This window comes from Enhydra lutris, unplaced genomic scaffold, assembly GCF_002288905.1.
Source record: "Enhydra lutris kenyoni isolate GAN:26980312 unplaced genomic scaffold, ASM228890v2 scaffoldscaffold14, whole genome shotgun sequence".
NCBI classification, from domain to species: domain Eukaryota; kingdom Metazoa; phylum Chordata; class Mammalia; order Carnivora; family Mustelidae; genus Enhydra; species Enhydra lutris.
Window position 1 is genome coordinate 3,121,332 of NW_019154098.1, and position 138,329 is coordinate 3,259,660.

Below are 138,329 nucleotides of genomic sequence, written 5' to 3' on the forward strand. Positions count from 1 at the left end.
GGCGCACCACACGTTATGGTGGGCGGTTCAGATTGGCTCGCGACAGACCGAAAATGACGGTGGGATCCCACCTCATGCTCACCCAGGCCCACCAGGACACAGGTTACCTGGACTCCTGACACCACCAGCAGCAGAGGGTGCAGGGGGGTGGGGGGGCGGAGGGACGCCCCCCCCACCCCCCGCCTCACTGATACCAGATGAGACAAGATCCAGCTGGTGGCTGGGAAAGTGCCGTAATTGTGTCATTTAAAGGTAGCGGTGCCCTGCGTCTGGCACAGTCCGTCGTCTAAGATGTATGCAGGTGTCACTTTTCAGTCTTTTGGAGAACACGGAGTATATTTCTATTTACATTAAATTGTGGGCTTGTCTCTCTTACGGAGGGATTGATTAAAGAGGCCCGCTGGTCCCGGGGAGTCTGTCCACTGGATATTCAACAAATTTACTCCTAATTAATTATTCTGACTCAAAAAAAAAAATGTACCTCTACAGGGTGCCAGTATTTAGAAGTGACATTTCAGATATCTAGCTGTACAAATTGAGAGCATTTTCTGGTGTCTGTTGTTTGGTAAATTTGCTTTTAAGTATCCCCTCGGGGGATTGTACTCATTCCTAGAGAGTTCGCCTCCCCTTGAACCTGACTGAGCCGCAGGTAGCCCAGGCAGGAACCTTGCCGAACGCGCGGGAAGTTAGACTGGAAACAGTGCCAACGCTTCCGTTACTCAGTCTTTCCAGATGCCTTTCTTGGGATGAGGAATATTCTGGGATTTGTTTGTTTTTTTGGTGACAGCACAGTGGTATTTACTGTTGAACCTGTGCTGTGTTTTGTTAACATTGAAATAACGATACTTTTCGCAAAAGAGAAGGATGGGAATTTTCTTATGCTGAAGTCTGAGGTGAACCGCTTGATTGATAAACACGTTTCTGAAGAGAGGGGATGGTTTTGTTTTCCTGTGTTGGCGGCTCAGGTCATGATCCTGGGGTCCCAGGTCGAGCCCTGCATCGGGTTCCCTGCTCAGCGGGGAGCCTTCTTCCCCCCTCCCTCTGTTCTCTGCTCCTGCGGGTGCTTTCTCTCTCCGAGATAAATAAACAAAATCTTTAAAAAGAGGCTGGGGGGTTCTGCCTGTCACTGTAGAAGACAGTGGCTACAGAGGGACAGAGTTGTTGGGGCGCACAAAGCCCCCAAGAAGTTTCTGTGTGTCCGTGTGAGGCTCCCGGGGCATGTGGGCCCTGCTGCTGCTGTCCCCGTGGGAGGTGGGCTGAGCACAGTGTCACCCTGAAAGGAGGGACCTGGAGGTGGCCTGGGGCTCTCCACGCCCCCCCCCCCCCCCCAGACCCCCCCTGGGAAGCAGCCTGGTGGCCACGGACCCATTTGCCACAGAGGAGTGGGACAGAGAGGAAAGGGGAGCCTGCCAGTCTGCCGCTCGCGGGTCCCGGGCCGGGGTGCCCAGAGGACCTGCCCACGTGGTGCCCCCCGCAGGGCTGTGGAGCGGGGCCCAGCTAGAGGCCATGGCAGGGCGACGCATGTGGCACAAGGAGGTCTCTCTGAAAAGGTAGCACTTGAGCACAGACCTGGAATCGAGCAAGCCCCAGGGTGTCTGGGGGAGACATGTTTGGGGGAGAAAGGTCCCAGCAAAAGCGGGGTATGGGGTGTGGGGAGGCAGGTAGGAATTTCGGAGTAATCCCGCCAGGAGGTAGCGAGGGTTTGGACCTGTGTGTTTGCGGTGGAGAGGGGAAGCTGACAGATTCTAGGCCCTTGGTACAGTGTTTTAAAGGTAGAAGCAGGAAGATTATATTTTTAAGATTTTATTTATTTGACAGAGACACAGCGAGAGGGAACACGAGCAGGGGAAGTGGGAGAGGGAGAAGCAGGCTTCACACTGAGCAGGGAGCCTGATGCGGGGCTGGATCCCAGGATTCTGGGATCATGACCCCAGCTGAAGGCAAAGACTTAACCAACTGAGTCACCCTGGTGCCCTGAGGCAGAAAGATTTAGATATGGGCTAGATGTGAGGGAAGGCCAGGGGAGGACGGTATTGTGGCCCTGAGCAGTGGCCTTTTGACTGAGATGAGGACGTGGTGTGTGTGTGTGTGTGTGTGTGGGGTCAGGTGTAGAGAGTGCTGGAAGCCATGTGGCCAGGAGAGATCACCAAGGGCCTGCTGTGGATGGATGGTAGATGGTGGATGGATGGTGATGGGTGGACGGATGGATGGTGATGGGTGGGTGCGTGGTGAATGGTTGGGGGTGGATGGATTGTGGAGGGATGGATGGATGCATGCATGGGGCAGAGCTAGTGAGCAGGGTCCAGGGCTAAGAGGCAGGAAGGCAGGAAGAACCAACCCAAAGACCGAGGAGGAGCAGCTAGAGGCCGCCCACACTGGACAGAGGGTGACCCGCTTCCTGTCAGGCGCTGCCGTGGACACAGGTAGGCGGAAGGTTGACCATGTGATGTGGCGACCTTGCCAGAGCAGCTCCATGGCGGGGGCACACCGGTCTTCCTGCAGAGCTGGGGGAGGGTTAGGAGGCGACTGTAGACCAGCAGACCAGTGGCTGGGGGAGAGTGGGATCCAAAGATTGTTTTGTTCTTGGAGTCTGTCGGGGCTCACTTTTTACCTGTGAACATCTTTGTGCTCGTTCTGTAGTTTCTCTGAGGACACACTCCCGGGCTGAGAGTTATTTTCTTTTCGTGCGTCTGCTCTATCATTGCTGTGTTTGGGGCGCGCCTCGCCATTGAAGTCAGCTTCTGTCTAATCAGGGTCGCTCTATAGCTGATCTGCGATTCTCTCTCTCGTGACTTAAATCTTTTCTCCTTCTTTGTCTCATTTTGTTTAAAATGGAAGGACGTGCAGCGAGTTTGGCTGCTGTTGGGAATAGCCTGCTTGAGAGGGGAGAGTTAGGGCAGAGAGGAGGGGTTGCTGGCGCCATGTCCCTGACGTCCAGCACCGATCTGCGGTGGGGAGGGCTGGGCCCAGCAAGGATGCCATAGTTCTTCCCAACGACAGAGGCTCCCAGAAGTGGGGGGACGGGGGGCTCTCTCCTGATGGCTGTGATGCCCCCTGTGAAGCCCGTGAGTTCCAACGCTGAGGGGAGGGTGCGGGAAGGAGGTGCCAGACGTTTGGCCTGGGTTGTACAAGCTGCTGGAGGGCCCCAGGGAGGCCGGAGGGCTCTCCAGGTTGGTCCCGGGACCAGTGGGGAGCATGACGTTTGTGTGGGGCCCAGGCTCAGACCAGCATTGCATCAGCCCAGGGTCCCTGCGGAGCCTGCTCGTGCTCAGCCGATTGGCTCCTCATTTTGTTTCCTTTCTGCCTGTAGAGCTGTCCCTCCCCTTGAGCCCTGTGGTGCGTCGGAGAGCCCGAATCGTCCGGGCGCTTACAGCAGGATGTCCCTTCCCTGTGTCGGGCTGTGTGCTCTCGGCAACCCGGGACCCGGCATCTCCAGGCCTGTTGTTAGTTTCTCCCCTTCCCTCGAGTGAGGACGTGACTGGCAGAGGACTCCGTCCTCAACAGCGTGCGATCTAAGATATGCTCCCGGGGCCTTCTTTGTCGTCACAGGACGGACTTGCAGTTGGACATCTAAATGGCCCGTACCGAATGGGGGGCCTTGTAGGGAACCGCACTTTGGCCAGGAAGATCTGGTGGCTGTGGTTCCACAGAACCTCGGGGGCGTGTTTCCGTTACCTGTCGCCGTGGGAAGAGCCCTCGGGGATGAGCATCTTGAAGCGGAGCTGTTGTGCCCCTGGACTCTGTGGGTCGGAAGCTTGGACCGGATGCCGGTGGGAGATGCTGCTTCTTGGCTCCGGCCTGCCTCAGCCAGAGGGATGGAGCGGCTCGGGGCTGGGACCATCTGGAGACCTCTCCGCCCACATGTCTGGCACCCGGGCTGGGTTGATGCCAAGGCTGGTTGCGGTGGGGACTGCTGGCCAGAGTGCCCGTGCGGCTCTCTGTGTGGCTCGGGCTGTTCTTCGAGGAAGCATGTCAGGAGAAAGTATCTGGAAAGCAGACGTTCCCAGGGAGCGGGAGGAAGCCGCGTGGCCCTTTCTGACCGAGACTCAAGGATCAGGGACATGGACCCCGGCTCTCAATAGCAGGGGTTTGGGCTGCTTTAAGACAGCTGCCGTGTGGTCTTTCCGGAACACTCAGGACCTGCCTCGGCAAGGAGCAGAGCCTCAGAGGCGGCCGCGTGGCCCAGGGTAGCCGCCAGGCGCCTGGCGTTCTTGACTGATGGGGGCGCGGGAGAGCCTGACCCTGTGTGAACGCTTTCTGCTCTCGGCCATCCCACATCACAGCAGCTATGAGCTCCTGACCCTTCCAGGGCATCCTGATCTGGCCAGGCAGCCAGAGCAGGCATTGCGGCTTCCTGGAAGAGTCCAGGCTTCGGAATCGGAGGTGCCTGAGTCCAGGTGCCAGCTCTCCTACCGCGGATCTGGGGGACCTCGGGTGAGTCAGTGCACCCGTGGCCATCTGTGTCTCTTCTGCAAAATGGTGAACACCCCTGCCTTGCCAGATGTGTCGCCAGCGTCACAGGAAAGATGAGGTGCCATTTGTCTGGGTACCTGGTGCTTGGATTGTAGTAACTGGGAGCTGTTGCTGGGGAGTTGCCTTCCCTGGTCCCGCGATATCATTCGTAGCGTCACACACCCCACCATCTCAGTTCCAGCAGGAAATCACCACCCAGAATCTGGCTTCTTTCTTTTTTCTTTCTTTTTTTTTTTTTTAAAGAGAGGGAGAGACGGAGAGAGCACACATCTCAAGCAGGCTCCACACCCAGTGCAGAACCCAAGGCAGGGCTTCATCTCACGACCACAAGACCATGACCTGAGCCAAAATCAAGAGCTGGATGTTTAACCGATTAGACCAGCAGGCTCCCCTCTGACTTCCTCTTTCTGTGAACAAGCGAACATTTCTTGGATCTTTAAGCCCCCCGTGATGCTGACTTACCAGCGTGTGGCAGGGGTCTGAACAGAGAACATTCGTTAACACGAGGCCAGATGGCAGAGGCGATCGCTGAGCTCAGGACTAATTAAGGAAGTATCTTTGTGGCAGAGTCTCTCCTTGTCCCTCCTTTGTACCTGTGGTTTTTGTTGTTTGTAAATGGCATCTTTGTAAAAGTAATTTTCCTAATTAGTAGCTGTTCAGGTGTAGGAATGTAATGGATTTTTAGTCTTGTTTTCAGGAAGCTCGTTGAATTCTTTTTAGTTCCAACAGTTTCTGCGGATTCCATCCTGGTTTCGCACAGGAGGTCGTGCCGGCTCCCTGTGGCTGTTTCATGCGCTTATTTCAAGTTGTGATGCTTGTTTCTTTTTCTTCTGTGACTGTACGTGCTCGAGTCTGCTGAAGTGTCGATTTCAAACCTCGCTGTTCGGTTCTGAGCTCAGGAGAAATCCTGCGAGTACCCCTTTAGCGGGAGTGCTGTTCAGGAGGTTTCTATTGGTTGACCTTTTATTAGGTCTGAGAAGTTCCTTCGACGTCGCCAGGTTTGTCCACCGTGTTTGCTCTCGTTGTCTCATCCGTGAGACAGTCTTGATTCTCCGACAACACAAGGAGCATCTGCTGGGGCCGCTGTCCGTCTGTGTGAGCTCCCTCTGCCGGATGGCTTCCTGGACCTCCCAGGTGGGGTGAGTGCATGTCCCTGTGGCTGGGGACCCCATCACCATGGGCTCTCACAGCAGAGGCGCACCTGCCAGCCGGCCACCCAGCTGCAGCTCAGCCTCAGAGTCTGTGGAAGACCTGCAGCTCGGCCACAATCCTCTGAAATCCAAGGTCGAGGGTGCTCTGGTGCCGGCTGCGTGCACGTGGGACAGAGGAGTCACAGAGGGGCGGTGGACTGGAGAGCGTGGCATGTTACTGTCGTGAGGCTCTGGTTGAACACCCTGGACGAGAGCACAGAACTGGACAGGCAATGAGGTGGGTCTGGTGAGCGGCCACATTGGAAGGGTCATCCTGTCGGAAGGTGGCGCTCCAATGGCTCTGGGCCCTGCAGGATTTCCAGGAGAGATGACCCCCACCGTAGCTCTGGTTTTTAGGGGAGAAAGAAAGGGGCAGGGTGGGTTGGGGAGGGAGAGGGCAGGCGGAAACTGAGTGGGGAGCCTGCTGTTGTGTCAGGGTGACCCGTGAGTGGAGAGCCCGGGGCCACCAGGAGTTCGGCTACCTGGCAGGCTCATTTGAATGGAGAGGTGGAGGTGCTCTCCTGGGGCAGCTGCTTGGCCCGGCAGGGAATGGGGACAGGCAGGGGGTTGTCCTGGATAAGATTCTGTGGAAGTGACTGGGTTAAACCGGAAGGAATGTGACATGATGGCAGGTCAGGATGCTGGTCGGGTTTGGCGGTGGGTGAGAAGCAGTGGCTTGGTGATGTCATTCCCCAAGTACCTGCCCCTAAGGGAGCAGATCCTGCTGAGTCCTGCTGCCTTGGGCTAAGATGCTTCTCTTGGGTGTGATGGCTTCACTGTGTCTGAAGAAGCCCCGACTTTATCCTGCATAAGGCTCGGGGGAGCTCCTGTGTATGTCCCTTTCCCTCCTGGGCTGCCTTGTTGAGCAGCTGCACTGCTTTGTGGGGCCCTCAGCCCATCGTGCTGTCTGGTCTCATTCCTCCCCCTCCTTTTCCTTCTGTGTTGGGCCACACAGAATTCCTCGGTGGTAGACAGGTGCCCTGCAGCCTGGGTGCCCCCTGTCACCTCTCCACTCCCCAGATGGCAGATGACAAGGTCATGTGTTTGCAGATGACGGGGAGAAGGTGGGTTTCACTGCCTTGTTGGTAAAAAACAGATGTTCATTCTTTTCAAGACAGGCAAAAAGTTGAGACTTCACTTAGTAGCCTCGTGGAACAGGACCAAGGCTGTGGTTTTTCATTTTTGATATAATTTTCTTCTTCCTGATTCCTATTCTCTTAAAATACATGGGGCTTCATGAACTAATACTGATGGATCCGGTTTCTGTGGGTTTGCGTTCGCTGCAGACACTGGGATGCTGATTAGTCTGAGCCCATTACCACGTTTAAGGCTTAAAGTCAGGAGTGAGCCCCAGTGGAAAGAGGAGCCCCGGCCCAGGAAGCCACTCCATGGCCATGCCTTCCTCACCGGGAGAGCAGAGAGGAAAAGCCGTGGCTGCCACGCCTGCTCCACAGCCGCTCCCACGGGGTCCGCTCATGGCTGGCTGTGTGTGCATGTGGCACCTGGCTATGCTTACGGCAAGTGCTGGCCTGGAGATGAGATGTGCTCAGCGTTCTGTTTTCTTTTCCATTAAAAAAAAAAAAAAAAAAAAGTAAAACGTTGGTGCTACCTGCATTTGGTGGTCGGGGCTGTAGCCAGATCGTGGCCCCACCTGCCCGGGTATCAGTGCTGCACTGATCGGTGGTGCCACCGCGTGGTGGGGGTGGCAGTGTGCGCTCAGCATCGAGACCCCCAGCTTGTGCATGCTGGAAGGTTTTAGGTAAGTGAGGTGGTTTCCAGCTGCCTCAGAAACTGATGGAACCTTGTAAGCTGAAGAGGGGGAGACGGAGGACACCCCCCCCGCAACTGTCATGAGTCAGACAGCTGTGCAAAGTAGCAGGCTTCCTGCAGAGCGAGGGCCGTGGGGCACATTTATAAATGAGTGGAAATAGGTCTCTTTAAGTTTTTTTTTTTTTTTTTTTTAATGCACTTTAAGTTTGGGTTCCCTTTATCTGGAATATAAAACCCAAATCATGGCTTTAATGTTACACTTTAACATGCTGGCTTGCAGTGATGCAGAAGAGCATGAGCGGTTTGGGACACGGCTGGGTTTATATCCTGCCCTGTGGGGTACCCTTGGGCAAGTCCTAGGGACTGGCAAGCTCCGTGGGGTTCCCTGGGACGGGGCCTCGCAGGTGGAACTGGGGTCAGATGCTGCACCTGGCGGCCCTGGCAGGTGGCCTGTGGCCGCCCATCCTATAGACTATGGAGCGTCTCTTCCGAGCCGGGTGCCCACCCCTCCACCTGTGTGCATCTGTGGGGCTGTGGATGGGGGCTTAAAATATACGTGGGAATCATCACACATCCACCTCAAATCTTGAATTGGGCAAGTTTTTAAACCTCTCCGGATGTCTGTTAAGTGGGGTACTGACGACGTGTACATCTTTTTATTTAAGTTTGGAAGATGTTGAACTGAGACAACTAGAACAGTAAACACCCATTTATCCTCCTCCCAGATTCTGTTCAAAGTTGCTTTCATCAGTTTTTAAAAGATAGCTTTACTATTATTTCTCTAAAAATAAATATAATGTACCCACTTAAATAAGACACCAAGAAGAGTGAGTTGTAATGTGAGCTCTTGGAAATAATCACCGTGGATATTCAGTTTTATGAGGCTTCTGTAAGTTTCCCGTTCCTACACCAGATGTGCGTGTGCAAATGCAGGATTTGCGCCAGACACCTTCTTGGAGCTTCCTCCCACTCAGCCCCATAGGACAGCTTCCCATGATGGTGTAGACACACGGGGTCAGTAAATGAGCGCAGCACACGTTCCCCGGTGAGCAGTCACACCTTCCTGTCCTCTGTGACAGAGGGTGAGCGCTCTGTGCAGGTGTCTGCGTGTTTCAGGATAAAGGCCTCCATCTTGAGTTACTCCACCAAAGGGCACATGATCTTAAAAGATTTCTGAAATATACCTTCAAGACCATTGAGCTCAAGAGAGTGATCATTTTTTCAAAGCTCTTGTAAATATCAGCTAGGCAAAAAAAAAATTTACAGTTTTTATTCACATTTTTTGGACGGAGGGCTGGGCATGTTTTCTCTTTGTTGGCCACTAGTATTTCCTACACGTATTGTCAGCCATAGTCAATGCCCACTTTCCTGTGGGAGTTTTAAATCCTTTGTAGTTTATTTTACTTTTTTTTTTTTTTTTTAAGATTTTATTTATTTGACAGAGAGAGAGAGTGCGCACAAGCAGGAGATGCAGAGTGGGAGGGAGAAGCCGGCTCTCTGCTGAGCGGGTAGCCCAGTGTGGGGCTTGATCCCAGGACTCTGGGATCATGACCTGAGCTGAAGGCAGATGCTTAACCAACTGAGCCACCCAGGAGCCCCAAAGCCTTCGTAATTTATATAAACTCTGTATATCCAGGTTTATAGTTTCGCATTTGTGAGCTTATTGTCATAAAATTTTCTGAATTTGTAGGGCAATTAGAGAAGCTTTAAAAATCTTACATAGTCAGATTCGTCTTTGTGACCCCCGCATTTTGGTTCCAGGAATGAAAGCATTCTGATTCCCAGATTATAGAAGATTATTAAATTTTGAAGTATTTCTAAGGATGTCTTTGTTTCACTTAGAAATGTTAACTCTTACAATTTGTATCCGTTTGGAATTTGTTTTGTGATAAAAGAGGTAAGGGAGCTCACCTTGCCTCTCCCTCAGCTGTCCCAAGGATTGTGCCAGCTGTCCCTTCTCTGCCGTCCCACGACTGAAATGCCATCTCAGCCCACCCCGCACCGTCCTCACGGCCGCTCCTGCCGTCCCTCCTGATTCTCTGCCTGCCGTCTTCTGGGGTGAGGCCCCTGAGGACAGGGATGCCGTTGGTGCTCAGGAAATGTTGCAGGAGTGGAATCAGACAGAGTCAGCGTACCGGGAATGCTTCGGGGGGGCTGGGCACACAGACCTCAGTCCCACAGCAGCTGTCACCATGCGCCGGGTGCTAATTGAGTGAACTTGGGGGGCCTGTGTTATTATGCACTGCTAGGTCACCCATCTCTTTAAAACATTCGTTTGACTTCATGGGGTGCCTGGGTGGCTCAGTGGGTTAAAGCTTCTGCCTTCGGCTTGGGTCATGATCTCAGGGTCCTGGGATCGAGTCCCGCATCGGGCTCTCTGCTCAGTGGGGAGCCTGCTTCCTCCTCTCTCTCTGCCTGCCTCTCTGCCTACTTGTGATCTCTGTCTGTCAAATAAATAAATAAAATCTTTAAAAAAAGAAAAAAAAAACATTCGTCTGACTTCAATATACCCACTGTCTCCCAAGGACTTGAGTCCACTTGGCCTGGCGGCAGGGCTCACATGGTCTGCTAGCAACAAGACCTGGGCTGAGCCCAGCTGTCCCTGTCCCTTACCTGCCCGCTTTCCCATCTCTACCCTGGGGATCACCTGTGCCCGAGCCGGGGTGGGGAGTGGACGAGAAGGTGCGTGTGGAGGTTTCTGCAGCAGGCCCGGCACACCAGGGGCCCCAATGCTTCCGCAGGCGTCGTGGGAGAGTGTGAACCAACCCACGCGCCAGAAGGGGCAGTTCCACGGGTCCTGCTGCTGCCCAGAGATGTCCTTGGTAACTAAGAGGGATTCGTCACTGTCAAAGAGCACAACATTCTGAATTTTCTGCTGAAGAGGGATGGGAACAGGAAGGCGGTAAGTTAGATTCTAGTAGGCTTGGGGTGGTGAAAAGAAGGATTTAGGTTCTTTGGTGAAGGAGATGGTCCTGAAGTACGGGAGATGTCCTGAGAGCTCTCTGTGAGGGAGGTTGGTCCATTCCATGGGCCATGCTGGCAGAGGGCCCCGCTGAAAGGAATCTTTGCTCTGTGCTCTGCTGGCCTGGCACCGAGTCACCCCCCAGGGAGCCCCGAGCTCGTGTCTGGGAGGCTGGATGCGAGGATAGATGAGGCGTCTGGAGCGCACCTCGAGTCTCGGAGATGCTTGATAAATGTGGCTTCTTTTGTCGCAGCGGTGGAGACGGCGTGCGGGAGACCAAGGATGGTCTTCACAGGACGCCTCGCGTTTGTGCCATGAAACGCTTGACACTCAGTGATAAGGGAAGGTGTTTCTACTAAGCGTGCGACACTGAGATATTCTTTTACTTGTCTGTTCATTCATTCATTCAACAGTTGCACAAAAGCAGACATAATCCCTGCCGTGGCATCACTTATGTTCTAGTGGGCGAGGCCGTTACTAGCCAGAGAATCACAGAATAAAGAGAAAGTCAGAAGTGGTGAGCGCCGTGGAGAAGCGTGAGGCAAATGCACCGCGGGGTGGTCCGTGTTTTCACGGAGCTTTTGAGACGGGCTTATGTCACGTGGCGGTGTCCTGTGACAAGCACGCGGGAGTGTTGGTCCACGGAGCGGAGCCCACGCGGGCAGTGCTCATGCCAGCCGCTGGGGCGACGCTTTGGTGGGAGGGAATATACGCTTTACGAGTATTTAATTCTCCCTTGTGTTTATTCCAGTTTTTGTCATACTGTGGACAGATGGGGCGGGTCAGAGGAGGTGTCTTTGACATGGAGGGAAAGTTTATTGAAACAATTTTTATGGGAAATTTTTCTATTTACAGATCACAGAGATGACTTTGGGGACCGTTTCTCAGAGAAATCGTGTTTTAAATGATGGCTGGAGGTTCACCAAAGCCTATTTAAAAATCCTTTGTGGGTGAAGTTCTTTGGGTTGGCAACGAAGATAAAGACCCGTCTTGTTAGTCACTGACTTGAGGGCACTTGGGTGTGGCTCATCACCAGCCCTAGACCGTAGTGTGTGTTAGATGTCCTTAGGCATGCGTATCGCTCGCTGAAATGAGGTTAAAATATTTTTGGAGTATTACTCATTCAACCACAAAAGTTGACTGAGGCAGTTCAGTAGCAATCTTCCTGCCCGCTTGGCTTGCCGTCCCCCCCCCTCCACCACCGCCTTGGGCCCCTGCCAGGACCGCGCCGTCACCTGGGAGCACCTGCCTTGCTCAGCCCCTTGCCCCCTCATCATCCCCACCCCCCCCACTGCCCCAGAGTGACTGGCTGCCCCCTCTTCCCCCATTGCCTCCCAGGGCCACTTTTTTGGGTATTGCCAAGAATCAGGCTACAACAGATTGGAATTTCCCAGAGGGTTTTTTTACCAAGAGAGGAAGAAATGAAAAGATTTACAGGAACTGTGGCCTGCATGAAGGTGACACATTTCTAGAGAACAGCTCTTGGACTCCATGGTTGGCTTCTTTCCCCAAAGGGCTGTCCTCCTCGCCCCCCCCACCCCCTTGCCCTGGGAGCCTTCCTAGGGTTTTGTCTGGTTCTTCTGTCTCTCCTCACCCTCCTTCAGAGTGGGAGGAGCTGAGCACACCTGCCCGAGGGTGAAGGGCAGAAGTGAGAGCCTCCCGTGGCTGTGGACACACCCCTATGCTGGAGAAAGGGTCTCATCGGATGGTCTGTGTCAGCCTTGGGGTGTTTTCGGAACCCCCTGCCCTCCGGGCTAGCACCGAGTGTCCCCCTGAAGCTCCGGTGTGGGGCCAGCTGCGTCCTGAGCCCAGACGCCGGGTTCCGGTGTGCTGAACGCAGAGTTCTCCTAGGCCATGATTATGCACACCTGCTGAGCCCCCATCCACCTCTGGGAACCGCCCCCCCCACCGGTGTGTCCCCCCTATGTCCCATTTTACTTTCTTCATGCCCTTGCAGGTGTGAGAGCTCACACGCCAAGGTGGGCTTCAGAGGTTGGGGTCGGCGGTGAGCGCTGGCCGTTAGAGAAGGTGACTGCGACCCAGACCACGACCCGGCTGGGCTCGTCTCCTCTAGGCCATGCGGCCCGAACCGGCTGTGGGAGCGGAAGTTCCCCGTCTTGGCATTCGGCCAGACAGAAACCCATCTCTCAGGGAGCTCGGGCGACATTTGGTTTGGGGTTTTGGCTTCTTTTCCTCCCAGTCGGCTGGTCGGTCACCCGGTCTAACACTGTTTTGCACACAGTGTGGTTCTGTTTTCTCTCCAGCTGACGGGAGCACACGTCCCTGTCTGCAGTCGTAGCGCTTCGTTCTGAGAATGGCTCCATTCATCTCCCCAGAGAGGCTGCTGCGGTTGTGTTCGGTGGAGTCCCACTGGCTTGGGGGGGCCGTAAGCCATAGCGGCCTGTGTAGGCAACAGGTGAATGCGCCGAGTGGCAGTCTGTCTGTCCTCTTGTAGCAGGAGAGTGCCGGTCGGACGGCTTCTGCTCTCTGGTCTGGGCCCTGGGAGCCTTCAGAACCTGTCCTTTTCTAGCCCACGGTGAAAGCAAAGGTACAGGAGACACACGGACCTGGGTGGTGGTCCTACCCAGCCACTGCCCAGCCGGGGAACCTGACGAGTCACTCAGCCTGTTGAGTGACTCTGTTGCCTCTTCCAGGGAGGTCCAGAAGCCTGAAGGAGCTGATGCCCGGCCTGGCCCACATTGCGGCACAGGAGGCCTAGACGGCCTTGAGCTGTTTCTGTCACTTTCTTTTGTCTTCATGATTTCCGGCTGATGCCCAGTATGGTGAAGACAGAATTCTAGAAGGAAGCGGAGGACGCATGACATTGAATGCCCGTGCTCGCTTCGAGGCTCCGGAAGGAGCTTGACAATAGCTTCCTGGTGTTCGGGGGCAAATCTTTGACTGTCCTGGTCCCGCTGAGACATGGGTGCAGGCGGGCTGGGTTCCCTTCCTGGAGGAACTGTTGCTGGCCCTACAGCCGGTACAGCGAGTGGCGCGCCAGCCATTCAATCCAGAGCCTGGACGGTGGTCACCTGCCGGTCACTGAGGGCCAGACTCTGTGTTAATTTAGTGACTCTGTGAGCTGCGTGTATCTTGAGGAACATTTAAGTCACCCAGGTCCTTTTGTTTTGGAAGATGCCGGGCTGCTAGTAAGATGTGGTGACAGGAGCCCTAGTGGGGATGGGAAGCCCCAGGCTCCCCTCTCTGTGGGCTTCCTCTCGGGCCCCTGCCCCAGGCGGAGCTCCCAGACCCTCCTGGAGCCAGGCTCACCCCAAGTCCGTGACTCAGAGCAGGTTTCAGGGGAAAGGGTGAGTTACTTTCTCCCCGCGGTTTCCAAGGTGACTTCCGGCCCCAAATTCTGCTTTTTGTTATGTGTCCTCAGTGGCCAGGGGTGTTGCTCTTGGCCCGATGGTGGAAGCCGGCGCCGAGACATTGGCGTTGGTCCTGGCTGTGAGGCACAGGGGCAGTGGCGGTGGGAGGAGGCTGGGTGTGGGGCCGAGGCTGCTCCAAGCCAGCGTCTCCCGCCAGAGTGCGGGCCACACGGGTTATGCAGGGTTTGTACGAATTCCGTTCCGTGTGCTTCGGTGTTTAGAAAACAGCAGAAACGAAGGGCTTCTCGGAACAGTGATGCCTGCCTGCTGCGGGCTGTCTGTGCTCGTCACCAGATAAACCTGCCTGGCGACTGCTCGCTTCTTCCCCCCGATTTGCTTCTAGGTGAATGGGCAGAGCTGTGGGTCCTGAGACCGTGTACAGGTTTGGTCTTGGGACGCAGATGGGCCTCACGTTTTGAACACAAGGCCATGCTGTCAGGCCTTAGCAGGATGTCTGATTTCTGATTCCCAGCGCCGAGCCCCTGCCTGGTTGGCAGCCTGTGCGGTGAGCCTGGCGAGCCGTTGTCATGGCAGCTGGTAACTCAGCTCACATCACATCGGGGACAGGCGCTGGTGGGGCGGCCATGGAGACAGAAAGCCTGGTTTGCAGGCCTGCGGGGCGTGATGCTGCCTCTGGGGCCCTCCCTGTCTGAGGACCAGCTAACCGCCCACCCGTTAGACCACCACGAACCTGGGGGGGGGTGTCGGTTTGTGACATAACAGGGAACTGAGACGCCGTCTTCTCTGCTTATAGATGAGGCCACCCCGGCCCCTTGGAGCGGACGGTTCTCACGCACTCGGGGTCATGAAGCCCTTTGTCAGGCTGGTCAAGGTTATGGGTAGAATAAGAACGTTTTTCAAGGCACAGGACAAGACACATAGGATGACGAGGAAAGCTGGTCATGTCGAAGTACAGTTAACAAAGTAACAGAACGAATGTTACCACGTTTAGTGAGGGTCCAGCAGCTGGTCTAGTAAATACCATGATTTTGAAGTAGCAGTGAGTTTAAAGGTTTTTACTTATTTGACAGAGAGAGAGTGCCCATGTACACACGAGCTGGGGGGGCGTCAGGCGCCCAACTGACTGAGCCCCCCAGAGCCCCCAAGTAGCAGTGGGTTTGAACCCGTTAACTGCCACCATGTGGCAGGGGAGCCTTCTGTTTCCCTGTGTCCTGGTGTGTCCTCGTATGTTTGGTTGTCCTTGTTCATGAGGGAAAGGAGCGATACATTTCACTTTGAGCTCAGCCCAAGTTCACAGGCCCTCCGAGTTGTCTGTGTGGGTTCTGGGCTGAGACCTCCCGGCTCGGGGGTGCTCCCCTTGGCCCTCCCTCTCCAGGGCCGGGGTTCTGTGGTCGCAGGTGGTGGGCAGGGCATCTCACTCTCAGGGCCCTGGCTCCAGGGCACTTGGCCTGGTCGGTCCTGGTCCTAGGGACACCTGGTGGCAGGACTTGAACTCAAGGAGGCCAGACGAGCTGCCCTGATGAAGGCCGCGGTAGAGGGGCAGGCAGGACCGAGCAGCAGGTGCGCGCCGCCTCCTGGCAGCTCCTGGGGCGGAGATGGGCCTTGGTCCTCACTTGTTTCTCAAGGAAGCCAGGACAGGAAAAAGAGAAAAACCACAGAACGCCACTGTAGACAGCTGGGGTGTGGGGAGCTGAGAAGTGGGGGGTCTGGCCTCCTGCACACATGTCTCCTGGGTCCTTTCTGTGGGCACATGGATGGCTCCTGGCTGGGTACTGAGGCCAACAGACATGTGTCCTGGAAGGACACTCATCGTGTGGTCGCCTGGACCCCGGGAAGGGACTGACACGGAGCACAGTGGCTGAAGGGGCCCAGGGCACCCCAAAGGCCTGACGGGCTGTGTGGGGGAGCAGGAGACACAGCTCCCAAGCTGAGCCGTGAAGCGGTGGTGTGCCCATGGCCTAGAGGCCTCTGATGTGTGGGTCACTGTAGCAGGGAGGGCAGAGATGCTGGGCGGTGGGGCCGGGCTGGGCAGGGCTTGGTGGCAGCCCGGGGGACGGCGCTCGTCTTGCATCTGGGCTCAGGACCCTGTTCCTGTCCGTGCACTGCTGCCTCTCGCTCAGACCCTGTGCTCCTGCGGGCAGGGTCTGTGCCTGGCCTGGGGTCAGATTCAGGACGTTAATGGGTCAGCAAGTCCTTCGTTCTAGAGGCCGGGAACCTGGAGCCTGAGCCAGCGAGGGGCGAGCGTCGATCTGACAGTCTGTTCTCCGTGTGCGGGTGGAAGGGTGGCAGCGGCAGTAGGTGGCCGCGGGAGCCCCCGGTGGGTGCTGCGGAAGGCGGGGTCCCCCTCGTGCGCTGAGCCCTCCGGCAGGCCCCCTGCTTCCGCTCCAAGGACGTAGGTAGAGATGTTCCTACGTGGGCCTTCAGCACAGTGTTTACTTTTTAAAGTGAATGTTTGGAAACCGCTGAAATGCATCGGCAGGAGACGGCTTGGTGAGTACGGCCGTCGGCGAAGATTCGTTGTGGAGAATTGCGTAATATGACGTTAGATGAAAGCCGTCAGGGAGAAGTCTGCATGGTTGTGTCAGCGCAAGCGCACACATTGTGTGTCGTGTGTGTGTGCAGAGACTGACTTTGAACAGGGATTACCTCTGGTGGCGTCCGTCACAGGCAACTTTTCTGTTCTCTGTATTTTTCCGTATCTTCTGTAATGAGTGTGTGTTTTGACATCAGAGGAACTGCGCCGTGTGAAAGCAGCCACCTGGTCCCCGTCCATCATCACAGGTGGGGAAGCGAGACCACGTGTTCGGTAGGCAGTCACCCACGGAGGCCACTGTAGAAAGTGCTCTGTGACCTGTAGTTAAGTGAAGACAGGTGACCCGGACCCACAGGCTCTCAGTTATCTGGTACGTGGGAGAGCCTCTACAAGCCTTTACTCTCTGGTCACCCCACTTCTTGTCCTGTGTGTGCACCCCTTACTTAGGGGAGAGCCGGGACGGGCGTCCCACTCTGGCAAGGGGGCTGCGAGGAGATAGTGCGCGGGACAGGTGTCACACAGCCTGCTCTGGGACCCTCCCATGAAAAAAGGCGGGTGACAGTCCCCGCCCTGAGACCTGGATTCCCTGGGGAGGAGAGCCCCGTCCCGCAGAAGCCTTACTTAGAACACAGCGACAGGCTCACTTTCCATGGTGCCTGTAAAAAAAAAAAGAAAGAAAAGAAAAAAAACCAGCACAACTTCCCAGTTGCCGTGACCCAGTCGCTCATACAGGAAGTCGGTTACTCATTCACTACGTTTCCCTTTCACTGATGGAGACGTGGCTCTAAAAGTGGAATTTCTGAGCACGTGCGCTGAGTTACCAGCAGCAGTTCCGCAAACACTCGTTGCCTGCGTTACCAGCGCCGGCTGACATGCTGGGGCCCCCCTGCCCTTGAAACGCGCTCTGGTCCGTGGTGCGACTCGTGGGTACATCGGGTCGGTGGTGGGCCAGGGACTGTGCTTACCTCGGACCCACCATTTCCCTCCCCCTGCTGAGGTCCCTTCCTGCGGTGACCATCCAGTGCTCCTGGATGAGGAAGGAGGGGTCGCCTTCCTATTCCCAAGGGTTTCACCCCCCAGAGCAGCAGTCCGATGGCACGGACACAGTGGAAACACATTCCCAGCAGAGCCGTGTGCCGCGTGGCCAGGTGGGAGAGGCGGTGCACCTGCTGGGGCCGCGGGGCGGGGGTGGGGGGAGATGCAGGCCTGGGCATCAGGCAGAGCTTTGAGCAGAAGGAAGTGGCGTGTCTCGGGGTGGGGTGGAGAAGATGGGAGCACCTGGGGGGTGGGGAGGATTGCTGGGCCCGGCAAGGGTGGCGGTGTCGGCCCAGCTGGAGAGGACCTGGGGTCTTACTGCAGGGTCGGGTTTTGGGGCGAGGTCCCCACTGAGTCTCTCAGGGGCATCTTCTCTGGTGAAGCCCCCCCAGATCCTCCTTGTGGGCTGTCCTGTATTCAGCAGATGTTGATGGTCCCGAAGGCGGGGGAGGCTGAGCTGAGAACCATCCCCCATCTCCACAGCACATGATCGCCAAGCTTGGGGGCGGTGGGCTTGGGGCATGGAGCCCCCCCCCATTGCTCCCCGGCATCTCTGCTTCTCTGTTCCTCCTGCGGCACGGGTGAGCGGGAAGGGTGCGCGTGGCGAGTTGCTCTCTAGGCGACACTGGAATTAATTTTCAGAGTCATCTGTTTTGACCGTGAAGAAGGCGTGTGTGCTGGTCAGCATTTGGTTTTCATCTCAGAATATCATCTTCCCCTGGGGCCAAGAGCTGACACCCACGAGAGCGCCCCCGCCCGCCCACCCGCCACTCTGTCCCTTCTCCCGCGCCCGGGCTCTTGCGTGCGGCGTGGCCTGTGCGAGGTCCCCTCCGGGTCCCAGTCCTGCTTGTCTTAGCATTTTACACTTCGGGATTGACTCCCCGTGAGGCATGAGTCCCGGATCTCCCTGAGGGCGAGGCTGGGCCAGAGTCTTTATCCTCCTGTTAGGAGCATTTCCTTCCCGGGGGCCTGAAGCTGCCGGGACCGCCCCCTGCTCTGCTTGGGGCACGGTCAGGGCTTCGCTTGTGGTCATGTACTCCGCACACCAGCCCAGAGCTCTCAGGATTTTCGGGTTAAAAGCCAGAAGCAAGGAAGAAATAGCTTGTGAAGTCACATATTCCATGAATGTGTCGCCATTGTGTTTTCCCACGGCTTTCATTGACACGGGTTAGTGACCCGGGCCATGGGTAGGTTCCCTTGTTTCCCGCGGCAGTTTTCTGGAAGTGGTGGGTATCACGGAGACAGGAGAAATGGGCTCAGCCAGAGAAATGGGCCGCAGGCATGTCTGTGGCAGTGGTTAGATTTTAGGACGGTAAACTCATCCCCAGCTTGGCTGCTGAGGGGCGGAAGGAAGCCTTGCTTCAGAAACGGGCACCCCAGCTCGCTCTTCCTCTCTGAGCCTTGGACGGCTTCCCTTTTCAGAGGCAACATCTTGGCTCCGTAGCTGTGATGCACAGTCAAGAAACATGTGAAAAGCACCTTGTAAACTGGAAAGCCCTTTTCGGTGTGGCTGGTGCTCTGGTTCCTGAAATGGGCCGTGTCTCTGTGGCTGGGCATTTCCTGGGGCACAGTAGTCAACTCGTGCGGTTCTGCTGTGTTTCTGCATTCTCAAGATGCGTCTTGTAGGTTAGCTTCTGCCTAGGAGCAGGGACGGCGTGTGGGCAGACGGTACAGTCCGCTCCTGGTCAGGGGCAGGGTCTGTAGTACAAAGGATCACACGTAGCCTGTGCTTACGAGGAGCAGACCCGCCTAGTCCTTTGCTGGCGTGCATTCCCACGCTGCTCTGGGAGGGGACCCGGGAGCTGCCTGGGAGCACTGTTTATTTTTGTATCCTTCATCCTGGACGTTACCCAGCGTGTAAGGGGCACACGAGTGTGCTTGTTGAAGGGCTGGTGTGTGGTGTGCGAGTCCGTAACATGGCATCTACATCAGAGTTGCTCAGTGAGACAGACCTGAAGGGTTACAGGTGGTACAACTCAGTGAGATTAATAACCTTTGAAGCATGTTTGTTTTCTCGTAGAAAGAAAACAAAACAAAAAGAGTAACTGAAGGGCTCTGAGTTTTTCTAGGTCAGAAATGCAGTAAAAACAGCTTAAATTATTCTTAGTAGCATACTTTTGTTTCCGGTAAATGTCAGCAGGGATTGAAGTACGTGGGATTTTTTCTTTCTTTCTTTCTTTCTTTTTTTTTTTTTTAACGAGGAGGATTTAAAAAAAAGACAAGCAAAAATTAAGGGTATTCTGTTATTGGAAAAATATTTAGTTGATTTCTTTTCCTAAGCCGCGGTTTGAACTTTACTAGAATTAGTGAAAATTTGCGTTGGGGTGAAGTTTCTGTACTGTCTGTGGGAGAGGAGTACGCTCTTTGCTTAAGTGAATGACTTACCTGGGAATGCAGGGGGGCCACCAGTGTGGGGTTCTTGGCCCCTTCAATTCCGTATGCATCGTACCCCTTTGGTCTTGTCTCCTGAGAATTCACACGGTCCCGTTTTCCCGGTCTCTGTCACATGCACAGACAGGGCAGCGATGTACAGACACACACATGAGCAGTGAGTCGCTGCGGTGCAGTTGAAGTCAAGAAGTGGCTTGATGTTGAGGCCCCTCCTTTGTGGAAATGTGCTGTTGGTCTGCGGAGAAGGGGGTGCGTTGTGGTTCCAGGGACGGGAGAGGTGGCGTGGGTAGTCACCTGAGCACAGCTGTCTAAAGCCCCTAGAGTAGGGGCTGGGGGATAGGAAGTGGCGCCCCAGGCGAGCCGTGGCAGGGTGCCTGCGTGAGCCCCGCTGTGGGGAAGGCTCGGGTTTCTTGACTCTTGAGGTTGCAGAAATCCTCCTCCCTGACTCTGGTGGTTCATGGTCAGGGACTCTGTCTGAGTGGCCTCCGCAGCCTTGCCTCACCTGTCTGAGCCTCAGCCTCCATAGTTACAACCGGAAGGAGGTTGACCAGATGTTTCTGGGCTCGTCTGGTCCATCGGGCGCTCTTAGACTCTAGGGCATGAAGGTGACCTTGCTCAAGTTGCCCGGGTCCGCCCGGGGAGACCGCCAAGTGGGCTTACAGCGCAGTGTAATGCGCGTGTCCTGGCACTGTGAACACAGCAAGCCAGAGACAGGAGTAAGGGCCGTGACGAGTGAAGGCTGGTGCCCGGGATTGAGGAGGTCTGGGGGTGGCAGACGACAAGGCTGAGGCTGGACAGTGCTCACTGGACGGCTGCCAGTTGGAGCCTTGGCTGGGGCCAGCCACAGAGGCATGGGGACAGGGATGGCCTGGAGTGTAGAAAGTGGGTCAGCAGGGGGTGGGGGTACCTGGAAGTCAAGACCCCGTTAGGAGGCTTCCCTCACTGCCTGTGCACGGTGAAACGGGGCCTCGAGGGACAGAGGGTCCCTTGGGCCTGGCCGTTGAGGATGGTGCGTCTCTGATGACGCAGACCTGGAGAGGGGTAGGGGCGGGAGAGGCGGGTTTTCCGCGGAAACGTGAGAGCACAGGGAGGAGGAGGAAGGAACGCGTGTGTGGGGGGTGGCGTGTGACAGCGGGTCCGCGGGAGCTGGGAAGGGCGGGCCGCACGGTGGAGGCGGCGCACGAGCTCTGGGAAAGCCGCTGCTCCCTGGGTAACCCGCGTTCTCTTGGCCCTTCCAGTGCTCGCGCCTCCCGCGCCGCCGCCGCCGCCCATCCAAGGATATGCCTTCAAGCCTCCGCCCAGACCCGACTTCGGGACCTCCGGGAGAACAATCAAGTTACAGGCCAACTTCTTTGAAATGGACATTCCAAAAATTGACATCTATCATTACGAACTGGACATCAAGCCGGAGAAGTGCCCAAGGAGAGTGAACAGGTATCTGTCGCTTCACCCTTCACCGGCCGTGACTGATGCGCGGCTCCCCTGTGCGCACAGCAGGCCCTTCCCCGGAGCTTTCTGGTGCGGTTGCTTTTCGAAAAATGTCTCGTGTGTTTCATTGCACCTTGATACAGTTAAGGGTGTAGCTCCATGTTGGGACAAGCTCCTGTGCCCGCCCGCCAGCCGAGAACCTCTCCTCGTGCCCTCTTCATCAGTCCCAGCCCCGAGGCCGGTGCTCTGACCGGGGTCACCGTTGATCTGTTCCCTGCTGGGGGGGAGGGGCCGGGACACAGCGGGGTCGCACAGCCTGTGAGGTGGTCTCCCTGACCTGCTCCTTCCACTGGCCGTGACGTCGTTGAGACGGACTCGTATTGTTGTGTGGATCAGTAGCCGAGGACTGTTTCATGATACGAGTGTTTCATAGTTTCGTCATCCTCTTGTTGGATGCTTGGGCTGTCTGGGCTTTGCCATCATGAACAAAGCTGTTGAAGTCTTTTGTGGTGACGCACGTTTTCGTTTCTCTTGGATGCAGGAGTGAAGTTGCCGGGTCACAGGGGAGGTGCAGGCTTAGCGGCGTGAGAAACTGCGAAGGAGCTGTCCTGAGGGGCAGCTGGGCCTTGTTCTCCCACCGTCCGGGCAAGGTTCTGGTTGTCCCGTGTCCTCAGTGTGTGGGATGGTCAGTCTTTGGGAGTTTTGAGGTTTCATTGGTGTCTCATGGTTTCTCTTTGTGGTTTCAATTTCCATATCCTGAGAGTGAGTTGAGCACTTTTCCTGTGCTCGTAGCTGTAATTCCGTTACATTTGCACATCACGTAGTATTTCTTTTTCTTTTCTTTTCTTTTCTTTCTTTCTTTTTTTTTTTTCCTTAAAGATTTTATTTATTTATTTGACAAACAGAGATCACAAGCAGGCAGAGGTAGGCAGAGAGAGAGGAGGAAGCAGGTTCCCTGCTGAGCAGAGAGCCAGATGCGGGGCTGATCCCAGGACCCTGAGACCATGACCCAAGCTGAAGGCAGAGGCTTAACCCACTGAGCCCCCCAGGTGCCCATCACATAGTATTTTCTAACAAAGTGTCTGTTAAAGCCCCTTCCTGCCTCGCGTCTTTGTTACTGGTCTGTTGGAGTCGGTGATATACTTGAGGTACAGGTTGGTGTTGGGAATGTTTCTGCCTGGTTTGAGGCTTGCCATGGCACCAAGTGGTGTCTCTTAATGAGCAGATTTTTATAATTTTGTTGACATCCAAGCTATAAAATGTTGAAAATTGTTATGATATTGTGTGTTCTCTCCAGGAAATCTTTGTCTGTCTGAAGGGAGCAAGGTATTCTTTTTTAAGAAGATTACATTTTGGGTATGTATATACACACACACGCATATATATGATTTTATTTATTATACATATGACTTATATATGTGTGTGTGTATATATGATTTTATTTGGGAGAGCGCACGAGTGTGCGACAGTGTGCGAGAGTGCGCTCAGGCAGGGGGAGGAGCAGAGACAGAATTTCAACCCGACTCTGGTTTGAGCTCAGGGCCTGACGTGGAGCTCGAGCTCATGACCCGTGAGATCATGGCCTGAGCCGAAACCAAGAGTTGGTGGCTTAATCTCCTGAGCCCCCAGGTGCCCTGGGCCGGTGTGTCTCTTCAGGCCTGTGGCCCATCTTGGACAAATGCTCGTGTGCTGGGAGGTTAGGGTCTGTTGAGAAGACTTTTCTTTCCCCATCGACTTACCTGGGTGCCTTTGGGGGAGGGGGTGACTCAGTTGATTTTCCCTGCTACCAGGAAGGCCCCCGGAATACTTTCTTGTGGTGGCTTTGAAAGTACAGATCAGTTAGGGAAAGCGGACGCCGTAGAATCTTCTGGTCCAAACACGGGGCTGCCGTCCCCATGGACTGGATCTACTTGAATTTCTTGCGGGACTTAGTTTTCCTGTTCAACACAGACACCTTTCAGTTTATGCACTCTTAAGTTCCTTGTATTCTTTGATGTTAATATAAGTCGTATTCTAAAATTTCATTGTCCAGGCAGGAGTGACTGCTAACGAGTGTGGGGTCTCTTTTCAGAGTGATGACAAGTTTTCTAAACTTGGGCTGTGGTTCTCTAAGGGGGACAACCCCGTGAATATACCAAAACCATTTAGTTGTGCACTTTAAAGATGTTAAAGAGTTTTTCATTATTTTTTTAACAAAGGTCGTTTTCTTTCTTTCCAGTTTCTAATGCAGGTTACTTATTTTTTTACTTTATTGCAGTGTCTAAGAAACCCAGTGTAAATAACATTGGATATATGTGGTAAAAACAGACATCCTTGCCTTGTTTTCACTCCTAGGGGGGAATAATTCATGCCTGCACCTACAAAATACTCTGTTGGTTGTAGGATTTTCTTAGAGCCCCTTTAATAGGCTGAGGGAATTCTCTCCCTGATTTGCTGAGAAATGTCCTCATCATTAGGTTTTGAGTTCTGCCAAATGCTTTTTCTGCATCTGTTGGCATAATCAGGTAGTTTTTCTTCCTTTTTTTTCCCCACCTCCTGTTTTATTTTTAAAGATTTATTTATTTGGGGGGTGGTGGAGGTAAGAGGGAGAGAGCGTCTCAAGCAGACTCCGTGCTGAGCACAGAGCCTGACGTGGGGCTTGATCCCACGACCCTGATATCACGACCTGAGTCCAAACCAAGAGTTGGACGCTCGACCCACCGAGCCACCCAGGGGCCCCTTCCCACCTGCTATTAGGGAGGTGTATTACACTGATTTTTTTGTGTGTTGAATTAGCATGAACTTCTGTGAGTCATGATGTATTATTTTACCCACATCTTTAGTCACAATTAGTTATTTTTATATATTGCCAGACTTAATTTGTTAGCATTTTTTGGTCCATTTTTGTGCCTCTACTTCTGAGGAAATATTGACCTGTACTTCTTCTTAGGTTTTGATAGTAGGGGCTTGAGGCATTGTCCCTCAGGCTGGGAGGTGCTCCATCCTCCTCCAGATTCTGAAAGAAACTTAAAAGATGGGCGTAATTTCTTTCTTGAATGTGTGACTGAATTTGTCACTGAAATGACTCAGACCTTGACTTTTCTTCCTACTGTTTAATTTCTTTATCAGATACCGGGCTGTTCAGAATTTCCTGTCTCTTTTTGTGTCAGTTTGGTGGTTTGCGTCTGTCAAGGAATCCCGCTCGTGTGCGTTGTTGAGTTGACTGGCGAAAACGGTTCCTAGTGTCCCTTTCACGTGTGTGGGACCCACCAAGCAAACCCTGTTCGTGTCTTCTCTTTCCTTCATCGGCTTTGCTACGGGGTTGTCAATCACAGCCTTCTTTTCATAGAAACAGCTTTTTACTTCGCTGATTTTTCTCTTTTGTGGATGCCCCCCGACTGTTTTCTTTTCTCTGATCTTTATTTGTTTTGAGGTTAGATCATCAAATTTCAACCTTCTTTCTTTTCCAGTCCATTTGTTTAAGGCTGTAGGTTTCCCTCTGTGCCTGGTTTTAGCTATAGCCCACAAGTTTTGATACATTTTAATTTTCATTCAAAGTATTCTCTCATTTTCCCTGTGAATTTTCTTTTTTCCATGTTTTTTTGTTTTTAGAAATGTGTTCAAATTTTGGGGTACCTGGGTGGCTCAGTGGGTTAAGCCTCTGCGGCTCAGGTCATGATCTCAGGGTCCTGGGATCGAGCCCTGCATCAGTCTCTCTGCTCAGCCGGGAGCCTGCTTCCCTTCCTCTCTCTCTCTCTCTCCCCCTGCCTCTCTGCCTGCTTGTCATCTCCCTCTGTCAAATAAATAAAAAATAAAGAAAATTAAAGAAAAAAGAAATGTGTTCAAATTTTAACTCTTCGGGGATTTTTTTTGATACCCTCTTGTCTTTGATTGCTAATTTAATTCTTTTATGGTTAAGACCATTCTCTTTAAGATTTGATTCTTTTGAAATTTATCTTAGGGCTCAGCATGTGGTTGATCTTAAGTGTTGTTCGGACGCTGGAAAAGAAGGTGTCTCCCGAGTTTGGTGGGTCTGGGAGTGGGTGGTGCCGTCCCAGTCCTCACGCCCATCGTTCTGTCCTGTGGTGGCGCCGCTTGGTCCTCCCGCCCTTCAGCACCGTTCTGATTTCATGTGTTTCGAAGCTCTCCCACCAGATACACACATTTATAGCTTTTTGTCTTCCGTGATAAATTGACCCCTTTATCACTAGGATGTATTCTCCATATATTGTAACTCTTCTGGTTTAAAAAGCCTTTTCTTGGGGCGCCTGGGGGGCTCAGTGGGTTAAGCCTCTGCCTTTGGCTCAGGTCATGATCTCAGGGTCCTGGATCGAGCCCCGCATCGGGCTCTCTGCTCAGCGGGGAGCCTGCTTCCCCCCCGCCCCCCGCCTGTTGTTCTGTCTACTTGTGGTCTCTGTCAAATAAATAAGTAAAATATTAAAATAAGTAAATAAATAAAATAAGCCTTTTCTGCCTGGTTATCAGTACAGTCACAACCATTCCTAGCTTACTGTTTAGCTGCGGTGTAGCCTGTATGTACTCCCCTGATAACCTGTGTGTGTGTTTCAGGTATGTCCATTGTAGACAGTACAGGGACTTACTCTATTTCCGGATTTTAATGGGCGTGTTCGATTTGCGTAAATACAATGTAAATGTACATTTAGTTATCTGCGGTTGAGGGCCACCGTCCCACTGTTTTTTATTCTTTATTCTTGTTTCTCTTTTCCCTTCTCCCTTTGGGCTCATCAGACGTTCTTTATTCCATTGATTCCCTCGGCTAGTTTGTGCCTTTACCTCTTTTTGCTTTTTACGTGATCACTTTCCGCATTTCAGTCTGCACCTTGGAGTCACCAGTCGACTTGGTGTTAAGACTGTAACTTCGTATGAAATGTAGGAATTTCATAGTAGTGTAATTCTTTTGACCCATCTGTCGTTTTGCTGTTGTCATCATTTATTTTACTTCTGTATACATTATAAATTCCACGGTACGATGCTGTTGTTTTAAGGAAATTAAGAAAAGGGTCTGTTTACCCATATATGAACCATACCCAGTTCTCCGCTGATGAGTGTTTTCACCTGGCATCACTTCCTTTCAGCCTAAAGAATATCTGTTAGCCTTTCTTGTTCGGGTGTGCCCATGAGGAGATGAATTCTTCTAGCACCTTTTGGAAATCTACAAATGTGTTCATTTCCTTCTTATTTTTGCAAGATTTTTTTGCTGGATATAGAATTCTAAATTTACATTTTCCTCCCAACTCTTTAAAGTTGTCTTATATTACCTTTTTTTTTTTAAGATTTTATTTGTTTATTTGACAGAGCGAGATTACAAGTAGGCAGAGAGGCAGACAGAGAGAGAGGGGGAAGCAGGCTCCCCGCTGAGCAGAGAGCCCGATGCGGGGCTTGATCCCAGGACCCTGAGATCATGACCTGAGCCGAAGGCAGAGGCTTAACCCACTGAGCCACTCAGGTGCCCTCATTATATTACCTTTTAATCATCATTTCTTCTGGTGAATTTTCAGTTTATTTTACTTCACCTATATGTAATTTGTCATTTTTCCTGTGAATATTTTCTGTTTTAATTTTGCTTTTCAGCAGTTTGATTCTGATGTGCACAAGTGTGATTTTCTTTGTATTTTTCCTTCTTGGTGTTCATTAGAGTTTTTCTGGATTTGTGTGCTGATTATCTTTCATGAAATTTGGGTGAAATGCTGGCTATCATTTCTTAAAATATTTTTTCTGCCCCATTTTCTCCTCTGTGGGATTGCAGTTATGTGTATCTTAGGCCATTTTTATATTGTCATTGAAACTGTGATTTTTTAAAAAGTCTTTTTCCTCTCTGTTTTCAGTTTGGATAATCCTTATTGATCTGTCTTCAAGATCTCTTTACCCTCTCTGCTTTGTTTTGTTGTTGTATCCAGTCTTGTGTGGTAATCGTCTAATACTTGTCATTTAGATGCTGTACTTTTCAGTTCTAGGTTTTGCATTTGGTTCTTTTTCATAGTTTATGTTCTCTGCTGAGACTCCCCATTTGTTCACTCATTGTCCCCATCTTTTTCTTAATGACGTCGAGTGTACTTACAGTAATAGCGTACGTATCACAGCCGTCCTTGTCTGCTCATTACAACATATGGCTCATTTCGGGGTCTGTTTCTATCGACAGGTTTTTCCTTAGATTACTAACATCACCCTTTTTGCTTATTTACACACACAGTAAATTTTTGCCATTCCTGAACCTTATATACGTTACATTGAGGGAGTCTGGCTGTTGCTGTCTTCTCTGGTACCTTGTCCCACAAATTCCTGCCTCTTTGGCAGATCCAGATTCTGCCCCCCATCTCTTCAGTGCAACGAGACTGCGGCTCTCCGGTGCTCCTTTCCCCCCATGCTGTAGTTTGGAGACTGCTCCCAGGCCGGGTGGATGTGTGGCTAACCTCATGAGTTTTCCATGCCTCATTAGTCACAGTCTTAAGCTGCCTGTTTCAGTGCCAGAATTAGCTGTCCTCTATTTTCTCTAGTTTTGTAGTGAAGGTAGAAGGATATAAGTCCAATACTAATTACTTTGTCATGGTCAGAAACAGAATTCTCAGTTGCAGTTTGCAAACTCAGATTGGTTGCCCAGTTTGTGCTGGTGCCTTATGAAGTGCTCTTTGCTGCCGTATTTTTTTCCTGATTACAGTCTTTTTAAGAGAAAGAATGGGGGATTCATTTCCCTTATCTATAAAACTAAGCAGTTTGGGTATTTACCCCAAAGATACAGATGTAGTGAAACAAAGGGGCACGTGCACCCCAGTGTTCATAGCAGCAATGTCCACAGTAGCCAAACAGTGGAAGGAATGGAGATGCCCTTCAACAGATGAATGGATAAAGAAGGTGTGGTCCATATACACAGTGGGACGTTACTCAGCCATCAGAAAGGATGAATACCTACCCTTTACAACGACGGGTATGGAACTGAAGGGTATTATGCTAAGTGAAATAAGTCAGACAGAAGGACAATCGTCATAGCGGAAAGGAGGGAGAACTGAACGGAAAGGAATCAGAGAGGGAGACCGAGCCATGAGAGACTCTTGCCTCTGGGAAACAAACTGAGGGTTGCCGGAGGGGAGGTGGCTGGGGGATGGGGTCACTGGGTGATGGGCGTGAAAGAAGGCACGTGATTGGTGAGCACTGGGTGTTATATGTAACTAATGAATCATTGAACACTGCGTCTGAAATTAATCATGTACTATTTGTTGGATAATTGGATTTAAATTAAAAAAAAAAAAAAAAACAAACTACTCTCTTAATGAAAAAAAAACTAAACACTTGGATTTGCCCAGTGTGACCAATATGCATTGGTCCAGGCTCCTTATTTTTAAAATTTTTAAGTAGGCTCCATGCCCAGTGTAGGGCTTGAACTCATAATCCTGACATTTAGAGTGAGCTGTGTGCTCCACCGGTTGAGCCCGCCCAGGGTCCCGGGCCAGGTTCTTCAGAAGGTGATTTAGTGGGAGTATTAAAGTGAAGAGGGCGCGTGCCTTTTGATCCGCCAGGTCTACCGCCGAGTGTCTGTCCCAGAGAGCACGTGACAATGATGTGAGAACCTTGAAAATACACACTTACGAAAGACACGTGTCTCTGAAGAAAACCGTTGGGGACAGCTGGTTTCAGCAGCTTCTTCAGTGACGGTCTTCCAGTTGGAAGCGCTGTGAGACTGTCCACCAGTGGCCGTGTCTGAGGCCGAGCTTCCCTGAGCCACATACCTGTGTGGGCCTGTGACTGAGGTGCACTCTGAGAGGTGGGGGAAGGCACGGAGAAGCCGCACATTTTCTGGGCTTTTTATTGGTGCGATGGCAGTTGGGCTCCTTTCGAACAAGATTGGGGGGGTATTGGTTTATTTTATTTTTTTTCGTGAAGGAGACATGACTCAGGCTTTGTCATCTGGCAACAGAAACAGGCTGTTGGGGATTGAAATTTGATGTCTTTACCTGAGTGTACTGCCACATCCTTGTAGTTCCATCGACAAGGTTCTAAAGTGACCCAATGTTTGGAAATTCCCTCAAGTCAAACAGTAAGTAATAAAGATGGGGTTTGAGCTGCATTTCTGTGGCCGTGGCCAGCCCACTTACTAGCATGCCTGCTTCTCCCCTGGGTTTTGAGCCAGGCTGGGAACTCCGGCCTAGTGAGATGTGTGAGCGTTCAGGAGTCTTTATTTTACTGTGACTCGTGATGGACTCTGGCTAAGGTCCAATCTCAAAATTGTTATCCATCAAAATAGCATAGAAAGATATTGGAAGTAAAGTTTTCCTGTTACCAAAACCCACCTGCTGGCACTCTGGGTTAATCCCTCCCTCTCCCAACTTTGCCGGCAGCCTGGCCAGCCACATTTATGAAACCCCCACTCGTGAGGTGGGTGCTGTGCCAGTGGGGGTGCAGCGTGGGCAAGAGAGACACAGTCCGTGCCCCTCGTGGGGAAGAGAGTCCCACTGGCATCTGGTGGTCCTCAGAGCCCGAGCTGCTGCTGGAGGGAGGCTCTGGGTGGATCAGGAAGACAGAGAAAGCACAGAGCTCGCTGTGCCCCGTCCCCTGCGAGTGACAGGCAAGACAGTCCTTAACATCCCATCTCCTTACCTGTTTCTCCTTCCACGCTGCAGCCTCTGTTACGGCAAGGACAGTGTCTTAACTCTGAGTTCCCAAAACTTTGTGCAGTGCCCATGGTAGATGGTAGTAAGTTCAACCCTGAAGCTTTGGTGCAAAAGTGCAAAAACTGCCATCCGTATCCTGTGTGACGCGTCACTGTGAGTCCTTGCTAGTGTGCCCTCCATCTTGGGCCACACCGTCTGTCACCGTGCACCACCAAGTGGCTGCTGTGGGAGGGATTCAGTATAAGGCGAGGTACCTCTTCTCCAGACGCTTCCGCTATCACTGTGGGCACAGAGATGGTCTCACAGAGTAGCCAGAGCACAGCACTGGGCCGGGGTGTGTGGGCCTTGCCGCCGGCACTGGGAAACCTTGGCAGTGGGTCAGAATTAGCAGCACTCTGCTCAGAGCATGGCGAGCAAGATGGCATGCTCCTTGCCCTCTGACCGTCCTCTCCTTGTTCCTCTCCAGCTCTGTCAAGAGAACGCTGCAGGAGTGACCCCTCTGCGGCCCCGGGGATGGGGGTGGGTGGGTGGGCTACAATGTGGCTGTGCTGTTTGCGGCCTGCTGTTTACCTCGGGCGCTGCCCTCTGGAGGGGTCCCTTGGTCAAGACTTTTGAGGACAGTCCATACATTAAAGTGAAAATAGTATGTGTATGTATCCTTTCTTCTAAGTATTTATCCCGAAGAGAGATGTACGAGGATGTCTCGCATTGTGATGGAAAGAGAGAGAAGCCATCCCAATGTCAGTCAGGAGGGATGGTTAAGTGAGTTCTGCGTAGTACCACACAGCTGTAGACAAGTGACGCTGTGGACAACAGTGACGCGGAGCTCCCAGTCTGGAAGCACAGACAGCCAGGTTGTAAGTGGTTGGTTAATATGAGTCAGGGCACGTGATACAATAATGTATCTCTTTCTAGACTTGATGGCCACTTTGTATCCAGTGACAAGGGCCAGTCTCAGAGACCCCTGGAGAGGGAACACAGCAAGCACCAGACCATGTGTTTGATGCCATATGTCTGAGAAAGAATGGTACATTGTATTTCTTTTTATGTACCTAGGTATTTCTGTAAATGCACAGCTTTGAAAATAACAAATCACTTCCGTGAAGAGGCTTGAGATGAGGAGGTGGTCTAGGCAGATTTGCGGCATTCTCTGTATTTGAAATTGACAGTGAAGATGTCATAAAACGCAAAACCTGTGTAGTTAGGAATCAAGAAAAGACTGCCGTGCGCACGACAGCGGGGGGCGGGAATCTTTTGCAGGCTCCCCACCGAGTGCCAGACTTAATCTCACAAGCCTGAGATCGTGACCTGACCCAGAATCAAGAGTGGGCTGCTTAACTGACTGAGCCCCCCGGGGGCCCCAAGACTGCATTTTTTTTTTTTTAAAGAGAAAACTTGCCCAGAATTATGGCAAAAGGATTAAAAAGCAAATAGGGATTGTGCCAGCCTGTTTGGCTCAGCAAACGTGTTCCGGATACTGCCAGGCAGCCTCGCATCTTGCTGCTGGTACTTAGTAGCATGTGGCTGCGTGTGTCTGTGTCCTTGGGCATCAGTGGCGAGGATGGTGGCCACCTCTGAGGCTGTGTGAGGGCTGAGTGGGTCGTGCGTGTGTCGTGCCCAGCAGACATTTTACTACAGGGACCGTTCTGTAAGAGACGAGCCCGTTAGGGGTCTGCAGAGTGAGCACAGATCGTCTTTAGGGGCTGTTGCCTTCTGAGTGATGTCAGGAGCGTAGCCCCAGGTTTATGCTTAGTTGGGGTGTCTGTCCTGGGAGCCAGACTCATGTAGTCCAGGACCAGACACAGTAGGAAGGCCGGCCTGAACACGGGGACCCAAGTCGCATGTCCCCAGGTGGCTCCGCTGGGAAGTATTCCAGCAGTTGCCAAGGAGTGGCTAGTCAAGTCGGGTCCCTGGGACTCATGTTTAATGGGGGCAGACCTACCCCTGAGGCATCAGGCAGTCGTGGAGACGGACCGTGGTGACGGTTACACAGCAGCGTGAACATCCGTCGCACTACCGCGCTGTGCTTGTAACAGGGACTGAAATGGCAAGTTATCTTTGGGGGTTTTGGGTTTTGTTTTGTTAGTGTTTTTTGGTTTCTTGCTTGTCTCTTTTGTTTTTTGTTTTTTTGTTTTTGTGGGAAGCAAAGCCAAATTCATTGAGCGATAGTACAAAGCTCCCCAAGAGGGAGGAGAGCTGAGAAGGTGGTCCTGAACTGGCAAATTTTATGCTCCTCTGTTTCCCGCTGTTAGAACAGAGAGAGACAGAGAAGCAGGAAGGAAGGAAGGTGAGTGAGTCACCGGCAAGCCAGAGGGAGCCGGTCCGTGTTAATGAAGGGAAGGGACTCGGTGTTTTATAGTGAGTGGGCGTCCTGTCCTCGAAATGAAGTGGTACCGTCCCTGTTTATGTTTTGCCCAGATTGTACAAGGTGACAGCACCTTCCCTGCCATGAGAGTCAGCCACCGCGGTGTGGGAGGGAGCAGAACAGGGGGGATAATTGGGGTCTTCTCTCGTCCGTGTGGTGGCCAAGATTCTGGACGACTGGTCCCCCACACAGGGCTCCTTGGTAGCACGTCAGGATGACTCACTCCCGCAACGGTTGAACAGCTTCCTTCTTTCCCCAAATATTTACTGAGCCCCGGCTGTGCACCACACTCAGCCAGGCCCTGGCAGTTCGGAGCCGCAGGGTGTGACTCCGGCCACAGAAGAGCCCACTGTTCGGTACGTGAGTGGCGCTGTCGTGCCCGGTGTTGGATTCAATATAGGGTGTAGCAAGCGTTCATAGAGACCGAAGTTTCACGTGGCTCGGGCTTCAACCGAGGGCCAAGAACACTGGATCCCGTCCCTTCCCTCGCGGCCCTGGGGCATGAGACGGGGCTTCCTGGGTTTAATGATCGACCTTGCCCACGAGCTCCTGCCCTGCCCCACCACCTGCCCGAGAGCGTGAACAGATGAATGAGTGAGTGAGTGAGTGAGTGAACAGAGACTCGGTACTGGGGGCAAGTGTGTGCGTGCGTTTCTGTGTGTTCGTGGATATCCGCGGTGTGCGGGGCCCTGGGATTCCACGGAGAGAAGGCAGGGACTCTGCACCTGCCTGCAGGTTCGTCTGGGTTTTCAACAAGCACAGCACTAAGGTCCACCAGTAATGGGGTTTTTCCTCTTTACAGTCCTTCTCCGTTCTTACCCTTCTGTGCTGCCTGTGGTCTGGCCCAGCTTTGGACGTGAATCTCGGAGCACTTCGCCAGATGAAGAACTTTCCCATCTGTCCTAGTTTGCTAACTTAAAAAAAAAATTGTGAACATGTGTTGAATTTTAGTCATGCTTTTCCTACATCTTTGAGGTAATCATAATTAAAAACCTTTTTACATTTTGATTTTTAAAACATAAATTTATTGAGATACATTTACATACAACAAAATGCATCCCTTTTTAGTTTCGAGTTAGTGAGCTTTAAAAACCCGTGCATACACGTGGAACAGCCACCTTGATCGAGGTGTGGGATGTTCTGACTCCCGCAGAGCTCCCCCCTGCCCCTTTCAGCGAGTTCCCCATCCCGTGTCCGGAGGCGACCATTGACGTGCCTTCGAGAGAGTCTCTTACAAACGTAATCTTGTGGTAGTGCCGTTTGGTATCGTTCTCCTTCCCGGGCGTATTTCTAACCCGCAGTCAGCGTGTGGGCACTAGCAGTGCCCACGGTGTCCCGTCATAACCTTGGGCCCTGATTCGTCTCTTCTCCGGTTGACGGACGTATGAGTTGGTTCCAGCGTGGGACTGTGACACACGTTTGCATTCGAGCGTTGACGTAGTTGTGCGTCTTCCTCTCTCTTCTGTGACTGGGTTACGAGGTGGCGTGGTGCATGTACGCTGACCTTTCTGAGAAGCGGCCAGCTTTCCCCCCACAGAGTGGCTGGGCTGTTGTACGGTTCACAGCAGCCCCGGGCGGATCCATGGAGCGGGCTGGCCTTCACCGAGCCGGTCTGGGTGGTCTGTCACGATAGACCCAGCGGCTGCGTGGTGGGCTCTGCTGCTGGTTTTGTGAACATTTTCCTCTTGACCAATGAGGAACGTCTTTCCGTGCACTTATTGGCCATTTCCGTAGCAGCTTTTCCAATGTGTCTGTCCTTGGCCTTGCACACTGTTTAAGGTTCGCTTGTTTGTCTTACTGAGTTATGAGAATTTTTAAAACACGCTGTGCGTGCGTGTCCTCTGTCAGACACCTGTGTGTGTTTCTTGAATATTTACTCCTGGTGTCTTGTCTTTTCTTTTTTGTACCTGTAGCTTTTAAAGAGTGAAAGTTTTAATTTTGATGATATTTTTGAATTTATTTTTATTTTCTTTTTTATTTTCTTGCAGTTCATACTGTTTGTGTTCTAAAAAATTTCTGTCTGTCCCCAGGGTCATTAGAGACTTTTTCTCCTGGGTTTTCTTCCGGACGTGTTGTAGCTGTAGATTTTTACGTGATGTGTGTCATACAGTTGGTGTTGGTTACTTTTGTCTCGTTAGGTCCGACCTTTCATTCCTGACATCCGCCCAGCATGGACTCGGTGTCATTTTTCACAAGTCGCTGGACTCAGCTTGTTAATACAGTGGACCCGGGACAGCATGGCTGGAACCGCACATGTCCACTTACATGTGGTTTGTTTTGTTTTGTTTTGTTTTGTTTTTTTTTTCAATAAATACAGTACTGAAAATAATTGTATTTTCTTTTCCTCGTGATTTTCTTAATGACATTTTCTTCTCTCTGGCTCACTTTATTGTAAGAATACAGCCTACAGTATAGACAGTATACGAAATGCTTGCTGACCAGCCTTGATCCACGGTCGGTCGGTAGCCGCCGTGCGCAGGTACATTGGGGGGGTTCGGCGCCCCGCCCCTGGTCACCTGCACTTCATTTCTCCATCCGTGTTCATTGGTGACATTAGCCCATGGTCCTCTGTCTTCCGCCCAGAATAAACTTGAGTAAGTCAAACGATTTGCTCTTCAGGTGTGAGTGGAACTCTCCATACGGCTGTCCGGAACTTGAGTGGACAGGGACTCCTTGACCGAGAAGAGGGGGTCTTCAACGCTTGGAGAGCGGTGGTCTGGAGACCACCTCTCTCTGACGATGGCCCAGAGCGGTATGTGGAGATGCGGGAGAGAGACTGCACGGTGGCTACAGGGCCGGGCCGTCAGGGATGCACTGTCAACTCCCATAGGAGTCAGAGGCCTGGTGCGTTCTTGGTGGAACTATCAGAGAAGATGCCCAAAGGCTCTTTATGCCCCGGGGATCACTTAGGCGCCTGGTACTGGGGCAGGGTTGGCCGGATCCCCGGAGGCTGGGCAAAGCCGGTCTGAATAAGGAAAGCCTTCGTAGGCCGGCTGTCCTCGTATTCTGGCAAAGGAATGGAATGAATTCTTGCTTCCTGAGAGATGACCAAAGCTCTGTCCCAGAGAAAGATCCTTAGAACTAGGCTGAGTTCAGATCTCCCCTGCTGAGGGCAGCTTCTGTGATGTCCTCTCCCTCCCCTCACTCTGCTGCTGGAGTCACCCTCGCTCCCACATCAATGAGCTGCTGACGGTGACTGAGATGTGGAGCCTGTCCCAGGCCGGTATCACGGCCTTTCCTGTCTGTATTTTATGAGGCACTGGTGTGTGTATTTTATGAGTCACGTATTTGGGGAGTTAAAGCAGAAGGCCTCAAAACCACCCTGAAATGCCGACAGAGGGTGCTGAGTGGGGCGCTTTGGGAGCAAACCTGGGGTGAGGTGTTGCTCTCCCCTGAGAATGAGCCGGCAGGACATTTGAGCTGTCTCTGGCCATTCAGTGTGTTTCTGCGCGTCTTTCTGCTGTGGACGGTGAGGTACAGCGGTCAAGGGGGGCCACAGGTCAGTGTTTCCAGAGCCCTGCAACAGAGGGATTCCTGTGTGTTCACAGGACTTCTGCCACCATGAAGCCCGGGGAATGCGCGGCACCGGTGTCTGAGTGCCAGTCGCAACAAAGACCCTGTTTCGTGCTCATGGCCGTGTAGGTCATGACTGTCCCAGTCGGGTCAGGCTGCCGCTGGGCTTTGAGGCGAGGTTAGGGTGTTTGTTCTGGGGCCCAGACTGAAAGGGTAGCGGCACCCAGGGTGCATGCTTACAGCTGATCCCAGGAGCACCGAAGGCCAAGCCAGTCACACAGACCTCGGGAACACTTTGGCGTGGGGCGTCTTTGGACTTTGCAGTGACAGAGCAAGAGCGTGGCCAAGCCAGTCCCCCTGTGTCGACCAGGGAGGGGTGGGGTCCGCTCTCGTGGCAGGTCCTTGAGAGTGTCCTGCAAGTCACCCGCAGAGCACGTGGTGTCTGGGCCCCCAGCTTGGGGAACGGGACCCCCAGGAAGTTCAGGGTGCATGTGTCATCTGCCAGGCATAGTGTGCACGGTGCCCAGTGTGGGACGGCGCTCCCGTGTCCGACTGACCGAGTGAGTGTCCGCCCACCGGAGGCCCTGGTGGGAGTCCGTACAGAAAAGTGTGAAAGTCGGCGCGCTGAAAGGAGCCACAGGTCTTACCAAATTGCTCATAGACCGGCGTTAGAGGACTGTCGTCCTTGCATGCGTTTCTCTGATTTTATTGACATTTTGCCTGAATTCTGTCCTGTTTCAGGGAAATAGTGGAACATATGGTCCAGCACTTTAAAACACAGATCTTCGGGGATCGGAAACCAGTGTTTGATGGAAGAAAGAATCTGTACACAGCAATGCCCCTTCCGATCGGGAGGGATAAGGTACGTTTATGGGCATGAGTTTGGGTCAGACGACGCGCAATGAAGTAAAATTCAAACATGTTGTCACCTGATCAATCACCTGGGAGGAAGGGGTGGCCGGCTGCTGGGTGTTTCACCCCGAGACCCGGAGAAACGTCCTTCCCCGTGTTGTGCTCTCCTGGGTCGGGGGGGTTGGCCAGGTGCAGAGACAGGAGCCGAGAGCTTCGCGGAGCTACACACACACCCCGCACACGCAGGCGCGGCGCCCTCAGACCGGAGCCCAGATCGCATGGCGGGACCGCAGAGACCTGTGGAGAGCACGTGCACGGGGCCGGGATGTGCGTGATGGCGGCGGTGGGACCCAGGCAGCCTGTGTTCTCCTGCATGATAATCACTGAGCATTAATCACCACAGATCCTGCTTGTATGAAAATGTCACCTTTTCTGATTGTTTTTGTTGTCACGGCTTTACTTGAAGAGTCATACAATTTCTGCCTAGAAGTTGTCGCTTCTTGGCACGTCTTCCAACAACTGGGCTGGTCTGGGATGGTAACGGGTCGTGTTTATTAATAGAAGAAGAGTGAAGCTCAGCTCAGACATGAGCTTCACACAGACTCTAAAAACAACACAGCAGAGAAACAACCTAACGACTTCCTGCTCCCGGTGAGAGCGGTAAAGACGATTGCCTTTGAGAACGACCCGCCCAGTCAGCTGCTCCAGCCCCGTGTCCCTGGGAGGGAGTGCGGCTCGGCGCTTAGAGACTCAAGCCAGCACGTTGCGGGTTCCTCATGGGCATTACATGGTTTTGCTTTTCTGTTTTTTGTTAATCTTGACGTGACTCAGCCCCTTGCACGCGTCCGACTTGCCAGGAGAGTGGGGGTTTGGGCGCCCGGCAGCGCCACTTGGACTTGGCCACGCTCTGATACCCGTGAAGTACGTAGCCGCGGGGGAGGCTGCACAGTGATAAGGGCCCCTTGCCAGCTGGTGTCAGGGGACCCCGAGATAAAAGCGGGCAGGGCTGTGACACTGACGTTCTGAGTCCGAGGGCGTCGCGGGGCCCTTTGCCTGTCCGTGGAGTTGGGATCCTGCCTTGTGAAGAAACCTGCTGGTGCGTTTGGAATGTATTGATTGTGAAGTTTTTAATTTGCACATTTGTTTTTGTTTAAAGTTGTGTAAGAAAAAAAGCAGAAGGAGTTTATTCACAGTTTATCTGTACACATTTATAATTAGACACTAGGCGGGGCATAGGAACATTTCTCCTTCAGAAGGGGTGGGGGAGTCCTACAGCATTCGGATTTGAAACTCGTCGTTGGAGAGGTGAACCGGGCTCTGGGGTGAATCGGGCCTCGCGTTGCCCTGTCCTGGGGTGGGACCTGGGCTGAGACATCTTAAAACCCTGAGTGCTGTGTCTGTGAAAGGGGGGTGTACACGGCATCCGCCTCCCGGGGTTCCTGTGAGGACTCAACGAGCCCCGCCAGGAGCAGGATCTCCCCTAGTGATGAGCTGCCTGTGGCCCTGACGCCTGACCTGGGGGAGTGGGAGGCCGCATTTCTAAAAAGCAGCCCTGCATGATGCCCTTATGTCTGGTACCGGATCGAACTTTGAGTCGTCAGGGTGTCAAGTCACAAGGACGACACACCCAGCAGAGACGGGTGGTGTGGTTGGTGGTCTGAGAGGTGGGGATGGGTCCTCCACGCTCTCTCCTGTGGGTTCAGCTATGAGCACAGAGAGCCTGCCCCAGGCCACTGCCGCGTGTCATTTTTCAGTTTCTGTCCAACTGTTGGGATACTTGGACGTTAATCTCTTCTGTGTAAGAGCAGATACGATGTGGCCCCTTTTCCTGCTCCCACGTACTCACCTCTTGTAGCAAATCATTTCTTGTTGTTTTCTTTTTTTTTTTTTTTTTTTGTAAAATGTTTTTCTTTGTGCAATGAGCACTTCTATAGTCAGAGATAACCCTTTACTGCGCCTTCGCCTGCGTCTGCGGGTGGCCTGAGGGGGCTGCAGGGGCCCCCGTCCAGGTCTGCGCACAAGGTGTGGCCCGTGGCCCGCGGACGGCGGCGACTGTGATCTAGCCTGCCCTGGGCTCAGTCGCCCACGCTCCGTAATTCCAGCCCTTGTGGGGGGCCGGCGCCGCGGCCAGGCCAGCCCCTCACGAGTGAGAAGCCGAGACTGAGGAAGTTGTCGGAGTTGATCCACTTTGGGGTTAACTCCCAGGCCCACTTTGCAGTAACAGTGTGATTTGTGAGATCAGAATCTGTGTCGTTTATTCCCATCACTGGGTCCGGCCTTGGGCCCCTCTCCCAGTCTTCAGCTTCTGGTGGCTCCCGTCGCCCTCTGTTTATTCAGGGAAGGCGAGAGTGTCTGCTTCCTAGAAGGCAGTGACACGCCAGGCCAGGGGCACAGCTCCCCGCGGGGAAGGGAGGACACATCTGCACAAAACGCATGGCTTGGTGCTCCCGCCTGCTCGGCGCCGGGCCCCACATCCAGCCGGGGCCGCGAGCGCAAGCCCGCTGACCTGAGCAGGTGCTGGGGGTTCTGCACTGGCTCCGAGGCTCAGGAGGGTTGAGGGCAGAGCCTGTGGAGGTGGGGAGCCATCCGTCAGTTCCCTTCCTTGGGCTGTGTCCGGGTAAAGGGTCAGCTCGGCCCTTCTGCTCTTTGGGGCTTTTGTGCTTCTCAGGGCTGAGGGTCCCTCCTATCAAGCCATGGCGCCTGTCCCTGTGCTGAGAAGCCAGCTGGCCTGGGTCAGAGGTGCTGAGCAGGTGCGGCTAACAGCTGGCGGAGTAGCCCCTTGCTGTCCCTGTGGTCCCCTTGGGGAGGGTGACCGAGTCCCCACACCCCTCGCAGATGAATGAGGAAGGACTGCAGTTTTGTCCAAAGCGATTGGGAGGGACAGGTGGCTTTCTGAGGAGACTGGCCACTGGCGGTCACAGAGGGCCTTCCATATCAGCTCCCCGCACATAGCTCACCCACAATGGGACCTGCATGGCCCGTGGGGTGGCCGCACAGGCTCCGTGGGAGGCAGCCGGCCCCAGGGCTCTGCCTGGGCTGCCTCTTTCCCTGGAACAGGTGTCAGTGACTTCACAGGGCCCTGGCCTCACGACAGCCACGCTGTAGACAAGAGCACGCTTGCTTCCTCCATCCAGTTTTTCTCTGTTGCTTCTTGTGGGGCGTGGGGGCCAGCACGGGTCTCTCCCCACGGCAGCTCGGACTCTGTTGGCCCAGCGACTTGGAGAGTGTGGCTTTGGTCTATCTGGAGAGGTTGAATTTCACAGCAGACTCCCCCGTTCTCCAGGCTGGGATGCAGCCGGGGAGCCCGACAGAGCCACCTGCCCCAGTCAGGCCCTGGAAGGTCCCAGAGCCAGTAGCCCTGCGTCCCCCACCTCCAGCCCGTGGTCTTGGGCTGCTGTGTTGTTGGGACCAAGACCTGCGGCTCGTTCAGAAATCGAAGTATCCTGGTGTGTGGACAGACTCTGCTGGCTGGTGGCCCAGACCGACAGAGAATGTCCTCAGGCTTGTGTCACAGCTGGAGGCCAATGCTGCCCTTCCCTGTGAAGCCATCGCTGTCCCGAGGCTGTCACATCGGCCTGCTAGGCAGTCTCTTGAGGCACCGAGCCCGGCAGAGACTCACAGGGCCTGGACCTCGTTTTGCCTCATGTGGGACCAAGAGGAGGCCGGGCTGGACCCCGCTGAAACATGGGTCCAAGTGTCTTTTGCTGAAGGAATATGCAGCCGCCTACACCCGCCCCCGTTTGCTCCTAGAGGCGTTTCCCCAGCTTTATGGAGGTATAATCGACAAATGAAATTGCTTGTATTTAAAGTCTGTGATGATGTGACATGTCTGTACGTTGTGGAATGATCACCACAATTAAGTTATAATTAACATGTTCATCACCTCGTGTAATTACTGCTTTTTAACTTTTTTTCACATTTTCTTAATTGACGTGGCAAAATGGTATGGCAGTGCCTTTCTTGCAAAGAAAAGTTGGGTTTGTTTATCTGAAGGCCTCATTACTTCCTAAAAACCTCATTTGTGCTTGAGGCCAGACTCTCCTCTCCTTAAGGACAGGCTCTCCCCCGGCCTGAGCCCCGGCATGGCTCTTCCCACGGTGGCTGCCAGTCGCAGTCCTGCGGGACCGGAGCGGAGGGGCGCGCTGGGCAGGCTCAGACTGCCATTTTCGGCTGCAGTGTGGTGGACACGCCCGTGACTGTGGTTTCAGGTGTACGACATAGCACTTGGACAGCTGCATGCGTTACGAAATGCTCCCTGTGACGATCGTGGTCGCCACACGGCATCCTGATGGGACTGACCGCACTCCCGGGGCTGTGCCGGGAGCCCCCGGGACGGATTTTGGTGCCCGGACGCGTGCACCCCGTCCTCGCCCTCATTCGTTTCGCCCAGGCCCCCACCCCTCCCCTCTCATGACCACTGGTTTGTTCTCGGGATTTACAAAAGCCTTCCTGTTTTTCTGTTTGTTCGTTTTGTTTCTTAAATTCCAGATGTAAATGAAATCATGTGTTTGTCCCTGTCTGTTTCACTTGGCATGATGTGCTCTGGGGCCCGTCCACGTTGTCGCAGACGGCAAGCCGCCCCACTCTGTGACGACCGAGCAATGTCTGTCACACGCAGCCCGCACCCTGCGAGCCCATCGGCCTGCGCCCGCGCCACCCTCCCGCATGGCTTTTGGAGAGAACGCTGCGGCCTGTGCAGGGACACCCGTGTTCCTTCCGGTTCGTGTTTCCGTTTTCCCGGGCGCGTCTCCCATAGTGGCGTTGCCGGGTCACATCACGCGGGAACTCCTGCCGACCTCTCCTTGAAGACCCTCCATGCTGTGTCCCGCGGCGGCTGCGTTCCTGCCAGCAGTGCCCAGCACGGCCCGTTTCTCCGCATCCTCACCAACACTTTCTCTTTGTACCGTTTGGATTCCGGCCATTGGGACAGGCGTGAGGTGACGGGTCATCGTGGTCCTAGTCTTCTGGTTTTAGCAGCCGTGTGTGCGGCCATAACCTCTATCATTTCCTTCTGGAGGGGTCCCTGCCGCACTGTCCTTCCGTGATTTGGTGCAGCCACTTGCTGCTCCGTCCTGAGGTCCGTGGGCCTACAGGCGTCTCTTTTCTCTCTCCGCTGTCCCTGCGCTGGGCCTTGGGCCACGGCTGGGGAGTGGCTGCAGGTGTGGCGGCACTCCGAGCGCTGCTGGGCAGGTGTCCTCCGGGACACGGGCATGCAGGTGACTTCAGTGCACGGGGTCGGCTTGCGACTCTCGGCTCTAGTGACTGTGACTGTGGTGAGTGCGTGAGGGGAGGCGTTCCTCCGGAGCGGGGAGTGGCCTGCAGCCTGTTGAGGGAGGAGAGTGGGGTGAGGCTGGGGAGGAGCCCGGTGCGGCCCCCACGCTTCCCTGGATGGGGCTCCTAGGCCAGAGTTTGGAGTTTGCCCGGCCCCTGCAGGGGTAGGGCATTCCAGGCGGGCAGTGGGACGGACCCTCTTCCTTCCGGGACTTGCGGGCTTGGGGGGCCCAGGGAGGCACATCTGTGTCATGCTTCCCCCGAGGGTGACAGGCCCTGGTGGCATGGGGAGCGGGCTGGACCTTCAGTTTGAGCCTCTGTATTTTTATGTATAGGAAGTGGTGAATCAAGTCTCCCCTACTGGGATCTTTGGATGTTTAAGGATAAAGTAGATACAGTCCGTGACCCGTCAGATTAGACGTGCCATAAATACTAGTTTCAGGATTCAGAATGTTTGATCACCAGGTGGGGTCCGTGTTGGACGTATGTTGGGGACGTTCTCTGATGACTGGCCAGTGAGCTGTGGGAGGGTGAGTGATGGGCAGAGGTGGGTCTGGGCGCTCGAGGAGCCAGGCAGGGGTGGGGTGAGGGGGGTGAGGGGGAGCAAGGGGCGCTTCACAGCCGGGCAGAGGCTGTCTGCTTCAGGGAGTGGGTCACTGGGGCGGGCTCCCGACCTCTGTCCAGGACGCCAGTCGCTGGCCACAAGTGACCGTGTCAGTGTGGATTCGGGAAAAGTTAACAAAGCTGAAAACTCTGTCCCTCGGCCACACTGTCCACATTTCAAGTGCTCAGCGGCCACAGCGGGGCAGTGGCTGGCGTCCTGGGAGGCACCAGAAGAGACTGTTTCCGCTACCACAGAAGAGTCTTCGGACGGAGCTGGGGGAGACTGTTGAGCACTGTTATGGCAAGCGTTCTGAGGTTTGGCCGAGCGTTTGAATTTCTTCCCAGGGGATTCTGATGGGTCTCATAGTTGAAGCTTTTTTTCTCTGCGTGTTTTGTACCTGGAGGTGCCGGTGCCCTTGGGATCAGCTGGTCCCATAGAACAGCACCCGGGAACGTCGGCGGGAAGAGCCCGGCACGGGTCCCCACCACCCGCATTCCCTGTTCAGAGACCGACGTTCCCACATTTTGTCATGACCCTGTTTGGTTAGAGGAACGCGGGAGGCATTTGCCGTAGGCGGGCGCAGGGACCCATCTGGAATCGCGGGTGTTAGCGTTGGGCGGTCGGCTGAACCACGCGTCTGTTCCGAGAAGGCATTTGGTTCCTGGTCTATTCGCTGCGAGCTGAGCTCGTGGACTCTTAAGGGACCCAGGAAATGGGAACCCCCAGACCCATTGCAGCACCTTCAGTTCCACCGGGAAGCAACTCTCCAGGACCCCCACCCCGTCTGGGGAGCCCCACACTGGCGGTGCCGCCTCATGACACGCCTCTCGCTGCCTCGCTCTGCGGGCTGCCTCCGTGTGCGGCGCCAGGCTGCGGTCCCCGGCCCCGCGTCCGTCACGGCACCCATGTGAGCCTGGTGGGGTAGAGGACGGGCTGAATTTCCCAGCCCAGCCGTGTTCCAGAAGCTGCGTCAGTAATGCGTGCTCTGCTCGTCCCGGCAGGTGGAGCTGGAGGTCACGCTGCCTGGAGAAGGGAAGGACCGCATCTTCAAGGTGTCCATCAAGTGGGTGTCCTGCGTGAGCCTACAGGCGTTACACGATGCACTTTCGGGGCGGCTGCCCAGCGTCCCCTTTGAGACGATCCAGGCCCTGGATGTGGTCATGAGGCATTTGCCATCCATGAGGTGAGGACCAAGGAAGCAGGAGCGTCTGCCTCCGGCCCGGAGCGTGACCTGGAAGGGACGAGGTCTTTGCGCAGGGATGATTGGGGTTTGGGAGACAGGGTGGTGGTAGTTAACGGGTTTCTGTGATGAAAATCATTACAGTACTAACATGAAACACTTAATATAAAAATCACCAGGGGCCCCTCACCGGCTCATTCAGTAGAGCATGTGACTCCTGATCTCAGGGTTGTGAGTTCGAGCCCCACGTTGGGCAGAGATTACTTTGAGGGGAAAAAAAAAAAAAGAAATCACCGGAATGCTCAACCAGGTACAAAAAAGTGGACTCCCTGCCCGTCCTTGTGCACACTCGTGCTCCTTCCCTTGCCGATACCGTGAGCGTGGTGTGTCCGTGGCGCTCACGCGTAGGACTGGGAATAGTAGGCTGATACTCCCAGCGCCCCACCTGACAGTGCGCCCACCGCATGGAGGCAGGGACCGCGGGCGACACAGTGCTTCGGATTGCCGGCTTATTCCACGGGGCGGCTTTTCTCCCACAGATGGCCGCACGTGGACTTCCCGGGACAGAGGGTGCATGGACACTTGAAGGGCTCGTGCTCGACCCTGTGGCAGGGCTGCACTAGTCCCCCTGTCACAGCCTCAAGGGAGCCAGGCCACTTGGCCACACGCAGACCTTGGGGTTCTGACCTGGGACCACCCGCTCTTTCCTTGTGTGGGGCACCCGCCAGGGCTTTGGGAACTGTTTGAATGAACCAACCACCACCGACCGGAGACATGAGCCTCCATGCTGACCTCTCCTCAAAGTGACAGAGCTCAAAGATTTGAGGGGGGGGGGGGGGGCTCCCTTTGTTCTTTTGTAGTGAGAGAAGGCGCTCTGGGATGCCTTGTTGGATTTTAAAGGGACCCTGGGGTTCTCAGTCTCCAGACTTGGGTGGGGGTGACCAGATAGCTGGCAGGTGTCCCTCATGCAGGGATCCTTCCCCCAGCCCCCAGGATATAATCTCTTTCTGCTTGGAACTTCTGTCAGCAGGAAGGCAGGTGGGTGGGGATAAAAAAAATCTGGAAAGGCAGTTCAAAGTGTTGAATACGTTTTTCAAACAAGTGGCAGAAATCACTGTGATTTTTGTTTTCTGAGTTTTGAATTAATTACTGTGTTACTTTTAGAATCAGGAGGAACGTCTCCGTTCATTTTGGAGAAATAATAGAAAAAGTGGCAGGAATAACGTGTAAGGAAGAGAAAGGCGGAGAGAGAAAGGACTGTCTCCACAGTCTGGTGGATAGTGCAGCCCGGGGTGGATAACACGAGCCCCAAAAGACGCATCTTCCTTTTGGATCCTCTGTAAGGCGCATCCCGGGGTCCAGGCGTCACTGGCGCTGCTGCACTAAGGCGTCTGCCTTACGCACGGGGCCTCCTGCTCTCTGTGCCCTGGGGGCGGCCGGGCCCTGGAAGGCCTGCAGGTCTTCCCACATGTCCACCTCGCCGTCCCGCCTGGGAGGCCGCACCCCCCCGCCCACACACACATTGAGCTCCTGCCCTGCAGAGGGGCTGCATGGAGCGGGGACTAGATGCTGGGCGCCGCGTCCCGACACGGTCCTGGACAGGGCAGCCAGGCTCCCTGGGCCCAGGCCTGCTTCAGTCCGGCCACCTCGGGTGGACGCTCCTTCCAGCTGTCCCTGCAGCGCACTGCCCGAGAAAGACGTGAGGTGCTGTGTGCAGAGAAGCCCTAGTCGGTGAGCAGGGGAGGCCCAGAAACACGAGCCAGAGCCAGGGACACACCGTGTGCCCCGGTGCCTGTGCGGCCAGAGCCCGTGCCTGGGGTCCGGAGCCACGGGGGGAGGGGCGGGAGACCCACTCGAGGGAGGAAGCCGCCGAGGCCCTGGGTCTCCGAGGCCGAGCCTCCAGCAGTGTTCCTCAGGGTCCGCCACGGACACCTGCCACGCGCCCCTCGGGGACCTGGTTTGGTTCGGAGGAAACCGGCGGAACCATGGGTGCCTGTGCACGGTCCTGCTGGCTCGTCATGACGAGTGGACTCGGCGTCCGCCTCCCCTGCCTGACCCCACGAGGGCTCTTGTTTCAGGTACACGCCTGTGGGCCGCTCCTTCTTCACGGCGTCCGAGGGCTGCTCCAACCCCCTTGGCGGGGGCCGGGAAGTGTGGTTTGGCTTCCATCAGTCCGTCCGACCTTCTCTTTGGAAAATGATGTTAAATATTGATGGTAAGCAAAGCCCCTGTCTTTGTCGTCGGGGGACGGGGTTGGAGCATTGCTGAGGGGCCGAGATCCGGGGAAACGCCTGTGTGGCCGTTTCCAAACGTGGCCTCCGTCCGAGCCGCAGATGCCGTGTCACACCTGGCCTTCCTCTCCTGCTTGTGAGACGTGAATCTCAGAGCCGCATGCAGGGCGCACTCCAGAGACTAAGGCTCTGGGTGCCGAGACGGGCCAGCGTCCCTGATTTGTTCCCAGATCCTGCTGCCCGTGTCCAGCAGGCAGGGCTCCCCCCACCAGGCCCGCCCTCTGTCTCACCTTTTCATTTTCTGCCTGGTTGGCAGGAGCACCGGGTAGCTGGCTGGGGGCCAGCCTGCTCTGTTGCCTTCCGGCTGGTCTCCGGGTTCAGGGTGCCCTGCCCTCTCGGGAGTCTCAGGGTTGCATCGTGCCAGGAACGGGAAACCTCAGAGGGTCCCCGGTTATGGCTCTTGGGGTCTGGCGGAGTTTCATCTTAAGGCTTTTGACTCTCAGAGGGCGGCTTTATCTTTGGGTCCCGAGCCAAAGGAGGATGGGGCAGCCCCTGCTGGTGCTGTCCCACCCATAAGGCCTGGAGGTGGACCCCGGGGACGGCAGGGAGCAGAGGCCAGGCGGCCGGACTGCAGGGGACACACCTCACCTCACCCTTTGCTTTTCTTTTGTTCCCACCGACAGTCTCGGCAACTGCGTTTTATAAGGCACAGCCGGTAATCGAGTTTGTTTGTGAAGTTTTGGATTTTAAAAGTATTGAAGAACAACAGAAACCTCTGACAGATTCCCAAAGGGTCAAGTTTACCAAAGAAATCAAAGGTGGGTCCCTGCCTTGTGCGTGTGGCCCCGACTCTCCCCCCTCACTGCCCTTCCTGAGCTCCTAGTGGAGAGGAGGAGGCGAGCGTGGTCAGCTGTCCGGTGAATTACCACAGAGATGAGCCAAGCCCATGTCACAGCTCGGGAACAGTGATGTTCTGAGTAAATGGCTTTCCTCTTAGGCGAGAGGCGCGGGTCAGTGACTGGTGGCCTGCACGTCCCTGGACTCCAGGACCAGAGAGCCCGTAGCTCACGCTGTCCTGGAACGGGGTGCATGCTTCCGTGCCTTGTTGTCATGTGGCTTTACACCCCTGGCAGCATCTGTCCCCACCCCGCCAGCTTACCCCTCAGGGAAACACGGCCTGAGTGTGGTGGCCTGGCTCAGGCTCCTCTGGCCGGCTGGCACCTGTTGCCTACGCCCCTCCACACCTGTCCTCAGAGGGCTTTCGAAAGGCCGTCAGAAGTACCCATTGCTAAAAATAATCCTGGAGAAAGCACAAAGTCTCTCTGAGGCAACGTAGTGACTTTTATCTTTAAGAACAGTGGCCAGCCGCTGGCCTTGGCATTTCTGGGGCAGAAGGTGGCCCTGGGGTGCAACGGGCCCCGCGCAGAGGTCCTCCCCTTGGGGCCGATGTGGCCGAGCAGCTGCCCCAGAGCACCCTCCCCTCCTTGGGTCTGTAGGCGTGGCTCCCAGGACAGCTGGCGCTGGGGGGGGGGGGTGCTCCGGGCTGGGGCGGGTCTTGACTCTGAGTCCGGGCTGCTCTGTGTCCCCAGGTCTAAAGGTGGAGATAACGCACTGTGGGCAGATGAAGAGGAAGTACCGTGTCTGCAACGTGACCCGCCGGCCCGCCAGCCACCAAACGTAAACGGCCTTCCCTTCCCCCCAGATCAGCTCTCATGGTTGCTCTGGTGTGCAGACTCCAGAGGAGGGGCCCTTCTGGAAAGACTCATTTCATTCTAGTTCAGAATTTTGGAACTGCACGTTCAGCTCAGCGGAGCCGGACGTTACCTGAGGAAACCCAAGTCACACAGTTGCTCTGCTCAGGGCGGGACGGGGTGGCGGCTCCCTGTGGATTTTCCCTCCTGAGCTCTGCAGGCGAAAGAGGGTTGTTTGGTTTGTTTTCTAATCCTCGGTGCTGGGCAGGAGCAGGGATCGGTGGGCACCCCCCGCCCCGGCCTGGCCAGTGCTGGGACGTCTGTCTCGTGCCGTGTGCTCCAGTCCGAGGTTGGCTGGGACGTGCGCAGGCCATTGGGGGGGGGGGGGGGCTCGTCTGTCCTCAGTGCCTCACGCATACTATAGAGCTCTGTGATCTGTGATTATCACATGTTATAGGTGTGGAAGTATTTTTTATTTCCCAACTCCAGAGATGATATGAAAGTTTAAGAACTACACGTCTAAAGGGCGTGATTGGTTTTGACCCCTGGAAGGTGCTCGGGACATTTGCCCCCCTCCCAAACCCTCATCCCCCTTCTTCAGCCCTCGGCAAGCAGACTGGGGGAGCCGCCTCCCACAGGGTCCGCTGCCTGAGCCCCTTCCTGGCTTCCCTAGGTTCCCGCTGCAGCAGGAGAGCGGGCAGACGGTGGAGTGCACGGTGGCTCAGTACTTCAAGGACAGGCACAAGCTGGTCCTGCGTTACCCGCACCTTCCATGTTTACAAGTCGGACAGGAGCAGAAACACACCTACCTTCCCCTCGAGGCAAGTCCCATCTCCTGTCCACCTGCTCTGGGGCTGGTAGGAGAGCCGGGGGCCTCCAGCCAGGGACGCCCCTTGCGCCTGCCTCCCCGTGAATGACACGGTGAGGAGACTCCCGCGGGGTTCCTGGGCCGATAGAGGACGTGCCCGTTGTGCCCAGCAGGCCCCTTGCACAGGCTGGAAGGTTTTCAGAAAAGCTGCCATTTCTTCACTTGGAAAAGTCCTGGCCCGGAGGAAGACTAAATGCTAAAACGGACCCAAATTTTAACTCTTTCTGTTAGTGTCTTGAGTTCTCTGGACTCGTCCAGTTACCCCAGTGTCCAGTCGGTCTTCCTGGGCCCCAGTGCAGAAGCCCAGCCTCCTCCCCATCAGCGCGCAGCTTCCTGCTCTCACGTCATGAGGCTCCCAGCGCACGGGGAGCCAGGCTCCCCCAGGAGACCCCTGCTGCTGACCGCGGGCCCCCGAGCAGCCCCTGGTCCTGGAGGATTGCCGGGTCAGTCGCCACGGTGTCTGCGTGGTGCCCTGTGTGGCTAAGAGATGGGCATGTTCCAGGCCGAGCCAGGGCGCCGCGCTCAGCCGCAGACCCCAGCCTGTCCCCAGCACCGGGCCAGCGCCGTGTCTGTCCCTTCTTCGTAGGTCTGTAACATAGTGGCAGGACAGAGATGTATCAAAAAACTGACGGACAATCAGACCTCAACCATGATCAGAGCGACTGCCCGGTCAGCACCAGATCGTCAAGAAGAGATCAGCAAGCTGGTGAGAGTCGCGCTGCTGCGGCCGGCCTGGGGGCGGGGACTCCGTGGGAACTGTGCTATGGGGTGTGGGGGAGGGGAGCCCCTGATGTTTGGGATAGAGACAGCTTACTTCTTTTTTCCTTTTCAAGATGCGAAGTGCAAGTTTTAATACAGATCCGTATGTTCGTGAATTTGGAATCATGGTCAAGGACGAGATGACAGATGTGACCGGGCGGGTCCTCCAGCCGCCCTCCATCCTCTACGGGGGCAGGGTACGTCGAGGGCGAGGCTGAGAGACGTGCGTGGGTGTATGCGCGCTGTGTCTGCCAGTGGTGGTGGAGCAGCAGCTTTGGACCCCCATGGGGCAGCACTGTTGCCAGAGGTGTGGACCGGGCAGGGTACAGAGTTCTTGCCGTGCTCACCCAAGCCAGCATGTGGGCCCCAGTAAGGACTGAGCCGCTCTGCCCTTCCTGAAGATCGTCAGAATTGCCCTTTGTCTTTTCAAAAGGTGACTTTTATTATCCCATTAAAATCTGGAAAGCATTGTTCTTGGACACTCTGCACTGATGAATTATTTTCCAGAAACTTCTACTTTTTTTCTGGTGGGTTTTTTTATTTGTTTTATTTTTTGACTTTGGTGTTGGAGGTATTTGGTGATAAACAGTTGTTAGTCATTCAAGTTTTTGTTTTTGCCCATGTGATGCCTGGCCTCGTCGGCACATCATAACGCAGTCCTGGCTGTCGAGCACTGCGGAGCTCGTGGGAAGGGTTCGTGCACTCCGTCGGGCCAGGCCTCAGGTGCGGAGCACAGCTCTACGGGGCAGACGGCGGGGCCCGGGGCCTTGGCCTCACTCACCTGCGAGCTGTGACCCTGCCTCTTGCCCTAGTCCTCGGGACCTGTAGCAAGGCCCGGTTTTGTTTGTGGGGTTTTCCCTTTCTTATTATAAAACATAAGTTCTGCTCTTTAGAATGTTCCGAAGTTCAAAGGGTAAAACAATTAAAGGGAGGGTGGCGCTTGGCCGCTCAGCGGGAAGAGCCTGCAGGTCTTGATCCCAGGGTCATGGCTTTGACTCCCACATTGAGTGTGGAGCCTGCCTACCAAACAGCACAGCAGAACAAGGCATTACAGGAAGAAGACAGTTTCCCCAGGTCTCACGGGCTCTCCCAGGAAGCGACTGGTGTTTGCTGTATCCTTTGTAAGCTGCCCAGGGACTATTCGTGTGTTTCCATCCCTTCCAGTGCGAACAGTAACATTAAGTGTGCTTCTTTTTACTTGAAACTTTCTCTTGGAGCCCACAGAGGTCTTGGAGTTGGTTCCGTGTCTCTGTGACACGTGGCTTGTTTGTTTGGGCTCTGGATGGTTCTCTGTTGGGGGTCCCTGTCCTTTGAGGACGGCCTCTGAGGAAGGCTTCCCAGCTTTCTCAGCTCCCTTGCGCGTCTGCTGCGTGCAGATGCGGACGCCGTGCAGACACGGCCCCTTTTGAGCCCTTCTTAAAGCCCTCAGAGGGCCCTGCCCCAGCCAGTGGAGAGACGGCTGGAAATAGAGGTTTTTGTGGCCCGTGGGTGGTCAACCAAGATCGCAAATCCAGTATTTTTGTTTTTGTTTTTTTCACGGCCCCTGCTTCTGTCTGACTTTCTGACTCAGTAAATGCAGGAATAGTTTGGAAAACAAAGTAGCTCTTGTAAACTAATCTTGCAAAACTATTAGAATTGTAGGGATTGAAAGTTTATCCTGCTTCTAAATGAACACATTTTTCCAGATCTCTGAAACATTTCAGTGAGAACACACATTCTTCTTCATCTACCCTACTCGTCCATTGTCGGAGCGAAATGTCAAAAGCCCCCCAGGGAACATTTAGCGATGTCTGGAGGCTGGTCCCCAGTGACAACAACTGCTGACGTCCTACAGCACACAGGACCGTCCACACGTCAGCAGGGCTGAGGCTGAAACACATGTGTGTCGTGAGAGCCCATGTCTGCTTAAGCCGTGTGTGCTCGCACGTGTGCGTGTGGAGTCTGGAGTACCAGACTGGTGGCAGGCCGTCTCTTACAGAGGGCTTTCTCTAGTGCAATGGGCATATAGTTATAAAAATACAGGAAAGAAAAGAGGTTCCTCTGGTGGCAGTGCCGAGGCCTGGTCCTTTCTGTTTCAGAGAGGACAAGCTCCAGTGAGTATGTCCCTCGCTCTGTCTCTACAAGTCGGAGTAGCTTCCATTCCTTAAACCGGGCAGGCATGGCACGAGGAGTAGAGGGGTCCTCCCCAGCCCACCTGCTCCCTGGCATCTTGACTTCCTTCCCCTCCTTGGCTACTGGTGTGATGACGGGTGGAGTAAGTGAGAGCATGTTCTGAACCAGGAAGCCCTCCTGTGGCATCTCGAGGCCCTTCCATTCCTCGGGGCTGCCCATGAACTTCGGTGGGATTCTGGGCCTCTCTGCTCCCTGTGGCCTGTATCCACCCCTCCCTTCATTGGTCCGTCCATCTTCCATCTGCCCTTCCCTCCGTCCGTCCTTCATGCTCCCTCTGTTCACCCATCCCTCCTTCCATCCCTCCTCTCTCTACCCCGTCCATCCCTCCTGCCATCCATCCTTCCACCCCCGTCTCCCGTCCAGCTCTTCGTCTGTCCGTCCATCCGTCCTACAGACATTCTGGCCCACGTGCTCTGCGGGGCAGGTCAGAGACGGGAGACCACACAGAGGCTCAGTTCTCAGCTTCGGGAGCACCATCGGACCAGGGGGCCAGCGGACAATAGGGAAAGTAACACAATCCAAGGTCAGAGGGATGTCTTTCCCGTTTCTCCTCACTCTAAACTTCTTGCCATTTGCAGAATAAAGCGATCGCCACCCCCGTCCAGGGCGTGTGGGACATGCGGAACAAGCAGTTTCACACGGGCATCGAGATCAAGGTGTGGGCCATCGCCTGCTTCGCCCCCCAGCGCCAGTGCACGGAAGTCCACCTTAAGTAAGGCCGCGGGAGGGGCGGGCGCACCTGACCTGGGCGGGGCCGCTGGGGGCGGGGCCGCTGGGGCGGGGCAGCGGGCTTGGTGACGATGGCCAGGTTCGGTCCTCAGCCTTTCCCTGGCAGAGGACACTTGCCCAGGATGTGGGGGCCACCTCAAGGCTGCTATTCCTTCCCAGACTTACTGGTGGAGGGAGCGTGAAGCAGTAGTACAGATTATGTAAGAAACAAAGCAATAAATGAATAAACTTGAAAATTAGATGCAAAAGAGAAAATTATATTCAGTGAAGTTGTTACTTGGGAAAATAAACCATAAAAACAAAAAACTTGGGAAAAAAATTGTCCCTACTTGGTCCAGGTGTTGGACCCTTTGAAAGTAGCACCAGGAGGGCGCCTGGGTGGCTCAGTGGATTAAGCCGCTGCCTTTGGCTCAGGTCATGATCTCAGGGTCCTGGGATCGAGTCCCACATGGGGCTCTCTGCTCAGCGGGGAGCCTGCTTCCCTCTCTCTCTCTGCCTGCCTCTCTGTCTACTTGTGATCTCTCTCTGTCAAATAAATAAATAAAATCTTTAAAAAAAAAAAAAAAAAGAAAGTAGCACCAGGAACGTGCAGCTTCGCCGCTCCCACTTTCGTGCCAAACAGACCTGACGGCGGAGAGAAAGCTTGAGCTTCCCGCTTGCCTCGGTGGAAGCAGGAGGGAACCCCACGCCCGCGGCGCGCACGTAGCTGCTGCACATCCTGGCAGAGGCCGGCTCGGACAGTCCCGAGCGCGGAGTCCGGGGCCGAGAGCTGGCTGTACTGCATGGGGCCAGCGGAGCGAGCGGGAAGCACAGAGCAGACTAGGAAACAAATCGGTTGGGTGTGGCCCCGGGCGTCTCTCTCCACTGTGTTCTGGCTCCTCTGTGCTCGAGGGCATGGTGTGAAGGCCCCCACGGTGCACGGCTTCAGTGCACCACTAAGTGCACTGAAGTCCAGGAGGCTGAACCCTGCCCCCTCCCCCGGGGCCGAGTGTCCACACCACACTGTAGAAGGCGATGTTATTTTTATTCCGAAGTTTAAAATAGACACTGTTGATCGGTCTGAGCCCCTCCCCCACCGTGGCTTCTCCAGGCCCTCTGACGGCAGCTGCTGGTGTTCCTCTCGCTGTGGTTGGTCCCATTCTCCCCATGGCGGTGTCACCCAAGTCCACGTTGTACACCCAAGATCAATGGGGGCACGTCCGGGGGGATGGTGCGTTCACAGCTGTCCTCCCCATGGCGGTGTCTGGTGTTTCCAGAGCCCTGGGTTCTGTACCAGCACCGGACACTGGTCAGGCCTGCTGCATGGGCGGCCCCTGCTCGGAAAGGACAGCACTGTCCCCACACCTGCGAGTGGGTTCGCAGGAACTGCTGTGTCTGCACATACCTTCTCCTTGAGTTGATGTGTTGTCACGGTTTCGTCCAGGTCTTAAACTTGGACGGGGATGTCAACATACAGGGTTTGGGGTTGGGCCGTTAAAGCCAGGCCCTTCCTTGGGGCCTCTGGCTGGTGTGGAGCCTTGGGCACTTGACGTGCATTCGCGTCTACTGGCCTTTCTCCTTCAGGTCCTTCACAGAGCAGCTCAGAAAGATCTCGAGGGACGCTGGAATGCCCATCCAGGGCCAGCCGTGCTTCTGCAAATACGCCCAGGGGGCGGATAGCGTGGAGCCCATGTTCAGGCATCTGAAGAACACATATGCCGGCCTGCAGCTGGTGGTGGTCATCCTGCCGGGCAAGACCCCCGTGTACGGTAGGCCCCCTGCTCTTGTGGTCCCTGTGGCCCCTGCCTTCATGACCCTGGGGGGGCTGGGCGCGGCCTGAGCCCTGGGTGTGTGTGCCACACTGGGGAGTGCTCGTGCCTGGCCATCGCTCCCACATCCGCGCCGAGGCCACCCTCCCTGGAGGCCGGCACCTACAGTTAGCTTGTCATGCCCATTTGGTGCCCGCACAGGGATTGCAGGGGCCACCGTCTCCATGCCCGCCTCAGAGCTCGCTGGAAGTTCATCAGACTTCATGCCAGAACAGCAGTCATTTAGCTAACACTTAGCAAGCGCCCCACGGTGCTGTCCCAGGCCTGGCAGGTTCAGGGATCCAGCCCCCCCTATCCAGGAGGCCCCAGGGCAGTGGGGGTGCAGACAGGTGACTCCAGGACAGGCGGTGGGGCTGGGGACCGTGAGGCTCAGGTAGTGTCCCCAGCCGGGTCCCCTACTAGATGGGGACGAAATCAGATATGTAAAACCCACACATCTCCTCTCTGAGCACCATCTCCAAAGAGCGAGGAGGACACCACCGGTGTTTCCATCCCGAAGTGCCGTGTTCCACAGGGTGCGCGGGAGCAGCTGACAGTCGCTTCATGAAGAATCCAGAAACGGGGGCGGGGGGAGGCTAGATAGCTCTTTGAAGTCGGGTGTGCGTGTGCTATCAGGTCAAGGATGCCAGTGTCTTTATTCTAATGACTCAGGATCTGCTTATAACCCTGAGCACCGTGATCGAAGGCAGCAGTCCTAGCCAGGAGGGCCGCGTCCCCCGGGCCAGCCTGGCTCTGCCCACACAGCCCTGCAAGTCCCTGAAGGGTCCTCCGTCCTGCCGAGCCCAGACTCGAGCTCCGGGGCCTGACCCCCCGCCTGCCGGCCACCCCCTCCCAGCAGCGTAGCCGCCCACGGGGCTGCGGCGGCTGTGCTTCCATGCCGACCGCTGCAGTTTCAGGGTGGGGGGGGCTGTCAGGGTGAGCAGAGGAAGAGGGGCCAGTGAGAGCTGCCAACATGTGCCTCTTTCGTGCTCCGCAGCCGAGGTCAAGCGCGTGGGAGACACGGTGCTGGGGATGGCCACGCAGTGCGTGCAGATGAAGAACGTGCAGAGGACCACGCCCCAGACCTTGTCCAACCTCTGCTTGAAGATCAATGTCAAACTGGGGGGCGTGAACAACATTCTCCTGCCCCAGGGGAGGTAAGGCCGGCTTTGGCCACGTGTGCGGCGGTGGGCAGCACAGTTCCTGGAGGGACGGGGGTGCGGTGCACGTGTGGGCCCCTTCAGATCCCCGGCACCAAGCACCATCCTGGACAGTCCCAGCAGACACGGGCAGTGCTCCCCCAAGTCTGGGGAATGAGGGGCATAGGGGGGTCTTGGAGTGCTATGGCCAGGCTCCCTGAGTGAGGTGAGACCAGAGAAGGGTGCAGGGGTCCTGGGACGTGGGACGTGGGACATGGGATGGGGCAGCCATGCTATGAAAGGAGTGAGCGGGTCAGAACCGGAGCTCACCTGGAACGTCTAGGACACGAGCCTCAGCAGAGCAACACACGTCATTGCTGTGTGGGCTGCCAGTGGGCGCCCCTGAGGCCGTCAGTACCAGGAGCCGACCCCTGGAACCCTGAGAGGCTCCGCAGCAGGGCACACTGTTGGCAGACCCCAGGCTGGGGTAGGGATGTGGGGCTGGCATGGGATCGGTGGGCGGGGCTGTGGGGTCCTTGGTCCCTCTTGGCCTGGCATGGGGCCCTGGGTGCCCTGAGTGCAGGCCAGCTTCTTCTGCAGCGGGGAGAGAACTCTGTCGGGACAGATGCTGTCAGGGGGGTTCTTGCTGAAGCGTCTGGGCATTTGGGTTCGGGTTTGATGGCAGACACGGGTAAGCATGGGTCACTTGGCACGCTCACTCTTCAGTGTGCCAGCCAGCCCCCCGGGTAGAAGGGCCGGGCATGGAGGCAGCAGGCGGTCTGGCTGCTTCTGTGAGCTCCGGGCAGAGGCACGGGAGACGGCAATGTGTGCAGAAGCCTGACAGCCTGTCCGGGCTGCCTTTGTGGGCACGGCTGGGCGAGGCTCTGGTCAGCACCTCTGGGCCGGGACCCAGGCGAGGGCGTTCTAGTGAGCGCACAGCAAGGCCGCGGGTGGGGGGGCCGCCCCTTCAGAACAAGGAGTCCCGCTGCTGAGGGGAGTTAGTAGGTCGCCGTGCGATGGCATGGAAAGACTCTGAATTCAGGGCCTGACAACTTTGAACTTGAAGACTGGCTCTGCGACATGGGGTCGAGTCATGCAGACCCCGGGGAGACACAAGGAGCCTCCAAGGGCAGGTGGTGAGCGCCCAGCCAGCGGGCTCTGATCAGTGGGTGCCGGCCGTGAGCCAGGACTGGGGCCAGAGCAGCAAGCGCGGCAGCCAGAGTCCCAGCCTCTACTCGGGGGACCCACACGCATGGGTCTTGACAGGTGAGCAGCAGAGACATCATGGGAGGGACCGGAGCTCAGGAGGGTGAGGAGCTGGGGTTTCTATGGCAACGGACTGGTGGAGAAGGTAGCACTAGGCAGAAGGGCATAGGCTTGTGGGGATGCCTGCGAGAAGGGTGTTCCGGACCCCGGCGTGGTTCGGGCAAGGGCCCCGGGTGGGAGCCTGCCAGGACGGCTGGGGGTTGTTCTAGCCCAGGACCCAGGGGTGGGGGTCTGCTGGCAGTGGCCTGGGGCTCCCTCCAGGCTGGACACAGCTCCTGGAGGTGTCTGTTCTGAAAGGCTGCTCCAGCTCTGGGTGGAATGGGACCGGGAGGCCCCAGCGTAGTCTCGGGAGGGATGCTGGCGTGGGGGAGGGTGGGGTCTGCCCCGAGACGGTATGTTTGGAAGATGGCGATGCAGGGCCCGCAGACAGGCTGGGTGTGGGCTATGAGCAAAAGAGGAGAGTGTCCAAGGCTCTCGCTCTGCTGAGCCTCTGCGGCCCTAAGCAGCACGAGGGGTGGGGCTTGCGGGGTCGTGCTGGAGGGGCTTCTCGGGTGGGCGAGAAGAAACAGGTTTGCTATCGGGGATGTGTGATTAGGGCTCTGCAGCAGAGAGCTGGGATTGAAAGCCAGGAGGCAGACCCCCCAGGGCAGGGCATAGACAGGAGGGAGGCCAGGCTGCCCTGGAGGCTTCGTGGTTAAAAAGGTCATGGAGACTGGGAGCCAGCAGTGGGGCCCCAGAAGAGAGAGGAGGAGAACCAAGCAGGTCCTGGACCCCAGGGGCACTGCAGCCTGTGTCACATGGTGTGGACTCTGCCAGGCAGGGGTGGGGGACCTTGTGCAGGGAGCCTTGTTGCCATGGCAGCAGGACGTCTGGTGGGAGGGGCCCGAGGCTGCTGGGAGGTGGGGAACGGGTGCAGGGGCAGGAGCTTAGCAGCAGGCGTAAGGGGAAGGAGGGAACGGAGTCTGCAGGCAGGTGTGGCTTCCCCGTGGAAGCCAGAGTCATAGCTGCGGGTGCACAGGGAGGGAGCTGGGAGGAGGGCGCGGCACCGGTGCCCAAGAGAGCCAGGATGGGGCCGGGCCCTGGAGGCTCACAGAGAAGGGCCGCGGTCCACTACGGGGCCCAGAGACAGGTCGGTCTTTGTGGCCATGGGCGGCATCTTCCCCCGTGCGGGGAGCCCCCGTGAGCTCGCCAGTGTCCCGCTTCCATGTCTCGGGACCCCCGGGAGAAGGGCCCCCCCGGGTGTGGTTGGCGGTACGCCGGAGCTTGCCGGGGAGCCAGTGCACGTTTTGTGGACACGGACACATGGCATCCACACTCGGAGCCCTTCCCCCACCTCTGGGCTCTGGGGGGGCTCTGGCCAGCGGGAGTCCCGCGGGGACCGTTCCCCAGTGAGTTCCGCTCCGGACTGGGCGGGCGGGCACCTGGCGCCTCTCACCTCGGAGCAGCAAGGACGCGGGAGTGGCAGGAGCCTCTGGCGAGCGCGACGGGCCAGGCCGTCTGAAAGTGCTTGGCTCGCGTGTGCTCACGTCCATGTTCGTGTCGGCTGCATTTTCCAGAAGAAAAAAGTAAGCCGTAGAGAGCATCAGCTCTGGAACGCAAAGCTAGCATGTGACCCCGTGCGCACAGCCTCTTCAGGAAGGTGCTTGAACACAGCATTTGAACAACGAGGAGAGGAAGCCCGTGTTGTGCTTAGCCCGGGGCGGGGGGGCGGCTGGCACCTCGTGGGCTGAGAGCAGGGGTGCTGCTGAGCATCCTGCAGAGTGGGGGCGGCCCCTGCAGCACAGGATGGCCCAGCCCCAAGCTGCCGCTGGACCGCAGGGACGACGCTGGGGAGTGTGGCTGCAGGTCCCAGGTGGGAGGCAAGTACGGGACTCTTACACGCGTGGGGTCTTGCGTGTAAGGTGTACAGTCGTCGTCTCATGAATTCGTAACCTGAATGTAGAGACTCAGCACATCTGATGAATGTGGAACGTTTTGGCATACAGAAGCAGGAGCCTCCCTGACCCCGGCCTCCGTAGCCGTGCACGCCTGACCCGTCTTGTCTCTGTTTCTCCTATCCCTCGTCCCCCGCACCGGGTTGTTTCTTTGGAAGCAGAGCTCAGACCTCGTGTGGCTTTATCGGCCAGGGTTTCTGTGTGGGCCATCAAAAAATATGAGGTTTTTGTCAAAAAGACAACCACGGTGCCTTTGCCACGCAAGTGACGCTCTTCGGGGGCACAGGCCTCAGACACTCTGGCTTCCCTCCGCAGGCCGCCTGTGTTCCAGCAGCCCGTCATCTTCCTGGGGGCCGACGTCACTCACCCACCCGCTGGGGACGGGAAGAAGCCTTCCATCGCCGCTGTGAGTATCCGTGCTTCCGCTGGGCCGCGGCGGCCGGCGTCCTCCCACACATGGGACCTGCGCCCTGGCCAGGCTGCCTGTGGGAGGGCATGTGGCCAGAGCCGCCCCCAACACCCACAGTGGTTTGTGGAGCAGCTGGCAAAACAGAGTCTCGTGGAAAATTAGTATTTGGAGGGGACTCTGCACGTGGCTGAGTGTGTCTGAGAAGCCAGGAGGTCGTGACTCCCGTCTTGTGGGGCCCCACCTGCAGCTCCTGGGGGCCTGGGGGCTCTCTGCACAGGATTCGTGGGCCCACTTCCTTACACTGCACTCTTCTTAAACGTTTTCGTTTATTCTAAAACGCTAAACGTGAAGTAGTTACGGTCAGAGTTCAGTGGAGGCCTTGCCCTCCATCTGCCCGTGAGTTCCTTTTGGCTTCCGAGGGCTTTGCCTCCCAGGCTCTGCACACCTGTGCTGCACACCCGCTCACCAGCTGTCTCCTGCCCTTGGAGGCTGACCTGGGCCCCTGCTCCGTGCCCCAGCCAACTGGGCCTGGGAGGGGCAGCATAACGGCCTTTTGTTCAAGAGCGTGTGGAATAGCGTGGACTGGGGAAGGGGTGCGCAGGGCCAGAGTGCTCCCTCGGAGCTGTCTGTGATGGGGCCCCCCATCTTCTGCATCCTGGGCAACCGGGTGGAGGGAAGGAGGCATCAGGCTCAAGGTCTGTGTCCCCAGCATCCCCCGTGGGGACTGCCAGAGTGACCTCCGGGCTGTTGTGCATCCTGTCACGTGCCTGACACCACGTAGGGCCACTTGTCGAGCCCTCCAGACTAATCAGAGAAGACTGACATTTTCTGAGCACCTGCTACACGCTGGGCTCTGGGCAGCGTCACTCCGCTGAGTCATAACCTCGTGGGGTCACTGTTCGTTTCCTCAGCTGACACATGAAGGCCAGAAAAGCCGAGCTCCGTTGCTCAAGAGAAGCGGCAGAAAACACAGCTGTAGACAGCGCGAGGCTCAGGGTTAGGGTCTGAGCTGTGTGGGGCGTTGGGGGCCACCACGCTGTCAGGCTCCCACGTGAGGGGTTTCGCGTCCCATTCCCTCCATCATGGCGGCTCTTTCTGGAGCAGTCACAGACGGGCAGCACCCGCCACGTGTGTGGACAGGGCCAGCCACCATCTGGCCATCCGGGGAGGCTGGGCCCCTGGGAGGTGCAGGCTTCCCCAGGGTCCGTTGTGGGCCCCCCCGCCACACGCCGGGTTCGTCTGGTGTCATTCAGGGGCTGTGATCCTCTGGCAAGGTGGCGTTCGGTAGTGTGACTCTTCCTCCTGGACTCAGCCTTACGGAACCTCCGCGTCCCGCCTGGAGTGCGGTTTCCACCTGGTGAGACGCTCCCCGGCCCCTCCTTGCTGAGGAACTGTGCCGCTTGGGTTCTCGCCAGCTTGCCCTCGGGGTGGTCCCCCATTCCCGGGGAGCAGGGACGTGCCCTGATGGGCAGGCATCTTCTCTGGGGGAGCATGGTGCTTTGAGGAAACGAGGGCTTCCTCAGCTGGCTTCTGTGGGGCTGATGGTGCTCAGCCAGCTCGGCTCACAGGCGGAGTCGGGGTTCAGAAGAGTCACCTCCTTTTCATCAGACGCTCGCAGCACACTTATTCTCTGTCCCATGTTTAGTAAGCACGGTGGCCGCGTCCCAGAAAGAAACACAGAGACAACAGGTTCGCCTCCCACACGCCGCTGTCCCTTGACTGTGCTGTGACGTCGGGGTGGTGACATGTGTGTCCTCGCTTGTCCATGCAGGTCGTGGGCAGCATGGACGCGCACCCCAACCGCTACTGCGCCACGGTGCGGGTCCAGCAGCACCGGCAGGAGATCATCCAGGACCTGGCCACCATGGTCCGGGAGCTGCTCATCCAGTTCTACAAGTCCACGCGCTTCAAGCCCACACGCATCATCTTCTACCGGGACGGCGTCTCTGAGGGCCAGTTCCAGCAGGTGGGTGCCCGCAGTCGCCTCCAGGGTCTCAGAGTGCCCAAGAGTCACCTGTCTATCCGGCGCGCTGACATCTGTTCTCCCCCGCAATTCGTGTGGCCACGCCTGGACGGCGGGCCGGGAACAGGCCACCAGCCCAGCAGGGCCAAGGCAGGGCGGGAGGGGACGAGGAGCCACGGGGAAGTCGGGTCTGGACTGGCTCGGCTGGGTGCCCTTCCGGACGCTTGGTCGGGGGAGTCTGGGGACCCCCACTGTGTCTGGGGGTCACCTCCATGTGTGGCGGGAAAGGCAGGCTGCAGGGTGGAGGCCTCAGAGCCCTGGTGACGGCTCTGGCAAGGGGCCAGGAGGGCAGCTGGTCAGGAGCCCCATTTGGGAGGAGGGCTCGTGGGACCGGCCACCGTCCGGATGGGGTCTTGGGTGACGTGTGGATCGCGGGCTCGGGCCGCTGTCCAGAAGGCGGGGGGCGGGGGCGTCAGACGTGGAGTGAAAAGGCGAGAGAGCAGGTGCGGAATTTTGCTGCTGTTCTCTGCGTCCAAGTGCCTGCTTTCCCTCCCTGTTGCGGGGACCTCTGTCCTCGCCCAGCGCTTGGGAGAGCCATGCCCTGAATGTGTCTCCCCCACATCGATCCTAGCCAGGTACACCTCCTCCCACCCCGTCCCCACACGCGCCTCTCTGGGAGATGTTAGCAGGGAAGGCAGAAGATCTGGGGGCCCGTGTCCAGTCCTGTGGGAGACCCACCTGGACAGGCATGCACCCCGAGAGCTGTGCTGCTGTGTGTCTGAGGCCCCAGGCCCCCCTGGACATGCAGGCTAGAGAATGCGTAGACCTTCCTGCTCCAGAAGGGGGCCACAGCTCATACTCCCCACCCCCAGGCCCTTGGTCAGTGGGAAGAAGGGAGTCAACCCTCTGGCCAGGGCTCCAGAGAGCTGCTGCAGGGGCAGGGCTGGTCCCTCTGACGTTCGCCCTCCAACATCCACGGTCCAGTGTGTGCTGACCTCGAAGGCACCTCTTATACAAAAGTTCTTGGCTTCCCTTGGTAGAGAATGTTCCCCCTTCTGTGCCCCTTGCCCCCCGCCCCCCTACCACAGCCATTCCTGCTGGAGAGGGGTCTGCGCCTTCTGTGTTTGTCACTCTGGGAGCACAGCCTGTGCCTTACGGAATCCCCACAGCTGGCGGTTCTCAACCCAGAACCCAAGACACTTTGGAAACAACACGATGTTTGATTCGGACCATGGTTAAAAATCTAAGGTGTGTGGTTCCTGGAGTGGCCTCATCACGGCCTGAGAAGTTGTTTGCCTGTTTATGTCAGACACAGAGAGTGAGAACGTCATAATGTTCCTGTGCCCTGACTCCCAGGCGCTTTGTACCTTCCTTTAGTCTTCGCAGCAGGCCTGCAAGGTAGGATGTTCCCACTTGAAAAGTGAAAAAACGCTGGGCATCAGAGAGGGCCCATGGCTTTCCCAGAGCCGCACAGCTACCTGTGGCAGGGCTAGGGTGTGAACCCCGGTTTAAGTCCTGAGCCAGTGTTCGTTCCGCTGGGTTCTCCCTCCTCTCTGGCACGGAAAACAAGTTGCTGACTTGATCTGTTCATGTGTATGTCTCCCTTTGTGCTTTCTTACTTCTGTGCCTGACGGGTATCGTTTATGGAGCACTCAGAACACTCTAGAAACCGTGCTGAGGAATGTTATGCACTATCTAATTTAAACCATTTAACTATGACATCTGGGTCTCCTCTACTCAATTATAGAAATGAAAAAGCAAATGCAGAAAGGCAGTCACACCGCTGAGCACAAGCTGGCACAGCTGGAGGACTGACCTGCAAGGAGTTGTCAAGTAGCGCATGTTATGAAGGGATTTATTCCGAGGTAGAAAGGTACCGTTAAAGAAAAAAAGAACCATCCTTAAACTCATCTTTTCTTTCCCTCAGGTTCTCCACCATGAGTTGCTGGCCATTCGTGAGGCGTGTATTAAGCTAGAAAAAGACTACCAGCCAGGGATCACTTTCATAGTGGTACAGAAAAGGCACCACACACGGCTGTTCTGCACCGACAAGAACGAGAGGGTGAGGTTCTGGGACTGAAGGAGTGGCCAGAGGTCGGCCCTAGGCCATGGGGCCATGAGGGACACAGGTCTCTGCTCAGCCCGCGCCCAGAGCCCTGACTAGGGGCTTCATGGAGACCCAGCTCTGGACGCTGGAGAAGGGCTGTCCTCAGGCTGGTGAGATGTGTGGACCTGTACATCCCACAGGCCTGGGACAGGACCAGGCAGGAGATCTTATTTGTCTAGTAAAGAAATTACCAGACCCCTGGCTCTGAAAAAAGGCCTGTGGCAGCCATGACAATGGGCAGAGTCTCTGGGATACAGACTGGGGACCGTCGGGGGTGGTGGGGTGCTGAAGGTGGTGGGGTGGTGGGGCTCCAGGGAGCCCGTCCCAGGGTACGTCTCCTGGGAGTTCCAGAATAAGAATAACGAGCACAAGGGAGAGGCAAGGTTTATAGATCGAACAGCTAAGAAATCATCAGTTGAAGAAAGGTAGGAATCTTCTGGTTACAGGTATTTTCCATGTTCCCAACAGGAGAAATAAAAATAAATGTACACATAGCCTCGTGTCCTAAAGTGCGCAGCATCATGTAGCCGCCTGCGAAAAGGGACAGTGCCCGCAGGGAAGGAGACACTCCCCTGAGAGCCAGCAGCCCTCCTGCTGCTCGGGCCCCCACACCAGAGAAGGCACAGTGAGGGAGAAATGCAGATTGTAGTGAGGGAACGGGACAATTGGTCACAATTGCAGGGTCACATCCACCAAGAAGATGTAACAGCCGTGGGCTTGGACGCACCTAACGCAGTGACCTAAAAATACTAAAGGGAAGAAATACAGTGTAGCGAAAACCAGACCGAATTCCCAGGAGAAATTGACAAACGCTCCATCAGAGAGGCGTACTTTAACACAGCACTGCCAGACACAGGGGCAGGCAGGCGTGACCGAAAGCCAGACGCTGGAAGGGGGTGACCAGGCCGGGTCTCACGGCTAGCGTCCCCCTGCTGACACTTGCGTTCACGCGGAAGGCTTATGAAAGTCGCCTTGTTCCTGGTCACAAGGAGATCTTGGGAGATTTCCTTTTTCTTTTCTTTTTCTTTTTTTAAAGATTTTTCTTTATTTATTCAGCAGACAGGGATCACAAGTAGGCAGAGAGGCAGGCAGAGAGAGGGGGAAGCAGGCTCCCCGCTGAGCAGAGAGCCCGATGTGGGGCTCGATCCCAGGACCCCAAGATCATGACCCGAGCCAAAGACAGAGGCTTAACCCACTGAGCCACCCAGGCGCCCCGAGATTTCCAAATCTATTGGAAATAGATCTATTGGGCAAACCATGTTTGTATTTTTAAATCATACAATTAGATTTTAAATCAGCAGTAGAAAGAAAAAGACATTTAAGAAGGCCTGAAATTTTAAATTCACTTCTAAGTAGCACACGCATTAAACGTGCAAAGGGAATAAAAACTACAAAGTAATCAGAACTGAATAAAAAGAGGATTTCGTATCAGACTTTATGCAGCATGGCTGGAACAGTCCTTGGAGAGAAGAGGATAGGTTTAGATACATGTGCTGGAAAGTAAGAAAGAGAACTGGCCAGGGAGGCTGACGGTGCCGGAAGGACAGAAGAGCTGCTGGTCCTGGGTGTGGAGGGAAGGCCGAGGAGCCGGTGTGCTCAGGCTTCCTCCCTCCTTTGCCTGTAAACCGCCCCCGCCAGGAGCCACGCGGGCTCAGGGCCAGCTTGTTTGTAAACCCCAGCCCCTCTCCGTGGGAGATAATGAAGAAGACTGAGCAGATGAACACAAATGAAACCTGCTTCTTTGAAGATAGAGAAACCTAGCAAGACTCAGGGAGGGAAAAAAGAGGATACTTGTAACCATGTTAAGAGCAAAAAGAGTCTGTGACCCCAGAAGGCGGATGTGTTACTTAAATCATCATGGGATGGTAACAGCTTTATGCTGATAGATACATTAGAAGAACGAGAAGAGATAGATACACACGGTTGTTTGTGAAATCAGGGAAATTACTAAAACCAGCTCTGGAGGATAATCGAATCATCATTTCCAAAAGGCATCAGGCCCAGGGAGCCTACAGGCAAGTGTTACCAAGTCTTCAAGAGTAGATGATCTTAAAGTATGGCAGAGAATAGGAAAAAAGAAGAAACTATTTAGCTTATTTTGTGAAGTTTATCCAGATTTTTTTATAGGCAAGTTTTACCAAACTATCAAAGAATAATCTTACACAAAATTTTTTAGAGAATGGGAAGTAACTGGGGGCGGGGGGGTAAGGGGGTACTCATGAAGTTATCCTGATAACAGCCAAGTGTTGGCAAGGATGTGGGTGCTGGGCCGTGGTCAGGAGCACGGGTCTAGAGCCAGTCCCCCCCACCAGCATCTGGGCTGCGTGGCCACAGGTGTCGGCCTCCTGGGAGCACTTTCCTGAGGTGGTTGGGAAGGTCCCAAGCACTTTGCATTGTCCTTGGCACAGAGTAAGTGTGTTATTACGAAGACTGTCCTGTGCTTCCGAAGGGAGTGCAGACTGGTAATTGTAGCCCTGGAGAAGCCCACCTGCGTGTGTGTAAGGAGACAAGTAGACGAATGTTCATCGCAGCGTTGTTTCTGATAGCAATACTTCGTCTACTAAGAGGAGGAAGCATCGTGATGTAGTCCTGTGCTGGCGTGCTGCCCAGCAACGAACAGGGTAGACTGTGCAGCACATGAATACATCTCAGAGTCGTCAATATTGAGCAAAAATAGCAAGTGGCAGGATATATGTGATACACCTGCCCTGTTTGAACACCTGTGCGGTAACACAGTGTCGTGCTCACAGAGACTTAAATATGTAGCGAGAAATGAAAGTACATGAGGGGGGCGCCTGGGTGGCTCAGTGGGTTAAGCCTCTGCCTTCGGCTCAGGTCATGATCCCAGAGTCCTGGGATCGAGCCCCACATCGGGCTCTCTGCTCAGCAGGGAGCCTGCTTCCTCCTCTCTCTCTGCCTGCCTCTCTGCCTACTTGTGGTCTCTATCTGTCAAAAAAAAAAAAAAAATCTAAAAAAAAAAAAAAAAAGAAAGTACACGAGGGATGATAAAGTCTAGATCTGGGAGGGGGGGGCACCGTTTTCAGATATTTGACTTTTAAAGCATTGGAAGGTGTGAGAAAGGTTGACAGGAAGTAATCCAAAGAGGCACAGGAGGGACCTGGGACTCGCACGTGTGTGTGTGTCTGTGGAAGTTGCGGAGCTGAAAAGTCAGTGACTTCCTGACCGTGGTTGGGCCCCAGAGCCTGGGTGTCGTCACGGCCCCAGCAGCAGGCGCTCGGTGCTTGGTGACTCTGCAACCCCAGAACGCACATTTAGGGTTGAGTGGCTTGGCACCATCTGTGACCCAGCCCATCCTCCGCTTCTCGGACGGCCTGGGTGGGGGATGGAGAGCGCGCCCTCTGGTTGGTGGCGACTGAGCCGCCGGCCCAGCGCGGGCGCTCCTGAGCCTTCTGGGAGGTCTAGCTCGTCTACCTTGAATGTCAGGTGCACTTGTGCACGGGTGTTGGCCCACCAGGTGTCTGTCGTGCACGGTTTTAGATGTGTACGTCGCCGGTGCCCTCGGCAGTAACAGTGAGCCCTTCGAGTGTTACATGCACGTTCTTCAGTGAAGGGAAGACACCTGCATTTCTTTCCTGGGACCTTACGAGACCTGGGGGAAAAGCACCCCAGCCCTCGTAGGACAGGAACTTGCTCACTTGTAGGGCTATTTGTTAAGCTCTACTTTCGTGCTGTTGTGCTCAGCCAATGTGTAGCCAACTTAAGGACGGCGAGATCTGGCCACCCGTGGTCGGGAGGGGCCGGCATCTGAGGGTGGCATGGGCGAGGCTGATGGGCTGGCTTGCTTTCTGGTGTTGTCCCTGGACATGTCTAACGGTTCCTGTATTGCTGAAGGTTGGGAAAAGTGGAAACATTCCAGCAGGCACAACTGTGGACACGAAAATCACCCACCCGACCGAATTTGACTTCTACCTGTGTAGCCACGCTGGCATCCAGGTAAGGACCCGGGGTCCCTGCTGCCCTGTCTCGGTGTCCCTGTGACATGGTCTGCATGCTCCGCAGACACTCGCAGAGCACAAGCCCCATGCAAGGCACTCCCAGCGGCGGGGTAGGGGAGGTGGGCAGGGGGCCAGGGAACAGGTGAGGGTGGGGACCGCGGGGTCCTAGGGGCGGGGAACGGGCCCACTGGTGTGCTGTTCCCATTTAAGGGTTCCCATTTAAGACGAGACGAGGTCAGGCAGGAGTAGAGGGTGCAAAGGCCAGGTATGGTGGTGGGGCCCCAGGGCCGTGCCGTGCGCTCGGAGCTCCGTGAGCTAGCTGAGAGCCGAGCGGTGATGAGGCCGCGGAAGGCACGGCCTGTGACAGAGACGCTGACTCTGAATCAACTTCCCGCTTAGCGGGGTTCAGCCTTGTCTCCCGCCACACACGTTAGCGGGATGTCTGGGGAAGGTCACCCCGTAGCCCCTTGTCACCTCAAGACTCCTGTCCTGTGTCGGTGAAGAGGCCCACGGGTATTTGTCCCTGAGTGTTCTCCCACTGAGTCCTCCGGTGGGGGGTTGACCGAAGCCTGGCTTCTCAGCAGGGCCCTGTGTAGGTGAGTTCTGGACTTCTCGCTGGCACCTTCACTCCTCTGATCCTCTGATCTGCTTTTAGGGAACAAGCAGGCCTTCCCACTATCACGTGCTTTGGGATGACAATCGTTTCTCTTCCGATGAGCTGCAGATTCTCACCTACCAGCTGTGTCACACCTATGTGCGTTGCACGCGCTCTGTGTCCATCCCGGCGCCAGCATACTACGCCCACCTGGTGGCCTTCCGGGCCAGGTACCACCTGGTGGACAAAGAACATGACAGGTGAGTGGTGGGCCTCTCCTGGCCAGGGGCACGGCAGGGGTTGCCTCTGAAACCGGCTTTGGGAGCTGCATCTTTAGGCTGGGAAGCAAGGGGGCCGCGGGGGCTGGAGCCGAGTGTGACACAGACGCCAGGATGCCCATGTCTTCACCACCTGGTAGTTCTGTGGCTGCCTCCCCAGACAGCTGGTGCCTCGTCTTATCATCTGTGCGGTCCCTCGTGGTGCATTAAAGGCTGCACTCTCTCTCTGTGTCTGTCCTTCCATCCCCACAGTGCCGAAGGAAGCCATACCTCCGGGCAGAGTAATGGACGAGACCATCAAGCGTTGGCGAAGGCCGTCCAGGTTCATCAGGACACCCTGCGCACCATGTACTTTGCTTGACGTGTTTTAGTGTTTACGATCGTGTACCGAGTTGGATTCACATGAGACCAGCTACACTCAGACCAACAGATGCCCAGCCCTTCCGTGACAGCCAGCATCGAACATGAGACGTCATTGATTTTAGTAGATTCTCCATTTTCCAGAATGCCTTCTGTCCCAGATTTCAACTTGGATTTTGAACTGCAGACCTGTATGAGACCCCATTGTCGTAGGAAATATGGTTTGCCAAAATCTATAAGCTGCTTATTAAAATAGAGTCCCGTGTTTCCTAAAAATCTCCTAAAACCAGTCTATGAACTCAGGGCTTTAAAACATTTTTAATTTATTTGGTCATTCAATTTACTTGTTTTTAACACATGATTCTCTATGAAATTGATGGGCTCAAACTAGCTGTGAACATTCTCAGAGAGTGAAAGTGACACAGAGCACGGCTGTGGTTTTAAAGCCTTGAGCATTCTGAGGTGGCCACTAACGCTTATGTCCGAGTGATTCGAGCGTGCTCCTGACAGGGCTGCCACCAGCTCTTCGGGACCGAGGGCAGGTGGCCCGCCGAGGCGCCCACGGGTGTCTAATACCGCCACCGCCCGCCTCTCACTCAGCTTGAGATAAGGAGCGGGGGCAGAAGATGGGCCGTGTGTGTTTACAGCATTTCTAGGTCCAGAGAGATTGGCAGACAAGTGCCATTTTAATAAAAATTTATTTAAAAAAAGAAAAAAAGACAATATGCCGACAGTCTAATCATAAGATTTGTCCTACAGGACTGTGACATTTATTTTCCAAAGTTTCTAAAGAATACGGGTCTGTGGTGATAAATACAGTACAATCCTTTTTCACTGTTATGTCTTTAATGTAAGAGAAAAAATATATATATCTGGTTTGCAGTATTAATGTGATAGATAGATGCTGTTTTTTCATTTTATTGACTACGGGGTGCTTCTTGTGATCTGTTCACCATATCAAGAGTGTTGTGGAGCCTGGAGGCTGGACCACCGCCTGTGGTTCTCAGTGCTGACGTACGGGAGTAAGCAGCTGAGTCAGTGTGACCGCCACCCGCCGTCCCCCCCCATGTAGCCTGCGTAGCCTGTACCTGCGGGAGGACCGGGCACGGGCATGGCGGCCCTGCCCCACCTCCTGTCCCCCGTGTTGCTCAGCCGATTAAGCACAAATGGAATGTATTTTCTTCCATTCCTGGAAAACCAGTCCTTGTGTCAGAGTGTCCCTCTCTCTGTGTGTGGTTCTGTTAGACGAGTTTCATAGGATCTATGCACTGAAAGGCGCAGAGGCTGGTGGTTGGCGGCGAGCCCCTGCCCTTGGAGGTGGCTGACTGCAAAGCCGGCAGGAGAGATTGGCGTCCTGGGCCCCAGACGTGGGTTTGCCCGTCTAGAAACCGTTGCACTAAGCGTGATGCCATGGACCACTTGGAAAGGTAACAATGGACAACTCTGTTTGTGCTCAGTGGGCTGTTGGTCCTTGTAGACGATTTAAAAAAAAAAAAAAAAATCAAGTCCACGTTTAATGTAGAGGTTCTGGGAAGGAGACGCGCCTTCCCCTCGTGCTGCTTTGTGCTCTGTCGGTTTCCCTCTCCCTGCTGAAGGCCTCCCCAAGCCCAGCCCGACTCTTACCTCTGGCCCTGCGGTGGAGCGAGGGCCCCGGGGGCGCCCTGCGCTGGAGAAAGCGCCCACCTCTGTTTCTGGTCTGCGGGCTCTGGGGCGCGGCCGGGGCGGGGCACCGCGGGCAGAGCTGTGACGGGCACTCGGCCTAGGTTTGGGCGGCGATGACAAAGGGGCAACTATTATTTGTGAAGATAAATACTCAGAGTGGCGTGTGCGTGTCTGAGTGTGTGTGTGGGTGTCTCACTGATGGCGTGAGCCTCTTGCTGTATCTTTCTTGTTTTGGGGTTTGGTTGGTTGTTTTTTTTTCCTTTTACTTTCTCTCTCTCTCTCTTTTTTTTTTTGGTCTTTTTAAAACGAACAGAAGCCTCTGCTCTAAGAAATGTTGCAATTCCCTGTCGTCTTATTGGCAATTGGCACTTTCTCCTCTTTTCAGAAGAATACCGATACACTCTTGGCTTAAATTCCCAGAGCATTCAAGCTAAGGAGGAAATCTTTTCACTAATACACTTTTGGAATCTGAAATTAGGTTAGTTTTCAGCCGTTTTTAGGATCATCTAGAACCATGTGTCTCAAAGGTGTGTTTCTGCTCCTTGCAACAGGGTCCTGGCGGTCGGGCCGGTGGTGGTGCTCGGTAAAAATGCAGACTCCCGAATCCGATTCTCCAGGGTTGGGGCTGGGTGTCTGTATTTTATACCGTCAGCCGGGGCTCCAGGGCTGCCTGAAGTCAGAGGGGTCCTCTCCCCTGAGCCCCAGGGGGCCAAGCAGGGAGGAGCCGTTGGGCAGCGCAGGCAGACTAAGCTAACACCCAGGAAAGATCGCGGGCTGGCAGAAGATTAGACCTAAAATGTGTTTTATCGTTTTGAAGGAGGGGTTTTCCTTTTAGTGGGCCAAAGTTCTTTGAGAAGGGTACTTTTTATAGCCCTGTGCTTGTTTTATAAAACTTTTAATACTAAAAGCATTAATAGATCAAACGTCTCCAGCTAGGTGAGCCGCATACCTTTGTACACATCTGATGATTCAGAGTTCAAGTGGCTGTAGTTACAATTTCTCAGGTAAATAACTGGTTTCCCAAATTTCTACCAGTCCCCCCATTATTAGGATAAATTTTGAGACAGCATAAAACCTCAAAGTGCAGTAGACTAAGCCTGAGCCCTGTTCCCGTGGAAGCCAAAAGGGGCCCTTGCCCATCTCTGACGACGCTTGCTCCCACCCCAAGGGCTCCCTCGGCCCACATGGCCCGGACAGGGCTCCCCGGCTCCCAGGGTCGCCCGAGACTTGGGGCCCTCACAGAGGTGAGAGGCGTCTGCATGCCCGCTTTGCCCTATCCCCGCTGTTAAGTAAGGTGTGCCTTGCTTTAAGCAAACTGAATGTGAAAATTATGGTGTAGAAACCTGGATTCATTTGAAAGAAAAACTGGGATTTCTCTCATCTCTTTAAAAAGATGTCTCCTGATCAGATTCTCATACTGGTACTCTCCCTAGTCGATTTTAAATGTCACTTGAAGAAGAAGGACCGTTCCCAGCCCTTCCCCACTGTCCATTCTGCCCACCCTGCCATCACCCCAGTGACAGAGCAATGAAGGAAGCCCAGGGGAGCCGCGGACGGCCGCCGGGTGTGGAAGCGCCCTTTGGTGACACTGAGAGTCCGTCCTGTCCGTGTTCTCCAAGCTCAGACTTCCCTAGTTCCAATACCTTTTTGTAAAACTGGGCATACCTGTACTTTCAGAGAGGGATTGTTTGGTTTTGGTTTTGAGAAGTCTTTGCATACACACTTGTGCTACAACACTGTAGGGTCTGCTTGGACATTGTAAGGTGACGTTGCTGTTTGGTCGTGCCGTCACACTCCCTTGGGTGAATGTTTGCGCTCTAGAGCCACAGGTGACCCCTGGCCACTGGGCGGGCTGGCCTGAGAGGGACGCGGCAGGAGCGGAGTGAGGTCCACGCTCCAGGAGGTTGGCCGTGGTCACTGCTGTCACTGATGTTCACCCCTGGTTACGGAGTGCTCGTTGGAAAAGACAGTTTGAGTTCAGTTCCTGCAGCAGGGTTGGGGTGGGGGGGTGGGGGGGGTTTTACTGATGTTATATTATATGTTATTTTTATTGTCGTTAAATGCAAATGTTGCTATTTATTTTTTTTCTTTCTGCTCTGGTTTGATTTGGCCGATGTGGATATGCCCAGTGCACATGGTACCTGATGGACATGATAGAAATTATTTTCCCCAACTTTTATAAATTGCCTGATGTTTACCTGCAAGTTTGCCGGATGATTTATTTTTGAAAGCCACAAATGTAATTTTTCTGGATGAATTGTTTTTCTTATATACGTGGCAATGTAATTTTACACTGATCTGCAGGGTGATTTAAATTTTATTTTTACAAGGCAGTTTTTCAGTCAAATTATATATTTGATACGATATGCTAAGGGTGGACCAGCCAAGCGTCCTGCAGTAGCTGGGACCCACACTGTCTCTGGGGGGTCTGGGGGACTGGGACGGCTTCTCTCAGTGGCTCGTCGTCGTCACAGAAGCACTTGGCCTGTTCCGGAGCCGTCAGGATCTGGATGTACTCCTTCAGTGGGACTGTGAGCTGGTGGACAGTTAAAAGGATTTTTCCCGGGCATTTTCCTATACCTAAGGCAGTTCCATTGGGAGGAGCTTTAGAAGCTGACACAATCCAGACAGTGGACAATCCCCGTGGCCCAGACAAGCCATAGCGATCTCCCTGTGACCTGACTCCTCTCTCGCGCTCACGAGGAAGGGACGTACAGTGAACAGAAACTTCTGCAGTGTTTGTGCGCCTCACTTCGAGAATGCAGATATCTTTATTTATGTTTTAAGCCCTTCCCCAAGGTAACCGACAAGCTTCTCTTGAGCGGTCCTGCCTGCAGGCTCAGCTGCAGTGACGTGTTTCCCGTGTAGACGCGGTGCACGTGTGCTCTCTGACAGGGCTGTCTGTGTGACACACACAGGCGGACTCTTTTGTAAGGAAAATTTTCAACTCCGGATAATTGCACTGATTTTTTTGACAACTTCCTTTTTATTGTGTCCAACTTTGCATCTGCTGTACTTGCTTGAAATGACTGTAAATAGATTTAGGTTAGCAACAAATGATGCGAACACAGCACGCCGCTCTGTCGCAGGGACCGCCGTGTTCTCAGTATTACGTGTCACAGCCGTGCGGGCTCCGCTCTGCCTCCGTAGCCGCGTGTCTGTGGACCGTTCATGAAGGACAAAGGAGCCTCGTGTTCTCATTTCTCAGAAGGGAAGTTCGCAATCTGTTGAAAGGAGAGTCTGCTCTCCCCTTGAGGTCCGAAGATTGGATCTTAAAGGCTGCATTATAAATCCCGTGAACACTTTTTTGGTCTGTTTAACTCCTTGTGGTTTTCTGTGGCTCCTTAATGCGTCTCCTTCCAGTCCCATCCAGCATCGGGCGGTCTGGGTAGGAAGCGTCTGTGCGGCCGGTGTGAACGGGCCGCGAGGGCTGCCTCACTTCTCTCCGGTCCAGCCGTCATCCTGAAGCCATGAGATCACTGTGGTGTCTGTCTGAAGTGACATTTGCGGCTTCACCCGTAGATGCTAGCAAGACCTGAAAGCCAGGCCTGGTGGTTTTTGCTAGATTAGAAGCACGTGCTCAAGCCCACCGTGTGCCCCTGTTTGCGGTCAGGCTAGCCAGAGTCAGACCCGAACCGCTCATGTAGCGTCGACGCCATCGTGGTGCCCTCCCTGATGCTTTTCTTTGGTTACGTTTTGCCATTTTATTGTCAAAAGTGAATGTATTGGCTTAGCCAAATCACTACAGAGGGTGGTTTCTACATACCTTTTAGTTTTAAAAAAAAATAAATGCAGATAAAGGCTACCTCTGAATTCTCCATAGGTTCATGTTTGCTCTTACGTGTAGCTATCCACACTGAAAACAGCCAAAATGTTGCCTGAAAAAACTGAATGGTGACCATCTCTCTCTTCAGTTCTGGCTTGAAAATGTGTGTGCCATACTGTGACCCGCGGGCAGTCCCCCACTCCCCCTCGGAGGCATCAGCGGTGCACCGGGGACTCCTCGGGGCTGCCCAGCTCTGTAGCGTGGGGTTCTAAGCAGCCAGAGTGAAGAAAATGGAAAAGCCTCCTGCATGCTGGGGGCAGCTCCATGCAGGGCCGTGGGTGGGGGAGCCTTGAAACGCCAGCTGTCCTGGCCCTCCACTTTCCTGTAAGAAAGCACTTTCTTCTCTGCTTTACTCATGAATGGGTTGAAAATGGCTCCCTCTGCTCTCTTCTCCCTTTTTATACACTCTGAAATCACGAAGGTGCTGAAACACCAACTCTCGTGCAAATAATGCGTCTAAAATGGCTGTATGGTTTCAAAAAACCACGCAGTTGTAGTTGACCTTTGACTTTGGAACCTTGAGTTGCTCTCTCTCCCTCCTTAACCGTGATCTAATGTTCTGTTCAAGTCCAAGGCCCTTTGTTTGAAAGGAACACAGGGTCCGCAGCCAGCACTGAAGTAGGAGTTCCCACTGCCGGCACCCTGGGTCCTCGGAGGCTGACTTACGGGCAGTCACCCTGAGACAGACCGTTAGCTCAGAATACCCCTCCTCGTGAGTAACCACTTTGCTGTCAGAATGTCCCTACCCCACGCACTGTGTGTGGGTCCGCTGGTGTCACCCTCTGCCTTCTTCACGTCGTCTTTAGGTTGTCTGCATTCTCTCATCTTTGGAAGGTTCGAATTTGCTCCAGGACGCCTCCATCCGTTTGCTCTTAAATCCCCGAGGGACGGGCCGGTGGTTTTGCAGTTGGAGACGTCTGGGTGTGCGGAGGTTGCTCTGTTGTCTCACTGGACATTCATCAGACACTGACCTTGGCCCAGAGAGGTACCAAATATAACATTACCTGCAAGTTTTTGCCTTCAGCAGAGTTGCTTTGGGTTTTGATGCTTTTCATGCTACATGGCGTGCTTTACTTCTGAAAGAGCTAAGTGTCCTTTGCGGTCTTTCTAAGAACGTTCTGTACTTCTGCGGTGACTGTGTTCTGTCGATAGCAGCCCGCCCAGGATGCACGGATGTGTAGGGTGGGTCCCCACGACATCTGCTGACCTGCTTCTGGAACTACTCGGGTGCTCTGGGCTGGCCTCATTTTTAACCCAAATCCCATTCAGGGTATGTCGGGGGACACTGCACAGTGGCTCTCTCCTTGATTCAGTAACATGAACTCTTGAACTCGGACCTACCCATCAGCTCTTTGCATCCCTGTCTCCAGAATCCTGGGGTAGGCCTCTCCTATCATCTTTGCATTCGTGAAAAATTATTTGAAAAGAGGGAACTGAAGATTACTGGTGCTTTTGTCAACACTTTTCTCTTATTGGTTGATGTGAAGAATGTAGCTGTGTTAACATCTTTAAATGCCCTTGGTGGTATGAGTCCCATCCCCTTTTTGGGGGGTGGGAGGAAGCTGAATTGTCTTCTATTTACAACCTCCTTGGATTTGAGTGGTTCAGAGTTAAAGCTAAAACACCAAATATTAACTCTTCCCCCTCAAGTGTCTCCAGGAACTAGATGTTGAGGCTGCCCTCCATTAAGTACCTTCTGAATCAAGGTCCTTAAAACCCTGAGTTGATCCCAAGCACACCCCACACAACCGGGCGAGGGGGTACGATGCAGGCTGACTGCTCGGCTCCTTGGCCCCACCTGGCATAACTAGGTTCTCGCGTTGGGGAGCCGAGGCTCCTGGGAACTCCAGAGACTGCGGGAACAATCCCGGGGCGGGGGTGGGGGGAGAGCAGGTCCCTTGGACCCTGGAAGCAGGTGGCACCAGGCTTTCCTCTGGTCTCCATCAGTACCAGACTGAGCGTGTTCTGGAAGACCCAGTCTCAGCCTCTGTGCCTTTAAAGTCTGGCTTTAAAGTCCTCAGTGTCCTTTTGGAATCACGCTGGGGCTGTGTTTTTAGTGGAAAGTAAGCCTGTACCGTTCCGCTAGTCATTTGTTGACCTTCTGCCTTTGAAGCCATGTCCGCTCCTCAGCTTCTAATTCGGTAAACTGTGATGCCGGCACACTGTCTCGTGTCGGACATCGTGAGGTTCTCGTAGTCCCGGGACTTCCTTCCCAAGTCCACGTCCATTGGGATTCCAGGAAATCAGCGTAAGATCCATCTCTTATTAGTCGGGCATGGCCCGTGGCCATCAGCAGAACCTGGTGGTTTTGTCCTCAGCGTCACTCGCCAAGCGGATTCCGTGTCCTGGAACTAGGTTTTTAGAAGAGGAACTGGAGTTGTGTCTCTGAGTTGTGTGTGGAGTCCTCAGACATAAGGTGCTAGTCAGTCCCCCTGTCCTTGTTTGGGGGCGCTTTGCATTCCTGCCGCTCTGCTCTGTGCCGTGCGGGGAAGCTGCTGGGGTGGGTGAGCTGTGCGCAGGGGACTGCCCTCTGTGACATGCCGAAGACACAGTTTTGATCTCTTCACTTTTCCAAGCCAACTTTGAGCAGTTTCTTGGCTGATGGTCTAATTTAAAAAACAAAAAACAAAAAAACCACCCTTACCCATGAAGGGTCAGGGGGTCTCCCTGTCAAGGGATGATTTTATTGCTTTTAAGTGGGGGAAATAATCCAATATTATTTACTTTAAAAATGCATAGAAATTCATTCTTGGCGGCTCCTCTTGGCCCTTCCTTCTACCTTCTCTCCATTTTGAAAGGCAAACGTCTTTCCCTCGGCGGAGGTGCTGGCCGCAGAGGGGATGGCACGTCGCTAATTTTGGTTCCTCTTCAAAGCCAAACATACACGTGACCGAAATCCTGAAAGTACGTAGAGTTGAGCACTAAACTGAAGTTTGAGTCCTGAGTTTGATAGTAGATTTTAATGTAGTTGTTGAAGGTATGAATTCATGTTTTATAACTGTAGAGGCAAGTGAGTTTTTACTTTTTAAAAAGTTTTAAGAGAATAATTTTAAGTTTCCGTGCAGCAAAGTGGCTGCGCATTAAATACAAGAAAAGAACGTAGTGTCTACATGCAGGTTTGTCTTACCTCTGGTACACGCAGATGACGTACCTGATACGTATTGAGGGCTTTTAACCCTGAGTTTTATCAACTTTTCTAGTTTCATTTTATTTTTATAAAATAATCGAAAAAGAACCAAAAATGAATTCAGAAGTTCCATAGGTGGATCTTGCCCGTCTCCATTTCCCCTGCGATATAACAGTTTAGAAGATATTTTGAATCAAAATGTGTCGTGACCATTGAAAGTTTACTGTTTCCTAAGAAGCTGCGCGGCTCCAAGGGCACCCGTGAGGCGGTGCCGTGTGCACCAGCCGTGGACTCGCCCGTGGCTGCGTGGCCGGCTGCTCGTGACCGCGTCCTGTGCTTGTGAAGAAACCGTGTGGTGCTGTTTTGGAGATTGGAAGTTCCTGTATGAACTAGGTTTCTATACATTGGCCTCTCTGTATAACTTCCCATTTGCTACATGAATTGTACAACTCGTTATAAAATTACAGTACTTGCTAAATACACTTCTGAGGCTTCCGTCCTTGTCTCTCGTTCCATACCATTCCGTGTGTTGAGGATGTCCAATGCCTACATGACGCTAGGTGGTGGCGCCACTGTAACTCAAGCCTTAATCAGATGTTACAATTGTAAGTTTCAGAGTATGCAAAAATAGTAGGCGGTGAGTTTAAACTGTTCCCATCAAGATGCTGTATCATACATAATTCAAGCAGTCTTTTCTCCAGGGCTACAAAGGGAAGCTCCCAGTGATCCAGAGCTGTCGCTTGCTCGCTCTTCTCGTTCGCTCTCCGGTCTGGCTAGGCTGTTGCCGCTGCTCGATGAAAACGGACCATTGTGCATTTCTGTGGCAGTCAGTCAAGAAGACCTATTCTGAAAGTCTAGAGACTTTTTCAGGGTTACTTTTAGAGGTTTGGTTTTTTTCCCTCCAGTCTGAGATTTATCTGTGGCCGATGGAGAGTGTGATTGGGCATAAATATTCCTTGCTACCCTGCTCACGTTCTGAGGTTTCTTCAGGTAGTGCCACCTGCCATCGCTTCTGCATAGGATTATATGGATTTTTGTTTTTGTAAAAGCATCTTAAATTTAGACATAAAATGGAGGGGACCCAGCTTTCTTTACAATGTGGATCTACCTCAGTTAAACAGTTGGGTGCTATTTACTAAGTCTGTCAAATTAAATTGGAAAAAGTAACCAAACAGCAAGCTAGAACGCCACACAAAGCTTGAAATCATAATTTCCGTTTATTTAATAATAGTCTTATTTATTTTGTGCCTTTTGTGTTGAATCCTAATGCATTGGAAAAAAATCAGTATGAAATGAAATATTTTCCTATTGCAGGTGGGGAGAAAAGCCCAATTGCCCGTGGACTTGGATAGGTTCCCCCAGCCAGCTAATCGAGTCTGTTAAAATCCCAACTGCCCTCTTGTGAAAAGAAATGATGTCCAAGAGCAAATTAACATTTTACAAACAAATTCCAAACTTTCTATGCACATACCAACAGCTCTCTCTTCATTCTTTGTGCCAATAAAGGGGCAGCCACAGACAGCTCATGCGCACCCTTCCTGCGGCGAGTTCGGCCATCGGTGCCCCCGTCTTCCCCCGGCGAGTCCTCCTCTGGCGAACCGTGTACGTTTGTTTGCCGCGCCGCCCACCTTTCCTGGTGGAGGTGCTGGCGCCCGCGGGCAGCCGGAGCAGTGGGGAGACGGGGGGCAGGCGCCGGCTGGAAAGGGGGGAGGCCTGCACTCAGCAGCAGGCCCGGGGTCGCCGTGAGTCAGGCCAGCTTTCTGGCAGGTGAGGCACGAAGGCAGGAGATCGATGACTTTCCACGCTTTTATATTTGGCAGTTTACAATTCTAGACTTTTCCTACTCTGGTGATCTTTTTTAACTTAATTCTTTGGAGGTAACACAATATTTTGGAGTCTTAAGAATTTGATTTTATACCAACAAGAAATAACCAGTAGGGCTCTTTCCTGTAGTACACAGTTTTACTGTTTTAAAGAGATCTCTGAATTTTACAAGAGAACCAACATTCCTTAGTGGCAAAACTCTGACAGTCGCTTTGGGAGGCTCTTTGCTGCCGGATCTCGGAACTCGGGCTGCTTCTAGTTGAGCGCTTTTCCCTGTCGCGCGCCCGTCGGCTCAGTGCTTGAGCCCGTCGCAGACTCGCCCCCCGCTCGTATGCTGCACACACAGATCCGCATCGTTGCACTTTCTCGGTAGTGACGAGTGCCCCGCGGTCGGCTCACCAGTCAGCATTTTGTTCTTTGACCTAACAAGAGTACTTTGGGGCAGGGGATGAAATTTATATAGGTACCTCAAGAAAAAGAACCTGAATATGCTGCATTTTGTTTCTTTAGCTTTTATATGTAGCATTTTGTTTTGCTCTTATTTTGATTTTAGATCTATGCTTTTTGGACCCCTATAGACTGTTGAAAGAAATTTTAAAGTTACTCTTGTCTGGATACAGTATCCTTTGTTTTTGTCTTTTGAACTTCAGTATCTGGTTCAAAGGTTGCCCACCAGTAGAATATGACTTTACCCAAATATACCTGAGAAAAAGGGTACCATGTGTGCAAGCAGACAATAATGTTCCCAGTCCTTTCTGTTCATGCTGCTTTCTTAATTCTTTTCACCATGTCATCAAGAGGTTTGAGAACTTCTTCCTAAGGTCGGACTTAGACACGATGGCATCTGAGTGTTTTCAACACAGACCTCACAGAATGGCCATTGAGTAAGTAGCATGAGCCTCAAGGGGTCCCCGGCGTCAGGCAGCCGGATGGCTCTGGTCTCCGAGGAGCCAGTCTCCGCGCTGCTCCATGCCCAGCACTCACCCGCACCTGGCTGCCGGGGAGTGGTCTGGGCTCACGGACGGCAGAACTGGTGCAGAGAGCTAAAGGCTGAGACACGGAGCATTTATTGTCGTGTTTGAGCTTCGCTGGGTCCTTTCGAGTTTGTCTTACAGCTTACTAGGTTAAGTAGTTTGCACTATTTTTGCAATAAAGTCATGGAAAACCTAACAGTTACTTGTTTTGTTTCTTACCGTGTGTATATAAACTAATACTAAAAGTTTGGCATAGTGTTTTTTCACCTCCTTACATAACCCTTAACATGCACAGAATGCTGTAAATCTGATAAAATATGATGTGAATGATATTTTATAAAGTTATTTTGTATGGTGTCAATTTTGTTTTGCCTCATAGTATGTCAGCAAAAAATAAAATAAAATTCCTCGTATTTACAGCTGCCTCTCCCCAAGATCTTCAATTATTTGCAGATTGATTTGGGTACTTCCTTCTGCACAGGTGAAGAGTCCAGGCTTCTGGGAGGGATGGGGGGGGGGCTGCCTTCCAGGATGGATGTCTAGAGGCCTGGTCTGCAAGTACCGGACCTATTCCTTGAACCGTGTGTTCAGAAGAGCTGGGCATTACTCCCTGAGAATTTGGGTTTGGGGATGAAAATCACAGGAATGAATTAGAAACACCCCACTCCTCCTAGATACCACTTTTATTTTTCTAACTTTAGCAGCCACGAGAAAGGAAGAGAGCCATTCAACCAAGCCCCAGTCAAGCGCGAGCCCTGAGGTCCACACCGTGTGGGAGGAATCCGTGCTGACCACATCCAGGGTTCGCATCCTGGTGGGGCACGACTCCCTCCACCCAGGCTGGGGTTGCACATATTCCTACCACTCTGCAGTCCCTGGTGGCCTCACTCTGGGCTGTTGGTAACCACTGTGCACCTCTGCACTGTGAAAAGTACATGCTGTTGGCAAAGGAGGGTTGGACTTAAGCCAAAAAATGGCTGAAAACCCTAGGATGAATGGACCCTGTCGCTAAAGTAGGCCAACTCTTTGTTCTTGCTGAAAGCGATTTCCTGATTTTTAATAATATGTATTAATTACAGAGAATGTGACAATTCAGATGAATATGAAAACGAAATTTTAAATTATAATCACAACACAGGTAATTCTTAAAATTTCTGGTATATTTTGTTCTGGTCTTTTTGTTTGTTTTTTTCTAACAAAATGAAGTTCTTCCTACCCCACCCCTCGCCTAAGATAGCCAGGACCCAGTACTTCTCAGTAACTAAAACCCACACAGCACCCTGGTGCCACTGGCCACGGGACATGCTAGCCGAAACGGAAAGAATATGATGAGAGATCTATGACATCTTTACTTAATACATACGGGCTCCCTTTGTGACATTCTTGGCTGTCTAATTAAACTGTATGATGGTGGGCGCCTGGCTGGCTTGGTGGGTTGGGTGTCCAACTCCTGGTTTCAGCTCAGGTCCTGCTCTCAGGGTGGGTGAGGTTGAGCCCAGACGGGCTCCGTGCTCAGCTGGGAGTCAGCTTGAGTTTCTCTTCCTCTGCCCCTCTCCCTGCTTGGGCTCTCTCTCAAACAAATCTTAAGGAAACTATACAATGGTGTTACATGAATTAGGAGAAAACTTCAGAAGAGAAAGCTCCTGACTAGAGGATGTTATGCTCCACAGACGAGGAGCCCGTAGCAGGAGGGATGGAAGGTTCACGTAGGAAGAATAGGCCGCAAAGTGCTAAGATCAGTGTGAAGGGTCTTGAATGCCACGTTGAGTGTACCCACAAGGCATGGGGGAAAAGTGCTCTCTTTAAGCTGCATGGTCCAGTGAAGACGGCAGTCTGGGGTTTGAATCTCAGTTCCACCACTTCCTAGGTGTGTCCTGGACTAATGCCTTAGCCTGAGCTTCCATCCCCTTCTTTTAAAATATGGACACTTTACAAGTTGATGGGAGGATTACACGGAAAGGTACACAATATTAGAAGAGGTGTGGCCCCCAGTAACCACTTTAATAATCAGCTACTTTTCACATATCTGACTAGGAAAGATTAATCTTCATAAACTGTCTTGGTAACCTGATACCAGCAGAGAAGAGGAAAACAGCTCTAGAGATGGTGAAGACACCAGTTAGCAAGGGACCGTAACAGACAGGCATGTGGCTCAAGGACCCAAGGAGGGGACCTCCCTAGATAACCAAAGCTGAAGTGCCCAGGTTGGGGTAAGAATGCTGCACCTGCTTACTTACACGCAGGAAACGGTACTGTTCTGGGGATTTCTTACACAGCAGCATGTTACTGGAGGCATATGTACTAGAGGCCATGCATGGATTTAAAAAGGTAAGATTTAAAAATAATTGCTTAGATCCTTTTCTAGTTCATAAGCGTGGTGACTGGGTGTTCACGGTCTTGTGTGACACGTGCCTCCCTCAAATCTTGTTACGACCTTGGCACATTACCCATCTGATGTGGAAAAAAAAATAAAAGTAAAAATAATTGCTTAAACAAAAACAAAAATGAAATACAATAGAGAGGGCACCTGAGTGGCTCAGTTGGTTGAGTGTCTGAGTCTTGATCTCAGCTCAGGTCTCCATCTCAGGGCTGGAGTTCAAGCCCCACGCTGGGCTCCATGCTGGGTGTGGAGCCTACTTAAAAAAAATTAAGATATACAGAGAAGATCTTTGCGACTTTGGATCTGATGATACGGTTTTAGATACAAGAAAAGCATGGTCCCCAAAGGAAAAAAGTGATAAAGTGGACTTCCTCAAAATTAAAACTTCTCAGAGAGAAATAATAAGTTCTGTTCTTTGAAAGATACTGTCAAGAGAAGGAAAAGATAAGCAACAGACTGGGAGAAAACATTTGCAAATCTCATAATCTAGCAAAGGGACTGTATTCAGAAGACATACAATTCTCAAGACTCAACAAAAAGAAAACCCAATAAAAAGATGGGCAAAAGATTTGGACACTTAACCAAAGAAAATATGGTAAATAAGCAAATAAAAAGATGCTCTACATTTGTCATTACAGAAATGCAAAATTAAAGCCTACCCCCATGAAAATGGCTAAAATTAAAACAAAAAACTACCAATTTTGCAGATGATGTAGAGCCTCTGAAACTTGAACTTTACTGGTGGGAATGCAGAACGGTAGCACTGCTTGAGAAGTTGGGCGGTTTCTTATGAACTTCAATACGCAATTCCACTCCTAAGCATATACTCAAGCATGTCGAAGTGGACATCCTCTCTTCACACAAAACCTGTACACGAATGTTTCTAGGGCTTTATCTGTGATCATCAACACTGGAAACCCAAAGTGGGAATTATTTGTCAATTATTTGTCGATTATAGTGGGAGAAACACACTTCTCTAAAGCCGTACCATGGGAGCCTACTCAGCAGTAAGGAGTGCGGCCTGCAGTAACGCGAATCTCCCTGGCGTTATGTGTCACCAAACAAAAGCTATACCGAGTTCCACTTACATGACATGGGAAAGGCGGGTCAGCAAACCAGTCTGGGAGCCAGGGCCAGCCCACTCACTGCCTTTCCGTACGGCCTGTAAGCTTAAGAATGGCTTTTACATTCTTAAGTGTTTCAAGATCAAAAGAGTATTTCATGATCCCTGAAGATGCTAGGATCCAAATTTCAGCATCCAGAACTGAAGCCTCATTGACATGCAGCCGTACTCCCGCCCTTCCGTACGCAGCTTGTCTGCTACAGTGCCACAGTTCACAGCTTTGACAGGCTAGACAGCCCACACATCTTACAATGTTTTCTCCGTGACCCTTTCCAGAAAAAGTCTGTCAACTTCTATATGGGTAAAGAATAGCTCAGTGGTTGCCCAGGTGAAGGGCTGGAGTATGACCGGGAGGGAATTTGAGGGGAGGCCATACAACCGCTGAGCCTTGCGGTGTTTACACAACTCTGCATCTGTCAAAGCTCAAAACTCTGCATCAAAGTGTGGGTTTTTTAAAAATTTAAACATGTAAAAACAAGAGGAACAGAAATGACAGTGGTTGCCTGGGGATAAGGGAAGGGACTCTGGAGGGACAGGGAGATATCGGGGTGACAGAACTGTCCCATACATCGATACTTACATACCAACAGAACAGACACTAAAGGATGATTTTTACTAGATGTAAAACTGTAACTCAAGTCTTCTAAAAGAGAGAGAGACTCAAGAGCAAGAGCCAAAAATTTATTCTGTGTAGAAAAAAAAAAGTTTTCTCACAAGTTTCCTCTTGTGAACAGTAAAGACAGTTACTTTGGTTATAAAGAAAAGAAGAGTAAAAAGAGAGGTTTTTGGTTTTTGTTTTTTTAAGATTTTATTTACTTACTTGAGAGAGAGCAGGGGCAGAGGGAGAGGGGGAGGGAGAAGCAGACAGCAGGGAACCCAACAAAAGCTCAACCCCAGGACCCCAGGATCATGACCTGAGCTGAAGGCAGATGCTTAACCGACAGCCGCCCAGGTGCCCCGAGAGATTTTCAATATACAAAATGTTTTAAAATGTTTTTAAGAAAAATATGAATTGTGTAAGACTGATGATTCACAGACCTGTACCCCTGAAACAAATAATACACTATATATTAATAAAAAAATATGCTTATTCAAAGGTAGTATTTCTTTTTGTATTTAATTATGATTTTTTTTCTCCTCTGGGAATAAGTGCTAGAAATGCTTATTTTTAAATTTTGCAGAAATCTCAGGTAATAAGACATCAGAACAACAGAGCTCTAAAACTAGTTCCACAAAGCATTTACTATAAAACAACAGCTTCTAATAACGAAATTTCTTTACAGTTAATAAAATTGCAGTATTTGAACAAATTGTCAAATTTTCAAATGTACTGTATCACGCGTAAACTATGTATTTAGCTCAAACTACATCTGGTTGTTTACAAGGATTTCCAAATATACATCTATGAATTTACACAACCGGTCTCTAGAAGCTCTTCAAAATCTATCCGTAAATTAAAAGGAGAAGCAAAATTGTCTGTCTCTACAGCTCACAGCTGCGTTAGATCAGCGGTTAGGGCCTGGGTGTACAGGCAGCTCTCTCGATGTCCCCCTGCGCCGGAACTGCAGCGAGGGCCCCTCAGAGAGAGGCTGCTGTCTGGGCCACCTTCCTTCTGGCCGTTCATGGTGTGGGCACATCAGGTGCTCTATCTTAGCCAGGAAGGAACCCAATGTACTTGAAGTCTCTGGGAAGTCAGGTGTCTGAGGTCACACAGCGTTGTGCTTGCTTCCACGCTGCGCTGCTAATCCAGGAGGTCCTCGGCAGGCTGATTTCTCGAGCACCTCCTGTTTGGTCTAGGATTCTGCTTCGTCCCCGTCATTCCCATCACCGCTGTCATTCTCCTCCTCGTCCTCGTCCCTCTTCTCTTTAAGCATTTTCAGATATTTACTAGCTAGAATCTTCTTTGGTAATATATCTTAAAAACATAAAGCTAACATCAGCAACTGGTTTCCGCAGACCACGAACACAGCAATGCAAATTTCAAAAAGTGCTAGTTCCTCCTTTGAGCTCTGGAATAGGTTCCAAAACAAGACAAAATTCTGACCACACTTCTGGGTGAAACAGCAGGAAACGAGCACTGCCTCCTGACCAATGCTGAAGACCTGTTTCCCTCCACGGACTGCAAACCACGCGTCCTGGATGTGCTGGTGTGGACTGAGCGAGTCGCCTCAACCTACCCGAGACAAGCCCACTGGGCCCAGGGGCAGATTTAGGCTCCTCCCAGCTGTGGCCCACACAGCTTGTCCACAACAACTACTAGTCTCTGTTTCCCAGGCCAAGCAGACCAGCCCAGAGTTTTCCCTTCAGTGGTAAGGGGTCTGGGGGTGGGTATGCCGGGCTCACCCAGCCCCCCACCAGCGGAACGTCCTTGTGCAGGTGTTGGCTTCATCGCCATCCTAGGTGACCCGCACTGCACACACACTCTGACAAAACTAAAACTGTCTTCCGTGCCCGCTCACGGTAAGCTTCGACACCCAGAGAAAGCAGGGGTGGGGGGAAAGTCTTTCAGTGACAGCAGGGGAAAAGGGGGAAGACGGCTGTAAATGACCCTGTGAGCGTTTTAACCAGAATGTAGCAAAGACTGCGTACCTGCGAGAAACTGGAAAGTCTCCAACTCCTCCGCGGTCTTGGACAGATCGGTGTAGGTGAGGGCCTTCCTCTCCCGCCCGCTGCCGCGTCGGTAGGAGCAGGCGGCGAGGTGCTGCACGAAGAGCTCCTAAACACAGTGAACGAGAAGGCAGGGATGCTTCGGGAACTTAGGCAGAACGCGACTCGCTGAATTCGGTTAAGACGAGCTGACCGCAGAGGACTGCGGCTTCGAACTCCGGGGGTCAGTGGGGAAGGGAACAGGTCGGAAAGAAAGCAAGGCTGCATCCGAGTTGGCAGGAAGCGGGCATTTCCCTAACGTTACTTGAGATTCCTGATCTGAGGAGGACATTTAAAGGTCACTCAAGAGGAATTATAAATGTTTAACCACAGTTGTTTTAAAGGAGCAGAAGAGCGTTCAGAAGTTCTCGGGTCGGGAACGCGTCTCCCCGGTCTGTCTAACCGCGCTGCGCCGAGGGGCTGCGCGCAACAGCCGAGCACCGAGACCGGGAACTGACCGCGGTTTCCGGGCGCCCCAGCCCGCGCCGGGACCCTCGCCAGTCCGGTAAGTGCGACGTGCGGGCACAGGGAGCCCGGGCACCCCCGGGCCACCTGCGACGGGAAGCCCGCCCCGTCCGGCCCCGGGGACGGCCCACGCGCCTCCCAGAGGGCCGTCACTTAGGGGCACTGCGTGTTACCCCCGACTGCTGAGTCACTGGATTCTACCCTAAACCCGTGACAATGAAATAAAAAGGCGGCTCCGGGCGGAATCACGCGAGGCCCGCCCGCCCCCTCGCAGGGAAACGGCCCAGCGGCGCAGGGCGGCGTCCAAGGGCGGGCTGTGCGTCCACGGCCGCAGCTCCGACGGCCTAGGGCGATCCCGCAGGGGCCCGGCCCCCGCCCCAGACCGAACCGCCCCGCCGGCTCTGGGCGCACCCAGGAGGCCCTGAAAGTACCGGGGGACGCCGCGCTCCGCTGCGGGGACGGGGCGCGAGCGGCGGGCCGGGCGGTACCCCCGGAGCCCTCGCCGTGAGCCCTGGGCCACGCTTTCCGGCCCCGGCTTTGCTGACACGCCGGGAGGAGACGTCGCGGGAAACCGGGGCCAGCCCGCGCAGCCACGCGAGCCTGGCGCGAGGGACGGCGGGAACGGCGCGGTGGGCGGGACGGAGGACGCGCAAGGGAGGACGGGAGCTGCGCGGGGCGAAGCCAGCGCCGCAGAGAGAGACAGGTGGGTAAGCCAGAGGCGCGCGAAGGCGGACGGGAGCGGGCGGTGGGCGGGGCGGAAGGCGCGCGGGGGAGGGCGGGAGCGGCTTGCGGAGGGCGGGGCGGAGGGCGCGCGCGCCGGGGGAGGGGACCCGGGCCCGTCGTGGAGGGCGCGCGCACCGCGATCCCGCGGGGGCGGCCGGCGGCGCGCGGGCCGAGGGGGGCACCGGCGGCTCGGCGAAGCCCGGGGGGCAGGGCGGGGAGCGACGGTTCCGGGCGGCCCCCGGCCCACCCCCCCCGTCCTCCCCGCGCCGCCCGCCTCACCGTGGCCTTGGCCGTGAGCACCAGCGCCTCCTGGTTGATGCTGGACACCTCGGGGGAGCTCTTCATGATGACCCGGATGCGGGACAGGGGCAGCGACACGAGCCGCGGCTCCCCGCACTTGTCCCGGCCCGCGACCGCGTCCGCCATCTTCGCGCCCCGCCCCGCGGCGGCCGCCGGACCCGCCGCGAGGCAGGCAGGCGGCCGGCCGGCCCGGAGTGTGCGGGAGCGGCGTCCCGCTGCCCCGTGGGAGTTGTAGTGTCGGGGAGGCGCGGCGGCGGGGGCGGGCGGCCGCCCTTCCGGGGCCGGACTACAAGCCCCGACATGCCGCGCGCCGAAGGGCGGCCGGCGGGGCGGTGCTGCAGAGGGCCGCGAGCGGCCTTCCCGCCGGCAGCCTGCGCCGTGCGGGGCCGGGGCGCGGGGGCTCCGGAGGGGGCGGGCGGGGGCCTGCCCGCGTGCGGGGAGCGTCGCGGCCAGAGCGGTGGGGGGACCGCGCCGCACGGGCCCACGGCTGGAGCGGCGCGGGGAGCCCCGTGTGCGGCCGGGGGACAGCGGTCGCGGCCTAGCCGCTGCCGGCTGGTGCGCTAAGGGAAGCGGTCGGAAGAGGGCACGGGGGAGGGCTGCCCGGGATCCCTCCGGTCGCCGGCCGTGCGCAGCCCCGGACCGTCGGAGGGCTGGAGGTAGTGAGTAAGATCCGGGTGCGCCGGGAGCCCGCGGTGGCCCAGTGGGTGGGCGTCCTCAGCTCGGCTCGGGTTTGGCTCTCGGGGGCGGCGTTCCAGCCCTGCGTAACAGCGCCCTTGCTTGGGGGCGGGTGTGGCACGCAGTGCGGCTGAGGCGAGGTGAGCTGGAAAAGAGAGGGGGAGGGGGCGGCCCGGCAGGCATCGTGATCCCGGAGCTCTCCCCAGGTGAATCCAGCCCTGGGGAGAGTCGGGAGGCCCCACTTAGGTGTTACCGGGAGTGCTGGAGGTGCTGCGCGAGAGCGGACTGTAGCGGGGCAGCACTGGAGGCAGAGCACGGCGAGAGGCTGTTGCTGGGCCAGAGGGCATGGGGGGTTAGGCTAGAGTGAGGCGGTGGGAGAGAGTAGGGTTGGGGGCCTCGTTTGAAGACAGAGTGAAAGGTGGCCCTGCCGTGTACTGAGCTGGGGCGCGCTGAGAAGCGCCTTTGCGGAGGTTTGGAGCAGCTTCAGTGTTAATTGCAGGGACACGAGTCAGACCCTGGTCATACTCCTCCCAGGTCAGTGGCGAACCGCTCAGCATCTCGAGAAGCCTGGGTTACCGTGTAAGGTTTCAGTGCTCCTGCGGCAAGGTCTTCGCACCCCCAAATCCACTTCGACTTCAAAGTTCATGTGAAAGGGGGCGCCTGGCCCGCCTGAGGGTAGAGCAGGTGACCATTGGTCTTGGGGTTGTGAGTTCAAGCCTTGCATTGGGCATGGAGCCCTACCTTAAAAAAAAAAAAAAAAAGTTTATATAAAAAGAGTCCAGAAAACTCAAAGTCTATCTTGTTTAACCTTTGTGATTTCAGTCTTTCATCACTTGGGTGATGATTACAAAATATAAAACATGTACAGCACGTTTGTACAAGCTTAGTAAGTTTTGAAAATTACTGCTCTTTGTTCTTCTGAAGAGGGGACCCAAGACCAGAGGTCACACACATGGCCCAGATGACTGGCGTTTGGGGTGTTCAGAAAGTTTTCACATCTCCTTCAGCTATCGTGACCCTGTGAGTTCAGTACCTGCCGTGTGCTGTGCCATCACAAGGGGAAGGCGAAGACTGCAAGGACGGTGTTGCCTTACCACTGTCACCGGGGGTCATGGCCCAGATACACATCAGGCACTGCTGGACACACAGGTACAGCCAGTGAGCCCGACAGCTCTGGTCCCTGCTCTCTCAGCTGACTTTCAGGTGCGAGGGAGACAGGAGAATAAACAGGGACGTGTCCTACAGGAAGTGCGAGTGGTGGGTAGCCTCTCTGAGAAGTGCTACTCCAGCTCCAGTCTGGAGAGGGGAACAGCCCCGTGCAGAAAGCCTGGGATGAGCGTTCTCAACGGGACACCCTGTGGGAAGGATGCCGGAGCGGGGAGACTCCCTGGGCAAAGTGGAGGAACCGAAAGGCCAGCGTGGTCGGAGCTTTGTGGGTGAGGCTGAGTGTGCGGGAGATGGGGTCGGCGGGGTCGGTGGGAAGTGCTCAGGCAGGCACGTGAAAGCTGTGGCTTCCGTTTGGAGCGTGTTAGGAAGCCATCAGAGTGGAGGGACGAGTAGATCCCACATACAGGGCGGCCAGTTGCCAAGTGATGACTGACACCCTGCCCTGAGCTGCATGGAGGCAGGAGGCACAGCCTCAGCCTCAGGGTTCAGCTCTTGGTCCCAGGAGCTCCTGTCCTTTGTGAGTGGGAAAGCCCTTGACGTTCCCAGGATGGGCAAGGAGCTGCTCCGTGGACACCCACCGCACCGTCTCCTTTATCTTCACAGCATCTCGAAAGGCATGCTTCTCTTTTTTTTTTTAAGATTCCCTTTAAGATTTTAAGTAATCTCAGGGCATCTGGGTGGCTCAGTCGGTGAAGCATCTGCCTTCGGCTCAGGTCCTGATCCCTGGGTGGTGGCATCAAGTCCCACGTCAGGCTCCTTGCGTCTTGGGGAGTCTGCTGCTCCGTCTCCCTCTGTTGCTCCTCTGCTTGTTTTCTGTCTCTCTCAAATAAATAAAATCTTTAAATAAATAAAAATTTTAAAAAATTTTAAGTAATCTCTATACCCAGTATGGGGTTTGAACTCACGACCCCAAGACCCAAGAGTCGCACACGCCACTGACCGCTGTCCAGGTGCCCCAATGCCCGTCATTTCTGACACCGCTGCACAGGCTCATTGTTTCTTGGTGCCGCCTGTGTCTGCATCCCAGGGCGCTAGAAAGCAGTTGCCTACACTTCCCAGAGGCCCCTGCCAGCTGGCTTCTGGCTGGGTTCGGCCTGCAGGAGACACGGTGAGAGACTGCAGTGGAAGGCAGGGAGGAGGCCCCGGCTCGGAGACCAGCACCGGCCGCAGGCTGGGACCGTAGGCGGCCGCAGTGAACGTCCGTGCACAGCTGGGGGTTTCAGCGGCCTCACCCTGGGGTTTTGCTCAGTGTCGGCGCCCTTGGGAATTCACGGGGTCCTCAGGGGTAGTGTCTCCTTCCCCTGCTCTCCTGGAGACCCTTGCTCCCACCTGCAGCACCCCCATCACCCTGCAGGCCCCTCTCTGAAATACCTTAGGAAGCGTCTGCTCTCCTAATTGAACGTTGGGCACTGTGTACTTGGTTCTAGGAAACCAACCAAGGTCAGTGGGAATCGAGAGCCGAGGGCCAGTCTTGCGAATGGGTGGTGCTGGTACGGAGGTGACCTCACAGGCAGCCCAGCCGGGGAAAACAGTTACTTCACTTGTCCCCTGTTGTTGCCTAGACGGAGTGAGTGCTCAGGGAAGGCAAGGTGGCCCCAAGCGACCATCATGGTGGGGATGGGGTCTGGGGGATAGACTGGCTGCAGATTGCCCTGGAGAGCGCACAGAAAGCAAACCGAAAGCCTTAGACTCAGATCAAGCCTGAAGAGCACGCCAGCTCCTGTGGTGGTCCTAGGAGTCCTTACTTTCGTAGCCTCAGCTGGTGGGCTAAAGATCGGACCCACCTTTGATTCTTTCTGATGCATAATTACTACGTAAGTTGAATTCACAGGTCTTGTCTGTGAAGTAGGCTGTTGCCTGGGGAGAGTGGGGTCCTGAGAAGTAGAGACAGTTGGGAGGATACAAGCATACCTCTAACCCTCTCCCTCTGAACCTGTTTGTGGGTAGAAGTAGCCCCTGCCTGTAGAGACTGTTTGCCTGCCTGGAGTCCTGTTAATGAGCTTGTTCAAGCTGCTCACCTGGCAAGGAGATGCTGGGTCCTCTCTGGACTAGCGCCTCACGAGCTCCAGTCGTAGCGAGTCTGATCCCAGCATGCAGGGGACAATTGCAGACTCTGAGGAGACAACCACACAGTGAAAGAATGGGGGGCATTTGTGCATTTTTTATCAGCAGATACTTGGGGCTTCAAGTGGTGTCCGTCCAAGGGGACAGAGCATCCTGTGGGACGGGGCTGAGTTCTTCAGTAGAGCTGACTTTCCAGGGATCCTGGTCCAGTGTATGCACACCAGCAGCCGGTAATGGCCTGATGGGGTGAGAACAGACGTGTCCTGTGCTGGTGGCACTTGTCATGAAGCACTTCAGCGCTGCTCTGGCCGTCTGGCAGGTCCTAGTAACAGGCACAGCACAGACACCAGGGGTTGAAGCAGAACTGTATCTTTTCCGAGGAACTAGTCCCCATCTGAGCAGTAGCTTCCGATGGGACCGTGGCGGAGGCCGAACGCTGGAGTAGGAGACCTGAGCTGGGTGCGACGTGACCCACCCCACCACGTGCCACACTCCACTGTGCAGGGGAGGTGGAAGCCTGTCGCCATTGAGCACGGCCCAGGAGCACGAGGGAGGCACCCCAGCAGGCGGCTCGGGCACCCACAGCACCTCCTCTCCATCCCCTCTGCCCAATCCCCACGACTGTGGTCCTGGGTTCTCTGCAGGAGAGGAGGGAAGACAGACCACGTCGACAGAACGGGAACGCAGCAGCAGAACCCCCGCTCTGCCAGTGGAGGCGAGGAGTTCTCCCCAAGGCGCACCAGCCTGGATGGAGAGAAAACCAGAGTGCAGGGTCGACGCCAGCTCAGGGCTGGCCGCTCCCAGTCCAACTGGTGGCCAAGGAGCATGGAAGAGCAACATTGGGAACTTGGCAGGAAAGTCTGGGGAAGGAGTTTGTAGATGGGCCCCGAGTTGGGGGAGCTGCGAGGGGACGTGGGGCCCAGGTGAGTGCTCACCAAAGGAGGACCTTAGTAAACAAGGAGCAGGATGCCCTACTTGGACACGCCACTTACTCTCCCCTTCCAGCTACCACCCTCTGGTGACATCAGAGCTCCCTTGGTGGGACTTTTGTAAAAAGCGGTCATGGCCCCTGCTCGAGCTGGTGCAGTGAGGACACGGGATCTTTTTGTCTTTCTGCTTTGTCCTGGCACATTGGTTTTAGGCCTTGTGCTCGTTACCTCATGGCTCCAGAATGGCTGCGGCTATTCCGGAGTCTATGACTGTGTTGGTGGGAATGGGGGCAAGGGGCAGTAGGCCAAACGATCCTTGCTCATCGAGTTTCAAGGCTTTAATCTTTTCACTGAGGAAAGGAGGATCTCTTCACCAGTCCTTCCCTTAACTCTCCTGTGTTAGAACTGGGTCATCCGCTCACCCTGAGACCAATCACTGGCCAAGGGAGGGAGACAAGTAGGACTGCTTTGAGCCAATTAAGATTTATACCATGGGGTTGTCTTCCTGAAATAAAGGATAAGTGATCCCTTCTGAGAAGTTGGGGGCCGGGGACAGGACATAAGTTTTAAGGCAGATACTGGTTGGAAGTTAGACGATAACCAGTACCTGCCAAAGTTGCCTACATGTAAAGGTTTGGAGATTTCCCGTACAAGTCGAACTGAAAGAGTGGGAAGGCAGGACCGGCTGTCTGTATAGAGCGTCCTGTGCCCTCGTTTTGCCGAAGGCCCCGCCTGCCTCCCACGGCTCCTGTCCAGCCGCCCGCTGCCAGCTGGGCCCTGACTCACGACGCTGTTTGAGAGTGACCGGTTTGCTGGTATGTTCTTCCCATTAGCCTCGCGCAGTGTCCAGCGTGTACGGTGTAAGTAAGGTGGGGGGGGCTGGAAAGGACGGAGCCCGTCCGAATAAGCAAGCTACGCGCGTGAGAAGAGCGGCTACGGCTTTGCTCTCAAAGGCTTCAGTCTGAGTCTCAGCTCTGCGATCACCAGCTTCTGATTCTCAAGTTCCTAGTCTGAAATGAGGATCACAGCATCTGCTCCCCAGCCTCAGTGAGAAGCTGACGCGAGTGCGTGGGTAGAAAGCCCCAGGCAGGGGCGCCTGGGTGGCTCAGTGGGTCAAGCCTCTGCCTTCGGCTCAGGTCATGATCTCAGGGTCCTGGGATCGAGCCCCCATCGGGCTCTCTGCTCAGCGGGGATTCTGCTTCCCCCTCTCTCTCTGCCTGCCTCTTTGCCCACTTGTGATCTCTGTCAAATAAATAAATAAAATGAAATGAAAAAAGAAAGCCCCAGGCAGAAGCCCAGAAGCTCCTTGTTCCTTACCCAAGAAGGAAGAATGAGCTCTGCTGAAAGGAACTTGAGATGGAACGAGGAAGGAAGGTCTTGAAGAGCTGAGGGCACATCTTGTTAGCTGCGAACATCTCGAAGTGCTTAATAAATATTTGATAATGATAATAGCGATCATTTCAGTTGGTAGAATATAATTACACAAATTGTAAAAATACAATTATGCCAGGCTATCATTACAGCTAATGGCTTGAATACAGGGATAATGAGGGGCAAACCAGAGCCCACCAACGTGGGCTGCCAACGGCGGCGACCGGCAGTGATGCTCCAGACCTTCATGTTGGAGTGGGGGGTGGTCCAGGCCAAGGGGAGGGGTGGTGGGAAGTCGGGCTGCAGAGCCTGCTGGTCCAGGCTGGGATGGTGGGAAGTCATAGGAGAGTTTTCAGCATGAAAGCGACAAGAGTTGATGCATGATTTATTTATTTTTAAAGATTTTGTTTATTTATTTGACAGAGATCACAAGTAGGCAGAGAGGGAGAGAAGGAAGCAGGCTCCCTGCTGGGCAGAGAGCCCGATGTGGGGCTCGATCCCAGGACCCTGAGACTATGACCTGAGCCAAAGGCAGAGGTTTAACCCACTGAGCCACCCAGGCACCCCTGATGCATGATTTAAAATTTGTTTTTTTGTGTTGATTTGGTTTTTTTTTTTTTTTTTTTTGGTCATGGCAACTATCACAACACAGAACGTCCCGTTGAAGCCATGGATCGGTGGCACTGAGTGCGTTCATGCGCACCACCACCATCCTCCTTTTCCAGAACTTTCATCCTCCCATCTTCCCCACTCCCAGCCCAGCACCCACCATTCTGCTTTGTCTCTGTAACATATCCCCAGCACGGCGTGCTCTCGGCACCCTCGTGGGAAAATCACTCGTACACAGAAGGGTTTACTGCTCAGCTCCATTCGAGGCCGTTGGTCTCTCTGTGCTGCGTCACGTCATTCGCGATGCCGCGGCCTTGTAGTGAGTGTTGAAACGAAGGGTGAGATCTCCAACTCCGTTCTTTTTAAGGAGTGTTTTGACTATTCAGAGTCCTTTGAGATTCCATATGAATTTTAGGTGCATGTTTCTATTTCTGCAGAAAATGTTGGCCTATGATATTACCTTTGGGTGTGGGGAGCATGGAAGCAGGAGATCCTCTAGCAGGCACTTCAAGCAAGATACGATGGTGCTTCCAAATGTCTGGGTCGAGTTGGGTTGAGAGCAACCTGGAGGGACTTGGGGAGAGTTTGGATGGTGAGAGTAACAGCAGTTAGTGCTGCCTTGGAGTTGGGTGAGGAAGAAAAGAGGAATCCAGGATGGCTCCTTGGTTGGAAGTTGGAGGAAATGGTGGTGCCCATCTCTGGAATGGGAAGAAGGGAGAAGGGGTGTCAGGAGTTCCTTTGAGGACGTGGGAAGTCCAAGATGGCTGGGGGAATGGCAGGCAGAAGAGAGGTCAGCTGCACTGTGGACATCCAAGTGTGGGAGACAGGGGTGACTGCAGAGCTGGGGAGAGACAGGCATGTCAGCACCAGGTGGGCAGAGCCCTGAGACTGGTCGGATGACTGGGGAAGAAGAGTAGTTGGAGAAGGAGGTTGGAGAAGCCAGACTGCCACGTCATGCCTCACGTGGAGTCGGGGAGGAGGAGGCAGCGAAGGCAGCCGTAAGCTGCGCTAGTCTCCTCCCTGCAGCTGAGGGCGTGCGCTCCCACACTCCTTCATGGGGGGCAGGCAGCCCGGGCAGGGAGCTGGGGGGTAGCCTCTACAAGTCAAGGGGTTCGGGTGCCCCCACCACCCCGTGTGACAGAAAGCCAGCAGCCACGCAGCATCCACACACCAACGCTGGTAAACTTGTGCGGCAGCAGCACCTGGGGAAACAGGTTGGCAGATCTTCAGCTGTTAAACGCGTTCAATGTGACCCAAGCAACTCCATTCCCCACACTGAGCCAAAGCAGCAAATGCTTCTGCCCACACAGAACCTTGTCCCTGAGCGACCAGATCAGCTTCCTTTGTAGTGGCCTCAAGTGGACGGACTGGTAACCCGAGGACGCCCAGCCCTGCGATGGACCTCGCCAGGGAGAAGTTCCAGTACAGCAGCCTGGACAGGTCTCCAAAGCGTTTGTATTAAACCGAAGATCCAGATGCAGAAGAGTGTGTGACCCCGTCTGCATGGCTTCTAGATTAGGCCACGCTAATGTGCAGCCCCCGAGGACAGACCCTCGGGTGCTTGCTTGGCACGGGGGCGTGGGGGCAACACTCTGTGTCCTGATTGTGACGGGTGCTCACAAGGCTGTGTATGTGTGAAGACACATTCGACTGGACGCTTGAAACGAATGCCTTTTGTCGCACGAAGTTCCTGCGTGATGCCCTGATCTGAAGGGAAGGCACTGGCCTTGCTGTTTCTGGAGCCAGTGGGGTGAGGGATGGGATCCAGGGTAGGGGCAGACAGGGCACCACGGATGGTGGGAAGGGTCCTGCAGGAAACGTGCAGGGGCTGGGGAGTCCCTGGTGAGGGAGCCCTGAGGAGCACCGCGTGGAGGAGGGGGAGCACCGCGTGGAGGAGGGGGACATCCGACCTGGGACTTAACCATCATCATCACAAGTCATTCTTTTCTTGTTACCAAAGCAACACTTCTCAAGGATAGAGAAAAAAGAGAAAGCAGACATGTACAAGGAGGATGAAGAGTCCCCCGCCCCTGGGGGGTGCGCCCCTCCCGACCTCGCTTACAGAGCTGGCCTTGGAGACAAGTGGGAGTTCATGGTCACGCAGAGAGGGAAGGGCATTCTGGGCTGAAGGAACAGCCTCCACAAAGGTGGGGGGCTGTCGAAGTAAGCTCCGTTAGGCTGATCAAACTGGGGAGCGCCAGCTTTGGGGAGACAGACCCCAGTCAGCTGTGGCTGCAGCAGCGAAGAAAGGCCACGACCCGAATTCCCCCACGATGTGGGGAGGTGGGGCAGAGATGGGAAGGGGAGTGGGACCCAGCTCTGGTGGACGAATTGCACCATTGTCCCCATGGATGCGTGCCCTCCAGCTCACAGAATTTAGCTCTTTGATGCCCAAACCAGAAAACTCTTAACTCCACCCATCAGTGATGAGGTTTAGAAATAAATGGAGAAGGATTAGGTCCCCCAGGGCGTTCATGTGTGGCCCACATGGCCGGACGCATCTCCAGGCCGTGTCTGCTAAATGTCTCCTAGTCGCTGACACCCCGGTTGTCCTTCCCTGCTGGTGCCCATTACAGTGAATCCCTTTTTGTGTGTGTGCGTTTTTTTAAGCTGAGATTATTCTTTTTTTTTTTTCCCTAAGATTTTATTTATTTATTCGACAGAGCAAGAGAGCACAGGCAGTGGGAGAGGGAGAAGCAGGCTCCCAGCTGAGCAGGGAGCCTGATGCGGGACTCGATTCCAGGATGCTGGGATCATGACCTGAGCCGAAGGCAGAAGCTCCTCCATCTGAGCCATCCGGGCTGTTTTGTGTTTCTAATCAGAACCGGGCCCTTGCCTGGGTCTGGGTTAATGGCAGGCTGGAAACCAGGGGTGGCTGGGGGGGGGGGGGATCGGGGGGCCGGGGGGGGGGGGGGGGGGGAGCCTGGGATCTGTCCCCGCTGAGAGCCCGAGGGTGGAGGGCACTGATGTTCTCCAGTGAGGACCGGAGAGCGCTTGCTTCAGGCGTGGACACACCTGCTGCAGACCTTCCCAGAGCCCTCACTTGCAGAGTCCCAGAGTCCGGATGCCTCTACGCTCAGGACCCTCAGGCAACTACCGCTCCTCGGCCTGGGCCAGCCTTCCCCTCCCTACCCCCACCAGTGACATCTAGGAGCACTCTCTGTCCCTGTGGCTCACTGGGGCGCTCGGGGTCATCCGTGCCCAGCTGGGTTTGTGGGTCTGTGTGGCGTCAGGCAGTGTGCTTTGGTCTCTGGGCACCCGCTTCCCGTCCCTATCCCAAGAACAGCTCCGAGGTGGCTGGCGTGAGGGTCCAGCAAGCCATCATGAAAAGGCACCCACCCAACGCTGGGCTCAGAACACGCCATAGATAAATGTCCATCTGGTCACGAATTGCGCATCTCGAGAAAGCAGCTCTCTGCTCCATGTCCTCGGTTTCCGCCGTCTGAGCCGGACTGATCATTAACAAGCGCCTGCTTCCCTCCAGCTGTCCTGGAGTGGGTGACAGATGATGTTACCCCTTGAGCCAGCCGTCTCTATCCTTCTCATCTGGGCAGGAAAAAGGAGCAATGTGAGCGTGTGTTCTAAGTCCTTTTGCAGCCTGGGGAGCTGGGAGTGAGCAAGCAGCCCCGGGTAATAGAAGACTGAGAGGAGACCCCGGCCCGAGCCCCCCCCAGATTCCAGACAGGATTCTGGTCTAGACCCGTTCGCCTAGAATGCGTGCAAGTTGGGTTTACCTTTCTTTATGACAAGATGCTTAACTGTTAGAGGAATTCTTGCTTTTAGGGTTTTTTTTTTTTTTCTTTTTGTAAACAGGTCTCTCTGGGGACTCTCGTACCTTGATTTCAATCAACAAATAAATGCTCAGGTAACTACAGTTAACACAGCGAGTGCTTTTAGGAAAAGCCGATCAGGAGCAGAGAGGGCCAGGTCACTGGCTTAGAGTCCAGGGTGGGTGCGGGGGGCATGTTCGTTCCCAGAGGCCGTGTCATCAGGCCTCCCCATCCCCCAGAATGATCCAAAAGAAGCTTGAGTCCCCACCCTAGAGCGTGGGGGGCCCTGAAAATGCTGTACACCTCATTTTGGTTTGGAATCACGTCTGCTCAGTGCGGTCCCCCTGGGGGGAGCCTCTGCCTGTCTGAAGCCCTGTGGGGATTGTCAGTGAGTCTGCTTAACGCAGCCTTCCTCCCGCAGTGGCTGGCCTGGCTGGGCTCCCGCACGGGGCTGCACTGACGTCCCGGGAGACCCCTCGGCATACGCGTCGAAGGCCTTAAAAGACCTTTGCCTTTGATCTGGGAACTCTGCCTCTGGTACCTTCTCTAAGGAGATCGTCTGAAATTTGGAAGGAGCATTCTGCTTATGTGCAAAGACACTCGGGAACAGTCTTATTTATAGCAGTGATGGGAGGAACAGTTCAACTCTTGAAGGACAGGCGTTTGGTTAAGTGACAGTGGTGTGGCCTTGATGGGGGTCTCGTGTCATGGTTATACACAGAGACACACGAACACAGAATGTGGAACGTGTGTCCCCAGGTCCCCACTACCTGACCCCCACTAGCTCCTGTCCTTGGTCCGGTCAGTTTTGGGTTAGGGTATGGGAGGGGAGGAGAGCGAGGGATTCCTAATGTCGGGAATGAGAAGTGCGTCCAGCCAGAAGACGTGCTCACAGCAGCGGTGGGACGGCTGCTCCCGTTAGCGGGGACTCAGGGTCCGTGGCCGTAGGCGCCGAGTGCTTACAACCACACCAACTGGGAACCTGGGCTAAAGTCTGGGAAAGCTTTTGGGAAATAATTTCTCATGGCTATCTCAGGTTTCCGCGTGAATTCGGCATCAAGGAATATTACAGAATCAACAAGATATATCGAAGTGTCCTTTTTTTTTTTTTAAGATTTTATTTATTTACTTGACAGAGTATGAAGGAGAGGGAGAAGCAGGATCCCCACTGGGCAAGGAGCCCGATGTGGGGCTCGATCCCAGGACCCTGGGATCAGGACCTGAGCCCAAGGCAGACGCTTAACGACTGAGCCACCTAGGCCCCCCTATCGAAGTGTCTTTAAATAGAAACACACATGAAACAGAGTTGTTTATCGTCCAGCTGACGAAAATGTCGTGATCAGGGGCTTGTAGCAAACTCACCACATACAACCTGGGAACACAGGTTCAGTGTTTAATTCAGCGTCTGCAGTGACTCTAATAACCGCCACCCAACCCGAGCATCAACTGCATTATCAATGAGATGAGAAGGCCGTCCTCCCTTCTGCCTGGACTCATGGCCTTCTGTGAAACGGCGACATCTGGTCCTCCTGACCTTGGATCACAGCCCCTCGGCGGTCCTGCAGTCCTTCTGGGCTGGCTGCTGGCACCTTGGGGACGTTCCTTACCTTTGTTGAGCCTCTGCTGCCTCACCTGTAAAATGAGAATAAGGTAGACTTGGAGGTGAGACCGTGGCGGGCCCCCGCCCCGGGGCCGGCGCTGACCGCGTGCTGTTGTCGCTCTCCCTGCCACCGAGCTACCCCCAGCAGTGGTCGACTGGTCAGTCCTCCCGCACCGGTTCTGTGCAGGGTGAGACCGGCTCAGAGCAGCCTCGGGGCTCACATAGAGTCAGGTCGTGAAGCAGAGGGGCGCCGTGCTGGCTCAGACAGAGAGCCTGAGACTCTCGATCTCAGGGTCATGAGTTCAAGTCCCTCACTGGGTGAGGAGACTCCTTAAAAAAAAAAAAAAAGACAGGAGTATCTGGGTGGTGCAGTCCGTTGAGAATCAAACTCTTGGTTTTGGCTTGACTCAAGATCTTGGGGTCATGGGATCGAGCCCCACGTTGGGCTCAGCACTCAGTGTGGAGGCTCTTTGGGATTCTTGCTGCCTCTCCCTCTGCCCCTCCAGCTTGTGCCCACGCACGCTGTCTCTCTCATGAATAAATAAATCTTTTAAAAAAGCGGTGCTTGAGGGGGGCGCTCCTGGTTAAGTGTCTCAGTCGGTGAAGCATCTGCCTTGGGCTCTGGTCATGATCTCAGGGTCCCGGGATCGAGCCCCGCATCAGGCTCCCTGCTCAGTGGGGAGCCTACTTCCCCCCTCCCTCCCCTCGTGTGTTCCCTGTCTCACTCTCTGTCTCATATACATAATTAAAATCCTAAAAAAAAAAAAGAAAGAGAACAAAAGAGGCAGAGATAAGATGCAGATTCTGGGCGGGCTGACGTCAGAGACCGACTTCTTTCTCCCACAGGTCCCATGTGGCTCAGTCCTCCTGGCCCTTTCTGCACCTGTTTCAGACCCTTAACAAGCCCTGTTCTGTTCGCCTCGGTTGCTGGTCCCCGCGTGGCCGAGCCTTTCTTCTTCCCCGAGCTGCAACCACAGACCCACCGTCTTTACTGGAAGCTTCGGAAATAACGATGTCCCGTATCCCCTCCACGACATCCGTGTCATGATCACGAGTTCCCTCCCCGGAGTTTACCCTGGGCAGGTTTGGTTTGTGTGTTTTCTTGTTCTTTGTCCAGTCCAGCACCCTGCATTTCTGTTTGCTCTGAAAGCATCCGGCTCGTTTCAATGATTGCTCCTTGTTTATAGACCAGTAGAAGGACATACATTGAATTCGTGGTTGCGCGTTACAGTGCAATTATGGAATATTTTTCTTCTTTCCCTCATTTTTAGATTTCTTGCAACGTATTTAAAAAAAAAAAAATGACAGCGTGCCTGGGTGGCACAGTCTCTCAGTTTCAGCTCTGGGTTCCAGACTCTTGGTTTCAGCTCAGGTGATGATTTCGGAGTCATGAGATCAAGACCCGCGTCAGGCTTTGTACTCAGCATGGAGTCTCCCTGGGATTCGCTCTCCCTCTCCCTCTGCCCTTCCCCACTCATGGGCGCCCTCTGCACCCCACCCCATAAAATAAATAAATAAATCTTAAAAAAAATAGATGGCTAAAATGTCAACCCTCACTCATCGATGTATTGACTTCTTGGCCATCCCATGTCAGCAGGTCCCTTAGCCATCCAGGTGCATGTTGTGTTTGAAACACAACACCTGTGATCCCTTCTAACCCATGCCTGTGTCCGAGGGAGGGAATAGTACTCTGACATTTTATCCCACTTCAACCTTTGGCAAGTACAAGTACATCAGCCTCGTGTTCTGGAAAGCAGTGACCATTGCTTGGTCGTGAACCTGGCATGGGGCCTGACACGTAGTAGGTGCTCAGCAAATGTTCAGAGAAGGAGAGCAGCTCACTTAGTCAAGATGTAGTTCCCCTGGGGAAGGGATTTAAGGCTCCTCCACAGTTTATTTCAAGGGATCCAAATAGAGATCAGAGAAATAAGACTGTAAAGTTGATGAAAAAATGTCTTTCGATTGGGGTGCCCGGGTGGCTCAGTGGGTTAAGCCTCTGCCTTTGGCTCAGGTCATGATCCCAGCGTCCTGGGATCAAGGTCCACATCGGGCTCCTTGCTCAGCGGGGAGCCTGCTTCTCCCTCTGCCTTTGCCTGACACTCTGTCCGCCTGTGCTCATTCTCTCTAACAAATAAATAAATCTTTTAAAAAAAAATGTCTTTTGGTCAGCAGTAGGGGGAAACGCCGTGGCCACAAGGCCAAAGGACACTCTTCTCTGAGTGCTTTAAATCGGTCCACCCAGGGCTCCACTCGGAAACCATCTCCTCCCGTCTTATGGATCAACTATGTGCCTTTTAGTGAGAGCTCCCGCATCACCCAGGCAGGAGAACCCAGAGTTCTGGCTTTGCTACGAACTTTCCATGGAAATACATTTTTTTGAGTGTTCTCTCCTGAATCTATACTGAATGTATTGACTAAAGGAGATTCACTTCAGGAGTGAGAAAATAAGGGCATAAATTCGCCTGGACCAGCCCTGCTGCTCTAGGAGTGTGAACAATTATGCAGATATCTGGAGGTGGGCGTCCGCAAGACTTGCCTGCTGGTTCTCCTTCACAGCATGCGGTAGGCTGAATTATGACCCCCGAAGATGTTCCTGACACAACCCCAGAAACCCGTGAACATGTTAGGACGTGTGGCAAAGGGGGATTAAGGTTGCAGATTAAATTAGGTTGCTAATCACCAGACGTTGACATAGGGAGATTATCCGATATTATCTGATGTGCCTAGTGTTATCTCCAGGGTCCTGAAAAGTGCAAGTGGGACTCAGAGTCAGAGTCATCAAAATCATAGACAGAAAGTAGAATGGTGTTTGCCAGGGGCTAAGGGGAAGGAGGTTTGGGGAGTTCATGTTTCATAAGTACAGAGTTTCAGTTTTGCGAGCCGAAGAGAGTTCTGGGGATGGATGATGGTGATGGTGGCTTGACAGTGTGAATGGGCTTACTACCACTGAGCTGGACTTAGAAATGGTTCTAGCCCAAACACTATTCCATCATAGTTTTTTTTTATTTTTTTTAAAGATTTAACTTATTTATTTGACAGAGAGATCACAAGCAGGCAGAGAGAGAGGCAGGCTCCCTGCTGAGCAGAGAGCCCGACATGGGGCTCGATCCCAGGACCCTGAGATGAAGGTAGAGGCCCAACCCACTGAGACACCCAGGCGCCCCTCCATCGTAGTTTTTAAAACGGTATATTTTATTTATGTGCATTATATCTCAATTTAAAAAAAAGAAGTGTGAGACTAAACAACCCCTTTTTTCTGCCTCTGGGTTTGACATATGGTGGTGTGATGCCTGGAGCCACTGCAACCATCTTGGAGTCATGAGGGGCACTGGACACACAGAGGGCAACCAAGCACTAAGACTGCAAGCCCCAGGGCCCTCGATGACAATGATGAGCCCCTGAAATAACGGACTTCCTCCTGACTTCTTGTAATGTGATGTAGTCCGTGTCCTGATTGCCAAAGCTGGTCAACAATCTTTCTGTTCCTTGCAGCCCAGAGCCTCCCTCCAAAAGCCCTGAGCACACTGTATACTATCTATGGTCTCTCATGCCAGATGAGCAAGTCTTATTTCCGACTGGTCTGGAGGAAAAGGTGCTCCTGCTATGTCTTTTCCTCTCGTGCTCTCTCCTTTCTTTGCCCACCGTGACATCCTGAGGCCAATGCCACCTCTCTGGCTGTCCTTTCCGGCCCCTCCAGGAGCCTGTGTTAGGACCCGCTGAGGCACTGGCCCCAGGGCATCAGAGTTGACCAAGTGCCTCTACCCCCTTCCCGGGAGCAAGCCCTGGGCCTGACTGCAGAGCCCACTCGGGCCCTGGCACGTGGCAGGTCCCCAGGAGTCGCTTATGGAGTGGACGAAGGAGGTGAGGGTAGCTTCGTTGAAGTGCGTGTGATGATGTCGAGTCTGTATCTGTCAGGACGTGGGCAATCCGGGCAGCAGTAGCAGCGAGCAGACCTACTGTGTGCAGGGGCCTTTCACTCCCACAGATGTCCCGAAGGAAGCATCCCAGCTGCGTTTTACAGATGAGGCGGGAGGCTCGTGCCCACGGTGACACAGCCGCCAAGCAGACAGGCAGGATTCAGACACACTTCTCGCCGACTCTGAACTCTTTAAGAGAATACTAGTACCGGGGCACTGGTGGGGGTGCGGTCCGTTAAGCAGCTGACTCTTGATTTCGGCTTAGGTCGTGATCTCAGGGTCGGGGGAGTGAGTCCCGCTTCGGACGGACTCTGTGCTCAGTGGGGAGTCTGCTTGGACTTCTGTCTCCTTCTGCCCCTCCCCCGACTCACGCTGTCCCTCTCTCTAAATTAAATAAGTGAATCTTTAAAAAAAAAATGTTTAAGAGATTGTTAACAGCCACAGCGAACCCTTACGTGGGCGTCACTCTGTGCCACCGGCCCTGCTGACGGCTCTACGGGGCGCTGTGTCAGCCAGAGAGGGGAATGTCCCCCAGCTGAGTGGTGGCGTCCCGCGTAGGAAGTCCCAGTGTGGGAGGCGGTGGTCACCGCGGGCCACTGTGGGCCCCTGCCCCCAGGGGGCTCTGGCTCACCACACGGCACCTCCCTCCCCCACCACTCCCAGCAGCAAGGACAAGTGTACGGGCGGGACGGACGTGGGGCGGAGGACAATCGTCAGTCCCTAAAGTGGTTTCAGCCTCGCAGCCGCTCACATTTCAGGCCAGTGCTGGGGTTGGGGGTTTGGGGGAGCTCTTTGCCTGCCCTCGGAGAGCTCCCAGGCTGGGGAAGGAGGCGGGGCTGCCCCCACCATGACAGGTGCCCTGGGCACGTGAGCCGGGTCCCCTGAGAGTAGTGCTCAGGGCAGGGGGAGGAGTGTTCCAGAAAAAGGGACAGAATGGAGTGCAAAGTGGCCGTCGGACAGTGGGGAGGATGTGCTAATCCTCCACACCAGCCCCACCGGGAGGCTCTGGGGTGAGTGTGCCTAGACTCACACTAGCCTCTCTGGTCTTTGAAATCTGACAGACCTGGTTCTGCCTCTTACTCGGACTTTGTCAGTGGACGCACCACCTCCCTTCTCTGAGCTGTAGTTTCCTGGCGCTAAGTCCGGGGTAACCTGTCCACACAGGCTGGTGTGAGGATTGGGAGTAAACACGTCCAGCCCATCACGCGTTCCTAAGTGCCGGCTATGTGCTGTCACCGAGCCTGTTCTCCTGGGGGCTGGCGTTGGCGGGCTTCCTGCCCATGGTGGGATGAACAGTGGCCCCAAGATGGGGGGCCCCATCCCAGAGGCTGTGGATATGTTCCATCGCAGGGCAAAAGGGACTTTGCCGAGGGATCAACACCTGCCTTGAGTTGGGGAGGTTATCCAGGTTTATCCAGGGGGCCCAGCACAGGCACGGGAGCCCATAAGCGAGGAAGAAGAAGCAAGCGTTGGAAAGGTTCGACAGCAGGGTAGGCAGGAGAGCTGGCGCAGTGGTAGGGACTCCATGCGGATTTCTGGCTTTGGGGATGGGACAGGAAGCCTCTGGAGTGGACCTGGACCCCTGGAGCAGCCAGCAAGGGAACAGGGTCTCAGCCCTAAACCTGCCAGGACCTGAATCCTGCCGGCAACTCTTTCCCTGGTCTGCTGGACTCGAGCATGACCCAACGGTAAGACGATAAATCTGAGTGGTTTTAAGCCTCTAACTTCGTGGCAGTTCATCACGGCTGCGATAGAGAAGGAGCACCGTCCGTGCGAGCCGGGGCTCAGTGCCCATCTCCGCCTTGAGCTGCGGCACGGGGCCCCGCCCCCCCGCCCCGCTCTCCCGAATCAGCTCGAGGACCATTTTCCACTGTCTCTAGCTGGAACATGGGCAGGACGGTGGAGCCTTGAAAAGGCCAAGCATATTTGGCTTTGTGCCCAAATAAAGCTCTGGTTATGAGTGTACTTGCTTAAAAAGAAAAAAAAAGCCAAGTGCTGACCCACTTTTCCTGACTGCTCTGGCTCGGACATGTCCCTCTAAAAGGAAATTTATTTCCAGCACATACTGTTCCCAGAGCTGACATCACCCACCTCAATTGGAAGGAGAAGTACTTAAGAGAGCTCTCAGGGCTGGCCCCCAACGTCTGATAACGGAACAGAAGTTCTGCAAAAAACTCGCTTTTTTTTCTTTGTTTGTTTCTTTTTTTTTTTTTTTTTAAACTGCATCAGCCTGGCCGCGGACGGGCTGGAAGTTTGGCATGAGTCAGACCCTCTAGGTGGGAGAAATGCCGCAGGTGTCTGGCCCACCAGGCGAGGTCCCTGGGTGACCCTGAAGCGCTCCTCGCCCGGGCCAGGCCCAGTCGGGGGAGAGCGTGGACTTGGAAGCCAGCCAGTTTCTGCATCCGTATGGGCTCTCCTCTCACTCACGGGGAGACCTCGTGAGCAGCCTCAGTTCCTCCATCTGTCAAATGGGAGTTGTAACCGTTTCCTGTTGCTGGGGTAACAAGTCACCGCCACTCAATTTCTTCAACAGGGCAGATGTGTTCTCTTAAAGTTCTGGAAGACAGCAGTCCTGAAATCCAATGGGGCTGGGTTCCCTCTGGAAGGTCTACAGGAGAATCCATTCTTTGCTTTTTCCGGCCTCTAGGGGTATCTGCCTTCCTTGGCTTGAGGTCCCCTTCTCATCCTCACAGCAGGTAGTAGTGCAAACTTACTTGAAGCTTCAAGTCATATTCCCAGGGCACCTGGGAGGCACAGTTGGTTAAGCATCTGCCTCTTGGTTTCGGCTCAGGTCATGATCTCAAGGTCATGAGACTGAGCCCTGCGTCAGGCTCCCCATCCAGTGTGGAATCTGCTTCAAATTCTCTCTCCCTCTCCCTCTGTCCCTCCTGCTTGCTCTCTCTCTCTCTCTCTCTCTCTCTCAAATAAATACATAAATTTAAAAATAAAGTCATATTCCCGTTCACTTCCTGCACCAGATTTCATTTATTTTTGACTGATCATCTGACCTAGTTCCTTTCAATAAAAATATCTAGGGGCACCTGGGTGGCTCAGTTGGTTGGGCAGCTGCCTTCAGCTCAGGTCATGATCCCAGGGTCCTGGGATCGAGCCCCGCATCGAGCTCCCTGCTCAGCAGAGAGCCTGCATCTCCCTCTCCCTCTGCCTGCTGCTCTGCTTACTTGTGCTCTCTGTCTCTCTGTCAAATAAATAAATAAAAATATTTCTTTAAAAAAACTACACAAATTGAAATAAAAAAGAAAGAAACTTCCGAAGCCCAGAAATTCTTAGAACTAGAATGTTTTTCTACTTTGTTGATTTTATTGTTAAAGTTGCTATTGGCACACAATTGACCAAAACATCACAAATATATTATAAATTTTGAGAAACATTAAATTGACATAAAAGTTTTATCGGAAATAAATCTCATAATAAAATAACGGTGTTAAAGTTATTTTATGAATCCATAAATACTTTTCTTAAGTAAGCGCTAAGCCTAACATGGGGCTTGAACTCATGGACCCAAGGTCAAGAGTTGCACGCTCCACTGACTGAGCCAGACTGATGCCCCAAATATTTTTTGCTTGAATGAGAAAGACTGAACACCAGTCTTATCCCTCATTTTAGTTTTTGCGTGTAAATGTTGAGAAACAATATGTAGATGGTGCGTCCCTCTCGATTCTCCAGGCACCTACAACAAAATCAATGCTGATGTAAGACCAAAAATAGTTTGTAGTGCTTGATCGGCTAACAGCTCCGCAGGACTTTCTCCAGTTTTGTTGAAAAGAAAGTAACTTAAAGTAGTCGGTTTGCAAAATGATTTGTTTCCCGGTCATCAAAATCATTCATGCACTCAATTTCCGGGCAGACTACCAAGAGTTCAAAATTTCAGGGCAGCGCTACCAAGAATTAGCAAGTGGCTCTTAAATATACTTATTACTCTTTGACTAAGAGACATCCTGTTTAACCCAGAATACTCAGAAGAAGCTGGGAAAATTGAAATATTGTTAGTTCCAGCTCATCTTTGCCAAGTAAAAAAAATATAATGTTAATTTACAGTGTCCAATAATATTTTGGGAAATGTCCATGAAACTAATGGTCTACGGAGTCCGAAGAATGGCTATGAAAATTTTTATAAAGTTACATGTATCTACATATAACACTGAACGGTCAGAAGCAAAGTGAAAATTTTTTTCACAAAAAGAAACTTGACCTCTTCTTCACTGGAACCATGCAAAATATGCAAATGAGTTACAGTCTGAGCTGGGGAGGGGTAAAAATAACTCACAGACCCTTTCTCACTGCTCAACAAAAGGCTTTGTCGAAAATTATTTTTCCCTGGCACACTTTTTACACCTCTCAAAAGTTCTAATTGTAAAAAAGAATTATCCAACGCTTAGAAATGAGGCAGAAAGTTTACCATTTGCTTTTTCCAGCCTCTAGGAGCTCGAGTAGTGGAATTTGAGACTTTACTTGAGTTCTGAGGGCAAGCGTTCAATTCTGGAAATCTGGTAGAAATGCAGGATTCTTGGCAAACCAATGTTGTCTGGTAGAGATGCGAGTGGGAAGATTACAGTCTGAAAGGTACGACTTTGTTTCGTATTCACTTTGCAGTCTTGTTTCTGTATTAATTCTTCCAGGGGGTTTATATTTGCTTCTCCTTTTTGTATCCTTTTTTGGAGACAGTTTTACTAGCTGTTTCCTTCAGGATCAGCGAAGTTTAATAAAGCTTCATTGTGCGTATTTGCTACCAGCTTTGACTGAGTACCTTATTACCTATAACAGCATGTTCCCATTTTAAGTGTGGAATTCCAGGAGAGCCGGATTGAATGAACACACCTGCAGAGACGGCACAGAGCACAGACATTTCCGTGAACCCAAAACGTCCCTGTGCTCCTTTCCAGTCAACGTCAGTCTTGGCCGCAGGCATCACAGGGTCCTTCCGTGGCAGGACGGGAGATCGTCTTTTCCGGAGTCTCAAGTACACGAAGGCATTTGCTCTTCCCTGTTGGACTTGCTCTCACCAGCACCCCGAGGACGGTCCCCAGCCCTGCAGCACAGATCGGTGCTTTGTTCCCTCCTAGTACTTTGTCGTGTCCCGTTTTCCTGTTACTTCCCATTTGTGACAGTTAGGAGTGAAGCCTCCGTTACCGTCCCAGACCGGGGTTTTTGTTCCTCTTCCTAAGAGGGGAACGACTGGATCCCACAGCAAGTGCACGTGCGGGGCATGGAAATGGCCAAACCTTATAGCGGAGGAGCCTTGGTAACACATTCTGTTCCTGCTCAAAACATTTCTCTTGTTTGGGTGTCTGGGTGGCTTCGTTGGTTAAGCGTCTGCCTTTGGCTCTGGTCATGATCCCAGGGTCTTGGCATGGAGTCTTGTAGGGGGCTCCTTGCTCAGTGGGGAGTCTGCTTCTCCCTCTCTCTGCAGCTCCCCCTACTTGTGCATGCTCTCTCTCTGATAGGAAAAAGAAAAAAAATCTTCAAAACGTTTCTTTTGTTAACCTTTTGCCGGTCTGATGTACGGTGCCCCAGACAAGGATCTAGAAAGGGGACAGATGGGTGTTTTTCCCTGACCCAGGCACGCCCGGGGGGCTGAGCCTGGGAATTTCCAGGCAACTTTGGGGGCGCTCTCCCCAGCTCTCGCCTTCCCAGTCTGTCTCCTCGACAATAGTGAAGCCGTGGTCTGCGGGCGACCTCTCTGTGGGCACCCCAGGCAGGACGTGGGCGATCCCACTGAGCTCCTCCTCAACTGCCTGCGCTGCCTGCTGCCCGACGCGTTCTTACCTCCTCCCAGTTTTCTAGCTGTGGACCGGGGAAGGGTCCATCTGAATGCCGCTGTTCTCCCTGTATTTGCTTTTTGCTTTTTGAAAATTATACTTTTATATAACTCCTAGGTAGATACGGAGCTAACCTGAGATTTTGCCAGGAAGTGTCGTCTCCACTTTGGACATTACCGAGTTTTTTTCTTGGCTCTTAGAGACTCTCCCTCGGGTGGGGTGGAGTTTCATTTCTCCCAGCACAGAGGTAGTCTCAGGGAATTCAATTTAAAGAAAGCGTGCATGCGGACGTTGGGATTTTCAATGGGGAGACTGAGTCCCTTAAAACAAGGAGACAAGGCACAAATTTCTTAGTGTCTGTCGTGTTGTAAGCACTCTGTAAGTGGCGGCTGTTACTAGCTCCGCAGGATAAAGTGAGTGAGCTTTACCTGAACGACTTTCTCTGGAGCGTGCTGCTTCCTCCTGTGAGGCCCCTGGGGTCTTTATGCTGTCCTTGTTGGCCCAGGGTTTCCGGTTCTAGCCTGCTCCCCTGGCCTCCAGCCCATATTCCAACATCATTGCATTTTACTCACCTAACAACCTGCCACCGAAGCTCTTACCCGTCCTGGTTCCTGTACTAGAGGCGAAACTCACAGACCCACGCGTGGGTCAGAGACTTGTCAACTACGGCACAGGGTGGGTGGGGGTCTTACAGCAGAGAGACACAGCAGGCTGGAGGGACCCCTGAAGAGAGTCACTTCCTTTGCTTACAGAGTTGGAGTTGGGACAGCTGCAGAGGACAAAGGATTTGAGTTCATTTTTTTTTTTTTTAAAGATTTTATTTATTTATTTGACAGTCACACAGCGAGAGAGGGAACACAAGCAGGGGGAGTGGGAGAAGGAGAAACAGGCTTCTTGCCAAGCAGGGAGCCTGATGCCGGGCTCGATCCCAGCACCCTGGGACCATGACCTGAGTCAAAGACAGACGCGCTTAACAACTGAGCCACCCAGTTGTTTGGACTTGAATTCCGATTGGAAGAGCGAGTAGAAATTTGCCCAGTGGGCATAGTAGGGAACAGAAAGAATAGAATCTGCGAGAACCCAGAGGGGTGGGGGGAATGACATCCAGAAAACCGAACCAAGGGGTAAGGCTGGACGGGTATAGACCGGGAGCAATTTTTAAAAACCACCTTATTGAGATCTAAGTCACAAGGCACCCCAGGCACCCATTTAAGAGGACCATCCGTCGGTTTTTAGTATGTTCAGCATTGCACGAAACCATGCGGAGCTGTTTTTGAAGCCCTTGTAAGGTCTTCTTGTAGGTGGCGCTCCTGGGGCTCCCTGAAGGGACTTTTAGGGGTTGTGTGGGTACATAAGGACTCACTAGGAGAAGCTGGGGCAGCATTTGGGTCCGGGCAGAAAAGAAAAGCTAGAGCAGGGTTCCCCAGGATTGTGAAGGAGGGAAGGAGCCCTCCGCACACCCCCCCAAGCTGCGGCTTCTGTAACTGAGGCTGTGTCTTAACGTTCAGAGCAAAGGGGACACCAAGAGCGTGGCCCTGGACCAGGCTGAGCTCCCAGAAGTCCTCCCCTCCGGGAGCCTTGAGAAGCTTAACTGAGCCAGACAGCTTGTGTGGAATGGATTTCTTACGCTGCCCCAGTGGTGATCTCGATGAGAAGATGATGGGAGGAAATTGTTCTGCACGTACAAGCTGTTCTTCCCTTTCTCAGGCCATGGAACTAGCTGCTCTCCAAACCCGACTGTGCTTTTAAAAAATACACATTTTTAAGTCCACACCTCGGGTGTTCTTGTTCAGTACCTCTGAGTCAGCTCAGGAAATCACGGTGTATTTTTAACCGCTTGGACTTGCTTTGGAATTCTCTTTTTAATGATTTTTCAACAACTGCAAACTTAAGTTTCAAGTACAGTGCGAGTAACTTATTCCTGAACCATTTTCGTGTAAGTGGTTGACCTGTTGTCCCGAGACCCCTAAAGAGGTTAGTGTGTATTTTCCACAAACAAAGACATTGTCCTGTGTGAGCACAAGACAGCCACCAACAAAAGGGCATTAACATTGATAACGTTAGTATCATCTGATCCTCAGACTGGCTCCAATCAAGTCACTACTGTTCCTTTTCTTTTACTTTTTTTAGCAAAGTGATCTTGTCCAGGATCATGTGTGACTTTATTTGTCCTGTTTATTCTTCTCTAATCTGGAATGGTTCCTCAGTCTGTCCTTGACTTGCAAGACCCCAACATTTGCTTTCGAGGATCATAGGTCAGCTGTTTTTTGGAATATCCCTAATTTTGCCTAATCTGTTGTTTCTTCACGATTAAACCCAAGCCATGCGTCTTTGGCACGGAGACCGCAGAAGTCATGCTCTGCTCCTGACTATGCTCTATCAGCGGCTACATGATTTACGTTCGTCCTGTTAGCCTTGAATCAGTTTGATCTGAATCCTCTTTTTAATTTTTCTTAAGTAATCTCTGCTCCTAATGTGGGGCTCAGACTTAGGACCCCAAGATTAAGAGTCACATGCTCTACTGACTGAGCCAGCCAGGAGCCCCTCCTCTTTTTTTTTTTTTAATTGAGATGTAATTGACATAGAACGTTGTGTAAGTTCAAGGTGTACAACCTGTTAACTGATTCACCGAGATATTGCAATAGGGTGCTACTGTTTTGTTAGCTGGCACATCCCATCCCCTGATGATCATTTCTTTTCTTTTTGTGGTGGGAACACTTATGATCTAGTTTCTCAGCAGCTTTGAAGTATATAGTACAGCCCTGTCGACTATAATCAACTCATTCATCTTCTGATTGCATGTTTGTACCCTTTGACCGACACCTCTGCAATTTCACCCCGAGCCCCTGGTAACCACCATTCTGCTGTTTCTGCAAGTGATTGGACTTGTCTTTCTCTGCTTCAGAGAAAGAAGTAAAGAAATGGCAAAGGTATGGATAACGGAGGTTAAAAATACCCTTCCACTTGATTGAAGTGTTTTGAATAATTCGATCGGTGTTGTTGGAGTAACTCAGATAAATCCTGTATCAGGTTGTCAGAGAGCAGAGACAGAGCCTCAGTCTTTCCTTTAAAAATTAGCCTTCATGCTTAGGTCACCCGGGTGACGCAGCTGGTTAGGTGTCCGACTTTTGATTTTGGCTCAGGGTCGTGATGTCATGGTCCTGGGATAAAGCCCACCTTGGGCTCTGTGCTCAGTGCTCAGTGGGGAGTCTGCTTGGGATTCTCTCTCTTCCTCTTCCCGCTCACGTTTTTTTCTCTCAAATAAAAAAAATTTTTTTTTAAAGATTTTATTTATTTATTTGACAGAGAGAGATCACAAGCTGGCAGAGAGGCAGGCAGACGGGGAGGGGGAAGCAGGCTTCCCGCTGAGCAGATAGCCTGATGCAGGGCTCCATCCCAGGACCCTGAGACCATGACCTGAGCTGAAGACAGAGGCTTCAACCCTCTGAGCCACCCAGGTGCCCCTCAAATAAAAATTTCTTAAAAATAAATTAGCCTTAATGCTGTAATATTTAAGATACACAAAAGATATAAAGAATACTATATCTTGAATTATAACAACGTGATATATAATATAAAACATATATTTCTAACTGGATTATTACATATTACTTTATATGTAACAAAAAAATGCAAAATATATAATGTAATATGAATTCTCAAACCATCTAGTACAAGAATTCAGCTAAATCTCTCGTGAGTTCTTCCCTAGCTTCCGTCTGTTCTGAATTTGCTCAGAACTGACTGACCCAGGCTCCCCTGACAAACTGACAAAATCCAAGGTTTTGGAGGCAATTTAAGGCAATTAGATCCTAACTCAGGCCAGACAAGGATTTTTTTTTTTTTTTTTTGAGGCGCTACTAAGCTTGTTCCGCCATCTGGCGGCCGCACATGGAATTGCAGTCACTCATGTTTCCCGCCCCCATCCCCACCTTCTCAGAAGTTTTCTTAAAAAATTTTTTTCAGGGGTGCCTGGGTGACTCAGTGGGTTAAAGCCTCTGCCTTCAGCTCAGGTCATGATCCCAGGGTTCTGGGATCGAGCCCCGCATCGGGATCTCTGCTCAGCGGGGAGCCTGCTTCCCCCTCTCTCTGCCTGCCTCTCTGCCTACTTGTGATCTCTGTCAAATAAGTAAATAAAATCTTAAAAAAAAATTTTTTTTTCAAGGCACCTGAATGGATGCTCATGGGATAGAAGAAATTATCAATTTCAATAAATTCTTACGAACCATCAAAAAAATTTTTTCCCCCCTGCAGCACCTGGGTGGCTCAGTAGGTTGGGCGTGGGACTCCTGGTCTTGCCTCCACGGTGATCTCGGAGTTTTGGGGTCGAGCCCCGCATTGGACTCTGCGCTCAGTGGTGGAGTCCTCTTGGGGTCCTCCCCTCTTCCTCTGTCCTTCCTCTTGTTCACCGGTACACACCCTCTCTCTCTCTAAATTAAATCTTAAAAAATAATTTTTTTTCTTTTTTTCTTTTCTTTTTTTTTAAAGTTTTTTTTTTTTTTTTAAGATTTTATTTATTTACTTATTTGGGAGAGAGGCAGTGAGAGAGAGCATGAGTGAGGAGAAGGTCAGAGGGAGAAGCAGACTCCCCATGGAGCCGGGAGCCCGATGCGGGACTCGATCCCAGGACTCCGGAATCATGACCTGAGCCGAAAGCAGTCGTCCAACCATCTGAGCCACCCAGGCATCCCGAAATAATTTTTTTCCTTAAACTTGATTTTGAAATGTACAATCTGAGAGGGGGCAGGGAAGCCATTGAGCCATTGAGTCTTCAGTGGGGTCCTAGGGGCACAGTTTAAGATCTTTTTTAGGGGCGCCTGGGTGGCTCAGTGGGTTAGGCGTCTGCCTTCAGCTAAGGTCATGATCCCAGGGTCCTGGTCCATCCTGGCATCAGGCTCCTTGCTCAGCCGGGAGCCTGCTTCTCCCTCTGCCCCTTCCCCTGCTTGTGTTCCCTCTCTCGCTGTGTCTGTCAAATAAAATCTTTAAAAAAATAATTTTTCAAAAATGTAAAATCTGATTTTCTTAAGTTGGATATATTATAACTGATCCCTAAATCTCTGGTTTTACAAGTGACCACCATGCACTGGTGAAAACACTTAAGTATTAGTTGCTCACATTTATAACTTTTCAGTCTTCGATGTATGTAGTGTGTGTGTGTGTGTGTGTGTATGTATGACTCCAAAACTTACTGCTAATATATGAGAGCCGCTGATGTAGATGCTAGCACAAACAAGAATCATGTCAATGTCAAATTAACAGTGTTTCTAATTCTACTCTGTGAAGCAGGAAACCTCTTTATTAATCTGTAAAAGAAAGGAGCCTAACAGAGTAAATAATACTTCTGATCACCTATTAGCTGCTAGACTGATCACGTCATTTCTGAGAAAATGTCACAGTGCATTTGCATCGTTTGAAATACAGTAAGTTAGTCATTACCAAGTTGTGTGATAATCATTCTTGAGATTCCTGTGGATGTTAAATTCGAACCATCAAAAAAAATTTTTTTTTCCCCTGCAGCACCTGGGTGGCTCAGTAGGTTGGGCATGGGAAAGTCTGGTGGGAAAAGGCTCATTATGTAATTTCAAAGTATCTTTTCACCAATTAGTCATTAATCACAGCAGAAGTAGTCATGGCTTTGCAGCGGAGAGAGACAGCCGATTCCACCTTAGCCAAGTGGTCAAAGTTATCCCTTTGGGACAAGCCAACAGTATGTGCCCACTGACACAACACACGCACAGGGCTCAGCTTACATCGTTTCTATGGCATTCTGCAAAAAATACATAATTTGAATTTATTCATGAGAAAGGATTAGATGAGCTCAAATTGAGGAACATTCTAGAAGACAGCTGGCTTGTATTCTTCCAGCACATTACAAACATGAATGAGGCTGAGAAACCGTTCCAGATTAAAGAACACTGAAAAAATGCAGGACAACCGATGGCTCCGCGGGGTCCTGGATGGGGAAACGGCTCCCGAGCACACAGCTGGGGTCTACTTATACACCAGCACACGACTGGGGCATACTGATACACCAACATATGACTGCGGCATACTTGTGCACCAGCACACGACTGGGGTCTACTTAGGCACCAGCACACGATTGGGGTCTACTTATGCACCAGCACACGACTGGGGTATACTTATGCACCAGCACACGACTGGGGTCTACTTATGCACCAGCACACGATTGGGGTCTACTTAGGCACCAGCACACGACTGGGTCATAGTTATGCACCAGCACACGACTGGGATATACTTATGTGCCAGCACACGACCGGGGTATACCATGCACCTCTCCGTCCCTCCGGAGAAGACAGCACAGATCTGGGAAAAATGGAGGTCGCTGGCGAGGACGACGGGAGTCCTTCCACCGCCCGTGCGGGTTCTCCGCGACGGCAGTGCCCCAGCAGGGGTTCCCGCGGACCGGCTCTCCGCGGACGAGGAGCCGGTGTTCCGACAGGAGAGCGCGGGGCCCTGAGCGGGGGTAGCGCACGGAGAGCTCAGGCCCTGGGGCAGAGCCGCGGCTCCCGGCGGGCGGGCTGTCCGAGGCTCCCCCCGGGCGCCGGGGCCCGCGTACTCCGGGCGGAATAACCGCGTGCCCCCACGGAAGGCCTCGGGTCCCCTTCCGCCCGCGGCGCGCCGACCCGCGCCAGGACCCGGCAGCGGCCGACGCGCTAGCGACAGTAGGCGGGGCTCGGTTTCCAGGGCGACGGGAGCGGAACCGCGGGGCTCGCGCGTACGTCACTTCCGGCCGCTTGTCACGGGCCCTCCCGCTCGCGGGGGCTTCCGAGCGGGAGCCGCTCTCCTCGGGGAGCGGGGCTGTCGCAGGGGGCCGGGAGCAGCCGACCGGACTGTGGTCCTGCGGGAGGAGCTGTGGGGGCGCGGGCGGGCCTGGCTCCCGTCGCCCACCAGAGGCTGTCAAAGCCGTCCCCCCGGACCGCGGCTGTAGGACGCCCCGCCACGGCCGGATCCGGAGCATGCGCACTCCCGCCGGCGCGGGCTCGGGGAATCCACTGCTCCGGGATTTCCGCGCAGCCGGTGGGCGAGCGGAGGGGCGCGCTGGGGGCGTGGTGGGGGGGGCGCGGTGCGCAAACGGAGGCGTTGATTGGTCCGTTGGGAGCCCCGCGGGGAGCCGCTGTCCTCGGCGGCGGGCTCTGCGGCTCATTCACTCGTTCATTCACAGAACCGGTCGATCCGTTCGGCCTTCCCGGGGGCGCGCGAGTCCGCGCGGGGGCGGGGCGCGGGGGCCCAGGACCCGGCTGGGCCCCCGCGCTGTCTCCCGGCTTCCGGCGGCACCTCGCGCCTCTCCCCTGCACTCGTACACGGGGAGGCGACGGCCGCCGCGTCCCCCGCAGGGACCTCGCCTGAGAGCTCCTGCCCCGGGGGCCGCGGTTGCCCTCGGCAGGGCCCGCGCCGGGAGCCTCGTCGGTCGCGGACGCTCCCGGGTCCTCACGGGGGCTGTGAGGCCTGGAAGGAGCTTCGAGGCTTCCCCGGTGCGGGGCCCCGGCTTTGCCCCGCGTTGGCTCCCGCGACTTCGGCCTTCCGGGACGCCGCCGCTACCCTGCGCGGGCCAAGGCGGTTCTTCGCTGAGTCGAGGCTGAGTGACTCTAAGGGGAAGGAGTTCGTCGACCCAGACCAGAGTTTCGGCTCCCGCTGCGGACCCCGTGCAGCCGGCCCGCCGGGGAGGGACAGGCTGGTGCGCGCCCGTCGTTCCACACTCGGCAGGGGGGATGTCACCGCTCCGTCCCCTCGAATAGGACGACCGATGTGTTAAGGCCCTTACGAGATTAAATGAGACCTTTGTGACAAGAGCGGTGCACGTTACCTGCCAGGTGAGGGGACGCTACCGCGACTGTGTTGTTTGAGGGACTGGACGTGAGAGACCCGCTCAGGTGGTTGGTTTTTCGTGCCGCTAAACACACGCAGGTAAGTGAGTGAGTCCCTCTCTCTCGGCTTGGGCGCGCGAAAACCTGCGGACACAGGGCGCGAGTGTTGGAGCGGACTGCGGGGCAGGAGAGAGCCCCCCGCAGGGGAAGGAGTCAGAGACCCTCCGTAATACCGTTGGGGGCTCATGATGGGTTGCCCAAAGTGCCCCAAATGTCACCCAACCAGAACAATTTTAGTCAAGACAACAGGCATGATCTGGGACTGTTCCAGGCCAATCAAAAGCTAGGGTCACCCTATCCCAAAGCACGTGATGTCATTAAAGTGGAACTTCAGTCTGTCCCACTGTGTCTCAAAATGTTTTCTCCTGCCTGATTGTGTTGAGTCCTGGTGACAGCCTCATGAAGTGATGATCCCCATTCTACAGATGAAGACACTGAGGTTGTGTCGTTGGTGAGGGATGGGGTGGGTGCTTTGACTGCACTTTGTGACTCATGTTTCAGTGACAGATCTCAACTCCACAAAGTCTCCGGGGCATTGGTTCTCATCTTTGGGACTCCATGAGTTGATGATTCAGGGAAGCCTCAGATTCTGCCTTGTTTTACTGGCGAACTTTCTTTTTTTAAGGATTTATTTCTTTGCAATCTCTACACCCAATGTGGGGCCAGAACTCATGATGCCAAGATCAAGAGTCACATGCTCCACGGACTGGGCCTGCCAAGTGCCCCAACTGGAGAACTTTCTATTAGAGCTCTGTATCACCAAACTTTCCACCCCCTTTAGTACTCTTGTAGAGGATCTGGTGTGGGTGGGAGGTGGGACCTGATTATTTTAGAGGTTCCTTCCAATCTAACTTGAAGTGTCTACAAACTCCTTGAGAGCAGGTTTTGCTATATTCTTTGAATTCCGCACATTCGGGTGAGATGCGCAGGAAATGTTAAAGCTATGAAAGGTGTAACTCCAGGAGCCAGACAGCCCAGGGTGCCCCCTTGGGTCAGTTTAATGCGAGCCCCTACCTTCTCTGAGCCTCAGTCTTCAAACTGATAAAAATGCAGGATAGTCTCTCTCTCTCACACAGATTTGCTGGAACCATAAATTGCTGTCAGTGAGCACATTGTAAACAGAAACATTGTACTAAAATAGCAATGTTTCCTTTTGCCAGCTTTCAATATTGCTTTCTAAATTGCTTGCTTTATCCATTTACAAAGAGACTAGGGACAGAGAAGGACTATGGAAAGAGCACAGGCCATGGCATCAGACAACCCTGGATCTGAATCCCTAAATGACACAAGCCACTTGTGCAGCCCCAGCCAAGTGGTGTGTCCTTTCCGGACTGCAGCGCTAAGAATAGTACCTTGCATGGAACTTAGGAAGACAGAGGGAGCTACATAGTGGAGCTCTGTTCCCCGCACACAGACCTCCATCAAGGGTGGCTCTTGTAATGTCTGTTTTCTCTGTCAATCTGCATTCTTAATGCCACAGAGCAGCCCCCATGGGCATCCTTTTGTGGTGTGTTGGAGGCACTCTCTCTCAGCTCCTGGGAACCGCTGTTGAAGACACTTCCCGGCTCTCTGGCATGCTAGAAATCGGCTTCCACTGCTTTGCCCTGAAGATGTGTTCTGCTTGTAACTCATTCCTACTCTTTGGAAAACAGTTCAGTAAAAAATTGGTTTTCCACTGACTCTGGGCAGGGATGAGGGATAGCATATTATTTTGTTAAAAAATGTGAATGAATATTTTTGTTAAAAATATGAATGTTTTGCTAAAAAGTATGAATAATAAAGTAAGTCATAAAACAGCACTGGCCCATAGCAAAGAGTCAATAAATGCTTGCTGGCTGACAGCAAAGATGATGGCCCGTTTCTTTCGTGTCTGCTGTAATTGGTGAGGGGACGATTCTTGTCTTCCAGAACATTAAGTTTTTTTTTTTTTTTTAGAGTAGGTTCCATGATCAACGGTGTGCCTTGAACTCGGGACCCCCAATCAGGCGCCCCTGAAACCATTTTTTATTTGAAAAAACAACAGCAACAACAAAACACAAAGCTACACAAGGAGAGAGCGTCTTCCCCCGCCATCCCCTTCCCTCGGCCCTTTGTGGAGGTGACGCAGTTGACAATGTCCTTTCCAAATCTTCTCCAATGTGCTGTGACGCTCTGAGGTCCGCACGTGAATTCCGCTTTACGCACTCATTTTTAACACAGAAGTTGAAATCCCAAAGTGGCTTCTGGCCTCGGGGGAATAGCGGCTCCCACCCGCTCTGTGCTGAGCCGCTGCGCTCCGCGCCAGGAGCGGCTCCAGCCGGGAGACCTGGGGACCCGGCTCCGGCGCCCCCTCCCCGCCCCAGCGCCCAGGGCTGCGCGGAGAGCGCGCGCGGGAGGCTCGCCCGGTGTGCAGAAGGGGCCCTCGTCCAGCTACGGTAGTTCTCCACGCTAGTGCCCGCGGGGGCTTGGTCTCCCGGGCGCAGGGGCCCGCCGGGCGCGGGGTCCGCCGCTCCGCAGGGGTCTCGCCGGCCGCCCCCAGCGCCCCCGTCCGCAGAGTTGCTGAAATCCGAGCTGCGCGCCAGGAGGGTTAGAAAGCCGCGCGGCGACCGGGCCCCTCCCTCGGCGCGCGCCCCTCTCATTGCGCGCGGCTCCTTCCTCCCCTCCCAGCCCTCCTCTCCGCTCCCCCACCTTCGCGTCCCGCTCCCCGCGTCCCTCCCAAAACCCGGAGCGGATTGCCGGCCCGGACCGCCCCGAGCATGCGCAGGAGGGTGCCGGCGCGGCCGCGGGTCGGAAGCGCCCGCTCGGAGTAGGGGGAGCGGTCGCAGAAGCTGCTCCGCCCCGCCGCCCGCCAGGCGGTTGGCTCCCGCTCCGGGCCCGGGCCGCCGGCTGCGTAAGTGCGAGGTGGGGGGCTGCGGGCCGGGGGTCGCCGGCGGCGGGAGGGCTGTCTGTGTGTGGCGGCGAGCGAGGGCGCGAGTCAGCGCGCACCTGCCGGGCCGGGTCCCTTTCACCCCCACCCCGGCCCGGGAGCCTGCCCGGCGCCCGCTGCTCACCTGTGCGGGGCCGTGTCGGCACCTGCCGTCCTGGGGTCCCGGCCTTGCTCCCCGCGGCGCGCGGCGGCGGCCCCCTCCCCATTCCGCTGCCGCGTCCCGGACCCTGGGCCGCATGGGGTCGGGGGGGCCCCCGGCGCGCGCTGGTCTCCCCGCAGAGCGGCCCGGCCGGCCCGGGGCTACCATCCTGTCCCGGTCACCCTCGCTCTCCTCCGGGTCGAGAGTGCCTGAGATCCAGCTCGGCGGCCCCAGGCGCTGGGTGCGGGGATGGGAGCCTCCGTGGTCAGCCCCGTCCGAGCCGCGGGCGCCGGGGGGAACGGAGCGAGCCCGCGCTGCGCTTGTGGCCGCCTTCCCTCGCCGTCCGCGCGCGCTGCCCGGGCCGCTGCACATGCCTTCTGACCTACACCCTCTGGTGGTCGGAGGGGCTGCTCGTTGGATTCCGGGCTTTTACAGCGACAGGGACTAAAATGTGGACCGCAGAGCTGGCCTTCGTTCCCAGTGAGACCAGGGCGGGGCTGGGACAGGCTCCGTGCATCGGCGCCCCTCCCCCGACTTTAAACTAGTGACTGTCAGTGTTTGAGAAACAGTGACCACTACTTCCTCGTCCAGCCCAGCTAGTACTTGTTAAGGTGAAAGGATCGCACTCCGGCCCGAGGTGGGAGATCCAGGAGTCTCGCCATACTCGAGATCCGGCAAGCCTGTGTGCGTGTTTTTCTTAAACCGTGTGGCAGAATAGTAGTGGAGAGGGACCAACGGTTGTCAAGAAATGTTTTTTAAAAATAACTGCTTTATTGAGATGGCATTCACAACCACAGAAAACATCCATTTAGAATGTAGGGTGCCGTGGCTTCAGTACACCCACCGCCGGGGGCCATCCCCGTGCCAGCACGTTTTGCCACTCCAAAAAGAAACTCCACACTGGTTGGCGGTCCCTTCTTATTCTGTCCTGCAGCCCCCACAGCCACTCGTTTATTTCTGCCTCCAGGGGTGTACATGCTGTGGGCATTTCATCTAAACGGAACCTCACTCTGCGGCCTCTGGTGATTCCCTCCTTTCCCTGAGCATCGTGTTTGCAAGTTTCCTCCAGGCAGCGGTAGGATCAGTACTTTGTTCCCTGTTAGGGCTGAGCCATGGTCTCCGGTTGCATGGACCACATTTTGTTGTTCATTAGTTGACGGGCGATGGTGTTTCCATTCGTGGGAATGGAAAGAGCTATGAATATCTATGAATATCTGCAGACACATTTTGCGTGGACATGTGTTTTCAAACTTCTTCGGTCGGTAACTAGGAGTAGAATTGCTGTTTTTATGGTACCCCTGCATATAACTTTTGAGGGAGCTGCCATGTTGAAGAAATATGTTTTTGATTTTTTTAAACCATTTTATTTGTTTATTTGAGAGGGGAGAGAGAGAGAGAGAGAGATGGGGGGACGAAGGGAGGGCAGAGGGAGTGGGAGAACTGAGCGGGGAGCCCAAAGAGGGGCTCAGTCCCAGGACCCCAAGATCATGACCTGAGCCACAAGCATGGCTCAGACCAGGCACCCCTGTTTTTTGATGTTCTAATATTTGTGTTAGATTAGTCTCAGACACTAAACTGGCTCAGTGCCAGGTCTTGTTTCATCAGCTTCTCCCTAGAAGAAGCCAGTGGGAAAGCGTGGATGCTGGCTCCTGGCCCCAGTCTGTCACCTGCCGATTAGAACACCTCGAGCAGAATGACTGAGCCTTATCTCATCTGTACGATTGAAGACAGTGATACTCTTTTCTTGGGACAGATGGGAATTCTAAACAGGACACACGATAGAGAGCCCAGTCAGTGTCCTCTCTCTACCTTACATGAGACAGATTTCCTCTGGTGTGAGATGAGTATTTTGAATTTGGGGTAAAAGTAGACAAGGAGTTTGTGATACTGAGCTGCTTCCGGGAAAATTCTTGTTTGAGGTTGTGAGCTTTATTGACTCGTGGCACACATTGGGTTGCTGGTGCCTTTTTAGCGCCGAGTCAGAACTGGAAGGGACCCAGAGGGCTCATTAAGTTCAGGGTGAGTTCATTTGGATCTCATAGATTAGCAAATTCCAGAAAACTGGAGGGTCAGTAATGGGGCTGTCAGTTTTCGCCCAGATGGAACAATGGGAAGATAACACCGTCTATTCTCACTAACATTTCATAAAAGCAAGAATATTTTAATGCCAAAAAATAATGGAAGTTCATTACCTAACCATAAATTACAATACGAGTTAATATTTATAAAGCACTTTCCAGGGGCGCCTGGGTGGCTCAGTCGTTAGCGTCTGCCTTCGTCTTAGGTCATGATCCCAGAGTCCTGGGATGGAGCCCCGCCTTGGGCTCCCTGCTCTGTGGGAAGACTGCTTCTCCCTCTCCCACTCCCCCTGCTTGTGTTCTGTCTCCTGCTATCTCTCTCTCTGCCAGATAAATAAATAAAATCTTAAAAACAAAGCACTTACCAAATTTACCTGAGTTTAGTTTTATGAGAATTTCATGCACTGTTCTACTTTGTCTCATTTTCTTCGGACTAGAGAAATTGAGCACCTGTCGTGAGACCTGGGCCCAGGACCTGCGTGCCGTATCTTCAGGGGGATCTGCAGCTTTAATGCACTTGCCTCTCTGTGCCTCCTGTTCTCTGGCTCACAGAGGAAGGTATTTGCAGGACCAGCAGCATAACCCGTGTGTGGAAGACGGGGCAGAGTGTGGGCTCTGAGACTGGTTGATCTGCTGACAACTAGACTGTGAGCTCCTGGAAGTTGGACCCTCTCCCTTTTTTAACTCTTGAAAAACATTTTTTTAAATTTTTTTTAAAGATTTTTATTTATTTATTTGACAGACAGAGATCACAAGTAGGCAGAGAAGCAGGCAGAGAGAGAGGTAGGGAAATAGGCTCCCTGCTGAGCAGAGAGCCCATTGTGGGGCTCAATCCCAGGACCCTGGGATCATGACCTGAGTTGAAGGCAGAGGCTTTAACCCAACTGAGCCACCCAGGTGCCCCTTGAAAAACATTTTTTAAAAGATTTTATTTATTTATTTGAGAGAGCGAGAGCATACAGAGGGAGAGGGAGGAGCGGGCTCCCCACTAAGCAGGGAGCCCGACTCAGGGCTCGATCCCAGGACCCTGAGATCAGGACCCGAGCCGAAGGCACACGCCCAGCTGACAGAGCCACCCAGACGCCCCTAACTCTTGAAAAATTTTGAAATACAGACTCTAACCAAGCTGCCTGTGCTGTTTATGGATAGTTTAAAGAATGGCAGAACAAGTGTCTCCATCTGACTTAACTTACGACGCCTCTCTCTGTCCCGACCTGCACTCCTCTCTGCACCCCAAATAACCAGTCCCCAAATTTATTTTTCTTTATAGCTTTACTTTGTGTGTAAATATCCCTAAACAATAATTGTGTAGTGTTTCCTGTTTTTGAGCTTGATGTAAGCAGATTCTGCTGCTTGTACTGACCCATGACCTCCTTTATTTGCTCTTCGCACTGTTAAGATTCCGCTGTGTTCCTGCAGGTCACTCTGGGCCACTCAAGTTCAGGGTTCTGTAGTACTCCATTGTGTGAGAAGACCACAGTTCATTTGTCTGCTGTCCTGACAGTGGACATTTGTGTCGTTTCTAGTTCTGGCTTCTTTTCTTTCTTTCTTTTTTTTTTTTTTAAGATTTTATTTATTTATTGGACAGAGAGAGAGAGAGATCACAAGTAGGCAGAGAGGGAGAGGGGGAAGCAGGCTCCCTGCTGAGCAGAGAGCCCGATGCGGGGCTGGATTCCAGGACCCTGAGATCACGACCTGAGCCAAAGGCAGAGGCTTAACCCACTGAGCCACCAAGGCGCGCCCCCTCCGCTTTTTTTAAAGATTTTTAAATTTATTTATTTGACAGACAGAGATCACAAGGAGGCAGAGAGGCAGGCAGAGAGGGAGGAAGCAGGCTCCCTGCCAAGCAGAGAGCCCGATGCGGGGCTGGATTCCAGGACCCTGAGATCACGACCTGAGCCAAAGGCAGAGGCTTAACGACTGAGCCACCCAGGCGCCCCTCTAGTTCTGGCTTCTAGGATCCTTTGTTTATGCTCCTGCCATCCATATGCCAGAGTTGCTCTGGGAGGGAAATTCCTGGGTGCAGGACATACCAGTCTGTATGCCCGCTGTCCTATAGGACAGTTACTTTGATCTGTATCTTCGTAAACACTTGGTGGTTCTCATACTTAAAATGTTTTGTCTGTGTAGTAGCATCGTTCACAGTGGCCCAAAGCTAGGATCAACCCCAGTGAGCTGTGATGAATGAATGGGTGAACAGTATATGTATACAGTGGGCTGTAAGCATTGAAGGAGGAGGAAATGCTGATTTCCTCCCCCAACACAGATGAACCTTGAAGACCTCCTGCGTAGAGAAATAAGCTCGTCTCGCAAGGACACAGAACGTGTGATGCCACTTACATGAGGGACGTGGAGCGGTTCAGTTTGTGGAGACAGAAAGTCAGAATGGTGGCTGCTGAGGGCCGGGGAGAGTGGGCGTGGGGAATTTACCAAGTACAGAGGACCGGGTGGGGGCGGTGGGGAACTTCTGGAGATGCTTGCCCAGCGGTGGGAGTGTCCTTAATGCCCTAGAGCCGTGCCCCTAAAAATGGTAGATCTCCTGTATATTTTACCACAATACAATTTTTATTTTGTCAATTTATTTTGGGTGTGAAATGGCCTGTCACTATGGCTTTAATTAGCTTTTTCCTGGTTGCCGTTGGGGTGGGGCACCCTTCCGTCCCTGTCCTTGCCCTTTGGGGTTTGTCTTCAAAGATCCTCTTTGAGCGTCTTGCCTGTATCCTGACTGGGCGTCTCCGATGTGTCTTCTGCTTACACGGGGATGGCCCATTGTCTCATGTCACATACCGGAGAGTCTGTGCTTTGCTTCCGCCCTACAGCGGCACTGCTGTTATGTCAAGTTGCCGTGGATGCGTGGGTCTGGTTCTGGGTGGGATTACATTCCGGCGTGGGTCTGGTTCTGGGTGGGATTACATTCCGGTTTTCTTTTTATCCCTGGGCCAGCCCTGCGCTGACTGCAGCTTTTTATTTGGTCTTTTTTCCCCACAAAAAGGTACTGAAATATTATTCATCTATCACACAGTTGACCCATTTAAATCTACAGTGTAGTAGTTTTTGGTGGATTCACAGAGCTGTGCAGCCATCACCAGTTCTGGAACATTTCATTGCCTCCCAAAGAAACCCTGTATCCTGTCAGTAGCCACAGGTGTATCTGATCTTGCTCTGGCGGGGAGGTGGGGGGCAGGTGGGGGTATAAATGCTCTCCCCCTTGGTGGGTCCTCCAAAGTTTCTTGGCGATTCTGGACCATAAACTCATTTGTTATACTCCACCAAAAACCAGGTGGGAGGTCTAACCAGAATAGCATTGAGTCTGTATATCCAGCTGGGGAGAATTGATATCTGTCTCCCCTTTCTCCTCATGAGTGTACCTGGAACGCTGTCTCTTCGTCTGTACAGAGCCTGGGACGTGGGAAGTCCTCGCTCCATGCTGGGGGCGTAGATGCCGAGACTTCAACCTTGTTCATTTCAACCAGAGCCTTTCACAGAAGGGAAAACCTCGGTGACTCTATGTGACTCACGGTCACGCATAATGACAGTCAGAGAGAGAAGCAGCTCAAGGGACGCGGTGGCTGCACTCAGTTCTCTGCCACCTGTTGCTAAGGAGAGAACAGCCTCCTTTTCCCTAATAACGTGTGCTGCTCGGCTCCTTTAAATGTCATTAATTCGGTCTTATCTGGAGATGGCTGTCCTTCGGGGGGCCTCGGTGTGATGCGAGCACGTGTAAACAAAGGTGTGTGTGGCAGCGCTCGTGGCTCCTGTCCCGCCTGGCCCAGAGTGCCCGCTGAGCACATGCTGGAACTGGGAAAGTCATAGCACAGGTGGGAATTTCCATTATGACTCGAAATTCCCAACTTCAGTAACCCGTGGCACCTGGATAGAGCCCACCATCATTTTGGTGGCCCAGATCAGCGGGTTTGATCCGACAAACTGAATGACTTGATGAAGCTTCATCGCATGGTATGTGGAGGGAGGGCCGGTCCGCCTGTCCTCTGTCTCGGGGGGGGGGGGGGGGCCCCCCCTCCCCCCTCTGGGGGGGGGGGGGGGGCGGTCCACCTGTCCTCTGTCTTTTCTTCCTGCACTTGTTCTCCTGCACCCCGTGGAGGCTTCATCCATCAGCAGGGACCTGGGCTTGCTGGTGCTGCCGCGAGCCGGTCCTTGGCTGGGCCGCCTTCCCTCAGCCGCACTGGGGCCCCCTCTCCGTCTCTGCAGCGAAGGCCTGGACCGGATATGTGTTTTGCAGTTGCTTCTTTGCTGTGCCTTCTTTTGAGAAACACAGAACCTTAAATCTCCGCCTTCAGCGCCAACTCCTGGGGGTTTGGGAGGTTTCCCAGGGGCTGCTGTGCCTCTCTGGGGAGCCCCCACGTGGGTTTGGTTCTTTTCGGGGGGGTGCAGAAGACACTGGTCAGAGGACGAACTTCCTCTGACCCGGCCTCTCTGGTCTTGACCTGTGATAAGCCTCTCTCCTCCCCAGGTTCCTCATCAGTAGAGCGGAGGCGGTGTCACAGAACGGTGTAGATGAGATAACGTGCATATAAGCCATTTCCATCCCAGGTAGACTGAAGGTCAAATCCAGATCTCCTGATCCCACTGTGGTTCTTTGCTTTCTATCCTGTTGAGGGGATGAGGCAGTGGTGCCTTCGTTCAGGGAGCGCTTTCGGGCCCTGACTCTCTGTCGGCATCCGGCTGGGTGTTGGAGATAGAAGAAGAGGCCACCCCTATGCCGCAGGAGCTCAAGGCCTCGTCCAGGCGCTGTGGTGTTTGGGGAAGAGCTGTGGTAGCCAGATGCAGAGCCCCAGGGACAGAGGGCAGCCCACGGCTCCGCGCCTCCCGCCCTCCCCCCCACCTCGCAGGTGGTTCACGCGAGAACCACCACATCCCAGGGTGGGCCAGCAGCCTTCACAGCCGCGCGCCCCTAAGTGCCCTCATTCTCTCTGGCAGAGTCTTCAGGATGAGTGTCCCTGACTACATGCAGTGCGCCGAGGACCACCAGACTCTCCTCGTGGTGGTGCAGCCTGTGGGCATCGTCTCCGAAGAGAACTTCTTCAAGATCTACAAGAGGATCTCCTCCGTGAGCCAGGTCAGCGTGCGGGACTCCCAGCGGGTGCTCTGTATCCGCTACAGGCACCACTACCCGCCCGAGAACAACGAGTGGGGTGACTTCCAGACCCACCGCAAGGTCGTGGGCCTCATCACCATCACGGACTGCTTCTCTGCCAAGGACTGGCCGCAGACTTTCGAGAAGTTCCACGTGCAGAAGGAGATCTATGGCTCCACGCTCTACGACTCCCGGCTCTTCGTCTTTGGGCTGCGGGGAGAGATTGCCGAGCAGCCGCGCACCGACGTGACCTTCTACCCCAACTACGAGGACTGCCAGACGGTGGAGAAGAGGATCGAGGACTTCATTGAATCCCTCTTCATTGTGCTCGAGTCCAAGCGTCTGGACAGGGCCACCGACAAGTCCGGGGATAAGATCCCCCTTCTCTGTGTCCCGTTTGAGAAGAAGGACTTCGTAGGACTGGACACAGACAGTAGGTAAGTTCACCTGGAGGCCCAGAGGCCTCGTGCTTGGCTTGGTTCCTGACGTCACGAAGGGAGAAGCAAGGGGTAGTATTTGATGTCTCAAGGGGTAGGCAGGCATGGGCCATGGTTTTCAGACTTCTAGAAATGGGACAGCCTTTGGTTAAGGGGAATCCTTTTAGGGTTAGTGTGTGTCCTTACTCCCCTGTTTCAGCCGGCCCTCCCCGTGGGACCCTCAGAGCTGCTGTCCACGACGGTGGCCACCTGTGGCTCTTGTGGACCAGAGGGTTGGCTAGTCTGAGCTGAGATGTGCTGTAAGTAAAGTGCACATCAGGTATTGAGACTTAGTATGGAGAAAAGAAAATATTTTGTTAATCTTTTTACATATCAAAGTGATCATATTTTACATACATTAGGTTAAAGAAAATTTTAAAATTGGTTCCAGTTGTTCCTTTGTACACTGTGGCAGCCAGAAGCTTTATGTACGTGGCTCCCATGTTATTCTGGTTGGACCGCGCTGCCCTTGTGCGCAGCTGGAAACTTCTCTTCCATCTCATCCCTTTGATTCATAGTGAGATGCTGGGCCTGGAGAGGCGGCCGAACTAGGAGCTGGCCCAGCTGAGCTAGTGGAGCTCCTGCCTCCGGGGCTGGGAACTGGGCACGGGTCAGGCCCTTCTTCCCAGCTGATAGCTCCAGGGTCCCAGTCCTCACTGACAGCCAGCCAAGGCGAGCACCACAGTGTCGGGCACGCTGCCAGGGACTCCCCAAAGAGCTCCTCCTGCCCACGGCCGTGTGTCTCTCTTCTCTGTGTCACAGGGGCATCAAACAGAGCAGGGAAAGGCCAGGCCTCACATTTCTCCTGAGATGAAGTCAGCGGCTGAGCTTTGCACTGAAACTGCAGCGTACCCTCCTGTGCCCTTTGCTTCCCCTGTCTGTCCCCGGCGCTGCCTCCCTGTGCCGTGGCCACTGTGGTGTCCGTGCACAGAGGAGGATGACGCGTAGGTTCCATGCTTCCCTGGAGGAGGTCCCCCTCAGCTGGGAGAGTGTGGGGCTTCATGACTGTGGGCACCAAGTCTCTCCTTCCCCTCCTGTAGAATGTGGATGTGGGTCTTGCGGGCGAGTACTGAGTGACCTTGTGTCCTGTGGGCACAGTGGCCCTGCAGAGTAGGTGCTTAGCATGTTTCTGGAGTTTACCTGAGATCAAACACTGATTTGCCATCTGTTGGTAAGTTGGAGGAGAAAATGTCACAGAACTGAGAAAAACAGGCCCGGGCCAGCCCTGCGAGGGGCAAGCACAGAGTGGCCTAAGATTCCCTCCCCCAGGGTGCTTTGCAGGGTCTGTGCTGGTTTTCTTTCCTCACCAGACGTGCGTGTGTGTGGCTAAGGGAAGGGCCCATTGCACCCACGATCTGTACTCAGTCCTCGCAGTGGCCCTGAAGTCAGGACACCAGTGGTCCCCTTTCCCACCTTGGAGCTGGGGTGGTGAGGCGGGGGAGCCCGGGCAGCCGTGAGGGGTAGTCACGAGGGGCAGCCAGGCCTTCTCCAAAGCCACCTGGTGACCTCCCCTCACCACACGGGGCCAACCCGCACTTAGCCCCTGCACTCCCGCGCCCCCGCAGCCTGTGGCGTGGGCTGGGACTGGCTGGTCCCCGCCGTATAGACCAGCCGCTGAAGCCTCGGAGGTGGCCAGGGATCCCGCTCTGACCCTCTGCTACATGAGGAACTGGGGACATTCTTTGGTCACGACTTCTTGGCTTTGAGGTTGCAGACCCACCAGAGAATGCTGGCCTGTTTTTGCCATTTGAAATCGATGCTCACGACTTGGCGGGAGTAACAAGCCCGGGGACTGTGTGCCTGGCATGGCTGTAGGCACGGGAAGTCCAGCAGTAGATGGGATGGCCCTCCCGGGGGGACCGATCTGTTCTCGGTGAGCGTAGACACTCAGCCAGCTTTGGAACTTGTGTGACATAGTGACGCCGGTGACCTAAGATCAAATGCGCTGTCCCGTCATCCCTGCCGGTCCGTTGTTGCTTTCACTCGTCTGTGTGCTCTCCTTTTTAAAACACTGACTTGGTGTGGAGACAGAGCCCAGCTCTGTCCTGCCGCTCTTGGTAGGAGCGTCCAGCTTAAAACGAGACCGAAGTTCGTAGCTCACAGGAAACGCCTAGGTGAAGGCCGAGGTTTGGGTGGCGCACTGATCACGTCCGCAGGCCTGTGGCAGTTGTGGCCACTCTGGGCCCCGCAGCCCCCCATAGCACGAGGTGCGGACGTATTTCACGGGACGTTCTCCGGTGCCCCAGGCCTCGAGAGCCCACGGGAGATTCTTGGACGTGCAGTGTTGTAGCTGTCAAAGTTATTTTTGTTCTTGTGTGTTTCTAATTTTTGCTTGTTCCTCTTTTCTTTCCTTTTCCTTTTTTTTTCTACCGTACCGCCCTGTGAGTATGTTGTTGGGTCTGAAAAGGTAGGCTGTGAACTCGCTGCATCGGAAGTAGCTAGATCTCCCCGTGTGCTGCCTTCTCGCTGCCTTCACCGCTTGAAAAGCGACTGACTGCCGCCTGCATCCTGTGTCTCCCCGGCTGTCTTTCCGTTTTCTGATTTAAAAACTATTTTGCTTTTTAAAGCTCGTGACCCACTGATGTTTGATACCTGTCCAGAGATTTGCTTTGGGGAACTTGTTGGGTCTGACTTAGTATTTGGTGGCAAACGAGCCCTTATTAATCTTTTCCGTTTGGAGGACGTGGGATGCTTGTTGATTTCGGTGGCTGCACAGGGACTTTTCACGGGGCTTTTAACCTGGAAAGTCCGAGACTGCAGCGCCTCGCTTGACCCTGGCTTGGGAATGAGCGTAGCAGGGACGCGTGTTTTGGCTGTGGCTGCGTGACGTGCATGACAGAGCTTGTAGGCCAGCGGCCGCCGGCGCGGGGTACCTGGCTCGGGAGCGCGCTGGCCGCAGACGGGCGCCGTCGGAGGATGCGGTGCCCGGAGGCTTTCGCTTTCACCTGGAGCATGCTGTTTCTTGACCTCACCCGAGCGCCCGTCCTCCGTAAAATCCTCCGTAAAACGGCAGAGGCTCTTCCACCATCTGTCTTTGCCCCCTTAATGAGGACAACTTTTCTAGGTATTAGGAAAATGTGGCCTTCTAAAGAGCTAGTTCCTCTGGAGCTTGTGGACATGGGGACCTCTGTGGTTGGCCGTGGCCTTCTTTCTGCTCTAGCCAGGAAGCGCGCAGAGCCGTGTACATGGCTTGGCTTTGCAGTCCTATGGCCTGTACCTGACCCAGCCTTTCCTTTCGACCCCGTGTGGGTGAGAGCGCTGTTTCTCTCTTTGTTGGGCTCACGTCCGTCACCGACAGGCACATCACCAGTTTGCAGCCGTGAAACGCCAACATTTAACCAAGGTCGACTGCCCTAGCTCCTTATCCTTTCCCCCGGCCCAGCTCACCCATGGGGAGAGGTCTGGCCCCACCCCCATGCGGGCCTGGAGGCCTTGTTTCTTCTTTTCTGCTGCGGTCCGCCTGCGAACACTTCCTTTACTTACTTTGTCTCAAGGGAGATGGTCTGGACCTTCTGAGAAAGTCCCTCACGGGCTAGGGTGGGGAGGACGAAGCCAAAGCAAGTTCAGGGAGCGGAAGACGCTGAAACTTCCCGCCTGCGGAAATGCAGGCTGGGGTCGCCGTGGGGCTGGCCTGTTGCTCCCAAGACCCCTCGGCCTGTGACAGTAGCTTTGCCGGGGCTGCTCCCTTCTCACCCGCTGGCCTTGGGCAGCATGTGTCTTAACCAGGAGCTCCTCTAGACCTTAGACCCTTCCAAGTTCGAACGACAGGAGAACTGTGAGCCCCTTTTCCTGGGCCGTCCTCTTAGCCTCTCCCGTGAGACTCACATGCCTTCCCTGGGGTCTGGTGCCAGGGGAGACGTCCCGCTCTTTGGTGGGCCCTGACAGCACCCTGCGCGAGTCCTGGGTGACAAAGCGGGGGGACAAAGCGGAGACGAGGCTTGTCCCTGACTGGTGTGGGGGCAGCGGTGAGGGGGAAAGGAAATCAAGTAAGAAACTCAGGGTTTTGACTTGAAGAGCCTGGGATGTGGTGGGGCTGTCTGTGGGGGAAGACGGGGAGGCCCCTGCTAGGAGTCGGATTCGAGAGGGAAATATTGGACGTGTGTTGTACACGCCTATTTGACGTTCAGGCAACGGTTTCCAAGAGGCGAACGGATTTGTGAGTCTGGAGCGCAGGGAGGGAGTGGACTGGGGAGACGCGCTGGAGTCGTCACTATGTGGCTTGTAGTTAGAACCAAGTGTGGGCGAGCTCCCCTAGCCCGGTGTAGACTGGAGCGTGGGCGAGCTCCCCCAGCCCGGTGTAGACTGGAGTGTGGGCCAGTGCCCCCAACCCGGTGTAGACTGGACCATGGGCCAGCTCCTCTAGTCGGGTGTAGACTGGAGTGTGGGCCAGTTCCCCTAGCCCGGTGTAGACTGGAGTGTGGGCCAGTGCCCCCAACCCGGTGTAGACTGGACCATGGGCCAGCTCCTCTAGTCGGGTGTAGACTGGAGTGTGGGCCAGTTCCCCTAGCCTGGTGTAGACTGGAGTGTGGGCCAGCTCCTCTAGCCCGGTGTAGACTGGAGCAGGAGGAGGGTAAGGGCAGGGGCTGGGACTGGTGGGTTGCAGGACTTGGGAGGAAGCAGTTCTTTTCAGATTCTCCCACGTGTGAGGCACTACCTGTGTGTCCCATGGCCTCCACCATTAGGGGGATTAACACCAGGTTAAGGGCGGAAGGGGCGGGGGAGGGGTAAGGTCCCAACCAGCCTCCCTGCCTGCATCCATCACCCGGCAGTGACACAGGGGCAGTGTTCGTCCACCTGGCCCTGGCCAGGAGCTGGAGGTCGGCAGTTGTTACCGGAGGAGGGAAGTGTGCGTGTGGATGCTGGGGTCCTCGCCCGTTGGAATGGAGAGCACCCGGGGGAGGGAGCCAGGCACCATCAGCTTTGGGGGAGGCCCGGAAGTGCAGCTGGTGGAGCTGGTTTTGGGCTCCCGTCTCCCGGGTACACAGGCGCATGTTCCCCGAGCTTATGTTCAGTTGACGTGGTTCTCTCCTGTGACTCTACAGTCAGGGCAAGACAGAGCCCCTGCTCGGTACCTTGTGTGGCCGCCAGAGTTAGATGTGGTCATGGTGATGAAGTGGAGCCTGTGACAGGCCCATGAGGATCCTCGGATTCGGGCTGCGTTTTGCTTTTTGTTCCTCCTTCCCTCTTCTCCTCTCTTTCTCCTCTTCCCAAATGCTCTCAGAGAGGCCATGGTCTTTTTTTTTTTTTTTTTTTTTTTTAAGATTTTATTTATTTCTTTGACAGAGAGACACAGCAAACAGCGAGAGAGGGAGCATGAGCAGGGGGAGTGGAAGAGGGAACAGCAGGCTTCCCGCTGAGTGGGGAACCCGATGCGGGGCTCAATCCCAGGGCCCTGGGATCATGCCTGACCTGAGCCGAAGGCAGACGCTTAACGGCTGAGCCCCCCAGGCGCCCCGAGGCCATCGTCTTAATGGAGGGGATGGACAAAAATTCAGTAACAATGGTGTCGTGTTTGGGGGGGCAGCCCCTCCGGGAGCTAAGGGACACTGTGAGGGGGATATCCAGGAGACAGAGGGCTCTGCATTGTGTTCTGAAGACAGACTGACAGACTGACAGTCACCAGGTAAAGGGGCCAGGGAGGTGGCTCAGGTGGCAGGAGCAGCCCGGGCAGGGGCAGGAAGCTTGTGTGGTGGGGGCTGAGGTCAGTGCCCGGTGTGGCACGGTCCATGCCCCAGGCTTCAGTGGGGAGGCTGTTCCCACTGGCTCGGAGGACCCTGGAGAGGACCTGTCCTGCAGGGCTTTAGAGGAACTTGGTTTTTATTAAAACTGACAACAGAGGGAGGCAGTGAAGGGTGTCAGTGGGGAGGGGCCTTTCAGAGAGGGGTTAGTGGTTTTGTTCTGCACAAAGAGGGGGTTGGGATGGTTGGAGCGGTTCAGTCCCATTGAGACCGTCCATTCATGTGTTTATTCATAACAAATTTTTGAGTGTCCAGGGGAGAAGGATGGAGGCACAGTAGTAAGCAAAAAGTCCTTGCCTTTTTGGAGCTTACAAACGTCAGAGGTTGATTCAGCACGGAGTGTTCTAGGAATGCAGCTGGAGCATCTAACCCAGAGTGCAGAGACAGGAGGCAGGGAGGGCTTTCTTTCTTTCTTTCTTTCTTTCTTTTTTTAAGATTTTGTTTATTTATTTGACAGAGAAATCACAAGCAGGCAGAGAGGCAGGTGGGGGGGGCAGGCCCCCTGCTGAGCCTCGATGCGGGGCTCGATCCCAGGACCCTGAGATCATGACCTGAGCCGAAGGCAGAGGCTTAACCCACTGAGCCACCCAGGTGCCCCAGGGAGGGCTTTCTTGAGAAACTGATGGTGGAAATGAGCCCTAAGGAGAGTGTGAAGGATTAGGCAGGAGGTCACTGGGGACCCTGGTAAGCAGGAAGGTGAAGCTGTAGAGTGCAGGGCAGTGGGAGGAGGGGAGGCAGGGGCAGCGGGAGGAGAGCTAGAACTGTGCTGGGTGTTTGAGGCTGGGGAGTGACCTAATCAGATTTACTGCCTGGGAACAGCCCCCCCGCCCTTGTGTGTGTGTGCGCGCACACATGTATATAGCAGGGACATGGCAGAGGGACCCTACAGAGTGGAGGTATCCAGTGGGGGAAGGCAGGGCAGTACAGGGGTGGTGTTTCTTACAGGGCAGGGAGGGCTTGCTGGTGGGGGGCCATCCTCACAGTGCCGCAGGGCAGGGCAGGAGACTGGCCTTTCCTTTTCTGTCTCTCCCCTGCCCTACCGGACAGTCTTAGTTCAGCCAGTACTGGGAATGGGGTGCTGAGTCCCAGAGCCAGAGCATGGGGAGAGCTCGTCGCTTAGGTCTGGAGACTTAACTTCGTGTCGAGGGCTGTCAGTAACGTTCACTTAGCTGGAAACTTTGCGTGTCGTGGATTTCCACGGGGGTTTTATTCTTGATGTGATTGCTTCCTCAGAGTGATAATTTAATACAGCTGCTATTTTTCTTGAAAAAAGGCTTATCTTTTAAGAAATTTAGTGTTTAAAAGAATAGGAATATTTCAAAATGGTAAAGGAAAGTTTGGTATGGTTTCTTTGGTTTCTGAGTAGATAGAAGCCTTTGCATTATCTAAGGCCGTTTCCTTGCCCGTATTCAAGGAGCTGTTGGTGATGCCAGGTCCCACCCGCTCAAGGCATTCCTGGGGCCTGCTCTGATGGAGTGGAGGTAGAGGTCTTGTCTGCCCACACCAAGTGGCTGGCCTTTGATATGCCCCATAGCTCTCTTCATAAAATAATAATGGGTTTGAAGTTAAGAAAGTGGAAGATAATTGATTTTTTTTTTAAAGAGCTGAAACATCAACTTTCTTGTGCTGATGTCATGGAAAATTTGCGGAGGAAAATCCTACGTCTAGTGTTGCTAAGTGAAATGCGCAGCGGAAGTCCCACGTTCCTGTCCCCTCTAGAAAATAACTGGGCAGGTGTTTGTGAGGTCAGGACCCTTCCAGCTCCCACACTGGCCGTGACGGCCGCTGCCTTTCAATCATGGAGCCTCAGGTTGCCTTCTTAGCCTTTTTGGGTCGCGGGAGAGTTGAATAGTGCTCTGCTGGTGTGCTTTGGGGGCAGAAGTGGTGAACCAGCGGTGACGCGCGTCTGTGCGTTGTGTTTCGTAGACACTACAAGAAGCGGTGCCAAGGGCGCATGCGCAAGCACGTGGGGGATTTGTGCCTCCAGGCTGGGATGCTGCAGGACTCCTTGGTGCACTACCACATGTCCGTGGAGCTCCTCCGCTCCGTGAATGACTTCCTGTGGCTTGGAGGTAAGATCCTCTCGCGCGGACAGCACGTATGCCATTAGAGCGACTGTTACTTGAAATAAGAGAACACAGAGAAAAGTGGTTCTAAAAATGAAGGGTGCGGGAGGAAAGCAGTCGGCTGTCTGGTTGCTGCGGGGGATGGTCTGGGGTGCTGCCGCCTCGTCTGCGGCCCGGTCTGCTTTCCGCACCACCCCCGCCTCGCTGCACCTCCCCCGCCCCCAGCCCCACACTGCGGTCCTGTGCACCTGCATGCACTTTCCCGGACAGTGTGCTGCCTTTCCTTGATCCTCTGGGCTCTCTTGGGCTTGTTTTTTTTTTTTTTTTTTTAAAGATTTTATTTATTTACTTGATAGAGATCACAAGTAGGCAGAGAGAGAGAGAGAGAGAGAGGGAAGCAGGGTCCCCGCTGAGCAGAGAGCCGGATGCGGGGCTCGATCCCAGGACCCTGAGATCATGACCTGAGCCGAAGGCAGAGGCTTTAACCCACTGAGCCACCCAGGCGCCCCACTCTTGGGCTTGTTTTTAAGCACATCTTGCCCTCTGCTTAGAATGCCGCTCTCCCCCTTGGTCATCTCTCTCCCTCATTCTTTAGAACCTTGTCTGTACGTTAGCTGGTGGCTGAATCAACTGCCTATGGTACGCCCATTCAGTGGAATGTTAATAAGACATGAAAATGTTGGACAGTTAGGGGCGCCTGGGGGCTCAGCTGTTAAGTGTCTGCCTTCAGCTGGGGTCATGATCCCAGGGTCCTGGGATCTAGCCCCGCACTGGGCTCCCTGCTCAGCAGGAAGCCTGCTTCTCCCTCACCCACTCCCCCTGTGTGTGTTCCCTCACTCGCTGTGTCTCTGTCAAATTAATAAATCTTAAAAAAAAAAAAAGAATATGTTGGGCAATTAAAAAAAAAGGAAAAAAAGACATGCAGGTGTGGAAGGTGACAGCATGGGGAATGTGTCAGGAACAGGGTAGTACCAAGGTGTGGTGACGGATGGTGACTCCGCCTGTCTGGGTGAGCCTGGGTAATTGTATGGAACACCTGAATCCGTGCGTTGTACGCCTGACATGAGTGTCCCGTCGTCTGTGTGCTGCAGCTCAGTAAACGAAAGACGCAGAGCTGCACGAGGTCCCGGTGCCCTCCAGCCTGGGCGAGCCCTGACAGCACCACGTTAAGAGCAGGGAGCCGGACACACAGGGCCAACTCTTATCTGGAATGTCCCGAAAAGTCAGGGGACCAATGACTGGCTTCCAGGGGCTGGGCAGAGGGGCGTGTGCGTGCTGGTGGCTGCGGGGCTTCCCACAGGGAAGGGGTGATGAAAACCCCTCCTGAGGTCCTGGAATTAGATGGTGTGAAGGCCCCACACCTGTGAATTGGACAGCGTTCCCCCTGCCCCGTGGTCATGCCCTGTGAGTTACCTTTCAATGTAAAACCCTCACCAGCACGTTAGAAACCTACTTCAAAGCAGCGCCTTCTCCCAGCCCTCCAGGCAGGGGCCTGCGGTGTCTTGCGAGGCCTGCCTGTGACGGAGCTTGCCCTCTGCGCTGGAATTGTGTGTTTACATGTGTTTTCCCTTCGGGGCCCACCTCCTGGGGGTGGCGTGGGAGGCACGGTCTCTGCGTGTCCATCCTCAGCTGACCGTGCGTGTCCCGTCGTGCTGTTGGAGAAACGTGTGAGTGCGGAGGGTGAGTCAGGCGGCCGGGCAGCTGGACGACGAGTCCGAATGAAGAAATGAAGTCAGTTCTTCGGTAAATGTTTAGCAGTGTACTGTGGGGCACTTTAAATGGAAGACATTCTTTCTTTTTTTTTTTTTAATTTTTTTATTTATTTGACAGATCACAAGCAGGCAGAGAGGCAGGCAGAGAGAGAGAGAGGAGGAGGCAGGCTCCCTGCTGAGCAGAGAGCCTGACGTGAGGCTCGATCCCAGGACCCCGGGACCGTGACCTGAGCTGAAGGCAGAGGCCTTAACCACTGAGCCACCCAGGCGCCCCAATGGAAGACATTCTTAAAATGGACTTCTGTGTGTTTTTTTTTTCCTAGAGATTTATTTGCAGAGAGAGACACAGTGAGAAGGGGAACACAAGCAGGGGGAGTGGGAGAGGGAGAAGCAGGCTCCCCTCTGCGCAGGGAGCCCGATGCCAGGATGGATCAGGGTCCTGGGATCATGACCTGAGCCGAAGCAGACACTCGACGACGGAGCCCCCAGGTGCCCCTTAAAATGGGCTTTTCCACTTCAGAATGTGGTTTCTCAAAGAGGCTAGAGATTGGGTGGCAGACTGTATCCGTACCCCAGCAAGCCAGAATGTCAAGGCCCTGGCAGCAGACACTTACCCAGGAAGAATGGCCCCCGGTCACGTGGGGGGCCACAGAGTGATAAGCCGCATCCGTGGGGTTCCTGGGGCCGGATGCCCCTGGGGTTCTCCCGCAGCCTGTCCTAGGCCTGTAGCGCTCTCCCACAGGCTCCACGACCCATGGCTTCGGAGGGGGTCCCAGGCAGACGCAGACAGGAGAGCCTAGCTCCCTCGCATCCAGCCAGACGTTAAAGACATTTGTAAAAGTGTAAAACAGAGCGGCTCTGCCCGCGTGCTTTTGTTTTGGAAATTAGTGTTCATAAGCATGGAACACGGAGTGGGCTTACTGTGGTTTTATACGGAATGAACACGTATTTAAATGTTTTCTTAGTTTTATTTTGAGATGGGGTGAGCATCTGTAGGTGTGCTTGGCACAGGGGAAGGTCTTTCGGTGATTTTCCACGGTGTCGAAGGGTGCTAAGACCACGACGCTTGAGGACCGCTGCAGGAATGGGGCGGGCGCTGAGGCAGGACGAGGCAGGCGTGTGGCTGTAACTGTCCACGCAGAAGAGCAAAGCGCGTTGCCTCTGAGGAGGAGACAGGCTTGCGGGTGTTGGCCCCGAGGGTGCCAGGTGCATTTGGGTGTGCGACGGGACGGGGCGTTGCGGTCCTGCTTTGCTGGTCTTGTTTTGGCTTATTGTCAACGGGGGCATTTTCTGCCACCCAGCTCCGTAGCGCCGGAACCGGGCACACAGCCTGCCTCCTGGTGGGCGCTCAGCTGCCGGTCAGAGGGACGAGCTGGCTGGCCTGAGGCACGTGTGTGCCAGCCTCCCAGTGAGGCCTGGCGTCTCCCCGGAGGGTTTGGTGTTGCCCGCGTGGGCCGGCCCTGGGGAAGGGTGTTGGTAGCACGTTCCTCTGTAACCAAACCAGTGATCTGTAGCTTCGATCTTTGTTTTGGGGGAAAAATGGACATTTCTGCATAACT

The 138,329-nt window shown here is 54.1% G+C and overlaps 5 protein-coding genes across 6 annotated transcripts in view; 2 read left to right on the forward strand and 3 right to left on the reverse strand.

Moving 5' to 3' along the window:
- The first annotated feature begins 20,920 nt into the window (after positions 1-20,920).
- On the forward strand, positions 20,921-71,389 carry LOC111146620 (argonaute 2, RISC catalytic component). 2 transcript variants are annotated; one of them, XM_022502254.1, is made up of 18 exons: positions 20,921-21,120; positions 36,337-36,457; positions 43,324-43,505; positions 45,581-45,717; positions 46,417-46,551; positions 47,323-47,410; positions 48,098-48,245; positions 48,879-48,998; positions 49,126-49,248; positions 51,802-51,935; positions 53,516-53,700; positions 54,737-54,896; positions 58,394-58,484; positions 60,259-60,453; positions 62,378-62,512; positions 66,410-66,511; positions 67,169-67,368; positions 67,639-71,389. In XM_022502254.1, exons 1-18 carry the CDS (start codon positions 21,044-21,046, stop codon positions 67,745-67,747), a joined length of 2,442 nt encoding a protein of 813 aa, XP_022357962.1. In that variant the 5' UTR covers positions 20,921-21,043; the 3' UTR covers positions 67,748-71,389. The 2 variants fall into 2 exon arrangements, with proteins under 2 accessions (XP_022357962.1, XP_022357963.1); XM_022502255.1 differs by having other exon boundaries at positions 20,944-21,120; positions 48,879-49,004.
- A 12,497-nt stretch (positions 71,390-83,886) lies between these two features.
- On the reverse strand, positions 83,887-86,977 carry LOC111146610 (chromatin accessibility complex 1). The gene is made up of 3 exons (XM_022502239.1): positions 86,776-86,977; positions 85,252-85,378; positions 83,887-84,577 (listed from the first exon to the last, which is right to left on the reverse strand). The coding sequence occupies exons 1-3, from the start codon at positions 86,920-86,922 to the stop codon at positions 84,456-84,458; spliced, it is 396 nt and encodes a 131-aa protein (XP_022357947.1). The 5' UTR covers positions 86,923-86,977; the 3' UTR covers positions 83,887-84,455.
- Positions 86,978-87,356: 379 nt separating this feature from the next.
- On the reverse strand, positions 87,357-115,654 carry LOC111146759 (serine/arginine repetitive matrix protein 3-like). The gene is made up of 3 exons (XM_022502443.1): positions 114,961-115,654; positions 87,725-87,802; positions 87,357-87,616 (listed from the first exon to the last, which is right to left on the reverse strand). The coding sequence occupies exons 1-3, from the start codon at positions 115,652-115,654 to the stop codon at positions 87,357-87,359; spliced, it is 1,032 nt and encodes a 343-aa protein (XP_022358151.1).
- A 2,865-nt stretch (positions 115,655-118,519) lies between these two features.
- On the reverse strand, positions 118,520-120,018 carry LOC111146551 (collagen alpha-2(I) chain-like). The gene is made up of 2 exons (XM_022502137.1): positions 119,591-120,018; positions 118,520-119,111 (listed from the first exon to the last, which is right to left on the reverse strand). Exons 1-2 carry the CDS (start codon positions 119,975-119,977, stop codon positions 118,989-118,991), a joined length of 510 nt encoding a protein of 169 aa, XP_022357845.1. The 5' UTR covers positions 119,978-120,018; the 3' UTR covers positions 118,520-118,988.
- The window catches only part of LOC111146550 (trafficking protein particle complex 9), a 636,638-nt gene continuing 617,682 nt past the window's right edge, over positions 119,374-138,329 (forward strand). The window contains exons 1-3 of the mRNA XM_022502135.1: positions 119,374-119,430; positions 126,622-127,215; positions 134,919-135,064. Coding sequence (XP_022357843.1) covers positions 126,632-127,215; positions 134,919-135,064 — 730 coding nt within the window. The 5' untranslated portion in view covers positions 119,374-119,430; positions 126,622-126,631. The remainder of the gene's footprint in view (positions 119,431-126,621; positions 127,216-134,918; positions 135,065-138,329) is intronic.

Bases quoted from the DNA above. Each gene is read 5' to 3' on its own strand.
- LOC111146551 (XM_022502137.1), bottom strand. From the start codon at position 119,977: ATGTGCAGCGGCCCGGGCAGCGCGCGCGGACGGCGAGGGAAGGCGGCC. The intron at 119,112-119,590 runs GTGAGCAGCGGG...CCTGGCGCGCAG, and splicing joins GCCGACACGGCCCCGCACAG to CTCGGATTTCAGCAACTCTG.
- LOC111146759 (XM_022502443.1), bottom strand. From the start codon at position 115,654: ATGCTCCGGATCCGGCCGTGGCGGGGCGTCCTACAGCCGCGGTCCGGG. The intron at 87,803-114,960 runs GTATACCCCGGT...CCTCTGGCCCAG, and splicing joins GAGGGACGGAGAGGTGCATG to CAACAGCCTCTCGCCGTGCT. The intron at 87,617-87,724 runs GTAACACCTAAG...TCTCTTTTCCAG, and splicing joins CAGCACCTCCAGCACTCCCG to CTCACCTCGCCTCAGCCGCA.
- LOC111146610 (XM_022502239.1), bottom strand. From the start codon at position 86,922: ATGGCGGACGCGGTCGCGGGCCGGGACAAGTGCGGGGAGCCGCGGCTC. The intron at 85,379-86,775 runs GTGAGGCGGGCG...CACTGTGTTTAG, and splicing joins TGCTCACGGCCAAGGCCACG to GAGCTCTTCGTGCAGCACCT. The intron at 84,578-85,251 runs GTACGCAGTCTT...TATGTTTTTAAG, and splicing joins GACTTTCCAGTTTCTCGCAG to ATATATTACCAAAGAAGATT.
- LOC111146620 (XM_022502255.1), top strand. From the start codon at position 21,044: ATGGACATTCCAAAAATTGACATCTATCATTACGAACTGGACATCAAG. The intron at 45,718-46,416 runs GTAAGCAAAGCC...TCCCACCGACAG, and splicing joins AATGATGTTAAATATTGATG to TCTCGGCAACTGCGTTTTAT. The intron at 60,454-62,377 runs GTGGGTGCCCGC...TCTTTCCCTCAG, and splicing joins CTGAGGGCCAGTTCCAGCAG to GTTCTCCACCATGAGTTGCT.